Source organism: Microcebus murinus, chromosome 6 (assembly GCF_040939455.1).
Source record: "Microcebus murinus isolate Inina chromosome 6, M.murinus_Inina_mat1.0, whole genome shotgun sequence".
Taxonomy (NCBI): Eukaryota; Metazoa; Chordata; class Mammalia; order Primates; family Cheirogaleidae; genus Microcebus; species Microcebus murinus.
Genome location: NC_134109.1, coordinates 13008356 through 13113889, shown reverse-complemented (window position 1 = coordinate 13113889; position 105534 = coordinate 13008356). Strand labels below are relative to the sequence as shown.

The 105534-nt window shown below is 36.8% G+C and overlaps 1 protein-coding gene and 1 pseudogene across 1 annotated transcript; one reads left to right on the top strand and one right to left on the bottom strand.

Annotated features, from left to right (window-relative positions):
* Window positions 1–1811: 1811 nt before the first annotated feature.
* Window positions 1812–90227, bottom strand: CATSPERB (catsper channel auxiliary subunit beta). Its single transcript, XM_012773926.3, is given in 26 exon segments — window positions 1812–2153; window positions 3938–4012; window positions 4745–4845; window positions 12920–13055; window positions 14330–14440; window positions 19745–19855; window positions 21673–21870; window positions 23664–23803; window positions 26659–26988; window positions 28930–29120; window positions 30636–30790; window positions 42059–42213; window positions 54781–54925; window positions 56284–56442; window positions 58510–58662; window positions 59444–59490; window positions 59857–59923; window positions 61580–61612; window positions 62843–62961; window positions 63106–63201; window positions 68350–68499; window positions 70831–70926; window positions 73106–73166; window positions 77761–77901; window positions 79803–79891; window positions 90148–90227. Coding segments are annotated over 26 exon segments (3354 nt in total). The 5' UTR covers window position 90227; the 3' UTR covers window positions 1812–1937.
* A 4727-nt stretch (window positions 90228–94954) lies between these two features.
* On the top strand, window positions 94955–96169 carry LOC105876326 (cysteine-rich PDZ-binding protein pseudogene; annotated as a pseudogene).
* The last annotated feature ends 9365 nt before the right edge of the window (window positions 96170–105534 follow it).

Here is a 105534-nt window from a genome sequence, read left to right as displayed (position 1 = left end):
AGAATTTTAAAAAATTAGCTAAATGTGGTGGTATGCACCTTTAGTCCCAGCTACTTACTTGAGCATGGGGATTCAAGGTTGCAGTGAGCTGCGATGGTGCCACTTCACTCCAGCCTGGGTGACAGAGCAGGACCCTTAAATGTAAAATGTAAAGCTATAACATTTTAGCAAAAATTCTCACAGACATTCTTTGGGACTTAGGAATAGGAAAAGAATTTTCGGACTTCACACTAAAAGCAAACTCCATAAAAGGAAAAACTGATTTACTAAACTTTATCAAATTAAAAAACTTCCTCTGTGACAGTTCCTGTGTTGTTAATAGGATGAAAAGATAATCTACATTCTGGGAGAATATATTTGCAAATCACATATCTGAAAAAGTATTTTTTTCTAGAATATATAAAGAATGCTCAATATTCAACAGTAAAAACACACAATCCAATTAGAATTAGAAAATGGCCAAACATATGAGCAAAGAGAATACAGTGATGGCAAATACACACATGAAAAGATGTTCAGCATCATTAGCCTTTAGGGAAATGTAAATTCAATCCATAATGAGATCTCACTACACATCTAACAATGGCTAAAATAAAAAATATTGACAATACCAAATTCTGGGGAGGATGCAGAGCAACAGGATCACTTATACATAACTGGTGGAAAGTAGTTTGTCAGTTTCTTAAAAAACTGAAACTAAACGTGACTCAGCAATCGCATTCCTGGGCATTTATCTTAGAAAAATAAAAACTTATATTCACAAAAAAAGCTGCACATAGCTGTTTATAACAGTTTATTCATAACAGCCAAAACTGCAAACAACCCTTATGTTCTTTTATGAGTGAATGGTTAAAAAAATCCACTCCATGGGAAGGGCGCGGTGGCTCATTCCTGTAATCCCAGCACTCTGGGAGGCCGAGGCAGGTGGATTGCTCAAGGTCAGGAGTTCAAAACCAGCCTGAGTGAGACCCTGTCTCTACTATAAATACAAAGAAATTAATTGGCCAACTAATATATATGGAAAAAATCAGCCGAGCATGGTGGCACATGCCTGTAGTCCCAGCTACTTGGGAGGCTGAGGCAGCAGGATTGCTTGAGCCCAGGAGTTTGAGGTTGCTGTGAGCTAGGCTGATGCCACAGCACTCACTCTAGCCTGGGTAATAAAGCGAGACTCTGTCTCAAAAAAAAAAAAAAAAATCCACTCCATGGAATATTATGTTTTTTTATCTCCAAAATTCATGTTGAAATTTAATCTCCAATGCAATCGTTTTAAGAGATAGGGCCTTCCTGAGGTGATTAGGTCACAAGGTCTTTTCCCTCAATACATGAGTGGATTAATAAAATGTGGTATATGAATACCATGGAGTTCTACTCGGCCACAAAAAACAATGGTGATCTAGCACCTCTTGTATTATCCTGCATATAGCTGGAGCCCATTCTACTAAGAGAAATATCACAAGAATGGAAAAACAAGCACCACATGTACTCATCATCAAATTGGTATTAACTGGTCAACACTTAACGTGCACATATAGTAGTAACATTCATGGGGTATCAGGCAGGCGGGAGGGGGGAGGCGGGGAGGGGTATATTCACATTTAATGGGTGCAGTGTGCATTGTCTGGGGGATGGACACTGTTGAAGCTCTGACTTGTGTGGGGCAAAGGCAATATATGTAACCCAAACATTTGTACCCTCGTAATATGCTGAGATTAAAAAAAAAGAAATTTTCTATGTATTCAAAATAAAAAAATGGAATAGTAAACATATTGACAAATAGCGATTTCAATTATAATGGTAATTCTGTAGTATTTTATCTAGTTTGCATATTTATTTTATTTCATTTTTGTTTGTGTATTTAACATTTAAATATATTGTTCTAGGAATTATTTGACAAAACTAGAAAATAAAGAGAAATTATGATTATCATTTGTTCACTATTCAGATTTTCATTTACGAATCACTTCACTGATAGAAATATTTGATGATTCCACTTTGTTTCCTCTAAGCCATTTTCGGAATGCCTTCCACGGGTGGATGTCACGCATTTGAAACATAAATGCTGTAAAAATTAATCCACCTAGCACTACTGCCGTTGCGATAGCAATAAGAGTGTGTCCTGGAAATGGCAATGGCACTTCATCAACATAAATCTGCAACAGAAAAAGCAAAATCTTTAAGGTTTCTGAATCTAGTAATGCAAAATACTGAACATTCCAAGATTCCCACAATTAATCACCTAGGAAAATTCTGCCTAGAATTATACAGATATTCAGCATCCACAAAGCTTAGAAACAGTTTTGTAACAATGTGACAAGTAATAACTTGCACACAATAAATAGGAAGTAAGAATTCTCTCAATTATCCTATGCTGTAACCTTGTCTTTATTGACAGAGGGAGGCAGATAGGACACTTATACAATAGGAGAACATTCTGTATTCAGTCATGCAGAAATGGGCAAATAGTGTGGGAATGCAGAAGAGGGACTACTACTTGCCTAGGGCACTTAAGGAATGAGCATTTGTTGATCTTTTTTTTCTTCAGAATTGATTCTATTTTCTTAGTTCTTGGTATAGAGAGTAATTTTGGATTATATCCTAGAAATTTTGGATATCATATTATGAGACTCTGGTTCTTGTTAAAAATTCTCTGGAAAATGTTGATTGTTTATGTGTTTGTTTTGGCAGTCAATTGCACAGGTTGAGTTCAGATCACAAGTTATCCCTCATCTTCTGTGCATGGTAATTCCAATGTCAGCTCAGTTTCTTAGCTATTGCTACGTTATTTGTGTCTTCCTAGTACATGTGCCACTCAGGAGTTGTCCTGGAACTAGATAGTATTTACATTGAAGTTTTATTTCAAAGCCTTTGCGATGCTTCTTTAGGTGTGTTCTGCTCATGTGCATCTTGGTATTTGTGCTAGTTTATGTACAGAATCAGGAATCTCCTTCTCTAGCTCTTTTAGGGATTTTCCCCACACTCTCCATTCCTAGAGGCCCTTTTCCCTAGTTTTCTGGGAAGAAAGCTGAGATTACATGAGAATTTTAGTACCTTGTGCTATTGTGCTATTCCCACAACTAGGGTTGCCTTTGGGAAAAGAGGTAAGAAAAGGGAGAAAAAAGTAATGGATTTTCTCTCACTCTCCTCATGAGACAGGCATATCTTTTCCTAGTTCCTCTATCTAGTGGGATAGATATTCTCTCAGCGTTTTAGATATTTGCACTGCTGCCATGGCCACCCACCACTGTAATAGTGCAGAGTCATTATTGGGGCTGGCCTTGGAGCAGGGCCAGGACAGAAGGGAGGGGAGAAGGAGAGAAAGTGGGGGTGGGGGAAAGACAGAGGAGAGAGAGAGAATGTTAATGTGGCATCAGTATTTGACAATGAATGAGTCATTAATCAATTTTTATCAAATCCTAATTCCTCCCATGCCCTACAGGCAGCATATGGCATTATATGAATAGGCAAAAACAAGTTGTTGCTTTTGTGTGATGATTTGTGGTAACTGATTTTGGTTCCCAATTCTTTTGGATCTTGAAAGCCTTTGGAATATTTAAGACCCTACTATTACAATTCACATAGCCAAAAGAAGGATAAGACTGGAAACTAAATGTTATAGACATGTGTCCTGTGGAGAGGCGGGCGTGACAGGAAGAGAGTTAAAAGTCAGAAAGTCAAACTAAACATGGAAGGTGGCAAGGGAACAAAACCAAATACAGCCACTTATTAAAATTCTCCAGTCAGTGTTGCCACCTGTCATGCACCCTAGCTTTACCACTACTGACAATGTCATTGCCAGTCTCCAGAATCCCCTGTCTCTAAGCCTTGTCCATCACACAGATTCTGCTAATTTTTTCTCTTCAGGCTCCTGGATTGATACCTATCATGTTCTTTCCCTAACCATCAACCCATTTGATATCTTGTAGATTCACTATACCTGAAATTCTTCAACTAAGTTGCAAAAAGTGACCCCTGGAACAACAGACACTCGAAAGTGAAAAAGCTCAGAGCCCTGTGGAAAAATACACACAGTCATTAGCAGAATCAATGGTATAGTCCTTTAAGTAAAAATATACCCCAGGGCCACTTTCCCTACAGAGGTTGCATAAGAAATTCCCATCCCTTTCCTAAGGCTCTTAGACAAACACATCATGTATCAAAATGAAAATAGGAATTGAAACAGAGGTATTCAATAGCTGATATTATGTTATATATAATATGTATAATAAATATATATATTAGAATGAAGAAACAAAAACATAAAACAAAACAAAAACAAAAACAGAAAACCTAACTTGGCCTTGAGGAGCACTTGGGTTAACCCTCATGTTTGTGGTTTTGATCTGTCCTCTAATTTTGATTGGTTTTTACAATTACTTGGATTATATCAACTTCATGTGGTCTTATGGGCAGCTGGAACTAGAAGACATGTGCCTGTTTATATCCAGGTGAAATAATGAGCCCACTTCTTCCCTCTAACTTTTCTGTTCCACTTTACTAAATAATCTGTCTTGCTTATCAGCTTATAAAAAAGTAAGTTAATGTTAAGTTCAGCTGTCAGACACTTTTAGAATTAATAACATCAAGGGAAATTGAGGAAAAATAAACCCTCTTCAAATACTTTAAAGTTGCTATTCTCACCATTCATGGATACCTATACTTTAAAACTAAAACCAATGTTAGTTTAGGCATATATGTCTTCTCTAAACTCAACATAGTAAAAACAAAAATGCTGTCAACTTACCTTTATACTTAAATTGAGACCTAAAGGATTATACACTGAAGTCTGAAGAATTGGTTCTAAATACTCTCTCATTCTTTTCATATTTTCTGGTACAGTATATTCTAAAAATGCATGAAATATATTTTAAGCACACGTTATTTTCTCATTTTGCATAAAATCTGTTATATACATTAAGATACAATGAAAGATTCCATTCTGTAACATGACTAAATTATCCTATACTTTTGGTTCTTGTTGACTTTGTAAAAGATATATTAAGGGGAATTAGTCTCCATATCTCCCATTGCCTTTGAGTGTATCCTCAAGAAGGACAAGACTTCTGACCACCTTTAAGCTGATCTTTTCCTCCTAGCTCCATGCTCATGACCTGTCCTGATTTGCACATTCCTTATGTTTTTGGCAGTAAGATCATCTCAGGACCTCCTTAGAGGTGGGTAAATGATTTTCAATAAGGCAGCAGTAAAGTTTTACAATAGGATTACTTAAATCTTTTCTAAAACAAGTGATCAGTTACTCTTGCCTTTCCTATCATCCTCTCTAAAACTGGATAGGTAGTATAGGGGTTAGAAATTGCAGTGGTGTGAAGAGAAGGGGAAAAGATGGCGGATGAGAAACACCGCCAGACAGAGTGTCTCTGCAGAAAAGACAGATTCTAGCAGAAATCAGAAGAAAGAAGCAAGAAGACGAGCCTACATCAGATGAGGGTCGGAAGGAGGAGTACCTAAGACTACGGGAGACTCCACGGGAGGAGGTCACGGAGGAGAACTGGAAGCTGGGACCGCCGGAGCAGCCCGGAGACCAGCGGGAAGTATCGGCCGTTTCCCCTCCCCTGCATCCCGGACTGCTGGTGGGCTCCCCAGCGAGTGGAGAGACCTGCGGACACCAGCCCAGCGATGGCCGCTGCCAGTGAGCGGTAAGCCAGTGGCGGATGCAGCACCGGGCTGCCAACTCCCTTGGGGCACCTCCGTGTGCACAGACCCGAGCTGCGTGGCAGGCGCCATATTGCCTCCTTCTCCCCTCCACTGACCCTCCCCGCGGCTGCCCAGAGAGACAGAGAGACAATATAGCCACCAGCCAGAGGCACCTACAGGGAACAGGACCTTCCCTTTTGGGGCCCTACAGCTGACTAAGGGGAACTCAGACTGTGAGCTCCCTACCCGCCAGCCCTCCCAGGTGCTGCTGGCAAAGTGATCCCAGGAGAACAGGGCAGACTCTGAGGTTGAGAGACATAGACGCAGCGTGGGCTACCTGTGGGTGAATTGGGACTGGCACTGCTCTCCCTGGTGGAGATACAGTTTGAACTCTGGGACCCAGAGGTCAGACCTGCAGACCACATCCCGTGCACCGAGGCCTCGCATTGCCTGGGGCACAGAAGGGATATTTGTGAACAGCCTACTGAGGTGTGTGTGCCTTCAGGGGCAGATCAGTGTCCTAGAGGGCAACCCTCCTCTCAAAGGGAGGCTCTGCACCCAGCCCAGGTGGCGTTCCTGCGCAGGGAACCTCCCCAGCAGGGAACCTCCCCACCGGCAGCACAGCCAGGGGAGGCCTGGTGACGTGTGGTCTGGCCTGCGGGCAGAGGCCCAGGAGTAGCTGCGGAGTTGGGGAGGGTGGAAAGAAGCAAGGCCCGCTCCAGACTGCGGATCTCAGACAGCCCCACCCCCACACGCAGACTTTCTGACTGAGTGGGGCCATTTCAGCCCCTCATTGACAGCTTTGCCTGGAAGCAGAGAACAGAACTTTGACCCCTGCTAACGGCCTGAGGGCAGGCTTACCCAACCCAGCTCGCCCAGACTCTCTCCTAGACTAGCCCTCACTGAAGGGGAGAAAAGGACACACCTGGAAGTCCCAGGGCCCCACCCACCACCTGAGGCACTAGAGTTCTCTCTACAGGAATAAGAGCTGATAACAGCGCATAAAAACAACAGCATAGCCTGTTCCTCCAAGAAAGTGCCACCTATTGACAGGGAGAACATCCTGCACACCCTTTTCAGGACACCCACTGACTCATTATACAGGGAGTGGTTGAATCTCACCCACCGACACCACCTTCCGGCTCAGAAACTAAACAAGGTGTGTGAATACCCAAACAAAAACCTAAAGAAAAAAAACAACAACTGATCGATATGGGAAGAAATCAGCGAAGGAACTCAGGAAATATGAAGAACCAAACGGAAAACTCACCCCCAAAGAGGAGCCCCAGCCCCCTAGAAACAGGCACCAACCAAAATCAGGCAAACAAAATGACAGAAGAGGAATTTCGTCTGTGGATCATAAGAACACTCACCGACCTGCAAGAACAACTCAATAACCAACACAAAGAAACCACAAAAAGCCTCCAGGATATGGGAAAAGAAATAGACACAATGAAGAAAAGTGTAACCGAACTCCTGGAAATGAATCAATTCAAGGAACTACAAAATACAGTGGAAAGTCTCAAGAACAGGGTAGATCAAACAGAAGAAAGAATCTCAGAGCTTGAAGATAACACTCTCCAATTAAATAAATCAGTCACAGAGATAGAGCAGAGAAACAAGAGAAAAGAGCAAAGCCTACAAGAGATGTGGGATTATGTGAAGAAACCTAATGTGAGGGTCATAGGGTTACCAGAAGGGGAAGAAGACAACACTCAAGGGTTGGACAAGCTGTTTGAAGATATAATAGAGGAAAATTTCCGAGGCCTTGCTCAAAATCTCGATATACAAGTTCAAGAAGCTCAGAGGACCCCTGGGAGATTCAATGCAAACAGGAAGATGTCACAACATGCAGTCATCAGACTGACCAAAGTATCAACTAAAGAGGCCCTTCTAAGAGTTGTAAGACGAAAGAAGCAAGTAACATACAAGGGAAAGCCAATTCGAATAACACCAGACTTCTCTAATGAGACTTTACAAACAAGGAGAGACTGGGGCCCCATTCTCACTCTTTTGAAACAAAACAATGCCCACCCTAGAATCTTATTCCCTGAAAAACTAAGCTTCATATATGAAGGAGAAATAAAGACATTCTCAGACAAGCAAAGGCTCAGAGAATTCACCAAGACAAGACCAGCCATACAAGAAGTACTCAAAATAGCGTTACACATGGAACATCATAATAATAACCCACGAATATAAAAACAACCAAAACCCAAAGATTAAAGGCCAGATACTACAATGGCTCAAGACAGAAATCATAGCAACAACATTCAACCCAACAGAATGAACAGTAATCTACCTTACCTATCAGTTCTCTCAATAAATGTGAATGGCTTAAACTCTCCACTCAAGAGACATAGGCTGGCTGAATGGATAAGAAAATACAGGCCAAGTATATGCTGTCTTCAGGAAACACATCTAACCTGCAAGGATGCATATAGACTAAAAATAAAGGGTGGAGATCAGTATTCCAAACAAATAGAAGCCAAAAGAAGGCTGGTGTGGCAGTTCTAATTTCAGACGATTTAGTTTTTAAAGCAACAAAAATAGTGAAAGAAAAAGAGGGTCATTATATAATGGTGAAGGGCACAGTTCAACAAGAAGAGATAACAATTTTAAATATATATGCACCCAACTTGGGTGCACCCAGATTCATAAAGCAAATCTTACTGGAGCTAAGCAAATGGATTAATAGCAACTCCATAATCACCGGAGATTTCAACACCCCACTGATGGCACGAGACAGATCCTCCAAACAGAAAATTAATAAAGAAATAATGGACTTAAACAAAACTCTAGAACAATTGGGTCTGACAGACATTTACAGAACATTCTACCCAAAATCCACTGAATATACAGTCTTCTCATCAGCACACGGGATAGTCTCTAAGATTGACCATATCCTAGGACACAAAGTAAACTTCAAGAAATTTAAAAAAATAGAAATCATACCATGTATCTTCTCAGATCACAGTGGAATAAAAGTAGAAATCAACCGTAACAGAAACTCACATTTCTACGCAAAAACGTGGAAATTAAACAACCTCCTACTAAATGATTACTTCATAAATGAAGAAATCAAGATGGAAATAAAAAAATTCTATGAAGAAAATGACAATGGAGAGACAAGTTATCAAATCCTCTGGGACATAGCTAAAGCAGTTCTGAGAGGAAAGTTTGTCTCCATAAATGCCTATAACCAAAAGACAAAAAGATCACAAATAGACAATCTAATGAAACGACTCAAAGAGCTGGAAAAAGAAGAACAGACCAACCCCAAATCCAGCAGAAGAAGTGAAATCAACAAGATCAAATCAGAACTAAACGAAATTGAAAACAGGGAAGTTATTCAGGAGATTAACAAAACAAAAAGTTGGTTCTTTGAAAAAATAAACAAAATTGACACGCCACTGGCTAAGCTAAGGAAAAGCAGAAAAGAGAAATCTCTAATAAGCTCCATCAGAAACAAAAAAGGAGATATCACAACTGATCCCAAATTGATACAAGATATAATTTATGAGTACTACAAAAATCTTTATTCACACAAATTGGAAAATGTGGAGGAAATGGACAAATTTCTAGAAACACACAGCCTCCCTAGGTTCAATCAGGAAGAAATAGATTCCCTAAACAGACCAATATCAACTGCTGAAATAGAAACAGCAATTAAAAATCTCCCTAAAAAGAAAAGTCCCGGTCCAGATGGCTTCACACCCGAATTTTACCACACTTACAAAAAAGAACTAGTACCTATCTTGCAGAAACTATTCCACAACATCGAGAAGACCAGGAACCTCCCCGACACCTTTTATGAAGCGAATATTACTCTGATACCAAAACCAGGAAAGGAAGCAACAAAAAAAGAAAGCTACAGACCAATATCCCTAATGAATATACATGCAAAAATTTTCAACAAAATCTTAGCTAACCGAATCCAGACGCTTATCAAAAAAATAATCCATCACAACCAAGTGGGCTTCATCCCAGGGATGCAGGGATGGTTCAACATACGTAAATCTATAAATGCAATTCACCACATAAACAGAAGCAAAAACAAAGACCACATGATTCTTTCAATAGATGCAGAAAAAGCTTTTGACAAAATTCAACACCCTTTCATGATACGAACACTTAAGAAAATAGGCATAGAAGGGACATACCTAAAAATGATACAAGCCATATATGACAGACCCATAGCCAACATCATACTGAATGGGGAAAAACTGAAAGCATTCCCACTTAGAACTGGAACCAGACAAGGCTGCCCACTATCTCCACTTCTATTCAACATAGTACTGGAAGTCCTGGCTACAGCAATCAGACAGGAAAATGGAATTAAAGGTATCCAAATAGGGGCAGAAGAGATCAAACTTTCACTGTTTGCTGGTGATATGATATGATATTTAGAAAACCCCAAAGATTCAACCAAGAAACTCCTGGAACTGATCAATGAATTTAGTAAAGTCTCAGGATACAAAATCAATACACAGAAATCAGAGGCATTCGTATATGCCAACAACAATCAAATTGAGAACCAAATTAAAGACTCAATACCCTTTACAATAGCAACAAAGAAATTAAAGTACCTAGGAGTATACTTAACCAAGGAGGTAAAAGACCTCTACTGGGAGAACTATGAAACACTGAGGAAGGAAATAGCAGAGGATGTAAACAGATGGAAATCCATTCCATGCTCGTGGGTTGGCAGACTCAACATCATTAAAATGTCTATACTACCCAAACTGATCTACAGATTCAATGCAATACCTATTAAAATCCCATAAGCATTCTTCACAGATATAGAAAAAATAATTTTACGCTTTGTATGGAACCAAAGAAGACCCCGAATATCAAGACCAATTCTAGGCAACAAAAACAAAATGGGAGGTATTAATATGCCAGATATCAAACTATACTACAAATCTGTAGTAATTAAAACAATCTGGTATTGGCACAAAAATAGGAATATGGACCAGTGGAACAGTTCTGAGAATCCTGATATAAAACCATCCTCATATAGCCATCTCATCTTTGGCAAAGCAGACAAAAACATACACTGGGGTAAAGAATCCCTTTTCAATAAATGGTGCTGGGAAAACTGTATAGCCACTTGTAGAAGGCTAAAGCAGGACCCACACCTTTCACCTCTCACAAAAATCAACTCACGCTGGATAACAGACTTAAACCTAAGGTATGAAACTATTAGAATTCTAGAGGAAAATGTTGGAAACACTCTCCTAGACATCAGCCTAGGCAAAGAGTTTATGAAGAAGTCCCCAAAGGCAATCACAGCAGCAACAAAAATAAATAAATGGGACATGATGAAACTACAAAGCTTCTGCACAGCCAAAGAAATAGTCATGAAAGTAAACAGAAAACCTACAGAATAGGAGAAAATTTTTGCATCCTACGTATCCGATAAAGGGCTGATACCTAGAATATACTTAGAACTCACGAAAATCAGCAAGAAAAAATCAAATAACCCTATTAAAAAGTGGGCAAAGGACTTGAACAGAAACTTTTCTAAAGAAGACAGAAGAATGGCCAACAAACATATGAAAAAATGCTCATCATCTGTAATCATCAGGGAAATGCAAATCAAAACTACAATGAGATATCACTTAACTCCAGTGAGAATGGCCTTTATCAAAAAGTCTCCAAATAACAAATGCTGGCATGGATGTGGAGAGAGAGGAACACTCCTACACTGCTGGTGGGACTGCAAACTAGTTCAACCTCTGTGGAAAGCAATATGGAGATACCTTAAAGCGATACAAGTGAATCTACCATTTGATCCAGCAATCCCATTGCTGGGCATCTACCCAAAAGATCCAATGACACTCTACAAAAAAGACACCTGCACTCGAATGTTTATAGCAGCACAATTCATAATTGCAAGGCTGTGGAAACAGCCCAAGTGCCCATCAATCCAAGAATGGATTAATAAAATGTGGTATATATATACCATGGAATACTATTCAGCTCTAAGAAACAACGGTGATATAGCACATATTATATTTTCCTGGTTAGAGCTGGAACCCATACTACTAAGTGAAGTATCCCAAGAATGGAAAAACAAGCACCAGATATATTCACCAGCAAACTGGTATTAACTGAGTAGCACCTAAGTGGACACATAGGTACTACAGTAATAGGGTATTGGGCAGGTGGGAGGGGGGAGGAGGGCGGGTATATATATACATAAGGAGTGAGATGTGCACCATCTGGGGGATGGTCATGCTGGAAACTCAGACTTGTGGGGGGGGGGAAAGGGCATTTATTGAAACCTTAAAATCTCTTCCCCCATAATATGCTAAAATAAAAAAAATTAAAAAAAAAAAAGAAATTGCAGTGGTGTAATGGTACACAGTATCTAAAGGGGAAAAAAAGCTCTGACTGTAGCATTTGCCAATTTCCATGGTGTAAATACTCTTTCCATGGCTAATTTCAATGGTTTAACAACTAGATTGTAAAATGCTTCAATATTCAACAATCAGTACTCCAAATCTGGTAAGAGCAGCCTCCAGTACACCACAGAAAATTAGAATGTTAGTTAAAGCAAAATCTTTTTTAGTTTTAATTTGTGAGATTTTTCATTTCAAAAATGCATTTGTTAGAGTAAAGCTCACTGAATATCAAATGTCTGGATATTTAGTACCTATTAATTATTGATAAAAATTTCTATTTAGTTAATTCTATTTATCCATCTATCTACTCAAAGTATTCATATATGAACAAATACATAATGTGAAACAGAAAGGTAGATAATCAAGGTAAAATTGGATTGAGGTAAATACCTTATTTAAAGATATTTCTGCATCTTTTCAATTATTTTACAATAAAAATCTTTAAGAAACTTTACTCACATAATTCGAAGATAGATCCTAAAGATTACTGGCAACACCTTTTGTAACCTCCTCTGTAACACTGAATAAACAGTGAAAGGGGACACTAGACAAGCATGTAGTACAGATTCAATCAATCATTGTTGCTACTAATCTACAAAATGGCTTTCAAATTTTTTGCAGTTTAAATTCTTCAAAAATGCTTTTATGCCATAGAATGCAGGTCACTGGAAGTGATGATGAAATAAGAGGAAAACAATAGAAGTAAACAGCAATGTGCCAACTGATATGAATCATTTTCTAAAGAACTCCTGGCTATCTCTTGTATAGACAGGCTTTGTAAACCACTGACCTTTGTAAACCAGTAATAACATTACTTATAAAATGAAATAATTCTAGAAGAAAGCAAACCCTACTTAGATCCCAGTTCTTCCTCATATTCACTTCAGTCACAGTAACCAGATATGGAGATTTCACTGGGATACTTCCATTCTTATTATAAATTTCCAAAGAAATCGGATATTGTATAACTGGAAACTTAAAACGAGGAACCTAAAATATAAATTCCAAGAATGAATGTAAATTTGGAAAATTTAGTAGTAACTTCATTTCCTGGTAAAGAATGAGTAGATACATAATGAAATGTGCTTCTTAGGGTTTCTGTCTTTTCAGGCATGAAAAATTCTTGCCTTACAGTAGAATCAACGGGAACACCAAAGGCAGTAAACACTGTTGTCATAAGGCTTGTAACTTCTATTGGCCTTTTCCATGGGAAATTAGTATGATGTCATTCAAACTTGTTTTGGCCAAACCATATCCTGTGAGGCCCTGCATGAATTGGGTCTCACCCTTTCAGCACTCTTCTGGCCTGTCACAGTCTTTTAGGCATAATCTGTAAATGCAACTTCTGGAGTTCAAATCCAGCCGCAATGTATGTTAATAGTGAGGTCTTTGGCAAATTGCCTCACTTCTCTGTGACTAACATTAAATGAGACAAATCATGGAGAAGGCTTAGAGTAGCATTTAGTAGATAACAAATACTCAAGAAATATTATTTTAGTTCAGCAAGAAGGTATATAATAACACCCCTCATAATTTACTGAATGCTGACTCTATGCCCAACATATAGTATATAGGACCATAATATATAGTCTCTCTATATAAGACAGTCTATGTATCATATATAGTCTTACATATAGTCTATTTAATATATAGTGTCTCTCTCTGTATAGTCTTACACAGACTTTGAAATGGATCTGCTTGAACAGTATACCAACTGCACATTTGACTCTACTAATGTAAGCACCAACATTAACTTGACATGCCTTTGAGTATTTTGATACTAACAGAATGAAAGATTATTTGACACAGAACCCATTCTCTTAACCATCCTATTACAATGTCTTTTATTTGTCACTACCACCAGACTGAGATCCTTGATTACAAGGACTTTGATGTCTATATTTCAAGAACCTGATACATATTAGATACTCAAAATTTTTTGAATGAATAAATATTTACCATAATCTAGTATAGTGTTTTACAGGCTACAGATTGCTTTCATATAGATAGGGGTGTGTGTGTGTGTGTGTGTGTGTGTGTGTGTGTGTATCTTTATAAGAATTCTGTGAAATGGATGGAACAGTGCAGGTATTATTTTATACCTGAGGTTCATTAATTTGTCCAGTACATTTAAAACCAGATCATTCTAGCTCTGTGTCATATTTGGTTCTGTCATAACATGATATTATTTCTATGTCTTAGTTTTCATGTTTAACCAAAAGGCACATTTCAAAATCTTAATATGAAATTAAAAATTATCTTACTCTTTCTCTGCAATCTGAAAACGCAACAGCATGTGAAATCTTCTGATCATTTGTGCAATTACACTCCTGCCGAGTAGAAGCATTAGTACACTGTTTGAATTTACCAGCTTTCTGCAAATAGAAGTAACAGGTTAACTTGCTTTTTTGTATTGCAGGATTCCTGTAAACTCAATAAATATTTGTTCCCTGAATAAATAAAATTCCCAAGAAGTTAAAAGGGAGAATAATCCATTAATTAAGAGAGCAAGGACAATATTTCTGAATTTTATTTGTCTCCTTGCTTGGTACTTTGAACCCTGGTTTCACTCAGGGGCTTGCTAGTTCAGACCCATATGGTTGCGCAGGACCTGGAAAGCCTGCCTCATTCTGAGTTCCGCACGTCAGGACACCAGACTAACTGTCAGGATACCAGACTAAGTGCTCCTGGCCCCTCCCATCACAGGCATACAAACGGAGACTACAAGGAACAGACCAGAGTATGGGGCTGCACACCCCCCAAACATACAATTTCATGCTTGTCTTTTGTCATAGCATTCATTAGTGGTATCTAAAATCTCCACTGTCTGTTCATTTGTCATTCATTTTTACTTGAATTGAAAGCATACTCTCTTAGCTATATCTGGTAGCAGAATTGCTGGGTCATATAGTAATTCTATGTTTCATTTTTGAAGAACTGTCAAACTATTGTCCAAAGCAGCTATACCATTTTACATTCCCACCAGCAATGTATGAGGATTCCAATTTCTCCACATTCTCGCCAACACTTATTTACATATTATTTTTCAGTATTATTATAGCTATCCTAATGGCTGTGAAGTGGTATCTCTTTGTGGGTTTTTTTTTTGTTTTTAATTACAACACTCTGTTGCAACATCAGCAAAGGTCAGATTTCTGAAGCTGGTGAAGATTGGGCAGCATTTCCATGTGAAATGTTACAACTTTACAGGTTTTGTTTCTTATTTAAATCTATATGCAGTCTTTGTGGTTTTGATTTGTGTTTCTCTAATGACTAATGATGTTGACCATCTTTTCATGGGCTTGTTGGACATTTATATATATTTTTTGGAGAAACATCTATTTGAGACTTTCATCCATTTCTAATTGGGCAGTTTGTCTTTTTTGTTGTTGAGTTGTAAGAATAGTTTATATAGTCTGGACATGTGATCCTTACCAGATACACATTTTACTGTATAGAAATACAACTGATTATAGTATATTATGGAACTCATTTATTATTATTAATAGTTCTATTAGTTTTAGTTTTTTTTGTGTGTGTGTGTGTGTGGATATGTGTGTTGTGTGTGTTTTGGGATTTTCTATATGTAACATCATGTCATCTGTGAGCAAAGATAATTTTACTTTTTTCTTTCAAACCTGGATGCTTTTTATTTTCTTGCCTAATTGCCATGGCTGAAACTTCCAGTAACATACTTAATAGAAGTGGCAAGAGCCTTATTTTGTTCCTGATGTTAGGGGAAAAACTTTCAGTCTTTCACTATTTGTATGTTAACAGTGAGTTAATGAAACAACATTTAGGCATAAGCATTTGTAGATGCCCTTTATCAGGCCGAGAAGGTTTCCTTTTTTTCATAGTTGTTTTTTTTTTTTTTCACAAAAGGGTGTTGAATTTTGTCAAATGCCTTTTCTAAGGCATTTGAGATGATCATCTGATTTCCCCCCCATTAGTCTACTAATGTGGTGTATTATATTGATTAATTTTCTTATGTTGAACTACCCTTGCATTCCTGTGACAAGTCTCACTTGATCATTGTGTATAATCTTTTTAATATGCTGTTAGATTTGGTTTGCTGGTATTTTATTGGGGAGTTTGCATCTATATTCATAGAAATATTGGTCTGTAATTTTCTTTTCTCCCCCCCCCACTTCTTTTATTTCAGCATATTATGGAGGTACAAATGTTAAGGTTACATATACTGCCCATCCTCTCCTCCCCCCTCGAGTCAGAGCTTCAAGCGTGACCATCCCCCAAACATTGCATATCTCACTCATTATGTTTTCTTATGATGTCTTTATCCTTCTTTAGTATTGGACCTAATAGAATGAGTTACGAAGTAATCCTTCCTATTCTATTTTTGGAAGAGTTTGAGATGGATTGGTCTTAATTCTTCTTTAAATATTTAGAAGAATTCACTAGTGAAGCCATTCATCTCTGGACTTTTCTTTGTTTGGAGGTTTTTGATTAATGATACAATTTCTTTACCTATCTTAGGGCTGTTGAGGTTTTCTATTTCATCTTGAGTCAGCTTAGGTAATTTCTATGTTTCCATAAATTTGTCCATTTTATCTAGGTTATTTAATTTGTTGGCACACAATTGTTCATAGTGCAAGCATACCTCAGCGGTATTGTGAGTTTAGTTCCACACCATTGCAATAAAACAAATATTGCAATAAAGCAAGCCACACAAATTTTTGGTTTCCCAGTGCATATAAAACCTATGTTTACACTATTCTCTAGTCTATTAAGTATGCAATAACATTATGTATAATAAAACAATGTACATATCTTAACTAAAATACCTTATTGCTAAAAATGGTAATGATCATCTGAGCCTTCAGTGAGTCACAATCTTTTTGATACCTCAATATTGATGGCTGCTGACTAATCAGGGTGGTGGTTGCTGAAGGTTGGGGTGGCTGTGGCAATTTCTTAAAATAAGATGACAATGAAATTTACCATATTGATTGATTCTTCCTTTCACAAAAGCTTTCTCTGTAGCATGTAATGCTATCTAATAATATTTTACCCACAGTAGAACATCTATCAAAATTGGAGTCAATTCTCTCAAACCCTGCCACTGTTTGATCAGCTAAGTTTATGTAACATTCAAAATCCTTTGATGTCATTTTAACAATGTTCATAGCATCTTCATCAGTTGTAGTTTCCATCTGAAGAAATCACTTTCTTTGCTTATCCATAAGAAGTAACTCCTCATTCATTCAAGTTTGATCATGAGATTGTAGCAATTCAGTCAAATCTACAGGTTCCACTTCTAATTCTAGTTCTCTTGCTATTTCTGCCATATCTGCAATTACTTACTCCACTGAAGTCTTGAACTCCTCCAAGTCATCCATGAGATTTGGAATCAAAATCAACTTCTTTCAAACTCCTGTTGTTATTGCTGTTTTGACTTCCTCTCATGCATCATGAATGGTCTTAATGGCATCTAGAATGGTGAATCCTTTCCAAAAGGTTTTCAATTGACCTTGCGCAGATTTATCAGAGGAATCACTATCTATGGTGGCAATTGCCTTATGAAATGTATTTCTTAAATGATAAGACTCAAAAGTTCCCCACGTCCACCTTTGTGCATGGTGTTTCCTCAGCCTGGAATGCTCTCTGTCTCCTGTTTCCCTCTCTGTGCTACCATTCTCCCCTCATTTGCTGGGTTAATGCCTATTCATCTTTCAGTCTTGTTTCAGAAGCACTTCATCAGGGATATCTTTCCTGACTTCCTGATACACAGTCATATTGCTTGTTTTGTGTCTAACTCTACTATTGGTCTATCCTAAACTTTGGGATAAATAGAATCAACTGCAGAGACTTTTTTTTAAATGCAGATTTCAGGATTGTCCCCTACCCCCATAGTTTCTGATTCAGTAGCTATGAGGTGAGATTGGGAAAGCTGCATTGTAAACATATTTTCACAGAATTCTGGATCAGGTTATACAGGGCCATACTGTTTAGAAGCACTGCACCAGATGACACTATTTAACTTGTATAACTTTGTGTTTAATACCTATTCTCCCCTATCAGAGTCCATGAGGATACCATGTTTATCTTGTTCATTGCTATATTCTCAGAGAATCTATAGTGCCTGATAATACTGTAAGTGGTGAAATTAACAATTTTTGGATGCATAAAAGGTGCATTTAAACATTCTTATTTACTTAGGTGTAAATTAGACATGTTTCCTATTTAACTTTCAAGAAAATACTCAGGGAGAATCCCAGAAAACTAGAGCTTTCCTGTAAATGTAGTAAAGGCATATTTCAATAGAGGAAGTGCTTCTAGTGACACAGTATGGTTTGTCTTTGGGAGAAACTGGAAGTGGAGAAGAACTCAGTATCCTAGTTACTACTCAGAAGCTTCTTAACCTGAAATCCAAGATTTAACAAGAACTCTGTTAACCTCTTAACACACATGCGAGTATACATGTGTGTGTAATGTGTATTGTTAGTCTGTTCAACAATTTTTAAGCATGTCCCTACGTCTGGCACTGTTCTGGGTACCGGAGATCTAGTAGAGCAGAAAATAGACCAAAACCCCTGCCTTAATGAGCTTACCTTCTTATGATATCAGAAAAACAATAAATAAAATAAATAAGTAAAACATGTAAAATGGTAATGAGTGATATGGAGAAAAACAGTGCAGGAAAAGGGAGTAGGGAGTGGGGGCACAATGGAGATGGGGGTAACGATTCTGAGTGGTCAGGGAGGGGGCTGGCCATGATGGTGACATTTAAGCAAACACCTGAAGAAGGTGACAGAGTAAGCCATGTGAGATATCTGGCAGAGGAACATTCTAGACGGGATTTTCTGCAACTGCAAAGGCTCCAAGATGGAACTATGTCTGGCATATTTGAGAAACAGCGAAGAGGCCACTGTGGCTACAGCAGAGTAAGCTGGGGAATCAGGTCAGATGTAATGCCAAGGCCAAATCATGGAGGACCTTATAAACCATTGTAAGAATTTGGTTTTCACTCTGAATGAGATTGGAAGACAGTGGAGAGTTTTGAATAAAAGAAACACCGATTTTATGTGTTTGTGTGTGTGCATGTATGTCTAAGTAGATATGCCTGTCTATTTGTATAAGTAGGGGCAGGTAGGGGCATTTGTCTGGAGAGAGATTACACCAGCATCTTTGAGGTTTCTTGGAGAAGCTACCCCATGCTGTACTTTTCCTTGAATCTAACGGCTCCTCTCTTCTCTCTGCTTCACTCATTCTGCCCCAAGACAGGCAGAGTGTTGCTGGGTTTGGTTATTTTCGAGGCAGAATCTTAGCAGGAATTTAAATGTGCCTACATTGGAGTGAATAGTCTTCTTTCCTTATGGACACCATTCCTTGCACATGGCTGAAGACATAAGATGGGTCTGGGGCTCCTTTCATTTGAGAGAAGATGCTCTCACCCCACCTATGAAATCCAAGTGGGAGCTAGGGAGAGTCAAGGGAAAGGAGTCCATTTAGACTTCTTAACTCCAAAACCATATCCAGGAATAGATGTCAAAGGAGAAGGTTTAAACCAGAAGGAGGAGGAACAGGAGTAGTAGCAGTACTACTACTACTACTAGCTGCCCCTTACCATTTAATCCCCACAGCTAGGTCCATATATAATTTTACTGAATGATTTCTTGAATTCCAATAAATGCTAGTTTATTTGTAGAAAAATTAATTACCTTTGACTTGTAAAATAGATTTCTTGGTATGGGTTTGCTAGGATCTGCATGATAAAAATTATCTGTGAGTGGAATAGCAATTCCCATATTAGATGGAGGCCTGTAGTTTATCTGCAAGTGATTAAACAAAGAAAATGTATAAGTCACTATTATTTACTACGTTTTTAATTTAAGTAGCTTGATTTTTCAGAAAACCAATCAATGTAAAAAGTCCATTTTTAGCTCCATGTATTAAAGTAAATTTCTCTCCCCCAATATTCCTGCCCTTCATATTCTGGAATTTCAACCACCTCAACCCATGATAATATAACTTAGAAATAAGTGAAAAATACTTTTAGTAGCTAAAACAATTGCCATAAAGTTTAAACACTTTATAAAAGAACCTTAGTGACGTAGATAGTAAATAATTCTTCAAGTTTGGTTATTTTCTTTTTGTTACAAAGAAAACTGTAAGTAATAAGTTAGTTGACAAAGAGTAATAATTTATATTTTAAAAAGAGTTGCAGACTCTTAGAAGGCCACAATTAAAATTATTACATTAAAGTGGGACCAGTAAGATATATAGTTGACAATTGAACAACGCGTGAGTTAGTGGCACCAACACTGGCACAGTCAAAAATTCATGCATAACTTTTGACTTCTCTAAAACTTAACCACGGATAGCCTCCCATTGACTGGAAGCCTTATTAGTAACATAAACAGTTGATTAATACGTATTTTCTATGTTGCATGTATTATGTGCTATATTCTTACAGTAAAGTAAGCTAGAGAAAAGGAAATATTGTTAAGCAAATCATAAGAAGAGAAAATACATTTGCAGTACTGAAGTATATTTATAGATATCATAAATTTATGCCATCTGTTTACAATATGAACCATCTGTTTGAAATAGCAGGCTACCATGACTGCAGACCTCAATCTATAGTACATATCAAGCAATATAACTTTTTCTTTTAATGTCATGACTTTTCTCTGCTTCTTCAGAGAAATTCCAGCATCACTCACAACACTTTGTATGGGTCCCATGGTGTTATTCAAGCTTTAAGATATTACACTAAACACAACAAAAAATACTACTTGAGAACCACAAGAGCTTACTTTTTACTGTGATATGCAATTTACTGGAGAGACGACTGCCCACGTGGAGATGATTAGCATCACACAGCATTTTAAGTGCATACTGGAGACACCTGAGCTCACTGCAATAGCAAGAGGAGGTGGCTGCGAAATTATTACAGTATTACTGTATGTACTATTGTGAATTTTATGCAATTATGATTTAATATTGCATCTTTACATTTGCCTACATTCCTCTGGACTGCAAATGGTGCTATGAACAGTCTATAAATGTTTGTGTAAACTTTGATAAATTTTAACTTTTACAATATATTTATGTACAGTTTATGGTAGTAAATGATGAAATAGATGAGAATCTACCTATATTTTATACATTCATGACATATCTTTTTCATAATTTTTTGATATTTCTAAGCTATGCGGTTTATCTGCAAATTTTTTTAAATTGTCAAAAACCTCCAAAAAATTTTCCAGTATATTTATTGAAAAAAAATCCACTGTAGTGCACACAATTATAACACGTTGTTCAAGGGTCAATTGTATCAATTTAGGACAAGTCAGTGTAAGGGCAAATAGTTAGCTGTATACATCACAAAAGCTCAAGATGATACCACATAATATAGTATAAAATGATATTAATACACATGAGACTAAGTTACCAAGAAAAGTCATTATTTCAGAAAGTTTTTATACTTTAGAAATAATAGTCACATCCTCAAAATGACATGAGGATTTAAAAATAATGGTGAAGCATTTTGAACATCTCAGAAAAGAAACGTTAAAATTAATGGCAATCATAGAAAAGTCATATAGCATTGGTACTCTTAAACCAATATACTTAGATCTTTTACCGGCAAAGTTTTGATTAGGTTAAAACCCTTATTGTCCATATGCTCTCCATTAAGCCAGTTTTCAAGTGGGATAAGTGTGATAGGAATGTGACGCATAGTTCTGAGATAACTACAGCTGCTTTTCAATGTTGTCACGATTGTTGTAACAAAGCAGTCAGCAGATGCTCCCCAGACAATAAATGCCAGTGAAGTTGAACCCTGGAAATATCCAAATAAGTAAAGGTTATTTAAAGTAACTGTTATATACTAACTGTTTCCACCCAAAACTCATATGTTGAAGTCCTAACCCCTAGGACCTCAGCATGTGACTGTATTTGGAGAGAGGGCCTTAAAGAAGTAATTAAGGTAAAGGGAGATCATTCAGGTGGGCCCTACTGCAATATTCCTGGTGTCTTTATCAGAAGGACAAATATTTTCTCTTCTTATTTTTCTCTTCTTATAAGAGGAAATTAGGAAATAGACAATACAAAAACTGAGTGGTGACCACATGAGGACACAGCAAGAAGATGGCCGTCTACAAGCCAAGAAGAGGGGCCTCAAAAGAAAAGAAACCAACCCTGCTGATATCTGGTAGCCTCCAGAACTGTGAGAAAATAAATTTCTGTTGTTTAAGTCACCAAGTCTGTGGCATCTTGTTGTGGCAGACCTAGAAAATTAATACAGTAACCAACTAAAGAATATAGAAAAAGAAAAGAAATAGACTGAAAATAGAAATAGAAGAAGTTTGACCATAAAGATCTGCTTGAGAATAAATCATAACAGCAAACATATTGTTTTCTAGGAAGAAATATATTCTAATCTAATTTGTTTTAGGAAATATTTGAAAATAAGCAAGGATCAAGAACATGAGGACTGTAATTAACAGCAGTGTATTATATTCAGTGTTTTTGCTAAATTTATAGATTATGGCTGCTCTTGTCACAGCAGGGAAAAATGTGTACCTATGTGAGATGATGCATGGGGACCTCTGTGAGATATTTTTCCACCATAGTAATTATTTTACTACACATAGGTACCTTATAAAATCAAGCTGTATACCCTTAAATAAGTATAATAAAATTTACTTAAAAACATTTTAAAAAGAAGGACTTATTAAATAAATACCATTATTATATCCAACTCTCTCATTCATTAATGAATACCTGAATATTTGCTTTGATGAGATGAATAAAATAACTTTGATACACATTTTGAAAAAAACTATTTACTTAGCAATCACTATATTTCATAAAGATAAGGTTTTGGTAGGATTTATGCACAGTAAATATATTTTATCCTTGAACAATATTAAACATTCAATAACATTTGATAAATTGTTTGAAATTATTAAGTATTTTTGGAACTTTAAAAATATATAGATGTTAATAACTGTAGTGAAGTAGTAGATTCTGGTGGTATCAGTTCTGCCCCAGTTCCTATAATCTGCAGCCATTACAAATGATGTATTTTTATGTTCTTTTGTCAAACACATTGATCCTGAATCTAAGCAGAGTTCTACTGTTAAAGGAAATACATGGGACTAAAGATGTAAGTTAAGTAAGATGCAAGAAAGCAAACAGAAAATTCCAGAATGTTAGACATCTAATAGTACTACTTTTAAAGGGATATTTGCAAAAATTATAGGTTGAACCATATAAAACCAATATTCTACTGTTTTTGGTCTATAGAAGAGTAATTTCATATAGCTCAACTTAATATTTTTGTGGTGAAAAAATATTTTACCTGAAATGTACAATTTCCTTTAGTTTCATTTCAATTTTTCTTTTGTAAAGCTGGGTAAATATATATACATAACATTTAAAAAATATGCAGAGCATAAACCTATTTTTATAAAATTAGTACCATTTTCCTTCAATCTATTCATTCTAACTATATGTTCATATATGTGTATTTATAAATAGGTTTTTAAAATAATGCTCAAGTGTCCATAATAGTTGTTTTAAAATTTTTTTCTATGCTTAATAACTATTTATAATTAAAGAAAATCTTACTTGACGTAAAGCTTTGCTAGCTACAGAAATTTTCATTACATAACTATCAGTATCATCAAAATAACCTTGAGCCTTAAATTCCAACACAGTTGGGTTTCCAACTACCACTTTCACTAGTGGTATTTCAAGTGTGCGAAGACCTATGGAAACAAGGTCAACAGTTAATATTATATAATGAAAATTGTAAACTCAATTTAATAATGATTTGCTAATCAGGATTTTAGAACATCTATAGAATCTATTATGAAGGCTGCATAATGGCTGCACATATAGTTAGCAATTTACATAGAAACAACTTTAATAGTTCTTAGAGAAATTTATCTTTACAAATATTTTCTCAGAAAAATATTTCTCCCTTCTACCCCTCATTCCTCTGCCAGGTTCTCAAATGCATTACCTTGGATAATACTGGTTACACTGAGTTAGCTGATTTAGTGGAAAAAAATGAAGAGTACATCCTGAATTTCAAGGGCTGCCAGTCAATTACTTACCAAGAGAAAACTCTCAGGCATTTCAAACAAAATATGACAGCAGGCCAATTTCTGCCTGCAGGTCATCAGTTTGCAACCTTGCCATGCTGAGAACTTTAATGGAAAAGGAGACTTGAAATACCATGTAGTCTAATTGCCATTTTTTCTAACCAATAAACCAGAGTTGAGAAGTAATAAATGCTTTGCCTGAGGTCTCATCTGTAGCTGTTTTCCTTAACCCAAGATGATCTATCTGGCCTGTGCTTCCCAACCTTTAACTAAGGATTTTGTTAAAATGCAGATTGAGCAGGTCTGGAGTGAAGCCTGGGATTGTACATTTCTAGCAAGGGCCCTGGTGGTGCTAATACGGGTCCAGGGACCACTCTTGAGGAGCATGGCCTAGGCTTTTCTACAGAAAGAGGCAATTGAGTTGATTTGCTGATCACTATTTCCTTCCATCAAACTGAACAAGTATAAGTGGTTGAGGCCTTTAACAAATAATTTGGTATATTTTAAAACTAAAATAATTATTTTGTAGAAAATTATGGTATCAGTGTCAGAATATAAAGAGATTACAATAGAATAGGTTTTTAAGACCCAGAAATCGTCAAAATAATAGGTAAATTGTATACTAAGATAAAATTACATTTTGAAATCAGTAAACAAAAAAGACTAATGTTGGAACAACTAGCTAACCATCTATAATATGCCAAAACAAAATTCTGATAGCTTAAAGAATTAAATAGAAAGTTAAAACCATAAAATTAAAACTCAGATTATTTGAAGGGAATATGGACAATTAATCATATAAACAATAAGAAAGGATTCATAAGGGTTTCAAACAGAAGGGAGTTTTTCAGAATATTTAACATATAATATTGATGGAAATACATGTTCTCAAAATGTTTTTCAAAGCCTATAATTTTCATTTATATAAGTTGTACCTGGTTCCTTTTTTCAAATAAGACTTTTAAAAAAATTGCATTTTGTCCTTTCATTATGGTTCCTATTCACTCTAAGAGTTTTATGCATACTTATTTCATAGTGTCTTTCTTATTTTTCTATTATCCCAACTTCTTGGAGTTTCAATTTTTCTATTTCCTATGCCTGTTGACTCTTACATTGGGTCATTTCCTTACATAGTCTTAAAATTCTTTTTCTTAGTTCATGTTCAATAGAGATTGATTTTTCCATAGTAGCCCACAATACCTGGTTATGAAAGTATTCCCACAGAGGGTTTTGTGTGTGCTTATGCTGGGGCCCAAGTGTTATCATTATTTCTCAGCTTGTGATTCCTGAATCTGGTAGGCAGTCATTTTGAAATCAGTGAACAAACAACACATCCAGTGTCCTGGATGAGACACTGTTGTGGAGTTTGGGTTTTTTACAGGAGATTCTTTTTATTCCACTCTGAGATGATAAACCCCTTACTGCTTCTTTGGATCAGTAGGTAGAGTTTTCCTAATCCCCTCTTCATGATCTGATGGTCCCAGCTTTCTTTAACAGTCTCAGTTCCGACTTCCTATCACAAAGTAAGAAGGCCCCAAATCAAATGTTTGGTCAATACTTGGACATTAAAATCCATCACACTGCCTACATGGCCTGTATCTGAACACCACATGCTTCAGGGAGCCATACATTAGCTAATTTCTTTGGCTTTGAGTTCCTTCATTTCTGGTGATAAGATTTTCTTCTCTTTTCCTCCCTTTCTCCCCTATTCCCTCCCTTCCATCTTTCCTTCCTCTCTTTCTAGTTCAGTTATTTACTAAATTTTTTTGTTTTATTTTTCCAGTATAACATTTCACCAGCATCTTTAATAAGTTTTATATTACTTTTTAAATAAATAAATACCTACAGAAATGCAGAAGACTATAGAATTCTATTTAAAAGCCATTTTTTGGCTTAAAACAAATACAGTTGTCCTGTGGTTGGTATACATAGGGGGTTGGTTCCAGGACCCCTGTGTATATCAAAATACAATTATACTCAAGTCCTACAGTGGGTCCTGCAGAACCCACATATAGGAAAAGCCAGTCCCTCTGTGTATGTGGGTTTCACATCCCGCAAATACTGTATTTTCTATCCACTGGTTGAAAATATCTACGTATAAGTGGATCCATGCAGTTCTAACCAGTGTTGTTCAAAGGTCAGCTGTACGTGAAATAAATATAATGATACGAAAGTAATTAAAAGGTTTTCATTTCAGAGGATGACAAAAATCTAAACTAAAATTCTGTGTAAATTTCAGTTGGTATCTTAACCTCCTTTTCCTCATTTGTAAAATAAGGAGTATAATTCGTGTCATTTAGGGTCATTATAAACATTACATAATATAGGGTATAAAAATCATTTAATACAGAGCCTAGTACATAGTAAGTGCTCAATAATTAGAAGCTAATATTGTTATTAGTAGAATGCCAACAATTATGGGAACCAAAGATAAAGTAAATATTAAAGAGTATATTTCACATTTGTGAAAAGAAATAACATCTCCTTTTGATGTTTCCCAATAAAAACAAATTTACCTTTTGCCTTAGGTATGATTTTAACTTTTAAAACCTCAGAGTTTCCCAGATCAATGTATTTCAAGACATTGATGGATACTGCCTCTTCATGTTCAAACCAATAATTACACGGTTTTGAATATATAGTCCATGTTTGTCCATTCCTTCGCCCAAGGTTGTATAAAAACCAGGAGTCCTTTAGAAAGGTCACATTGCTGGATGCTCTGTTAGGCATTGTAGCAATAGCTAATGCATTCTTATTATCTAAAATGCTTGTGATCAGAAAGCTGCTGTGACCAGGAATCACTACAGTTTTCTCTATATCTGTATCTTCAAATAAGGCATTAGCAACTGGAGATAAAACAGAAAAGATTTGGTGTAAAATAAAACAGCCAATGTTCACTAAGCATAGTGGTGTACATAACTAAAAAATATACTATTTGAGCTTTTACATCATTATCTTAACCAGACAACACATTTGCCAAATTTCAATTTATAATTCAAATTATATTATAGAAAATTTATCATGACTATGTCATGCACCTATACTTTAATGTTTACTATGAAACTATGCTATAAACTTTTCAGCAGAAAATAAAACCATGCAGGGCTAAGTAAAGAAAGGTGATTTCTTTACTATGGAACTACAACCAGACTTAATAACCTGGTATATTTATTGTGATTATACAAGACAGAGATAAGGTAGCCAGTGTTTCCCAGTGCTTGAAGGTGTGCATATTACATAAAATGAGCTCAATAAATACTTGCTGAAGGGAGAATAATTATTCAAGGATAACACAAATATTTAGAAGAAAAACCAGGGTGAGACCTTCAGGGACACCATCATTTAAGGAATGAAAAGGGAAAAAGATCCCCTCAAGGAGACAAACAACTGGAGAAAATCCATTGGAGAAGATATCAATGAAGCCAAAGGAAGGCTGTTTCAAGGATAGGGAGGTCATCACTATCAAAATATTATTGATAGGTTATGAAACACATCAGCAATACTCCCTTAACTCTAAAAAAAATAAAAATCGGAGCAAGCCTCATAATTTCCTTAATTATGTACACAAGCTCTAATTTCTCCCAATTTAAACAAACCAACAAAAATCCTTTCCAACATCCCCCCTCAACTACAATATAACTTCTCGCCTCCCCTTTATAGTGAGTGAAACTCCCTGAAAGCATTAGCTTTATTCACTGTCTTCAGTTCTCTTCTCATAGTTTTTTTTAACTCATTCCAATCACTCCACTACTCCAGCCAACAGCTTTTGTCAAGGTTACCAATGACTTTCATACAGATCCCCTGGCCAGTTTTCATTCCTCACCTTACCTGACCTATTGGTGGCATGTGACACTTCCTCAGTTGGCTTCTGAGATACACTCTCTCTTAGTTCATCTCTGACCAAACCATTCAATCTCCTGTACAGATTCTCCTCCATTCCCTGGACGCTACAGGTTGGCATGCCTGGGATTAGACCTCAAACCTCTTCCTTTCTACATCTCCACTCATTTTCCAGGTTTTCTCATTTGGTCTCATAGCACTAACTATCATATTAATACATATGCTGACAACTTTCAGATTTATATCTCCAGTCCAGACCTCTTCACTGAGCTTCCAGACTTGTACTCCTAAATGCCCATCTTATTCCTCTGACTGGATGAGTAACAGGCATCTTAAGTTTAATATGACCTTACAGTTGATTATTCCAACGGTCTCCACAGCTTAGTTCCCTGATTTCCTCTTTGCCTTCTCTCTCTCCATCACCTGCCGAGTCTGTTTTCAGCACAGGCTCCAAAGTGATAATTTTAAATCATAAGTCAGATCATGTCACTTTCTCTTCAAAACCTTCCAATAGCTTCTTGTTTACTCAGAGTAAAATCCAAATTCTTAGAATAAACTATATTAACTTTTGCTATGTATCTATCAGATTATCCTTTTAGATAGAAATACCCTATATAACTGTGATTCAAAATTATTTTATTATGTGGGGCAAAGTCTGTGTGAACTTCCTATTTTCTGTCAGTGCTTCTGAGCATTGTTTAAGACAAAATAAACTCATAGGAATGAATGATAGGCACTATTATTGATGAAATATCAATAAAGTTATAGCTAGGTTTTATTATATTAGAAAAAAATAAATCCTCTCGGAACCTAAATATATGTAAAGTTAGGTAGTTTGCCAATTGGACTAAAATTTGAGATCTATTGCTCTATAAATGAGCATAAAAAATCTTGTCAAATGATATTTTTTTCTAGTTAGCAGAGACGTATTACATTGTTACACTTACTTTGTAAGTCAAGAGTAAGTTTATACAAGGAATTTGCAGTCTCACTAATGGAAAGGGAACTAGACAAACAAGAGCTCTCATTTTCTTCTTCTATTGCAAAAGGCTCCGTCATTTCTGCAATAGCTGAGGACAAAAATCCTTTAATAGTGTCATGTTGCATTATCTTTCGTATGTAAGCTTTCCCAGTTTTTCTAAAAACAAACCAACAACTGTTAAACAATTTGGATAAAACAGTGGCTTAAATGAGCCACTTTATGAACAAATAATTTACAAACCTCTAAATAGCTAACTAATGAACATTTGATTAACATCTGCTCAACCTCAATAGTAAGGTCAATAAAATAGCAATTACAACAATGGGGTACAATTTTTACCTCTAAGATTAGTAAATATTTTTAAATGACAGGGTTCAGTAATGGTGAGAATTGAGTGGAGACAGGCACTCATCCACTAATGATGGAATTATAAATTAGTACAAGCTTTCTTTTTTTTTTTTTTTTTTTTTTTTTTTTTTTTCTTTTACACAAGACCCTCATGTCTAATGTACAAGCTTTCTAGAAAGCAATTTGACATTATGCATTAAGAGCTCAGCCATTATATTTTCCCCTCAGATTCTGTAATTCTATTAATATAGCTCGGTTGTAAAGAAATAACCTAAAACACAAGGAAAAGCTTTCTATACAAAGATATTTAGCACAGCATTATGGTAAAAATTAGAAATAAGAATTGCCAACAATAGGAAAACTAAGTAAATGATAATATATGACATATTTAGAGTAAATGCAACTTTTTTTTTTTTTTTTGAGACAGAGTCTTACTTGGTTGCCCAGGCTAGAGTGAGTGCCGTGGCATCAGCCTAGCTCACAGCAACCTCAAACTCCTGGACTCAAGCGATCCTTCTGCCTCAGCCTCCCGAGTAGCTAGGACTATAGGCATGCGCCACTATGCCCAGCTAATTTTTTCTATATATATTAGTTGGCCAATTAATTTCTTTCTATTTATAGTAGAGATGGGGTCTCGCTCTTGCTCAGGTTGGTTTCGAACTCCTGACCTCGAGCAATTTGCCCGCCTCAGCCTCCCAGAGAGCTAGGATTACAGGCATGAGCTATCGCGCCCGGCCTAAATACAACTATTAATGTGGAGTTTACAAATAACTTTTCATTATATAAGAAAAATGGTCATATTATAATGTTCAAATGAAAAAAAGCAAGGTAAAAATGTTAAAATGAATGTAAAAAGGACTAATTGATAATACATCAAAGTGTTAACAGTCATGATTTCAATTTTCTTTTTTATATTTATCTGCCTTTAAGGAAAGTTCTATTATGAACATATATTAACTTTATAACCTATTTTTAAAACATTAGCCTTGGATATCCACATGCAAAAAAAAATGAATTTAGACATAGACTTCATAGCCTTCACAAAAAATTACCTTGAAATGGATCACAGACTTAAATATATATATTTTTTCTTTTTTTTTTAATAGTTATTCCTCCCTGGTAACTGCACAGTACAGACTTAAATATAGAATGCAGAACTATAAAGCTACTAGAACATGGAATTGATAAATGTATTTGGCATTGCAGGGTATCATAAAAAGAGTCTATTTGACCAAGAAAATTACTTAAAAAAGTAGGCTCACAAATTTAGAATCTAAAAACCAGTATGTAATCTAAACAAATGTGAGGCAAATCACTAACTACCCGGAGTTTATCACTTTTCCATAGTGCATATTGTTGAATTTCTTGGTGTATAATGTTGCCTGAGATTCATTTTCAGGTACATATGCAAAAAAGATCATTTCTCTTAAGGAAATAAACTGTGGAGCAAGTGCAGTCTCGAAGCCCATATCAGGAGCCTAGAATCAGAAAAAAAGAAAAGATTGTATTTAAAATATTTTATACTTCAGTTAGACAAAATTCAAGTAACATATTTCTTTTCTTTTTCTTTTTTTTATTGATATAGCCCCAGTACTCAGAAAACCCAGTACACTGGAGGCCCTCAATGAACATGTGTTGAATGAATTAGTTGTTAAAACCCTAATGAACTTGGTGTTCAAGAGAAATCTGACAGATTGCAATGGCCTCCTAGGGGAATTGGGAAAAACATAAGAATCTTCCCCTTTTCCCCTAGTCCTGGCCCAACAAAAATCCTTACAAACAATGAGCCCACTCCACCAAACAGAACTACAGTATTATCATCCTGTGCTCTACAGTTTATAAACCACTCTCACATGCATCACTGTGTCACGTTATTCAGTCCTTGTGAGATAATTGTGAATGGCAACATAGAAGAGGAAACTGGGACCCAGAGAGGCCTCAAATCTTGCTTAAGGTCCCAAGGCATAGCCAGGATTTAGAACTTAGCCATCTGGCCACATGTCTGAGCTGGGGCTTTTCATTCAGTGAGCTTCTGGGAAGACCCAGTAAAGAGTGCTGCGGGGTAGGGAGAGGGTCTTCACTTAGAGTGTGATTGTGTCTCTTATTCCTCTTGGCATCTGACTCTCACCACAAGGGCCACATGCTCCTGGGCCCTGATGGGCACCTCTTTCTGTAATGACTGTCAGGTAGGAAAGTATAATAACAGCCTCCATTTACTGAGCAGGCACAGTGTGCCTGCCATGATGCTAAGCACTGTTTAATCCTCCCAAGGAACCTTATGAGGAAGCTACCATAAATATCACAATTTTATAGATGAGGAAATTGAGCCTTGGCAAAGTCAAGAAACTTCTTCAAGGTCATGTGGCTGGTCAGCGGTGGAGCCTGAATATGAACCCAGCTTGTCTGGCTCCTTTTCTTTCTATTGTTAATTTCAAAATATTAACGGGGAAGAAATGTTTTTGTTACATGGATAGCTTTTATAATGCTTAAGTCAGGGCTATGAGTGTGCTTATCACCCGAATAGTATTCACTGTACTTGTTAAGTAGGGTTTTAGCCCTCCCCTTATTCCTCCTCCCCTTCTTGATTTCCAGTGACTTTTACTTCTCTCTGTGCCCATGTGTGCCCACTGATTAGTTCCAAATTATTAGAGAGTATATATGGTGTTGGTTTTTCTATTCTGAGATAATTCACTTAGGATACTGGTCTCCAATTGCATTCAAATTGCTGCAAAAGACGTTAATTTCTTTTTATGGCTAAGTAGTACTCCATGTATATATACACCACATTTTGTTAATCCACTCATGAATTGATGGACACTTAGGTTGATTTCACATCTTTGCAATTGTGAATTGTCCTGCAATAAACTTTTGAGTGCAGGTATCTTTTTTGATAAAATGACTTCTTTTTCTGTGGGTGGATATCCAGTAGTGGGATTGCTAGATGCAATGGTCTATTTTTAGTTCCTTGAGGAATCTTCATACTGTTTTCCATAGAGGTTGTATTAATTTGCAGTCCCACCAACAGTGTATAAGTGTTCCTTTCCTTGCTGGCATCCATGCCAGCATCTATTGCTTTTGGACTTTTTAATAAAAGCCATTCTGTCAGGGGTAAGGTAATAGCTCATTGTGGTTTTAATTTGCATTTTCCTGATGAGTAGAGATACTGAGCATTTTTTCATGTGTTTTTTTGCCATTTGTCTATCTTCTTTTGAAAAGTTTCTGTTCGTGTCTTTTGCCCACTTTTTGATAGGGTGGTTTGTTTTTTTTCTTGCTGATTTGTTTGAGTTCTTTGTAGATTCTAGATATTAGCCCTTTATCAGATGTATAGTTTGCAAATATTTTCTCCCATCCTGTAGGTTGTCTATTTTCTCTCTTGATTATTTCCTTTGCTGTGCAGAAGCTTTTTAATTTAACCAAGTTCCATCTATTTAATTTTGTTGTTGCTGTAATTGCTTTTGGGGTCTTAGTCAAGATCTTTGCCTAGGCCGATGTCCAGAAGAGTTTTTCGTACATTTTCTTCTAGAATTTTTATGGTTTTATGCCTGACATTATCCATCTTGAATTCATTTTTGTAAGTGGTGAGAGATAGTGGTCCTGTTTTATTCTTCTGCATGTGGCTATCCAATTTTCCTAGTACCGTTTATTGAACAGGGCTTCCTTTCCCCACTGTATGTTGTTGCCTGCTTTGTTGAAGATCCATTGGCTATAGGAAGATAGTTTTATGCCTGGGTTCTCTGTTCTGTTCCATTGGTCTATGTCTCTATTTTTGTATCAATACCCTGATGTGTTGGTTACTATAGCCTTGTAGTATAGTCTGAAGTTAGGTTATGTGAGGCTTCCAGAATTGTTCTTTTTCTTAAGATTGCTTTGGATATTCAGGCTCTTTTTTTTGTTTCCAAATAAAGTGTACAATTATTTATTCTGGATGTATGTAATATGATGTTGGCTTTTTGATGAGGATTGCCTTGAATCTGTAAATCACTTTGGGCATTATGGACATTTTAACAATGTTGACTCTACTGAGCCATGAGCCCGAAATGTTTTTCTATTTGTTTGTGCCATCTGCAATTTCTTTCATCAGTGTTTCATAATTCTCCCTGTAGAGATCTTTCACCTCCATGGTTAAATATATTCCTAAGTATTTTATTTTCTTTGTAGCTTTTTGAATATTGAGTCCTTGATTTGACTCTCAGCTTGACTGTTATTGGTATATAGAAATGCTACCGAACCTGAGATTTTCCTAATAATTTATTTATCAATTCCAGGAGTCTCTTGGTGGAGTTTTAAGGATTTTCTCGATACAAGATCACATTATCATGAAAAGTGATACTTTGACCTCTTCTTTCCCAATTTGGATACCTTTTATTTCTTTCTCTTCCCTGAATGCTCTGGCAAGGATTTCCAGCACTATGTTGACTAGAAGTGGTGACAGTGGGCACCCTTCTCTTGTTCCAGTTCTTAAGAGGGAATGCTTTCAACTTTTCCCCATTCAGTATGATGTTGGCTATGGGTTTGTCATGCATGGTTTTTATAATTTTGAGCTATGTTCCTTCTATGCTTAGTTTGTTGAGGGTTTCTATCATGAAAGCATGTTGGATTTTGTTGAATGCATTTTCTGCATCTATTGAGATGATCATATGGTCTTTGTTTTTGCTTCTGTTTATATAGTGAATAACATTTATTGATTTATATATGTTTAACCATGCTTGCATTCCTGGGAGGAACCCTACTAGGTCATGGTGGATTATTTTTTTGATGTGCTTTTGAATCCAGTTTGGTAGTATTTTATTGAGGATTATTGTATCTATATTTATAAGGAATATTGGTCTGTAGTTTTCTTTTTTTGTTTGGTCCTTTCCTGGCTTTGGTATCAAGGTGATACTGGCTTTATAGAATAAGTTGGGGAGGATTTCCTTTTTCTCAATGTTATTGAATAATTTCTGCAGTATGGGTACCAGCTTTTCTTTGCAGGTCTGACAGAATTTGGCTGTGAATCCATGTGGTCCAGGGATGTTTTTTGTGGAAGATTTTTTTTTATTACTGCTTTAATCTCACTGCTCATTATTGGTATGTTCAGGAGTTCTATTTATTCCTGATTGAATCTTGGGAGGTTGTGTATTCCCAGAAATTTGTCCATTTCTCTATGTGTTCTAGTTTATGTGTGTAAAGATTTTCATAGTATTTGGGATAATATTTTGTGTGTCTGTGGTGCCTGTTTTACTATCACCTTTTTCATTTCTGATTTGACTGTTTCTCTTGGAATTGATGTCTAGTTTTATTCCACTGTGGTCTGAGAGGATACATGGTATGATTTTGATTTTTTTGAGACATGTTTTTTGGCCTAAGATATAATTAGTCTTAGAGAATAGCCCATGTGCTGATGAGAAGAATGTAATTCAGTAGTTTTGGGGTAGAATGTTCTGAAAATGCTTGTTAGGCCCATTTGTCTAGAGTCTCATTTAAATCCAGTGTTTATTTATTTTCTGCTTTAATGATTTGTCCACCTCTGTTAGTGGGATGTTGAAGTCTTAGGCAATTATGATGCTACTATTTATCTCTTTGCTTATATCTACTATGATTTGCTTTATGAATCTAGGAGCTCCTGTGTTAGATGTATATATATTTAGGATTATTATTTTTTTTGTTGAATTGCTCCCTTTACCATTATATAATGACCATCTTTGCCTTTATTTACCATTGTTGATTTAAAGTCAAATTTATCTGTTCTGAAAATGGCCACATCTGCTCTGTTTTGGTTTCCATTTGTGTGGAATATTTTTTCCATACCTTTACCTTGAGTCTGCATGAGTTCTGGTGGGTTAGATGTATTTTCTGGAGGCAGCAGATACTTTGGTTGTGTTTATCATCCATTCAGCCAGCCTATGCCTTTTTTTTTTTTTTTTTTGCTGTCAGACAGTATTTTTTTTTTTTTGGCATATTATGGGGGTACAGATTTTAAGGTTTCAATAAATGCCCTTTCCCCCCTCCCCCCACAAGTCTAAGTTTCCAGCATGACCATCCCCCAGATGGTGCACATCTCACTCATTATGTATGTATATACTCACCCCCTTCCCCCCCCTCCCCAATACCCTATTACTGTAGTACCTATGTGTCCACTTAGGTGCTGCTCAGTTAATACCAGTTTGCTGGTGAGTATATGTGGTGCTTGTTTTTCCATTCTTGGGATACTTCACTTAGTAGTACGGGTTCCAGCTCTAACCAGGAAAATATAAGATGTGCTATATCACCGTTGTTTCTTAGAGCTGAATAGTACTCCATGGTATACATATACTACATTTTATTAATCCATTCTTGGATTGATGGGCACTTGGGCTGTTTCCACAGCCTTGCAATTATGAATTGTGCTGCTATAAACATTCGAGTGCAGGTGTCTTTTTTGTAGAGTGTCATTGGATCATTTGGGTAGATGCCCAGCAATGGGATTGCTGGATCAAATGGTAGATTCACTTGTATCGCTTTAAGGTATCTCCATATTGCTTTCCACAGAGGTTGAACTAGTTTGCAGTCCCACCAGCAGTGTAGGAGTGTTCCTCTCTCTCCGCATCCACGCCAGCATTTGTTATTTGGAGACTTTTTGATAAAGGCCATTCTCACTGGAGTTAAGTGATATCTCATTGTAGTTTTGATTTGCATTTCCCTGATGATTACAGATGTTGAGCATTTTTTCATATGTTTGTTGGCCATTCTTCTGTCTTCTTTAGAAAAGTTTCTGTTCAAGTCCTTTGCCCACTTTTTAATAGGGTTATTTGATTTTTTCTTGCTGGTTTTCATGAGTTCTAAGTATATTCTAGTTATCAGGCCCTTATTGGATGCGTAGGATGCAAAAATTTTCTCCCATTCTGTAGGTTGTCTGTTTACTTTCATGACTGTTTCTTTGGCTGTGCAGAAGCTTTTTAGTTTCATCATGTCCCATTTATTTATTTTTGTTGCTGCTGTGATTGCCTTTGAGGACTTCTTCATAAACTCTTTGCCTAGGCTGATGTCTAGGAGAGTGTTTCCAGCATTTTCCTCTAGAATTCTAATAGTTTCATACCTTAGGTTTAAGTCTGTTATCCAGCGTGAGTTGATTTTTGTGAGAGGTCAAAGGTATGGGTCCTGCTTTAGCCTTCTACAAGTGGCTATCCAGTTTTCCCAGCACCATTTATTGAAAAGGGATTCTTTTCCCCAGCGTATGTTTTTGTCTGCTTTGTCAAAGATTAGATGGCTATATGAGGATGATTTTATATCAGGATTCTCAGATCTGTTCCACTGGTCAATATTCCTATTTTTGTGCCAAGCCTATGTTTTTTGAGTGGGGCATTCAGATTGTTAACATTGAGTGATAGAATTGATATGTGAGATGCTGTTCTGTTCATCATATTGAGTAGTACCTTATTGCTTTGTTTTCCCTCTTGTGTTATTGTTTTATATGCACTGTGAGCTTTAGGATGATTTTACACTTTGGGGTATCTATTGTGCTGATCCACGTATAATGCAGTTCTGAGTATTTTCTGTAGGGGAGGTCTGGTCGTGACAAATTCCCTCAGTGTTTGCTTATTTGGAAAAGTCTTTATTTCTCCTTTATATATGTAACTTAGTTTTTCAGGATACAAAATTCTAGGATGGAAATTTTTCTGTTTAGGAAGATTGAAGATGGGGGTCCAAATTCCTTCTGGCTTGTAAAGTCTCCAATAAGAAGTCTGAAGTTAGCCTGATGGGTTTTCCTTTGTAAGTTACTTGATATTTTCACCTCATAGCTGGTAGGATTTCCTCTTTCATGTTGACTTTGCCCAGTCTGTGACTATATGTCTTGGTGATTCCTTCTTTGCAATGAATCTCACAGGTATTGGTTGAGCTTCTTATATCTGGACGTCTAAATCTCTAGCAATACCAGGGAAGTTTTCCTCAATTATTCCCTCACATAGGTTTTCCAGACCTTGTGCTTTTTCTTTTTCACCCTCAGAGATGTCTATGATTCTTATATTTGGCTATTTTACATAATCCCATATCTCTCATACACTTTGTTTATTCCTCTTGGTTCTTTGCTCTTTATTTTTGACTGACTGGGTTAATTCAAAAGACTTGTTTTCAAGCTCTGAAATTCTTTCTTCTGCCTGGTCTAGTCTATTCTTAAAGTTTTCCACTGTGTTTTGTATTACCTTAAATGAATTTTTCATTTCCAGAAGTTCTATTTTTAAAACATGTCTATCTCCTTAGTAAATTTTTCATTTATTTTCTGAATTGTTTCTTTGGTTTCTTTGAGTTGGTTTTCCATTTTCTCTTGGATTTCATTGAGCTTTCTTATGATCCATATTTAGAATTATTTATCTGTCATTTTAATATTTTCATTTTGGTTGGGATCCATTGCTAGAGAGCTGGTATGCTCCTTTAGGGGTGTCCTTTCACTCTCATTTTTCATACTTCTGGAATTCTTGTGCTGATTCCTTCTCATCTGGAGTAGCTGTCACTTCTTCTTTTGGGATTTTCTTTTGATTAGATGGGGCTTTTTTCCTCCTTCCTCACTCTGTAGAGTTTGTCTACAGCATATGTTCAGTAAGAACCTTTGGCTTTGTTTCTGGGTGGCTTTGATAGGGATCTAGCTTCTGGATGGATGCTTTGATGACAGATATCATTAGTGTGGTGTTTTTCCTCAGTTCCTAGTTATTTGTGGGCTGTAGTGGTGGTGTACAGTGTGCAGGCAGATTCACTGTCTCTTGCTGACGAGGGAATATGGAGGTATTTGAAATCCTTTCTATTTCCCCAGCCCTGTGGTCCTCTTAATAGTGTGAATTATATTGGGACACCCAGTTTAATCTCTAAGACAGTGTCTTGTGTGTAAGAATCAGCCATGCCCTGTATGATTGAGTCAGTAAATGCTGTAATTGACTGTACAAGTTGTCCCTCCTGCCAGTAGATGGCATGTGTCAGAAAGAGCAAACTGCAGGGTTATTGTTTGGGACCTGTGACCAGCTCTAGGCCGTCAGGAGAAGCATTCAGATGCCCCAGGTGGTGGGAGGGCCCTAGAATTCCCAGGGGACTCCTTATTCTCTGTCACAGCAGAGATGTGTGGAGGAGTGAGGCTGGGTGGGGCTGAGTCAGGTGAGCCTGCCTTCAGGTTCCACAGAGGCAGGCACAAGAGCTATCTCAGCAGGGATGGAGGGTCTGCTCCCAGGCCACTGTGGAATGCCACCAGGGAGGAGCTGAAGCATCCCCACCAAGCCAGAAAGTCTGCTCATGGGGAAAGGGTCATCTGAGATTCACAGTCTGGCTATTGGGAGTGAGTTTTGTTCTTCTCCTTCCTCTTCTGCCCCAAGGTCTCCTTCCAGTATCTGGCTGCAGGCAGGAGCTCAATCTAACTGAGCTCACCAGCAATGGCACTATGGGCTGGGAGCTTCCCTGTCCAGGATTCTGCCCCTGGACTGAATGCATGGTTTTCCTGTGGAGGGAAGGGTGTTCTGTGAGTGTGCTGCACCTCAGACCCACACTACACTCTTTAGTTCTGCCCACGTGGGCTCCCTCATCTCTTGGGAGTAGTTCACAAATCCCTCTTCTGTGTCGCTGAGCAACACAATTGAGTCCTGAGGGTATGGGACCTGGCCTGTGGGCCTGTCTCCTGGTCCCTGAAATTCAATCCCTAACTGTTCCAGGGAGAAGTGTGCTGGTCCTGAGTTGCCCATGGAATGGTTGAGCAGTTTGAATGTCCCTCCACTTCAGAGTATGCCTTGCTCTGCTGGAGCAGCCAGGTGAGCAGCACCAGCAGTCAGGGAGCACATAGTCTGAGCATCCCTTGGTCTGCTGCAGGTCTTTAAGAGGAAATGTGTGAGCCCCACTTTCTATGGAAGCCTTTCTATGGTAGGTATATAAACAGAGGGGAAGCAGCTACTTCTAAGAGTCTGGGCTCAATTGTCCCTTGGGGTGCCTGTGCCACTCAGCAGTAGTGGGTGGGGGAAGGGTAGGGGAGAAGAAGACTCTGAATGGAGGAGAGCTAGAACTCTGGTCACTTTTGTCTCTCTCCCTGGAAGGCAGGCCAGCCAGAATGTCCAAGCCCTGGGATCACACAGATCCCCTGGGACTCACCAGCCCCTGTGGTCACCACAGTCTGGGCCAGAGTTGGGAAGTATTTGTGTGGGAACAAGTGACGTGAAGACTAAAGGGCTGAAGCTTCCTAGGGAGAACAAAGACACACAGTGGGTGGAGAAGCAGTATGGTGCCCACTGTGTCAGCTCAGGTCTATGGTGACAAGAAGTGACGCTGAGGGAGCTGACAGCTTGATGCTTTGTTTTCAAGAAGCTCCCAGTCCACTGGCATCAACAGCTTTTGGGCTCGTGAGGATAGAAAAGCTCTCCAGCAGCTCAGGGGCCTGCTGACTTCCAGAGGTGTGAAGGAAGGAGAAACAAACCCACCATCTACCCTTTCCACAGGGCTCCAAAGTTTCTCAAGGGTTGATCTCTGCTGGTATCTTGCTCCTTGTTCTGCTCCGCAACTCCTTCCCATGGAATCTCTTGGAGTTTCTGGCACTTTTCCTTCAGAATCACACCTGATCTATATATTTTTTTTATGTAAAACTTTTCCTTTCTTCTGACATGATCTGGCAACTGATGTTTCTAGTCAGCCATCTTCTTCCTCCCAGATTTATTTTCAGTTCACATCAAAACAATACTGTTGTACTTACCATTTGGAGTAATATTTTAACATGTTCTGTTGGAATATCCATGTGTATGCAAGGGAAAATGTATTTCTCTGTTGAGGATAAAAAGAAATTCTGATGACTAGTCAGTGACTGGAGTGGAAGGGCACACAGTCAGTGACTGGAGTGGAAGGGCACACAGAAACTTGACTTCCATTGTGTATGTGGGTGCAGATTTTAGAACTGGGTTCTTATTTGGAGTTTTTATTTAGGAAAAGGATTATGAATACCTCTTCTCACTTGAAAGCTGCTGCTCCCTGTTTCATGCAAGAGACTCTGCACAGCTACTGTCTGAGTCTCCCAACTGGTAGCATATGCCTTTCTTATTTCCTCTAACTCACAGACTTTCTCTTGCTGTCAACATAGGAATTTCAGTTATATTTCTGACACGTAGATCTTTCTTTTCAACATACCTTTCTCCAGTCCTGATCTGGTCCTGCTTGGAGACTTTTAGGGGTGAGAAGAGAGGTGAGGACCAGCCCCAAAGGGGATGTTGGAGTTGACCTTCTTGTCATGAGACAAAGAGAGGGCAGTGGGTAGTACAGAATTTTGGGGGGCACAGCCATCAAATAATGCCTCTAAGACCCATTTTCTCTGAATTTTGGGAACCCACTGAGAAGGGAAAAGAGTAGGAAATAGATGCAAGGAAAATAAATGTGGGACTGAACAAATAGCTTAAGGACTCTTGAAAATTACTAAAATGGCTAAAAATTATTTAGAATTCTGTATGACATTCTGTATCCCATGAAAAGTGTACTCAAGTCCAATGAAAGGCAGTAGGGTGGCTGAAAGCATAGGCCCTGGAGCCAGTTTTACCGGGATAGATGCCTAATTCCAATAGCTAACCAGTTGTGTGATTTTAGATAAATTATTTAGCCTCTCTGTGCCTCACTTTTCCTCATAGGCAAAATTGGGATAAAGAGTTATTATAAAGATTGAAAGCTCTACAACAGTGCCTGGGACACAGTAAAAGCTAGTGATTATTTTTCTTCAGTGAGGATGCATGCATAGTTTGTGGAGAGAGAGAGGTGATATTGTTGAGTGTGAGTTCCTCAAACCTGTCCCAAGTATAAAAATCCCTATTGTTTTTTTATTTTAATAATTTAAACTTTCACATAAGAGAACTAAGACATTTTCTATAAATTGGGAAGCTAGTGAAAAATTGAGCTAACTCATTTTGTGGTTAGTGTTACACTCCTGCTCACATCATTCACCCACACCCCAGACTAAGGCAAACACACAGGGAGTCATGCGGTGGCATCTTGCTCCCCCGTGGAAGTTCTCACCCTCACTCTCTGCACATATCTCAGACAGGGGAAGCTAAAACACCATCCTCTCAACTATAGTTTTGGTGTGGTAATTAGCATGATCTTTTTAAAACTAGATTCATTCTTTGTTCTATTTCCGTTAAGCCGAAGGGCAGGTTTTGTTGAACCTCAGTAAAAAAATGTTCGATTCTTTGCTGACAAATTGATTGATGAGTATTCATTTTCATAACTGTGTACCCAGTGATGAGTTCTTAGGCATATATGCCTTCACAAGTAGCATATTACATATTAAAGTGATTATAAAAATCTGTATCTAATGTCATCTGTGAAGAAGATAACTCCTTTCTATGTTGGCATTAGAAAAAAGAAAAAAAAAAAAACTAGGGTGCTTCTGTCTTATGAAAGAAGACAGGTAAACCAGAGCTCATGTTCTTCAGGGCAAACTCTGGGTGGTAGAGAATCAACCCTACCGAGGCTTGCATTTGGAGTAATGGATCTAGCTTAGAATATCTGGTGGTGTTCTGCCATGAAGATATTTGCCTGAATATTCAACTCCTACATGGGGTTGAAGCTATTTAACCCTGAGTGGGACTTGGAAGAAGATTTTGGAAATGTTCCTTGGAACATGGGAGGTTTATTCTTTAGTTAAATAGAGCAAAGCACATTAATAAGGGTTTACCCTAAGGAAAATACTTTCTCATTTTCCCATTCTGTGTATTGAATTTGTTCTTAAAATAGAGGCATTTGTTCTTGAAATAAAGCAAACTGTTTCAATGCATTATATCACTGACCTGACCAAAAATACTTCTAGAATTTCCAAAGGCTGCAGGTGGTCTACCAGCTTCAAAGTTATTCGGAGTCAGTTTATGTATGAATCCCATGTGATCATAGTATAATGTGAAAACTCTATCAGTAACAGTTCCAATTTCACCATATCTTCCTAATCCTATTAGGAAATAAACATAAGTCTCTTGATAATGACATATTACAATTAGAAAACTTTTAGTATCACACCTGGTAAAAAAATTTCTTCATTTAAACTAAGGGGTGAAAGTAGGGGCGTGAAACTCCTGAATTAGAAAATACATGCTAGCCCCTGGAAAGTTTTCTCCAGGCATAGAACCTGCTTGCTGACGTAGGTGAAGAACAGAACAGAGTGAGAGGATGCTTAATTAAGAGGTCTAGAGGAAAAAAGGTTAGCATTCTCTGGTGGTGATTTCTCTTTCTAATACCAGCAAGTCAGATTCCTGCATAAGTGGAAGGCAGTGAGAAAACAGCCCCTAGGATGGGAAGGGGAATTATCAGTGGAGGATACTGGGTCATTAGTTATACCAAGATTAACATGTTGAACCACACTGTGTGTCTTGTGTTTCTCTCATGTGTTAGGGCACACGTTGAGAGGTACTGTCTGTAATCTGGTAGTACAGCAGCACTCACTTAGCCAAACAGACACTGATCTAGAGAAAGAGTCCCCTCACCTGAATGGGCCTTCAGTGAAAGCTCGTGGCTCAGGATGAGAGAGGCTGATTTCTGCACCCCATTCTTCCCATCCCCACACTCCCATCCAATCCCACTCAGCTTGGGCTTTTCTGCTTCATTCTCCGGTCCCTGGCCCCTGAATGTGGAGTGCTCCAGGATTTAGTTCTTAAATTTCTTCTCCCACTATCTTTGGAGATCTCATCCAGGTTTAGGATTTTAAATCCATCTTTATTTAGATGATTCCCAAATTTAAATTGCTCATCTTGTTCTTTTCTCTGAGGCCCAGACTTACATATCTAACTACCTGCTACCAGGTTCACATCAATGTCGGTTAAGCATCTCAAACTGAACTCATCCTAAACTGAGCTCCTAATCCTCACATAAACCTCCCCCATCCTCAACCTTCCTTGCCTTCATTAACAGCAACTGCATTATTCCTGTTGTTTAGTCCAAAAACCTTGGTGCCATTCTTAATTCCTCTCTTTCTCTTATACCCTATATCTAATCCACCAGTAAAACCTATTGATGTTAGCCTCAAAATACGTATAGAGTCCAACCACTTCTCACTACTGTCACCGCTATCATCCTGGACAAGCCACCATCATCTTTCTTGCAGCTCCTAATTGGTCTCCATGATTCTGCCTATAGCACCCCTTGAGTCTATTCTCAAAAGAGCAACCAACACAACACTAAAAATGTTGAGTCACTTTACCTACTCCCCTAATCAAAACTCTCAGTGGCTTCAACATCTCCGAGTAAAAGCCAAAATCTTTGCAATGTGCTCCAGGGGCTACTGTGACTTGGGTTCTGGTACCTTCTTGACCTTATCTCCTATTACTGTCTGTGCTGCTTATGGGGCTCCAGCCACACAAGCCTCAGGTTATCTATGTCCACGATTACATTCTCTATCACAGGGACAGCTGTGTTTCTTTCTCTCCAACCTTATACTTTTTAAATATTGTTCTTGCCTTTCTAGGCTAATTTGGCTCTCCAACACAATGATGAATATAAGTGATAGTAGCATGCTTCTTTGTCTTGTTCCTGATTACAAACAAAAGCTTTTAATGTGTTACTATAAAATCTGATTGAATACTTGCTTTAGCTTTTTTTTCCCCTCTAGATCCTCCATTCTTGGCTTACTAAGGTGCTTTTATAAAAACCATGAATGAATATTGAGTTTTATTATATTTTTTTCCTGCACTTATGAGATGATCATGGGATTCTTTTTTTCTCCTGTAATCTTTAATATTGCTGTACTGATTAACTTTCTAATGCTAAACCATCATGGAATCCTGGTATAAATCCAACAAGGTCGCGATATAACATTATTTTCTTTTTATATATTGCTAGATTTAGTTGGCTCATAGTTTCTTCAGGAATTTTGCATCAACATTCTAAGAGTTGTTAAACTTTTTGATTAATGATTTGGTTTTGATATGATATTTTTCATTACCAAAAGATCCATTTCATATTTTTTTTCATTTATTCATTTGCTCAATTCAACAAATATTTGTTGAGATCCTATTATGTGCTGTATCCCACCGAGGTACATCAGTGAACAAGATGGACAAAGATGCCTGGTCTTGCAATGGGGAATGTGTAGTTAAACTAAGGGGCCATAATGCAGTGGAATGATTTTTTTTGTTTTTTGTTTTTTTTATTCATTTCATATTTTTAATAGGTCACTTTTTATAGTTTTTTTATAATAATTCCCTGCACATATTGTCAAGTTGCCTTTTATTTTGTGAGACACAGTAAATACAATCTTTTTAGAAAAAACTTCTTTCTAGTAATTCTAGCAGGTGATTTTTTTTTTGGTCTGCTTCTCCTGTGTAGTAGTATCTTTACTGTACTATCTTCAGTCATGGAGCTTTGTTTCCTTTTATATTGGTTACTTTTTACTGTATACATGTCATTACCTTTGAAAAAAAATTGGGAGCATTTTTGAGGCCTAGGATGATGTCTTCCTCTGGTGAAGATCTGCATTTGCTCTTTCCGGTTGCCTGAAGTACTCCCAGAAACAAATCTCAGCCGGAGATTCACTAGACCAGCCAGACAATGCAAATCAGGACTACAAATCTTACTGCGGTCTTCCCAGGGCCACAACCTCTCAGACAGGTTTTTTCTCTTCTTTTTTCCCTACTCACTTAACAAGACAACTTTGCTGTATTCCTGGTGGACATATGTGAGAGTGTGTATGCCTTTACTTCCGGTTCATCCTTATCCTAAGAATCCTCTGGGGTTCTGCCTCATAGTGGGCATGCCATCCATCATGCTCACCACCTCGGGTGGACTCAGGGTCATATCTCTTCATTAATCCACCAAGCTCAAAGCTTAAGTTGGCAGGAATTTGTAAATACCTTCAGGGCAGAAGGATTTGGGATTTGTGTGTCCTATTTATGTCTCCAAGTTCCTGTTTTCCCTTAGATTTTGGCTTGGTTGTTTCTATCATCTTTCCAGGTTTTCAATTTAAAAAATAATTTAACTAACTATTTTAGTTATTCTCAGCAGCAAAGTTATGCCATAACTGGAAGTAGAAGTCCCCTAGATACTGTGTTCTATGGATAATGCTCACTGTGTCATTACTCTTCCGGTTGCCCTACATGTAACTCTTAGCTTTACCTGCTCCCCCCTATTTCACATCCAATCCTTCACCAAGTCCCACTGATTCAGTCATAATCAGTTACTGTTCTCTCCATACCTGAGGCCACTTTTCTAATCCAGAGCCTCACCATCTGTCCTAAACTTTTAAAATAGCCTACAAGTATATCACTTTGGCCCAAATCTCACATTTTTCCATATATCCCCCATGTTATCTTTCTAAAATACACATGTAATTAGGTTAATAATCAATCTTTTGATAACATGAAGAAATTCTTTAGCTTGACTCAAATGGATAACTGGGTTCAGTTTACCTTTATGGTCTCATTGTCAATGAGTCATCCCTAGGAAACATTTTAGGTACAGAATACTATAGTATATGTGCCATATATTTCAACACTACATCTTAATTCTTCTACATGGAATGTTCCACTATACTCTTACCTTGATCTTTATGTATTAAATATTTAGTACTGTCAATTTAAAATTTCTTCTACATTAGCACTTCAATTGATTTCTTCTAGTGTTCCTTACAGTTGAATTTTGTGTATTTATATATATTGTATTTTTTAGAGCATTGACCCAATAGTGACGTATTTTTACTATTGATATTTTATCACACAAAGAATGATTTTGTTTATTAAATAAAAATCTTGCTTTGTGTGACTATTAACATTACCACCTATGCTTTCTCTCCAAGTCTATTTGGCATGTTTGTTCAAGTCCTTATTTATATTCTTTCTCTCCACTTTTGCTTTAAGTTTTTCTCTCCTGGCATCATATTTCAGGATTTTAAAATCCAAAGTGAGACCCTGCCTTTAATGCAGAAATGTTGCTTATCCTTGGATATCTGCAGGGCTTACTCCCTCATTTCCTTCAGATCTGTTCACCCTGACCTCAACACACACTTCACTACACCACAGCAACACACCTGGTACTTCCTATTTACCTTAGCCTTCTTTCCCCATCCCCCCACAACTGTAGCATTTATCTTACGCACAGCCTGTTTTTTGTTAATTATCAGTTTCTCCTAACAAGGGTATAAGCTCCACAAGAAGAGGAACTGCTATAGACCTAGTGACTAGAACAGTACCTATCATGTAAGAGGTACTCAATAAATGTTGTCGAATAAGTGAATAATCACATTTATGGTGACAACTGTAGACTAGGTCTACTTTTGGTTGTTTTATGGTCTGTTTTGTATGGCCATCTGTTTCCTTTGGCTTTTAAAAACAATATATATTGTAAACACATTTTTAAAAATTCTATTGATGATCACAATAAAGGTTTCCAAAAAATTCCTAATTCCGTGTGTGTGTGTGTGTGTGTGTGTGTGTTCAGATGAGGAAATAGTGTCTTGGACTACCTCTTAGGGATGGCAAAACCTTGGGTTTTTTGGCCTTCACTTTTTATTCTTCACCTGATCTTTTCAATTCTTGATTGTTTTTCATGAGATTCTGAGAGACTCACCCACATTTTAATTTTTGGTACCAATAATATTCATATTTATTTCCTCAGAAACATGTATAGTGAGGTCTTTCTTCTTTCCCAGTGATAGTTTCAAAAGCATAACTTTGCTTATATAATTGCCATATTTCATTGATAAACAAGGTAAGATAGACTGTTTCACATTTTTAACATCTTGAAAATTGTGACATCTTATAATTGATGCATCTTACAATCATTGTCCGCCAGGGGGCACTCACACCACAGTGGTCAATTGCCTACACATGCATGAATTCTGTCTCAGTTGTTTATACTGTCATCACTTTAACTGAGTTTCCTGAATCATGTTGAAGTTTATTACTGCTTAAAATGCCTTCAAAAATGTTACATTATAATTTGGCATTTCAACAAAGTTATTGTGGGTGCAGTAAGACAAGAAACCAAAGCAACAGGGCATATACTAATCAATAAAGCCAATGTCACTGGAAGAATTACCAGTTTCATCTTTTCTTGTAGAAACTTAGGTCCTATTATATAGGACCTAAGAAAGGAAGCAAATAATTCTAGATAAAAATTGCATTGTATTTTACTACTAAAATATATGCAAATTGATTGCCTTATCACACACCAATCAATGCAACTACAGTAGGAGAAATAATGTCAGAGCAATTCATGCATCACTGAAGATCACTGTTAACTGTGTTAAAGTTTAATTAGAAGGGTTTTTCTTTAATAGAAAAAAGTGCATCTTATAATCAATAGAATCTTTGATTTGATAAAATATAGTGTTTACAACGTCCTTCTGTCAGTTTTTGCATACGATTAATGAGTTGAGTTGGTTTTAAATTCTTAGGCAATACTATTTTTCTTTGAAGGTTCTATAGAAGAATATGTGTCAGGCATTGTTGCAGCAGAACTTAAGGCTGACTTGATTTGTGTTTTTTGGTGCTAGTAAATCTTTTTTTTTTCCATTTTCCTTTAAAAATTTTTTAATATTAATAGATTTAGGAAAAAAAGATTTAGAAGGTACAAGTTGAATTCTATTACATGTATAAATATTATATAGTGGCAGAGTCTGGGATTTTGGTGTACACATCACCTGTACACATCACACTGTATCCCATTGGTTATCTTTCATCCCTCACCCCTCTTGTCCTCTCTTCTTGTAGTCTCCAGTGTTCATTGTACTATTCTGGTGACCTGGTATAGCCATAGTTTGGCTCCCACTTATAAGTGAGATAATACAGCATTATTTTTCTGTTTCTGATTCACTTTAATTAGGATAATGGCCTCTAGTTCCTTCTAAGTTGCTGGAAAAGACATACTTAATTCTTTCTTATTGCTGAGTAGTACTCCAGAGAGAGTGTGTGTGTGTGTGTGTGTGTGTGTGTGTGTGTACTGGTCTCCAAAGAGATTATACTAATTTACATTCCTATCAATGGTGTATAGGTGTTCCCTTTTCATTGCATCTGTGCCAACATCTATTGTTTTTTGACTTTTTAATAATGGCTGTTCTAATTAGAGTTAAATGGTATCTCGTTTTAACTTGCGTTTCCCTGATGATTAGTGATGTTGACCATATTTTCATATGTTGTTTTCTTCTTTTGAAAAAAAAAAATGCCTGCTCATGACATTTGCCCACTTTATAATGGGGGTTGTTTGTTAGTTCCTTGTAGATTCTGGATATTAGTCTCCTTCCTTTCTTTTTTTTTTTTTTTTTTTTTTAGATAAAGTCTCACTCTGTTGGCCCAGGTAAAATGCAGTGGTGTCTTTCTAAAGAAGACAGAAGAATGGCCAACAAACATATGAAAAAATGCTCAACATCTCTAATCATCAGGGAAATGCAAATTAAAACCACAATGAGATATCACTTAACTCCAGTGAGAATGGCCTTTATCAAAAAGTCTCCAAATAACAAATGTTGGCGTGGATGCGGAGAGAGAGGAACACTCCTACACTGCTGGTGGGACTGCAAACTAGTTCAACCTCTGTGGAAAGCAATATGGAGATACCTTAAAGCGATACAAGTGAATCTACCATTTGATCCAGCAATCCCATTGCTGGGCATCTACCCAAAAGATCCAATGACACTCTACAAAAAAGACACCTGCACTCGAATGTTTATAGCAGCACAATTCATAATTGCAAGGCAGTGGAAACAGCCCAAGTGCCCATCAATCCAAGAATGGATTAATAAAATGTGGTATATATATACCATGGAATACTATTCAGCTCTAAGAAACAACGGTGATATAGCACATCTTATATTTTCCTGGTTAGAGCTGGAACCCATACTGCTAAGTGAAGTATCCCAAGAATGGAAAAACAAGCACCACATATACTCACCAGCAAACTGGTATTAACTGAGCAGCACCTAAGTGGTCACATAGGTACTACAGTAATAGGGTATTGGGCAGGGGGGAGTGTGGAGGGGGGCGGGTATATATATACATATTGAGTGAGATGTGCACCATCTAGGGGATGGTCATGCTGGAAACTCAGACTTGTGGGGGGAGGGGGGGAAAGGGAATTTATTGAAACCTTAAAATCTGTATCCCCATAATATGCCAAAATAAAAAAAAATGCAGTGGTGTCATCATAGCTCACTACAACCTCCAACTCTTGGGCTTAAGCAATCCTCCTGCCTCAGCCTCCTGAGTAGCTGGGACTACAAGTACATGCCACCATGGCCAGCTAATTTTTTTCTATTTTTAGTAGAGATGGGGTCTCACTTTTGTTCAAGTAATCCTCCCACCTTGGCCTCTCAGAGTGCTAGGATTACAGGCATGAGCCACTGTGCCCAGCCACTGGATGTGTCTTTTTCGGACACACAGTTTACAAATATTTTCTCCCATTATGTAGGCTGTCTATTTACTCTTTTGATTTCTTTTGCTGTGCGGAAGCTTTTTATTTAATTAAGTCCCGTTTGTTTATTTTTGTTTTTATTGCATTTACTTCTGTGGTCTTAGTCATAAATTCTATGCTGAGGCGAATGTCCAGAAGAGTTTTTCCTGGGTTTCCTTCTAGAAATTTTATGATTTCAGGTATTACATTTAAGTCTTTATCTGTCTTGATTTAATTTTTTTATATGGTGAGAGATAGGGATTCAGTTTAATTCTTCTGCATAAGGCTATCCTATTTTCCCAGTACCAATTATTGAATAGTATATCCTTTCCCCAGTGTATGTTTTTGTCCTGCTTTGTCGAAGATTGGTTGGTTGTAGGTATATGACTTTATATCTGGGTTCTCTACTATGTTCCATTGATTTATGTGTCTATTTTTATGCCAATACCATGCTCTTTTGGTAACTACAGGCTTGTAGTATAATTTGAAGTCAGGTAATGTGATACGGCCAGTTTTGCTTAAGATTGCTTTGGCTATTCAGGCTCTTTTTTCATTCCATATGAATTTTAGAATTGTTTTTTCTAATTCTGTTAAAAGTGATATTGGGATTTTGATAGGAATTGCACTGAATATGTAGATGGCTTTGGGCACTATGGTCATTTTAACAATATTGATTCTTCTGACCCATGAGCATGGGATGTCTTTCCATTTGTTTGTGTCTTCTACATTTTCTTTCATCAGTGATTTGTAGTTCTTCTTGTAGAGATCTTTCACTTTCTTGGTGAAATTTATTCCTAGGCATTTTAATTTTCTGCAGCTATTCTAAATGGGATCGAGTTCTTGATTTAGTTCTCAGTGTGGTTGTTGTTGGTGTAGAAATGCTATTGATTTTTGAATGTTGATTTTATAACCTAAGACTTTGCCTAATTCACTTACAAAATTTAGGAGTCTTTTGGAGGAGTCCTTAGAGTTTTCTAGGTTTAAAATCATCTCATCAGCAAACAGAGATAATTTGATTTTTTCTTTTCCAATTTGGATGCCCTTTTTTTTCTTTCTCTTTCCTGATTGCTCTGACTAGAACTTCCAGTACTACCGTGTTTTCCTGAAAATAAGACCTACTCATAAAATAAGCCCTGGCAGGATTTCTAAGCATTCGCACAATATAAGCCCTACCCTGAAAATAAGACCTAGTGATAGGTATGGCTATGAAGCACATCTGTACAACCCATGCATTTCCTCGTGGAGAGGTAAAGAAGACGAGCAGCCCTTCTCGTCTGCCCCATCGTGACAGCTACTATCAGAGAGGTGACTGGAAAGGTGTGGGCAGCCCCACCAACAAGGTCTGCTACCCCTGTCAGGTCCCGGCCATCCTGTGCATGCTGCAAACTGAGGCTTTGAGGGGAAAGCCTCCTCGGTGAAGTGAGGAGTGAGACACTCCACTTTAGGTATTATGTGTCCCTAGGGGGAAGAAGGAAGGCTGTGGCTGCCATTTTATTTAGCACTGTGAGCCTCTCTCACCCCCCACAAACACCAGGGGACAGGGGAAAAGCTTCAGCAAGCAGTCTCCTACTGAGCCCAGAGAGATCATTTGTACCGCACTTAAAAAAGAAAACAACACATCCCCTGAAAATAAGCCTTAGGGTGTCTTCTTGAGGAAAAATAAATATAAGACCCTGTCTTATTTTCAGGGAAACATGGTATGTTGAACATGAATGGTGAAAGTGGGCATTCTTCTCTTGTTCCAGTCATGGGGAATGCTTTCAACTCTTCCCCATTCAGTATGAAGTTGGCTATGGGTTTGTCATATAAGGATTTTATTATTTTGAGGTAGGTTTCTTCTATGCTGAATTTTTAGGGGGTTTTTACTATGAATGGATATTGGATTTTATTGAAAGCTTTTCCATATCTATTAAGGTGATCTTCTTTTTGTTGTTAAACTTCTATTTGTGTGTGGTGCATCTCATTTATTGACTTGTGGATGTTGAATCATCCTTGTATCCCTTGAAGAAAACCCATTTGAGTGAATTATCATTTTCATGTGCTGTTGGATTTGGTTTGCTAATTCTTTGTTGAGAATTTTTATATCTATGTTCATCAGAGATATTGGTTTGTAGTTTTCTTTTTTGGTTGCATCCTTCCCTGGCTTTGGTATCAGGGTGATATTGGCTTCATAAAATGAGATTGGGAGGATTCCCTCCTTGATTTTTCAGGACAGTTTCAGTATGATCAGCACCAGTTCTTTGTATATCTGGTAGAATTAAACTATGACTCCATCTGATCCTGAGCTTTTTTTATTGGGAGATTTTTTATTACTGATTCCATTTTGTCACTCATTATTGATACTCAGGAGTTCCATTTGTTTCTGGTTCAGTCTCAGGAGGTTGTATGTTTTCAGGAATTCATCTATTTCTTCTAGATTTTCTAGTTTGTGAATATATGGTTGTTCATAATAGTCTCTGATGATCTTTTGTATTTCTGGGGTATTAATTGTAATGTTTCCTTTTTCATTTCTGATTGTGTTTATCTGGAACTTCTCTCTTTTTTTCTTGGTTAGTGAAACTAGTGGTTTATCAATTTTGTTTATCTTTATGAAGAACCAACTTTTTGTTTTATTGATCCTTTGTGTTTTTTTGTTTGTTTGGTCTCCATTTTATTTAGTTTTGCTCTGATCTTTGTTACTTCTTTTCTTCTGCTAATGCTGGATTTGGTTTGTTCTTGTTTTTCTAGTTCCTTGAGGTGCAATGTTAGGTTGTTAATCTGTGATCTTTCTACTTTTTTGATTTGGTATTTAATGCTGTAAACTTCCCTTTAAGCACTACTTTTGCTGTATCCCACAGGTTTTTAGTATGTTATACTTTCATTTCATTCAATACATTTTTAATTATCATCTTTATTTCTTCATTGATATAGGGATTGTTTAGAAACATGTTGTTTAATTTTCATGTGTTTGTATAGTTTCTGAAGTTCCTCTTCATATTGATTTCTAGCGTTATTCCACTGTGGTATGAGAAGATATTTAATATGATTTTGATTTTTAAAAATTTGTTAAGACTTGTTTTGTGGCTAAAATGTGGTCAGTCTTGGAGAATGTTGCATATATTGATGAAAAAAATGTATGTTCTGTAGTTGTTGAGTGGAATGTTCTGTAAATGTCTGTTAGGTCCATTTGTTCTAAAGTCCAATTTAAGTCCAAGTTTGTTGATTTTCTGTCTTGATGATCTTTCTATTAATGTGAGTGGGGAGTTGTAGTACCCAACTATTATTGTGTTGCTGTCTATCTCTTTCTTTAGGTCCAGTAATATTTGTTTGGTGAATCTTGGTGCATATATATTTAGACTCATTATCTCCTCTTGCTGAATTGATCCCTTTATCATTATATCATGACTTTCTCTTTCTTTTTCTACTTTTTTTAATCTAAAGTCTGTTTTAGCTTATATAAGTATAGCTACTCCTGCTTGATTTTTGTTTTTATCTGCATGGAATTTTTTTCACCCCTTTACTTTCAATCTATGTGTCTCTATGGGTAAGGTGGGTTTCTTGTAAGGATTATGTATTTGGATCATTTAAAAAATCCATTCCACCAATCTATACCTTTTAAGTTGACCATTTAATTCATTTATGTTCAAGGTTATTATTGATATATGAGATTTTGTTTTTGTCATATTTTCAGTTGATTTCTAGTTGTTTTATAATTCTTTGTTTATTTCTTTTTCTATCTTTTTGTCTTTGTGGTTTGCTGAACTTCTCTGTCTTTTGCCATTGCTCTCTTTCTCCTGTGTATGAATGTTTTATAAGAACTATAAGTTTTATATTAATATTTTTGTGTGTTTTTGTGATGGTTAATATTGTCCTTTCATTTCCATGTTTAAGATTCATTTCAACATTTCCTGTAGGGTTAGTCTAGTGGTGACAAAATCTATTGGTGTTTGCTTCTCTGGGAAAGACTTTCTTTCTCCTTTATTTATGAAGCTTCTTCTGGCAGGATATACAATTCTTGCCTCGCAGATTTTACTTTCAACACTTTGAAAATGCCATCCTGTTTTACGGTCATACCACCCTGAATGCGCCTGATCTCATCTGAAAATACCATCCAATTCTCTTCTGGCTTATAAGGTTTCTGCTGAGAGGTCTGTTGTTAGTTTGATGGGGTTTTATTTATTGGTGACTAGATGTATTTCTCTTGCTAATTTTAAAATTCTCTCTTTGACTACAACTTTAATCATTCTGATTGTAACATGCCCTGGTGAAGCTCTTTTTGAAATTTATTTGCCTGGGTATCGTTGGGCCTCCTATATCTGACTGTCTAACTTACTTGCTAGTCTTAGGAAGTTTTCATTGATTATTTCCTTAAATAGATTTTCTAAACTTTTTGATTTCTCTTCTCCCTTGGGAATACCAATAATTTGTAAGTTTGGTTGCTTTATGTAGTCCCAGACATCTCTAAGGCTTTGCTCATTCTTCCCTCCTACCCTTATATTTGTCTGACAGAATGACAAAATAAATTGAAAATTCAGATCACATAGATATAGAAATAAATTGAGAGTCACTGTCCCTTTATCATTCTAGGTTCATTAGCAAAGTTCAACTGAGTTGGAAAGGAGTGGGCACCTGTCAGTAAGGTCAATCAATATTAACTATATCTTTCACTGTGCAAAAACTCATGAAAGCTGTGTAGACTTGATCAAGGAAATCACAAGATTACCAAATCAAGGAGACAGGGAGCAGTCTATCATCACAACAACTCTACCTCTTACTAGTTGTCTGTTTTCAGTTACATCAATTTAATCAGCAAAAGCAAGCTAACATTTCTACTTTGGCAAGGATGTTGTGAATATTAAATGAGATGATATTTATAACATGCTGGGCACAATTGTAGCTTGATAAGTGGAAGCTATCATTATTTGGCTTTTGGGAATGTAAAATATAATACTACTGAAATTGTCAATGAGAACATAGCATGGTGATCTGGGGGGGGTCCCGTTGGAGCTATTCACAGACTCCTGCTTCTGTAGATCTGACAAATCCATCACTTGTAATAGTTTTGAGACTTTTGGATTAGTTGATTAATAAGTCAGATTTTTCATATATCTTCTAATCACTGGACCACATGTAGTGTTTACACCAATAAAAGCAAATTCCTTACCTGCCTTTGTCAAGTAAACCTTTCCACTTTGGGAAACAAAAGTAATATCCGAAGTATAAAAACTATGAAAAGTCCTCTTTATGATATCATCATGAAAGTCAGCTAATAATTCAAAGGTGTTGCCACCATCAATTGAAAGCCATATCTAAAAGAATAAAGAAATAATACCAACTCACTAAAGAAATACCATGTAATAGTCAGCAATTACCTATCAGCCTAATCTTCCTACATAAGGAAAATCATGTGGCATGGTCTTTTCCCATATGCCCACATCACACACACACACAGGTGTACAGACACCTTACTTATCTGGTCTACCTAGACTCTGTATGACAGTGTTTATGGCAGAATATAAGGTCTACACAGTATGCACAGTGAATTTATAGAAAAACAAAGTTATTCCTGTCATCTCCAAAATGGAATTCTCTTGTTTTATGAACATCTTTGTTTTATGAGGATGGAATGCTGGGTGCATTTGGATGTGAGGGAGGGGTTTATCCCATATTAATATAAAACTTCATGTTCTAGACATATGTACACTTCCCCCAGGTACCTTCTGATCTTGCCGAGCAGATCACCCTGCCTCCCTCTCCCCGACTCTGGGTGTCTCTAGTCACTTCTCTGATGATTCACAATGAGATGGTCCACCTGTGGGTGAACTTCTACCAACAACCTTTGATCCTCTCCTTGAGAGAAGCGAGTGCAGGCTGCTTCTAGTCCACCATTTCACTATCTTGGCCTCCCTACCCTCCCACCTCCCTGAACTTAGAGGTTTTGAACATTTAGTGTGAAACTTAAATATGGAAGGGAGTTTCAAGAACACACAGAAATAGGGTTATCACCTTCACAAATCTCTAAATTGTGTATAGAATATGGATGTTTGAGAAACACCACTGAGAAACTGAATTAATAGTTGCTTTCTTTGGAAGTCACTGCAGTGTTTTCTTAGCTCTGATGTTTACATATTTTGTGGTCCTTCCTTTTAAACTGGCTGATGCTCCATAGATGGTGTACTGTTCCTTTACCAAATTTTCAGGCTACTGATACAAAACGGACTGAAGGAGAGGCCAGAGGGTAGAAAATACTACTGGAAAGAGTTTGAAGAATAAAAGAGCCAGAAAGTCAAGCTCAGACAAGGTCAAATAAAAAAGGCAAACATTAAATGCTGGAAAAACTAGATATAATACACTTTAAATGGGTTGATGGCAAAATCCAAGTCACTCAGAGCTGGAAAAAAATGTGACATAATTGGCAAAATTCAAGATAACTCTAGTGTACCCATAGGTCATTTTTATCAGCCAGTGAACTAACCAAAAGGTAAAAACTGACAATATGCACTGAGCTTAGCACATAATAAATAATACATACACATTCATTGTCTTCCCTCCCACTCCCACCTCTGAGATCATCAGAGCAGCTCTGTTCTCAAGGTACAACCACTCAGTATGAAGTGAGTGGATGATTTACCTCTAACCCAGAGTGTGAAATTTCATGTGTACGCACCTGATTGCCATAAGCATACAGAAAGTGGCTTCGGGGATGAAATACTATTCCAACAGGATTAGAGAATGATGAAGGAAAATCGAACTGTGGAAATTTTTGTAGGAAATCTGGTTTGTGATCTTTTAGGGTGTTCACAGAGACAGAGACAGTTCTCTGGATCTAGATAAACAAAGCAAGAGCAAGCATAAGGCTTTTGTCATTATTATCAGCCCATGTTACAAGTTTTAGGCTTTCTTGTCACTTGGATTTTTATTTAGAGAAGGTCACATCCATTAACAGAGCACAGAACTAGAAGGATTAGCAACCATTGCTATCTTGTCACTGCACTACTCTCACCCTTGCCACACACCCATCTTACAGATGTTGAAAATGAAGTTAAAGAGATTAAATAATGTGTCCAAAGTTCTATAATGAATAGCAAAGAGACTTTTATTACAGAGTCATTATGGAACTCTGCAGACAGACTCCAATGCCCGCGCTCATAACCATCGTGCCAAAAGTGTGGATGCTTGAGCCACACGACAATTCTATTGAATCCTGATCTTGAAGGGGATCAGAATATGATACCCCCAAATATATGACTTTGGTAAAAGATAATTTTAAGCTGAAGACTTTTGAGACCCAACAGATGCAGGAGAAAAAAAAATTCTAGGAGCTCCTCTCATCTGACTATGAACTAAAATAAAACCCTAATCCCCCTACTGACCAAATGGATCCCCTCTTGGCCAAGTAGACCCCAGAGAAACCTTAGAAACCCAGCCATGATTGTTCAAGAGGTCAAACATGCCTCATTATACTCCCTCCCTTGCTAATGGCTATTAGGTTTATTTCCTAAGGGCTAAACAGAAACCAATCTCATGATCCAAACCAGCATTCTTTCCTGATAAGAGACCACCAACCACGGAGTGGGTTTAGCCAGTCTACAGAGGATGTGCAGAGAGGGTTTTCATGTCCTTGCTTCACCTTTTGACATCAGAGGGCTGCCTTTTCTGAACATGGGACCCCATAAAGGAGCATAAAGCATGATTGTGCATGTGCATGTTTCTCCTTTTATAAATATTCATGACTGCTCCTATAGCTTATTAACTATGTATATTTGGCCACCCCACTCAGCATAAATTCCTGTTCCCTTTGTCTGTCCCACAAAGCACGTGTTCCTGGCTTCTGGCTGGGATTCTGCTTTCCTGCCTGTCAGAGTGGCCACCCACAGGCTGTAGCCCTTTATGAGAAATAAAGCCCTCCTTTCCAAATGCATGAACCTTGTCATTTTCTTCAGTTAACATGACTGAAGGCAGCAACTTCTGGGAAATGAGGCTGCCAGAAACTCCACTTTGGGGCAGATCTACTTCCAGAAGAGAGAATGCAAATAAGACCTATCCCAAATCTGTTTACCAGGTGAGGTTTCTTGACCGTGAAGGGGAAAAGACCACTCATACTTGTATAGACAAACAGTATCAAAAACATTATCTCCTGTTTGTTCTTCTGAAAACCAATTTATCTTTTTTAAAAAAAGTCATTTGTTTTTCTTTAACTGCCTTTCTCCTCCCTTCCCCTTTTTGCCTAGTAAGATGGTATATAACCCCCAAATTTTAACCACCCCTTTTAGTTACTCAGAACTGAGTTCTTCCAATGTATATGCACACTGCACACATAAATAAACTATTTTCTCTTCTCCTATTGGCCTGTTGTTTTTCAGCTTAATTTTCAGGCTTTGGTGATTTGAACACAAGAGGGTAGAGAAAAAAATTTTTCCCTGAGGGTAGAAGGTGATCTTATGCATTTTTAAAATGGTTCTAAGAATAATTCTAATTCACAGCTACGGTTAAGGACCTTTGGTATAGAAAATATAGATCTGTGGCAAATAGTTCCATTTTTTGTTTATTTTAACTAATGATTTTATGGAACTTTAAATGTATATAGAGAAAAACTCAGTTTATATTCTCCTGGAGAATTAGCAAGGGAGAGTCACTATGCAAATAGCATCACATTTTCCATTTTTATCAAACTGAATGACGATCAGAGGTGAGAAATCTCTCAAGAGTCAAACTACATTACTAATCTTAGATAATTTTGTTTAGTCAATTTTATCAGGTTCTATTGCCAAAGATAACAAGAACTTGGAAAAAGTTTTGCTGAGGTAAATTTTAATTATTGTATTGTAAATATTTTAATTATTTAATTATTGCTCTGTGTCCAGAGCAATCTCTTCTGGGATACACGGCCTACCTGATTATAGAGGAGGTAAACTCCAGTATGGTGCTCTTGGTCAATAATAAATGTCATCACACTTGGAAGAACATTTTTCTTTCCTTTTGTAATGTAAGGTATGCAAGGTAACCATTCAACAAATGGTTCTTTACTATAAAAACAAGAGCTTGACTACAAAAAGAGAAAAGAAAGTTAAAAGAGAAAGATAAAGAAAAAGCTGTTTTTGAAATATAAGTCCTAATTTGTTCTCATAGGAAAAGAAACTAATGAACCATTGTGTTGTTATGACTGACCACAAATCTTTTTAAAAGTCTTTAATGTCCATGTCTCTCTTCTACAGGATATGTGTCCAGAAAACACTTCAAAGCATCTCTTTTTGTTTTTTTTTTTTTTTTTTTTTTTTTTTTTTTTTTTTTTTTTGAGACAGAGTCTCACTTTGTTGCCCAGGCTAGAGTGAGTGCCGTGGCGTCAGCCTAGCTCACAGCAACCTCAAACTCCTGGGCTCAAGCGATCCTCCTGCCTCAGCCTCCCAAGTAGCTGGGACTACAGGCATGCACCACCATGCCCGGCTAATTTTTTATATATATATCAGTTGGCCAATTAATTTCTTTCTATTTATAGTAGAGACGGGGTCTCGCTCAGGCTGGTTTTGAACTCCTGACCTTGAGCAATCCGCCCGCCTCGGCCTCCCAAGAGCTAGGATTACAGGCGTGAGCCACAGCGCCCGGCCTAAAGCATCTCTTTTTGATATGGATTGTTTTTTTAGAATTACTGTAGGTATTGATTAACATAATTAGGTAACTATCATTAAACTCAAGTAGAGAAACCCCTGGGAGCACAGAGTGATTGTTAAGCTTTTCAATCTATAGAATTGTCATTTTTTAGATTAATAACAATTCATGAAATCATGCACAACTAAATTTCTTACCTTATAAAATATACAATATCATACCTCACTTAGGGTCCTGTTTCTGTCATAGGTGACAGTAACATAATCAACTGAAAAATATAAAGGTATAGAAATTATGAGGAGCATCTATATTTCTAAAACAAGAAAGGTTAGTGTTAATAAAATAGCCTTCATAAAAAATAAGAGCAGAGGGGAGGGGAAAAAATAAGAGCAGTTATGTTTTATCAATTAATGTATACTCAAATATAATTTTCTTATACTTATAGCAGGTGTACCTATTGTCTCAGATTTAAATTAGATTTTTTTTCTCAGTTTTAGCACATTGAATTATACATTAACAAACATGCCTTTACATTTTATTCTATTTTTATTTTATGTCATTTTGTTAAATCTACATATGTTTTCTATATTGATAAAAGCCTTTTAATACAGTAGTATCTTTGACTAAAATTTACCTTCAAAGTGTTCTCTGTTAGCAAAACATCTTTCATTATACCATAATTTTCCTTTGACATAGTCAACCTATATAAATAAATAAAAATATCATTTAGGCAATATGTAGACTTAAGATATAAAATAGAAAAAACTTACTAATAAATTTCACAGTTTGATAGTTCAGGATGTGAGGCAAAGAGAGAAAAATTGTATGCAAATAAGATAAAAGGTTGTAGAATGAGAACTAAACATTTTGAACAATAAACAAAAAAGGAATAAAAAGAACAGAGATTCCACAGGAATCAGCATATTTTAATGGAAGATGCTCTTGTTTAAGAATTGTCTTTCTAAAGCTACCAGAAGCCGTTAGCCTTTTGTCAGTTACAATGGGTCACATGTTTATCTTTTATTCTTCTTTAGCTGCAACTAGGTTTAACAAGCCTTCATAGAAGCCAGATAGTTGCAAGAAGCAACAGGAAAAAGGTTTTGAAAATTGGTTATAAGAGAGAAGCTTCAAAGAAAATGAGATTGTATATGCTGGATATTAACTAAATGCAATAGTTTGAAATGGTTTTGTTATAGGAAGTTTCTGACTTTCAAATTATTGAGACATAAGGAAGACCTTTTTATATTTTTATAGACCAGTAATAAAATCTGTATAATCTGTGCAAAGAAGCCTTTTACATGTTTCAAAATTGTGGTGATGGTTACACAACTCTGTGAATATACTAAAGGCCACTGAATTGGACATTTTAAATGGGTGAATTTATGTTGTGTGAATTATATCTTGATAAAACTTCTAAAGAAATAAATGCACTTGAATGGTGGTATCTTCAAGCTAAGATGTTATATCAAACAAACATTTCACTTCTCATATAAATGTTCAGATTTGCAGGATACTATAATTATCATTATAATATCTGGGCAATTAATATCTTTATTGGGCCCTGAACTACTCCTCTTTTTTTTTTGTTTTAATTTTTATTAATTTTAATTTTAATTTTTTATTATTTTTTTATTTTAGCATATTATGGGGGTACAAGTGTTAAGGTTACTTATATTGCCCATGTCCCCCTCCCTCCTTGAGTTACTCCTATTCTTTCTCTTTCAATTCCTTCTTGTTTTTTCCCTACTTGGAATTAAACTGGTAACAGCTAACTGGTACATTATCCTGGGAAAAATGTAATTCAAATCAGGCTTACCTCATTCCAAGGATAAGCTCAGGACCCAGGCCTGACTCAACAGTCAAAATCTGACTTTGTAATGGAGAGGGGAGATAAATGAACAAAATCCCCAAAAGGCCAGAAGCAGAGCTGTGGCTAGATAATATGGCATTTTTGTGCAAATTAGAAAAAGCACCCCTCTTTCTCCAGGTAGGCACAGACCTACAACAGGGCAGATGGATTGGAAAGCAAAGCATCAGCCAGATTCCAGCCTCCACTCTCTTCAATGAGGTGCCCTTGTACAGAATACGACCTGAACGACCACAGCAAGCCTGGACAGAGAGTATGAGAAGGGGTATGGGGTAGCCTCTGAAACGAGGAGGAACATTTCTTACTTTGAAACAGAAGAGGAGATCATTGTTTAATGGTTGCTAGAAATAAGTTTTTAGGTCAAACTGTAAAGAATATTATAGCAACAGGAATAATCTATATTGTCAATTATCGCTTTGCATCTCATTTCTTAAGTCACCAAATAAACATGTATCTTCTAACCAACTCTGGGAAATTTTAAGTTGCTTACCCTTTCAAAACCACAAAAGTCTGCCCTGGAAAGCTAGAAGAAAAAATGAAACTTTAATTTTTGCTTGTATATCAGAAGGCATAACAAAATATAGCAATTTCAATTATACCAAATGAAATTCTGTTTTTCTATCCCAGCAGTTAGGATGGTCAAACACTAAAATGCTTTGCCTCTGACATAGTTTACACATCATCTTGGATATTCCCCCTTCAGTCTTTGCCTTGTTTCTCCATTTTATCTATTTATACCTTAGTGTAATTACAGAAATGATTTGAGATGAAAACCATACCTTTTAAGGATTTAAATGGAGGAATTAAGAAATGTGCAGAAGATACTAAGTCGGCCACCTACTTGGTTTAGGAAACCCTACTGGAGTTTAGGAAAACATGCCCTTAACCTATTATTTTTTCCTTTGCCACTCTGTTTCTTCTGCCCAGCCCACTGCAGCTCAGAGATCAGCACTTGTGATGTACGGTCCATGTCTACTTCTCTGCACTTTGAATTTAAGCCATTGCAGCCTTACTGGCTGCTTCAACTCTCTGTCTTAGCAATTACATGATAAACATATAAAAGGCCAAATCTATAGGTTGTCTGAGCAACAAATGGCACTTTTTCAGAGATGGTGAGGAAGGAGGGAAAATTGTGAATATTCATATACCTGAGGAAAGATAATAATTACCATGAAGAAGAAATATAGATGTTGTATTTCTTAACCAATACAAGTACCCTTTCCTTACTTCCCCTTATCTTTTCTTCTACTGCTCCTAAGTCTTCATTACTCATCTCATCTCTGTTGTGGTAATTTTTGAGAGATATTTATTAACATGTTTAAGAATTTCATGGTATACATATTACATATCCTCACTGAGACATATATTTACATCTCTCAATCCCCATGCTTGTGCTTAATTTATGTTACTTTGTAATACTATATTTAGATTTACAAATTACCTTATTTTGGACTCACATATAGCTATAAATATATTGATCAATCAATCAATAGTTAGAAAAATCTTTTCTACATGTGTATTTAAAACTTACTATAAATTTATACAACAATAAAACTAGCATCATTTCCAAATTATATATTCAATACTGTAAGGCAAAGGAATAATTTTCTGTATTATGCTTTTTTGTATTTTTTAAAAGGAAAGAGCATTTTAATTCTAAGATATATCACACATAACTCAAATATCAAATATTTCTTTTTCTGTCATGGAAGCTATTTAAGGTTAACTATTAGTTACAAAGCAATTTACATACCAATAAGATTTGGGGTGATGGATAACGAAGATCTTCACTTATAAAAAGACCCAAAGTTGTGAGGATAACTAAAAAATGATTTGTTAAAACTATATCCACCGCTGAAAGGTATGCATATTCTAAAAGAAGAAATGATATCATTGGTTAAAAAGTAAGAAAAAAGTGAGCTCCTACCAAAGGAAAGACATTTTATAAATATCAATCAAGTATTGATATTGATATAAGTAAAATGCTGAAGATGAAGGCACTGTTGGAGGAATTACCTTCTTGAAGCTGGGAAAAGATATTATTTGTCAAGTTATACCATGTAGTTTCATGATAATTCCAAAATCCAGAAGAGGTTACACCTATGTAAACACCTACCATGAGAGAAAAAGAAAATTAAGGCTAGACAACTTTACAAAGCTAGTCACTCAATTCTATAGGGCTAGGCCTTCCCAGGCAAGAGCCTGAATATGTTCTATCTTCCAAACCATTCTCCTCTCCTACCCCCCCCCCCCCCCCCGCCAGTTTGATTCTCATTTCCCCAAGCTTTGGAAAGATGAAGTAACTTCAGGTTATACCATAGAATTTTAACCAACCACCTGGCCAACTCCTAGAATTATTACCTCTTGAAAGAATATGCCCTTAAAATAAATCCTCTTAATGTACTGGTTTATCCTATTAAAATATTTTCCAAGCTGTACTGGTATTTTGTTTTATATTGAAGGAAATAAGAATATGCCATCTCAAAATATGCCACTTTTGAGGATGGCAGGCTCTGCCCTCCCTTTATCTACCTAAAAGCAGGGCATAAATTTCCCCTTGTACCAGGAAAAGAAGAACACTTTTATCACTGGAGACTGGGGGGGGGGGGTAGACAATAAGACAAGTTTGCATAAACACACCTTACTGCAGTAACCCTTACCTTCCACTAGTTCCCTATATTTCCTAGTCACAACTTCCTTACAACTTATTGTCCCTTGAGGCCCAAACTCCTTTTCTTTGTTAAAATGGTATGTATTAATAAGTTCCTGAATTTAACCACTTGAGTTTCATTTCTTTTATGTGAACTATCATGCACATACATATTAACAAAACTGTGTGCCTTTTCTGAAGTTTTGTCAACAGGTATGACTACTGGCAGAGGGGATCTGGGGGGGCTAAAGACACTTAACAATCTAATGCACATACTTTGTTTCCAAAAGAAGAAAGTAGGGCAAGTGATACTGTGAAGTGTGTGTTGCAACTTCCAGCTCTTGTCTGTGTGGGGAAAGATGTAGAAGGAAGTTTTATTATTGTCTACTTTTTCCAGGAAGAATAAAACTAAAGATGAGCTTTGCCTTTCTAAACATTAAGTCTAGTTTTACAGATAACAGTGGGAAATTCTAAGTGGGAATGATTATAGGTGTCCAGCATGATATCATATGACTGATTCTTGCAAAGTTTAGGGGGTATTTAATGGAGAAATAAGAAATAAAATAAACACTCTATATTGGTTAATATTTTTAGACTAAAATTAAGTTATAGGCCACTCTCTATGACAAACTGTCCACAATTGTAGGTTACAGAAGCTGATGTAGTCCATTGTGAAGAGTTTGGCATTTATTCTAATGGCAAAGGGAAGCCACTGGAGTGTTTGAAACAGGGAAGTGATACAATCTGGTTTACACTAGAGAAGATCATTCTGGTGGCTACATGGAGGGTAGGTAGTATTGGGGCAAGAATAGAAACAGGGAGACCACTTAAGAGGCTACGAATTAGTCTAATAGAAAAACAATGTTGACTTGACATAAGATTTTAGCAGAGAAGAGAGGTGATCACACTGGGGATGGACCCTGGAGACAGCACCACTCTGGAATATTGTGAGAGTGAGAATAGTCAAGAATGTGTCCTAGATTTCAGTTTCGACTAATTTAATACTAATTGGGATGAGAAATACTAGAAAGGAACAGATTTTATTTATTTTTTATTTTTTATTTTTTTTTGAGACAGAGTCTTACTTTGTTGCCCAGTCTAGAGTGAATACCGTGGCATCAGCCTAGCTCACAGCAACCTCAAACTCCTGGGCTCAAGCAATCCTACTGCCTCAGCCTCCCCAGTAGCTGGGACTACAGGCATGCGCCACCATGCATGTATTTATTTGTAGTAGAGACGGGGTCTCACTCTTGTTCAGGTTGGTGTCGAACTCCTGACCTTGAGTAATCCGCCTGCCTCAGCCTCCCAGAGTGCTAGGATTATAGGCATGAGCCACCACGCCCAGCCCAGGAACAGATTTTAGAGGGAGATAAATCAAGAGTTTTGGATTAGACTTGTATATTTGAGATGCTCATTAGATATCAAGACGAAATGCAAAACAGACAACTGAACATAGAAGTGGTTTGGTCTTAAAGGCAATATAGATTTGGGAATCAATAGCCTAAAGGTAATGTTACTACCATAAGCCTAGATTAAGTCTTCTAGAGAGTGAATGTGGTTTCTTAAGGAAGAAAAGTCAAGAATAAAGTCCTAGGTTCATCAACATTTAGGGGTCACACCAAAAATGAGCCCTCCTAGAAAACTAAGGAGTTAGGCCAGATGTGCCTTGTGCTGGTAATCGCAGCATTGAGGGAGGCCAAGGCAGGAGGATCGCTTAAGGCCAGGAGTTTGAGACCAAACCTGAGCAACACAGTGAAACTCCATCTCTACAAAATATTAAAAATTAGCTGGGTGTGGTGGTGTGCACCTGTAGTCCCAGCTATTTGTGAGGCTGAGGCAGGAGGATTGCTTGAGCCCAGGAGTTTGAGGCTGCAGTAAACTGTGATCACACTAATACACTGCAGCCTGAATGACAGAGCAAAAACCTATCTCAAAAGAAAGACAGAAAGAGAAAGAAAACTAAGGAGTGACCAATGAGCAAAGAAGATAAAAGGACTCAAAGGTGGTGTGGTGTCAAGAAAGTCAAGAGAGTGTTTTGAGGAGAGAGTGCTCAACTGTGTTAAATGCTGCTGGGAGGGAAAGTAGAATGAGCATAAAGGACTGGCTGCTGGAATTGGCAATATGGAGATGGTGGGTGGTCTTGAGAGGAACTGTTTTAGTACAGTGGTAGAAACACAAGTCTCATTTGTAGTGGAATGAAGATAAAATGAGAGGTGAAAACAGCACCATCTACAATGAATTCTTTCCATAAATTTTGCTTTGAAAGAGAACAGAGAAATGGGGGGTGGGAGTAAAGTGAGGTAAATAAAGATATTATTTAAGATCAGGGTATTAGGGTATGTTTGTATGCTAATGGATACAACCCAGTAAGGAGAAAGAGCATGATAACATTGGAGAGAAAGGTGATAATTGCAGGAGAGATGCAGGAACAAGGTTCTTCATGGCTGTAAGGAATGGGATCTAGAAGGTTAGAGCTAACAGGTGGCCTTTGAATGCAGCAGAGACATTTTCTTACAGTACACAGGCAAAAAGGCAAAGCATGCAAATGCAGGTAGGATGACAGATTTTCAGGTACATCAATGCAGTTCCTGGTAATCTTCATTTTCACTGTGAAGTATTAAATACAGGCACAAATGAGAGTGAGAGGGGAATGAATGTGATGTAGAGTGTTTGAGGAGTGGGAAGAGGTGAGGTAAGTTTATTTTGCAGAGTGGGAAAATAAATATACCAGGGAAGAGTGGAGTGGTAAGATTTCTAGGGTGGTGCTGTGTGCCCACTTGAGATTTGTGATCATAAATTTAGAATGAGACCAGTCAGTGGAATTTTAAAGTGATAACAATGTGCAATTTTTTTCCTAGAAATATTCTGCTCTTCCAGTGCAGGAGCAGAGGTGGTTTTAACTAGAAGGGGGGTTATGCAGGCAAGGAGGAAAGAGAAGGGCAAGGAACTCACAGAAGTATTGAAAAGTATGAACTATGAAAATTAAGGTGTGAAAGAGGAAAATAAGGATATTGGGTGAAAAAAGTAATAGGGACAATATATCAAAGTCTCAATGAGATCAAAGAAATGTTGGAGTGTGAGTACTAGAGTAGATTGAAGGAATAGGGGGCAGTGGACAGAGTGTGAGATACTTGTAGTGAAGATTTTGAAGATGATATTATTAGAGATGACGGGGTCAAAAATATGACCATAGGAGTAAGATGGGGAAAAGATCATAGGAGGAAAGGGGGCCTTGAAACTGGGTACTGCATGGGTCATCATGTGGATGGTGAAGTCACCAAAAATAGGGACAAAAATCAGGGTGCAAAGGAAGTCAGGGACTCAGAGACTAAACTCATTAATGAGTGTGAGTGATAAGGAGGTTATCATATGTTGGCAACCAAGTTGACTTAGAGGGAGGCGAAGTCTGAGTTCAAAAGAGCTGAAAGTTTCAAATGAGAAAACAGGAGTAATTATTCAGTAGTAGCCCTAAGGACCATTTTCCCCCATGGGCTCTGAGATATATGACATGTAAGAGTTATTAAGGGGAAAGAATGTTGTCTGTGGATAACTAGGCTACTCTCTATGGCAAGAAAGTTAAGGGACCATTCAGAGAAAAAAAATATTGGTATGGGAGAGTTTGTTGATGATAGACCACAACCTGGGGCTTGTGACTGGCATCTGAACTGGGGGACAGTCTTGTGAGACTGAGTCTTTAATTTGTGTGTGTGGAGGGAGGACTGTGGTAACTCCAGGTAGCTACTGCCATAGTGGAATTAAATCACAGGACACCACTTGGTGTCCACAGAGAACTAGAGAATTGCTTGGTGTGGAATCCACACATTTGGTGTCAGAAGTGTCATGAATGAGAATATAGAGAAAAACAAATGCTATTAGATATTACAGGAGTAATGGAAAATTCATACATAATAAATAAAATAATATGATACCTTGGGAAAACAATATCTATTTACACATGGCAGGAATAGCAGATGGATTAGAAACAATGAATGATCTCTGGGAGAAGTAACATTAATGGAGGGCAGAGGATCAATAAAATTAGGAGAGACACTAAAGTCACCATTAACATAGCAAAAGTCACAGCAAAAATATACTTAGTATATCACACTTGCAAGTAGACAAGGTGGGGTGATGAAGAGTAAATTATTAAGTGATTTTTTTTTTTTTTTTTGAGACAGAATCTCGCTTTGTTGTCCAGGCTAGAGTGAGTGCCGTGGCGTCAGCCTAGCTCACAGCAACCTCAAACTCCTGGGCTCGAGCGATCCTTCTGCCTCAGCCTCCCGAGTAGCTGGGACTACAGGCATGCGCCACCATGCCCGGCTAATTTTTTCTATATATATCAGTTGGCCAATTAATTTCTTTCTATTTTTATAGTAGAGACGGGGTCTTGCTCTTGCTCAGGCTGGTTTTGAACTCCTGACCTTGAGCAATCCACCCGCCTCGGCCTCCCAAGAGCTAGGATTACAGGCATGAGCCACCGCGCCTGGCCCTATTAAGTGATTTTAAGAAGCATTTTTACTCCACTATGTCTATGCATTTAGTTTGTGCTACTAGTTAAACATCATTATTATAAAAGCCACTTCTAACATTTAATAAAGCTGTAAACTTACCATCAAATGTGGTACCCAAAATGAAGGCTAGTAGTGCTACATCATTGGCACAGGGGCATTTTGTCACTTTGATATCTACCACATGTGGATATAAATTAAGGACATCACTTTCTGAAATCAGAATCCCAGGAGTCCACTGAAGAATAGGTTCTGTGGAAATCGAATTTAGGTGTTTAAGTTGTGGCGGCACTCTTGAAAATGGAATGTTGCTACTTTCCTTAAAAGGTTTTTAAAGAACCATGTAAGGAAACTATTCTATAATTCAAGAAAGGGTCCCCTTCTCTGGAGGAGGCCAGGAATCAACCCACACGCATAGTATACAACCGCTACAGCCTACAAATACTAGCAAGTGAGAAAAAATGAGAAAAAAAAAAACCACACTAAGGCTCTCTATAACCAAAGTGCTCATTCAGAACCTAGCCCCCGCCCAAGTACCCATAAGCAAAGCCAAAGGTCCATACCCAATATATGCTACAGTCACACCCTTAAGCAGGAAGGGGAAAAGTTCCATCTAAACAAAAGGAAATTCAAAAACAAGAAGCAACAGCCTCTCCAGATGAGAAGGAATCAGTGTAACAACTCTGGAAGTAAAAAAACAGAGTGTAATGACCCCTTCAAAAGGATCACACCAGCTTTCTAACAATCAATGGATCCAAACCAAAATGAAAACACTGAAATGACAGATAAAAAATTCAAATTATGGATTGTAAAGAAGGTCAATAAGATCCAAGAGAAAATCAACTTAAAAAAACTCAAGAAAAATAATTCAGGAAATGAATGAAAAATGTGTTAAATACATAGATTTTTATAAAACCAAACAGAACTTCTGGAAATGAAAAATTCATTTAGGTAAATACAAAATAAAGTGGAAAGTTTTAAGAATAGACTAGACCAAGCAGAAGAAAGAATTTCAGAGCTTGAAGACAAGTCTTTCCAGCCAGTCAAATATAAGGAAAAAAAGAATCAGATGAACAAAGGCTCTAAGAAGATACTCAGAAGGGGGGACAGGGTGGGAAGGTGGTGAGGGATGAAAAATTATCTGTTGGGTATAATGTACACTATTCGGGTACCAGGTACATTAAAAGCCCCGACTTCACTACACAACTCATCCATGTAATAGAAAAAAAAACCCCGAAAACATTTGTACCCCTTAAATCTATTGAAATAATAAACAAATAATATATTGAAACAGCTAACATAAACCCAAATTATAGAAATTCTATATAATAAATGGTCTATGTTGTTCAACAATTTCACTATCAAGAAAGCAAAACAAAGGCTGAAGAGCTTTTGAAGATTTAAGAAGTCTAAAGAGATATGAAAATTAAATGCATTTTGATTCTGGATTGGGTTCTGGACAAGAAAATTATAGCTATAGAAGTCATTGTTGAGACTATTCCCTAACTTTAAATATGAACTACAATATTAGGTTATAGTATTATTTCAATGCTAAATGCCTTAATCTTGGTTAGAATACTATAGTTATATAATAAAATATCTTTTTCCTTGGGGAAAAAAACCCAGAATATACCAACATGTATTTTCCTTTTCCCCTATTTATAGACATTTAAGTTGTTTTCAGTTCTTTTTTTTTTTTTTTATTACAAACAATGCTGCATTAAAGAGGTTTGTACGCGTCTGTTAGGCACACATACAGTCATATTCCTTTACGGAAGTTCTCAATCCTCACTGTATATCAGAATCACCTGGAAAGATTTTCTAAAACTACAGATGCCTGGCCCTACTTATAGAGATCAGATTTTAATTGGTGTATAGTAGAGTTGAGACATCCTTACAGTTTTTAAAGCTCTCCAGGTGATTCTTTCCATAAAATGTAATATTTATTTATTTTTGCTATGCATTTTATCTAGCATTATATCCAAATGTGACTAAAACAATAAAAATAAAAAGGAAGGTGAAGAAAGTAAGGATAAACACAAGACCCAGAACCGAGGATTAAAATAAATTTTATACTACAGTTCTGTAGGTGAGTAAAAAATTGAGCTATACATTTCCTATCAGACAACTGAAAAAGAGAAGCCTATAAGTTATATTATTCTGCATTTATAAACTTAAAACAACTAATTTTTAATAATAAGAAAAGCCCAAGTGTTATTACTAAGACTAGGCAAGAATTTTTACTGGTGGTCCTCATAAAGAAGACTGTGGTGCAATGAACAATATCTAACTAAGATGCATCTAAGATACAAAAACTAACTTTATAAAGCCATTGCTAATGACCCCCAATGTGACCACAGTAAAAGATATATTGCCATATTTCTATAGCACTCTTTACCGACCTCTATTAATGATTACCCACATGTATTTAATTCTTTTTCTGCCCCATCAAGGGTCATGATTATCTCTTATTTATTTATTTTTTATCTCTAGGGTTTAGTACAGAGTCTGGCATATAGTAGATGTCAAAGGTTTTTGAAAGAATATATGAATTTCATTTTACTTTTGTCTGCTGGCACTTACCTCGAATACTATCCAATAGGGTTCCTTCAGTAGCATAAATATTTAATCCATGATGTAAAGTGATCCTTACTGACCATTCTTCTACAGCTGCAATATCTGTATGAAAACAAAAGACAAATAATCAACTATTTTTTCATATGTCATGTTGGTGAAATTTAAGGATATATGAACATTACCAACAATGATAATCTTTTCTTTTCCAACCATTTTGACTGCATTGTATGTCAGGTTTCTGGTGTTATTCCTATAAACATTTTGCTGATAAAATAATGAAAAAGGAATTATGAAGTGATCTCATGACTATAGCAATGAATGCTAATATTTTAGATCATAATTTTTCTCCTAGAACTGTTGTGGAATGACAAAAAGCAAATTTCTGACACTTCTTGGGAAGTGGGATAATATTATTGAAAAGTCAACCATATTAATTAAAATATATTGTGTAAACCCTAGGGTGAACACTAAAAAACGTTTAAGGTATAAATAATAAACCAATAGTGGAGATAAAATGGAATCATAAAAATAATTAATACGAATGAAGACAAAAAAGAGAAAAAAAGTAAAACAAAAGAGATGGAACAAATAGAAAACAACCTGTAAGGGGGTAGATTTCATTACAACTATCCATATGAACAATTACATTAAATGTAAATGGTCTGAAAATATCAACCAAAAAGACAGATATCTAGATTAGATTTAAAAATCAGGACTGAACTATATGCTATTTTTAAGAAACCCACTTTAAATATAAGAACATAGATGAGTGAAAAGGGAAAGAATGGCTTGGGGAAGCCATCAGCAGCTTTAGCCTGGGAACTGCTCAAGGCTGCACCTACAGGCCAAAGCTGAGGCTGAAACTGAAACTGGAGTGCGCTCATGAAGAACATGGTTTGACTGCACAGTTCCTCATGTCCACCCAAGCATGTAGGCAGATCTGTGCACCATCCTGGTGAGGCCATGGCTATACTGGTGGCTGGTGAACCAGCTGGTACCCAAGTAGACCAGGTGCTATTTGTGCCTCTTGCTGTCACTGCTCTCCATCAAGCAGTTCCTGGAATTCGGGAGAGATGTGGTGTGAGAGAACATCATATATGATTCTACAAAAGGAGATTTCTGTGCTACTGGCTAACACAGTGAGGGAAGTCAGTTTTCTGCCAGATAATTTGCTTAACTGGCCTTCGGTAGGACTGGCTCAAAGTTGGTATAGGCAGAACTTTCTTGAACTGAATATGAAAATAAAAGCCCCGAGGATCCACTAACTTTCCGTAAGTTTTGTTTTAATCATAAATAAAAGCAATGATGTGGTTTGCATAGTGGTACATGGAATGATTAAATATAAGGAAAACTATGTGTTTGATCCTTTCATTAGTGATAACATCCAATATTTTCTGCATTGGTTTTATACCAGCTGTATTTCTTCCCACATGCTTATTAATCAGTGCACACTTTTGTTTGGTAGTGACACTATCCCTGCTCATCCTAAACATATAGGAAGCATTGATCTCATGTGTAATGTGGTCGATGTCATGAAAGATGTATATGAAATAGCCAAGAGGCTGTGTGAACAGTATTTAACTGGTAGCTTCAGAGCTGGAAACTGAAGAGTTCAAGGCCAAAGCTCCAGACAAACTTACTCAGGTAATTTGTGTGCCTAGACATCTGTTTCACATGCTATTCAAGAATTCAGTGAGAACAACAGTAGCACTACATGGAAACAGATAGGAGAGATATTTGGCTGTTAAAACCCATGTTATTTTGGGTAAAAAAACATTTATCCACTAAGATAACTAACCAAGATGATGGTATCTCACTTTGAAAAGGTATCTTTTGAAAATCACATGTATTTGATTCCTCATAGACATAGCCTTGAGCCTATAAGATCTGCCCCTTAGCTGGATTTGGTTAAAATTTGCAATTTTTCATCTGTATGCTAGATATTTTCAAGGAGATCTAAAACTATTTTAATAGAATGAATGGGTACTGATGCTATCATTTATTTAAAGGCACTTTTAGGTTCTAGAAAATGAGTTTACTTTAAATAAAGGATAATATTAATGTTATGTATGTCAGAACAATCTATAATAGGATTGTCAGATAAATTATAAGAAGCTTAATTAAATTTGAATTACAAATAAATTTTAGTAAGCATGTTACCAATATGACATGGAACATTTACATAGGATAACAAATAATTTTAATACTATAAGTGTTTTTTATTTGTTAAATTTATTAATTAAGACCTATGAGTAAAAGCATTAATTCAGATCACTCTTACCTGTGTTTTGTGTGATGTTTTCTCTAGGAATATCAATCAACCAGTAAACCCGGTCACTAAACTTGAATAAAGAAGACATCAAAAAACAATGTTTCACAATGTTAATAGCAGCACTTATATTGTCATATTCTACTCTATCTTTTAAAAAAAATAAATAAAAAGCATATACCTTTTACATAGCAACTTTACTGTTAGGAATTTTTCCTGCAGTATACTCACATATGTATGAAATAAAATGTATTCATGGATATTTTTGCAGCATTGTTTATAATAGCAGAAGATTAGAAATAACAAAAATGTTCAGGAGTTATCTATAATAATATAGCCACATAATGAAATACCATACAATCAAGATCAGGTAGCACAAAGTTGAAGTATTACTAGTCTAATGTGTCAGAGACAGAGCTTGGGTTGGCAGAGGATTTGGGAGGTTAAGAAGAAAATCCCAGGAGCACAGAAATTGCAAGAATGATGAGTTCTAAGATTTAAATATAAACTCTGCCCAAATACTTGGGCAATACAAGTGCAGAGGACATCCCTTGAAGACCACTTTTTAAAAATCAGCAGTGGAAACTAAAAGAATAGAGATATCAGCTGCCAAAATCACAGGTGAGACAATTTGCTGTTTTTGCCAAGGAAAGTTAATTTTTCAGAAGAACATAACAGAACACAGAGTTGCTACAACTTATTTTCTTCAATGTCAGTTTTCAACCAAAAATAAGACATGAAAAGAAACAGGAAAGTATAATATATTCAGAAAAAAAAGGTAGACAATAAACTGACTCAGGGTGAGTCCAGATATCAGACAAAGACTTCAAAGGAGTATTGCAAATATATGCATAGATTTAAGGAAAATATTGTCATAACATGGGAATGGATAGAGAATCTCAATACAGAAATGAAAAATATAATAATAAAATCAAGTGGCAATAATGAGGCTGAAAAGTATAATAACTGAAGTGAAATATTTACTAAGCAAATTCAATGGCACGTTAGAGATGGCAAAAGAATAAGTGAATTTAGAGATACAGCAATTGAAATTATCTGATATGAAAAATAAGGAAATGATTTTAAAAAATGAACAGTCTTAGAGACCTCTAGGACAATGTCATGTGTTCCAAAATGTGCATAACTGGAGTCCCAGCAGGAAAAAAAAAATGGAGAAAAAGGAAGAAAAAATTTTTGGAGAAATAATGGCAGAAACTTTCCAAATCTGGTAAACTTATACTTCAAGAAGGCTAGATAACCTTAACTAGGTAAATACAAAGAGAAAATCTTAAAAGCATCCAGAGAAAAATGACACATTACACACAGGAAACAATAATAAAATTAACAGCTGACTTCTCATTCAGAAACAAAATTCAGAAGACCACTGAAAACCTATTAGAACTTAAAAAATAAAACATCACTGAAAGAAATTAAAGATATAAATAAATGGAAATAAATGTTCAAACATTGGGACACATAACATTATTAAGATGGCACACAAGAACAGAGACATAGACTAGCAGAATAGAACTGAGAACCCATATATAAAACCATCCTCATATAGCCATCTGATCTTTGACAAAGCAGACAAAAACATACACGGGGGGAAAAAATCCTTATTCAATAAATGGTGCTGGGAAAATTGGATAGCCACATGTAGAAGACTGAAACAGGATCCACACCTCTCACCTCACACAAAAATCAACTCATTATGGATTACAGACTTAAACCTGAGGCATGAAACTAAGATTTCTAGAAGAAAATGTTGGAAAAACTCTTATAGACATCAGCCTAGGGAAAAAATTGATAAAGAAGACCCCAAAGGCAATCACAGCAACAACAAAAATAAATAAACTTGACCTGATCAAATTAAAAAGCTTTTGCAAAGCCAAGGAAACGATTACAAGAGGAAACAGACAACCTACAGAATGGGAGAAAATCTTAACATGCTACAAACCCAATAAAGGGCTGATAACTAGAATCTGTATAGAACTCAGGAAAATCAGCAAGAAAAAAATCAAACAACCCCATTAAAAAGTGGGCAAAGGACATGAACAGAAACTTTGCCAAAGAAGATAGACTAATGGCCAACAAACATATGAAAAAATGCTGAGCATCTCTAATCATCAAGGGAATGCAAATCGGAACCACAATGAGGTATCACTTAACTCCAGTGAGAATGGCTTTTATCAAAAAGTCCCAAAATGGCAAATGTTGGCATAGATGCAGAGAGATAGGAATCATACATTGCTGGTGGGACTGCAAAGTAGTGCAACCTCTGTGGAAAGCAATACAGAGACACCTTAAAGCGATACAAGTGGACCTACCATTTGATCCAGCAATCCCATTACTGGGCATCTTCCCAAAAGAACAAAAGACATTCTATAAAAAAGACATCTGCACTCGAATGTTTATAGCAGCACAATTCACAATTGCAAAGATGTGGAAACAACCCAAGTGCCCATGAATACATGAGTGGATTAAGAAAATATGGAATATATTATATATACCATGGAGTTCTATTCAGCCACAGAAAACAATGGTGATGTAGCACCTCTTGTATTATCCTGGATAGAGCTGAAACCCAGTCTCCTAAGTGAAGTATTACAAGAATGGAAACACAAGCACTACCTGTACACACCATCAAATTGGTTTTAACTGATCAACACTTAAGTGCACATATAGTAATAACATTCATTGGGTGTTGGGCAGATGGGACTGGGGAGGAGGGGCTGGGTATATACACACATACTGAGTGTGGTGTGCACCATCTAGGGGGTGCACACACTAAAAGCTCTGACTCAGTTGGGGCAAGGGCAATATACATAACCTAAACATTTGTACCCCCATAATATGTTGAAACAAAAAAGAAAAAACAAAACAGTACAAAGCAACAAATAAAGTCAACATGATACTAGCAGAAGAATAGACATGTGGATCAATGCAATAGAATTGAGAATCCAGAAATAAACTCTCACATTTATGGTCAATTTATTTTGAACAAAAGTACCATAATGATTCAATAGAAAAACAGCTTTTCTATAAATGGTGCTAGGACAGCTGAATATCCACATGCAAGAGAAGGAATATGGACTTCCTCCTCACATCCTATACAACAATAAACTCAAAATGGATCAAAGACTTAAATGTAAAGGCTAAAATTATAAACCTCCTAGAAGAAAACATAGGGTAAATTTTCATGACCTTGGATCAGGCAATGGTTTTCCATGTTATGACACCAAAAGCACAAGCAACAGAATTAAAAATAGATACAATGGACTTCCATCAAAAAAATTTCATGCATCAAAGGACACTATCAAGAAAATGAAAAGACAACCCACAGAATGGGAGAGAATATTTGCAAATCATGTCTGATAAGAAAAGAACTTCTACAACTCAATAATAAAAATACAACCCAATTAAAAATGGGCAAAGAATCTGAATAGGTATTTCCCCAAAGATATTCAAGTGGGCAGTAAATACATGAAAAGGTACTCAACATCATTAGTCATTAGGAAAATGCAAATCAAAACCATAATGAGATAGCACTTTATACCTGCTAATATCCATACTAGGATATGGCTACTTAAAAAAACACAGATGAAAAAAGTGTTGGTGAGGATATGGAGAAATTGGAACCTTAATAAGCTGCTGGTGGGAATGTAAAATAGGACAACCACTTTAGAGAACAGTCTGGTAGTTCCTCAAAAAGTTAAAGATGGAGTTGCCAAATGACTTCGCAGTTCCATTCCTAGCTATGCATCTAAGAGAAATGAAAACATATTTTCACACAAAAACCTTTATGTAAACGTTCACAGCAACATTACTCATAATAGCCAAAAAGTGGAACAACCCAAATGTTCAACTGATAAATGGATAAACAAAATGTGTTATCTATGTAATGGGATATTATTACTCAGCCATAAAAAGGAATGCAGTACTGATATACACCACAGCAGAGATGGACCTTGAACACATTATGCTAACTGAAAGAAGCCAGTCACAAACACTACATATTATATTTCATTTACATAAAATGTTCATAATAAGCAAATCTATAGATAGAAGATCAGTGGTCTCCTAGGGCTGGGGAGTAGAGGGGACAATGGGGAATGATTGTTAATAGTTATGAGCTGTCTTTTCAGGGTGATTAAAATGTTCTGGAATTAGATAATAGAGATGGTTGCACAACTCTATGAATATACTAAAATCATTTAATTTTATAATTTAATTAGGTGAATTGTATGGTATATGAATTATATCTTAATAAAGCTGTTCAAAGACATAAAGACTCTTTCAAGGGGGACAAAAGCCCAGAGAATTCATTGTCAGCAGATACGCATTGTATGAAATGCTAAAAGAAGTTCTTCAGGATGAAGGAAAGTGACACCAGATGGCAACTTGTAGCTACAGAACAGAACAGAATGAAGAACAGTATAAATAGTAAATGTGTAGGTAAATGGGACAAAAACTATTTTTTCTTCTTTTAATTTCTTTAAAAATATATGACTGTATAAGGCAAAAAGTATAACATTGTATTATTGGGTTTAAAACATACATAGATGTAATATTAGTGAATTGCCTATTTTTTAAGAAAACATCCTATGAGGAAGAAGAATATGATTCTTGTTACTGACATATCACAGAATAAAATAAAATATAATTACCAATGACAAATTAAAGTGGAAGATGCCATTATAGGTACTATTCATGATTCCCAAGCTGGGAGCAAGTCCTCCTGATGTGAACACACTCAGCATTCCTTTTGAAGAAATCTCATTTTCAGTTTGGAAAAAACACTGGACTTTCTTTAGGAAAGAGAGAAAAAATGCAATAACACTTTGACAGAGAGACACATATTACATTAATTTAAAAGTTGGACTTTTAAATTAAGATACTCCTCTGTGAAAAGTAGATGCTACTAAACATTGCTACCTTTAGTAATTCCCATCTGTAGGTAGGAAAAAAAAAATCTAATTTTAAAAGTATACTTTCAGAACTCAGTAACCTATTATGCTAGTGTCATAAAGGTTTCATCCTTATAATAATATTATCTATCCTAGATATGGTAATAGATATTATAATACATGTAGTAAACATAGAATCAAAGCCACATGCTATCACATGTAGAAATTTGAATTTTATTAAAATATCATTTTGCGTGTAAATAAAAAAGGAAGCAAACATATAAAGCAAAGATCATCTTACTGCATTTTTATTGACTATTTCCTAATTTTGAGAAGGTATTTGAAAATGTAGCAATCACAAATGGTGGATTTTACTGAAAACTAACATGAAACAGATACTAAAAGCTTTATTTTGATTAGTTCTCTTAGTAGTAACGATTATTTTGGACAAGTTCTGTATCTGAGTTTCAGTTTCCCTATCTAAAATACAGGGAAACATATTCATTCCAAAAATATCTACTGGGCCTTACAATGAATTGCCTGTGTTATAAGTGATTCAGATACAGAAGTGACTAAAACAGACAAAAATCTCTGCTCTTGTGAAATTTACATTTGAATATGGATTGGCAGGGAGACAAACAGGATGGATGGATTGGTGGATGGTTAGTAGATGAATGAAAGAAGATAGAAAAGTAAAATAAATGTAGAATAAATTATAAGTATAAAGCAGGAAAGGCAGTTTGAGAGTATAGGAGTTTAGAAGGAAAGTACAATTTTAACAGTGTTATCAAGGTAAAGGACAATAGTACTTACCTCAAGGAAGATTAAATATGAATATTAAATCTCATAATGAACATAAAACACTTTGAAAAATGCTTGATATACATAAATACTTTATAAATGTTAGTTATTAATATTATTACTAATAATACTACTACTAGAACTATCAGATCACAACTATCCAAAACAGGTTATAATTGTCTTTTAAGAGGAAAAAACTGAAGTTCTGAGAGGTTAGGTAACCTGCCCCAAGGGACACAGACCATATATGGCAGGACCAAGATTTGACACCAGCTCTGTAAGTCTGTCTTTATCCAGAGCCCATTCTTTTTCCATAATATATAACCACAAATAACCAAGGCATTTTTGGCTCAAAGGGCTTGCACTTCATGATAGTTGCAAGTACAAAACTTAAATATATATTTGGCATATCAAGAAAGAATTGGGATCTAAGTCAAAGCAGACTGAGGGATAAATGTATCTATTCTCATGGAGAGTTTTTCTTTGTTTTTATTATATTTATCATAAACTTTTAGGCAATCTGTATGTTTTTTATTAACTTATGTTTTTGTTATCATGGCTATGTTAATAGTTTGCTTTATTTTATTTTGTTGTGTTTTTTTTAAATCCCCATTATTTTAACCAAAGAATCATATCATCCCTTATCCAAAAAGACAACTGCAATGTGGTACTTGTTATACAAGGAAAAGATTCTTTCTCAAGGTCATGTGAGGTAACTTTCTTTTCTCTAATAGGCTACATCTGTCAAACTTCAAAAGGACAAATCAACTCCATAAAAAATGAAGATTGTTATAGCCAATCTTTTTAAAAAGGAAGGAGGAGGCATTTTTTAAAAAAAGGAAAGAAAACAAAAGCACCCATTTTACCTAATCCAAGTGGATGTGGAATAGCAAGGTAGAAAAGATTATTATTTATATAGAATTTCCCCTCCCAAATTGGTTTTACAGATGGACTTCAAAGGAAAGTGAAGGGTCATAATACATGCTATTAGTGGAACTTACCAAGTTTTCTGAGGTAAGATACAACTTGATTATTTCATTCACTTTGGGGAACCCTTTGCTAGAACAAGCAAAGCGTTTATCCGTAACATCTAAATAATAAAATATATACATATATTTTTAGGTCACTGATAAGAAGAATTTCCATTAAAAGCATCATATTTTTAAAACTGACAAAATATTTTTAAAGAATAGGAATTATAATTGTATACTTTAAATCCACTTTACTCTAGATAAAATTCAAATCTTCCACCATTGTTTTTTGTTGTTGTTGTTGTTGTTTTAAGATGTGGCATCAGGACACTAAAAAGAAAGTCTTGGCTGAAGTACTGAGATAACACAGGCTAGATGAGGATGCAAAATTTTTAGAGTTAGACAAATACCAGCTCTTGACACTTCAACTCTTCACCCTTGATGAGGCTATATAAGGGTGGGAAATTGGAGAGTGCAGAGAAAATTTGTTTTGAGAGAGAGCTACTAATATGAAGATGTTGGGAGGGGTATCGCTTCTCCTTACCTTGAGTCTGAGGAAAGAGGCTATCAAGGGCACACTCAAAAATGTAACATGTACCCTGCAGTTTGGGGCACAAACTCAGAGTCCTGCTTAGAAAATCTAAAAAACAAGAGATGATTTGGTCAAGAGAAAAGGAGATGGTTTGACAAAAAAGAGATGGCTATGTTGGGAGTCCTGCACAACCAAAATTTGCTAGGGCAAAAGATGTATGAATGTTTCCTGTGGCCAGATGTAGGCCACTTGTGAGAAAGAACTAGTCTGGGGTCATCTAGGATCCTGTCCTCACAGGTGTCTCTGAGTGGCAACTGGATCTCAACAGAAAGAATTTAAAGGCAAAGCTGGAGTTTTAGGAGCTGATAAAGGAATAAATTACCAGTGAGAATGGAGAAGTTTGCCTTTGTTAGAAGAACTGTAGATAAGAGATTCCTGATAACATAATGAAGGGGAGGAGGCTGTGAAGAACTCATTCAAGTGACCAGAGATTGAGGTCAGCTTTACACCAGCTGCTGGAATCAGAAAGTGCAGGTGTCAGATGGTCACATCAGAGCCAGTTAGGTAGGAACTATGCTACTCCCCCTACTTCTCCCTCCCTGGCTACAGCCCTGGAGCAGTAAAGGTCAAACCTAAGGTTAGTAAGACAATGAAAAGGAACCTAAATACTAGGTGGAGAAAAGGAAAAGCTGATCTTAACATTTCTTCTTTAACTACAGGTTTCCCACCAACAGAAGCCCAAACAGGATGAAGGGAGGACACTTCAAATATAAAACAAGAATTAAGTTTTAACTGTTACATGAGCTTGGACATTTTACAACAATTACAATGCAAAACTGCTTTGAAATTTGAAATGCTTGGAGAACTGCTTGAATTACCTACTTATAACCAAATAAATCTTGAAGCCAGCCCAAATATACATCTAGGAACAGAGGAAGAACAATGTCAAGGATTGGATTTAAATGGGAGATAAAAATAAAATTACTTGCTGGTTCCAAAATGGCAGCATGAAGCAAGTTGTCTTCTGACCCCCTGACAAAAGAAAACAGAAACAAAAACAAATATACAGCACCAAGATCTTCACCAGCAACAATCAGAGCTCAAGTGTGAGGATGAGCCAGTTCCTGGGGAACTGGAGAAACTCTGTGGAGAAACTCTGAGCAGACAGTAGAAGATCCAGACTTCCATATCTGTGAAGCACCCTCACCCATTCTGCCAGGCAACAACCATGTGAAAAAACTCCCCTCAACTCTTGAGATGGTCAACCAGTTTTGTCACTGTAAGGCTGGTGGCGGGCCCCCTCCCTTCCCTAGATCAAAAAGAGAAGACTCATGAGACCAGACCCGCCAAGGACAAAACTGTCAGGCCCTGCTGAGAAAATCCACACCCAGATGTCCACCTAGATAAGAATGTTTTGGCTCCTGGATTCCACAAACACCTCCAGCCCCTCCTAAAATCCCCAGCTCTTCCCGCCAAAAGTCCCTAGCCAGGCCCAAAGGATATAAAAGGCCTCAGCCCCTTCAAACTGCGGCGACTTCCGGGGCCCCCGCTCTTGGGGCCCCAGAACCTCGTCCACGAGTGTATAATAAAGCCACGTGGTTTGGCCCCCCCTACTCTTTCTCTTTCTGTGTCTCTTTTCTTTTCGCCACCGCCGAAACCTTACATTTGGTGCTGAAACCCGGGAGGGGAGTCTTGGCTGCACCGGCCTGCCTCAGGGCCGTGGTCGCGCCGTCCCCTCTCGTGTCATCCAGACCTCGGACCGGGACCTCCACCGGACGCCAGCCGACCAATTGGCCAGGGTAAGTCCCTCTGCCCTTGTGTTCCTAGCCCAATGAGTCCATTCCAGGGTCTCTGTCCATAGCCCAAGTCAGAGATCCTCCACCATAAGGACCTGAGTGTCTCGGGGACGCCTGAGCCCTTCAGTCAGTCCTTCCATCCGTAAGGATTTATAAGGACCTGAGTGTCTCGGGGACGCCCGAGCCCCTCAGTCAGTCCTTCCATCCGTAAGGATTTACAAGGACCGGAGTGCCTCAGGGACGCCTGATCCACTCAGTTGGCCCTTTCCAAGGCTCAGAGCCTTCTCTCCAAGGCCTGATCGGTGACCTGGGACGCCGGCTCCCGATCTCATTCTTCCCTCATTGGACTAGGACACCATGGGCAGTCAACCCTCCAAAATCAAATCTAACACGCCTCTGGGCTGTCTTTTAGCCAATCTTGCAGCCCTGGGCCTCAAGTCTAATATTCGGCCCAAGCGACTCATTTTCTATTGTAACACCGCCTGGCCGATGTACAAATTAAGGCAATGGGTCACAATGGCCTAAAAATGGGACTTTCAATTTTAAAATTTTACAAGATCTCGACAACTTTTGTCACCAAAATGGCAAATGGTGGGAGATCCCTTATGTCCAGGCTTTCTCCCATCTGCGTTCCCGTCCTTCCCTCTGTCAGACCTGTGACCCGTCACAAATCCTCCTTGCACTGAGTCCTTCACCGTCCTTGGCCTCTTCTACCTCTCAGCCGAAGGACCCGTTAGAAACCTCTTCCACCTTTTCTGACCCTCCTGACTCCCTTACCTCTCCCCCTGCTCAGCCTCCACTATATCTGGGTCCTCTTCCTCCTCCTCCTCCTAGTGCCCCACTGTCCTCTGCTACTGCTTGTGCTGGCTCTCTGCCAACATCCCCTGTCAGTCACCACACTCGATCCCATGCAGGGCCCTCAGACCAAACCCTTCTCTGTCCCCTGAGAGAGGTAGCCAGTGCCGAAGAGGTCGTGCACGTCCATGTTCCCTTCTCCCTTTCTGATCTCTCTCAGATTGATAAGCGTTTAGGCTCCTTTTCTAACGGCCCCACAGCCTACACCAAAGAGTTCCGCTATCTTACACAAGCATATGATTTGACCTGGCATGATATTTTTGTTATTCTGGCTTCTACTCTTACTCCTAATGAAAAGGAACGTGTCTGGACGGCAGCTCAGGGACATGCTGATCATGTCCACCTAGCAGACTGCACCATGCCGGTCGGGGCCGAGGCTGTCCCACGCAGTGAGCCAGGGTGGGAATACCAGCCAGACACCCCCGCCGGCCGAGATGGTAGAACCCGCCGAGATCGCATGCTGCAATGCATTCTTGCTGGTCTCCAGGCCGCTGCCCATCGGGCAGTTAATTTTAATAAGCTTAGAGAAATCACTCAAAAGCCAGATGAAAATCCCGCGGCCTTCCTCAGCCGCCTTACGGATGCTCTCATCCAATATACCCGCTTAGACCCCACTTCCCCAGCAGGCGCCACCGTCCTTGCAACTCACTTTATCACTCAGTCCTCCTCTGACATTAGACGCAAACTTAAAAAGGCAGAAGAAGGCCCTCAGACCCCCATCTGAGACCTGGTGAACATGGCATTTAAAATCTTTAATTCCCGAGATAAACAGGCAGAGGCCCAAAAGAAAGCCCGTGCCCACCAAAAGGCACACCTGCAAGCCCAAGCCTTGGTTGCAGCCCTGCGGCCAGTGGGGCCCGGAAAGCCATCGACTTCGTCTAAAGCAACCAGCCGCACTCCGCCAGGCACCTGCTTCAAGTGTGGTAAGGAAGGCCACTGGGCCAACAGATGCCCGCAGCCACGTCAGCCCAGTAAGCCTTGTCCGGCCTGTGGTCAAGAGGGACATTGGAAGAGTGATTGCCCCTTGGGACAAAGGTCTAGAGGGTCAGTCCTTCCACCCCCAGACCTGCCGTTGACGGTTTTGGGCTTGGCTGCAGAAGACCGACGAAGGCCCGGCTTCCTTACAGTCACCTTCTCAGGTTGCCTGGCAGGAAACCTGTCCTTCCTTTAACCCATGGGTAGCATCATGACTGCCTGAAGGCAGAAATATCTCTGGGGACAGGCAGAGACAAGCAAAGGAGATGGGACTACCAGACCCATACTGTAAACTCTACTCTGTATCTCAGCCAAAGGAGATGTTCCAAATAAGAGTGACTATAGGAGGTATTTTCCCTTTGAAACCCTATAGCCAGCCTTCCCACACTATCAGGATTATCCCTTTGGGACCTCCTCCATTTGGGATAAGCAGTGCTCTGATCATTTGCTAGAGCCAAGGCAAATCTGCATTTAAGGTACCACCTAGAGCTAAAAAGGAGGTAGCAACCTAGCACTGAAGATTTGCTAAATAAATATATTCAAGGGAAACCCAAACAAGCTGGACAGGGAAAACTGGCATAAATAACTAATCCTCCAAGGCAGAGACATAGATTTATATCCACAAGAAACAACAGCAAACAGGAAGCCATGACATCCCCAAAAGGACAAAGCAAAACTTCAATGACTTACTCTGATAAAATGGTGATTTGTGAGCTCTTGGACCAAGAATTTGAAACAGCAGTTTTAAGGAAATTCAGTGATCCCCAAGATAATACAGAAAAGCAATTCAAAAATTTAACAGAAAAATTAAAATAACAGAAAAAATAGAAATTTTGAAACTAAGAAATATATTTGATGAAATGAAAAACTCTAGAGATTTTCAACGGCAGAATGAATCAAGCAGAGGAAAGAATTAGCTCAAAGATTGGCTATTTGAAAGTACACAGCCAGAGAAGAAAACAAAAAAGAATGAAAAGAAATGAAGACCACCTACAAGATCTAGATAGTTACCTCAAAAGACTGTATCTAGGAATAATTGATGTTCAAGAGGGAACTGAGCAAGAGCAAGGAGCAGAAAAATTATTTAAAGAAATAATAACAGAAAACTTTCCAAAACTTGAGAAAGATATAGATACTCATGTATAGGAAGATCTTAGATCACCAAACAGATTGAACCCAATAAGACTACCCCAAGGCATTTAATAATCAAACTCTCAAAGGTCAAAGACAAAGAGAAGGTCCTAAAAGCAGTGAGAGATAAGAAGCAAAATACATATAAAGGTGCTCCAATTCAACTGGCAACAGACTTCTCCACGGAAACTCTACAGGCCAAGACTGAGTGGAACAACATTTTCAAAGTGCACAAAGAAAAGAACTGCAACCCAAGACTATTTGTCAGGCAAATTTGAAGGAGAACTAAAGACTTCCACAGACACACAAAGCTGAGCAAATTTATCACCACTAGACCATCTTCCAAGAAATATTATCCTAAAGGAAACTCTTCCATCTGAAAGAAGAAAGTACTAATATGCAAAAGAAAAATTTTCAAGATATAAAATCCACTGGTAAAATTAAGTACATGGACAAATCCAGAATACTGTACTACTATATTTTTGATGTGCAATCCACCCATAACTTTGGCATGAAGCCTAAAAGATAAATCTTTGAGAAAGAATAACAGCTACAACAACCTGTTAAGAGAAGGGTATTAATAATTTAAAAATATGTACATTGATACAAGTAAGAGTAAAAATGGGGGGAGATGGACTTAAAGTATAGAATTTTTTGTGTTTTTTGTTTTTGTTTATTTCTATTCTTTTATTTGTGTTCTAAGACAGGTTGTCATGTCTTAAAAATAACTTGCTGTATCTATAAAATGCTTTTGTAAGCCTTATGGTAATAAAAAACCTATAATAGAGTCACTAAAAATAAAAAGCAACAAATTAAAACATACTACCAGAGATATTCACTTAACTGCAAAGGAAGAAAGGAAGAGAGGAGTCTGAAAACAACCAGAAAACAAGCAATATAATGGTAGGAGTAAACCCATACTTATGAATAATAACAATGAATGTAAATGGTCTCAATTCTCCAGTTAAAAGGCATAGAGTGGATGAATAGATAAAGAAACAAGACCCAACTATAAGCTGGCTTCAAGAAACCCACTTCAATTATAAAGACACACATAGACTGAAAGTTAAGGGGTGGAAAACGATATTATTAATATATGCAACTGGAAACCACAGAAGAACAGAAATAGCTATACTCTTATTAGATAAAATAGACTACAAATCAAAGACTATTTAAAAAAAGACAAGGAGGGTCATTATATAATGATAAAGGAGTAAATTCAGCAAGGGATATAACATTAACTGTGTACCCCAAACTGAAGCTCTGAAATATATAAAGCAAACATAATAGACCTAAAGGGAGAGATAAACTGTAATACAATCAGAGTAGTAGACTTTATCACCCATGCTCAGTTATGGATAGAAGATCCAGACAGAAAATTAACAAAGAAACAGCAGAGTTAAACTAATTATTAGATCTAATAGGCCTAACTGACATCTACAGAGCATTTTACCCAACTGCTACAGAATACACATACTTTTCATCAGCACATGGAACATTTTCCAGTATACACCATATCTCAGGCCACAAAACAAGTCTGTACAAATTTTAAAAAATAGAAATCATATCAAATATCTTCTCTGTCCACAATGGAGTAAAACTAGAAATCAATAACAAGAAGAACCTCACAAAATACATAAACATATGGAAATTAAACAACACGAAGGGTCAATGAAGAAAATAAGAAGGGAATTTTTTAAATTCTTGAAACAAATGAAAATAAAAATACAACACACCAAAATCTGTGGGAGACATAAAAAGCAGTACAAAGAGGGAAGTCTATAGCAATAAATGCCTATACCAAAAAAGTAGAAAGACTGCAAATTAACAACCTAATGATACACCTCAAGGAACTAGAAAAGCAAGAACAAACCAAACTCAAAATTGGTGGAAGGAACGAAATAATAGAGCTCAGAGCATAAATAAGTAAATTTGAGATAAAAATACAGAAGATCCACAAAACAAAAGTTGTTTTTTAAAAAAGTTAAACAAGATCAACAAACCTTTAGCTATACTAAGAAAAAGAGAGAGAAGCCCAAATAAAATCTGAAATGGAAAAGGAGACATAACAACTGATACCACAGAAATACAAAGAATTATTAGAGACTATTTTGAAAAAATATATCCCAAAAAATTAGAAAACCTAGAAGCAATGATAAATTCCTGGACACATACAACCTACCAATACTAAACCATAAAGAAATAGAAAACCTCAACAAACCAAAGAATAATGACATTGAAAGTGTAATAAAAAGTCTACCATCAAAGAAAAGCCCAGAACCTGCTACTTTTACTGCTGAATTCTACCAAACATTTCAAGAAGAACTAATACCAATCCTATTTGAACACTTCAAAAAAAAAAAAAAAACTTAAAGAGGAAGGAATATTTTCAAAGTTCTTCTACAAGGCCAGCATTACCCTGATACCAAAACCAAATAAGGACACAACAAAAAAAGAAAATGATAGGCCAATATCCACAATAAATATAGATGCAAATATCCTCAACAAAATACTAGCAAACCGAATGCAACAATATATTAAACAGATAATCACTATAATCAAGTGGGATTCATTCCAATGATGCAAGGATGGTTCAACATATACAAATAAATAAATGTAACATATCACATTAACAGAATCAAGAACAAAAACCATAAGATTATTTCAATAAATGTGAAAAAATCATTTGATAAAATTCAACATTCCTTTATGATAAAATCTTCATAAAAATGGGTATAGAAGAAACATGCCTCAAAATAATAAAGGCCATCTCTGACACACCCATGGTTAAACATTTCCATACACATGGATTGGAAGATTAATATTAAATTAATTAATATTAAATTAATGATAGATTAATATTAAATAATATTAACAAACATTAATATTATAATTAAATATAATTAAATTATATAAATTAAAGATTATAATTAAATTATATAAATTAAAGATTATAATTAAATATAATTCTAATTAAATAATATTAATAATATTAAATAATAATAAATATTGATATTAAAGTGACAGTACTACCTAAAGCAATTTATAGATTCAATGCAATCCCTATCAAAATTCCAATGACATTCTTCACAGCAACAGAAAAATTTTTAGGATATAAAAATTTTTATATCCTAAAAATTTTAGGATATTTATATGTAACCACATATAATGTGGTTACATATGTATCTAAAATTTATATGTAACCACAAAAGACCCCAAATAACCAAAGCGATTCTGAGCAAAAACAACAAAGCTGGAAGCATCACACTACCTGAGTTCAAAATTTATTACGAAGCTATAGTAATCAAGACAGCATGGTACCGGCATAAAAACAGACACATGGATCAATGGAACAGAATAGAGAACCCAAATATAAATCCACACATTTACAACCAACTCATCTTTGATGAAGGTACCAAGAACTTACAATGGAAAAAGGATAGTCTTTTCAATAAATTGTGCTAGGAAAATTGGATAACTATGTGCAGAAGAATGAAATTGGACCCCTATCTTTCACCATACACAAAATCAAATCAAAATAGATTAAAGACTTGAATCTAAGATCTGAAATTATGAAACTACTAGAAGAAAACATTAGGGAAATGCTCCAGGGACTTTGGTCTGGGCAAAGATTTCTATTGTAAGACCTCAAAAGCACAGGCAACCAAAGCAAAAAATAGACAAGTGGGATCACATAATGCTAAAAAGCTTCTGCGTAAGAAGGGAAACAATCAACAAAGTAAAGAGATAACCCACAGATTTGGAGAAAATATTTGCAAACTATCCATTTGACAAGGGATTAATAACCAGAATATATAAGGAGCTCAAACTACTCAATAGCAAAAATAACAATTTTAAACTAATTTTAAAATGAGCAAAAATCTGAACAGCATTTCTCAAAAGAAGTCATATGAATGCCCAAAAGGTGTATAAAAAATGCTCAACATCATTAATCACCAGAGAAATGCAAATCTAAACCGCAATGCAAATTGCATTGTGGTTTTGATCTCAAACCTGTTCAAATGGTTTGTATCAGAAAGATGGGCAATGCCTATGTCATTTACCTCACTTCATCTCATGAGGTAGACATTGTATCATCTCACATCATCACAAGAAAGGTGAGCACAGTAAAATAAGATATTTTGAGATACACAGAGAGAGAGAGAGAGACCACATTCACATTACTTTTATTATAGTATGTTGTTATACTTGTTCTATTATATTATATTGTATTGTATTATTATTGTTAATCTCTTACTGTGTCTAATTTATAAATTAAACTTCATCATAGGTATTTATGTAAAGGAAAATAACAGTATATATAGAGTTTGGTAATATCTACGGTTTCAGTTATCCACAGGGGATCTTGGAATTTATCTCTTGCTGGTGAGGAGGCACTACTGTACAGCAATGAAATTGAAGCCAGAAGCAGTAAACTCTTACTAACTCTCTCTGCACTAATCCATTTTATATAATATTGCTGTAGGAAATCAGAACATGCCACCCCCAAATGTGCTACTTTGGCACAATGATTACATTGAGCTGAAGGCAATTTAGAAATAGCAGATGCAAAAAGGGCTTTCTGCCCTTCCCCCTTCTACCTAAAGCAGGACATAAATTTCCTATGACAAAGGTGCCCTCCCTGTATCTTTCTTATCAGCATAAAAGTCCTATTGACTAATTCAATCTCTGTATTACTTTCAGAAAATTCTCTCCAATCTCAATCCACTAGTGTTGTAATTCAGTTTATAATTCATGCTACACACACATTCATGGAAGAATTTTTAAATGTCTGTTCAAATACACAAGGTTTTGAAAATATAAAATTAAACTTTAAATATTCTATGACTTCTAAGTGATGAAATACTATAAAAAGAGAAAAGTCTCTATGTATACAACTTAATAACAATAGGTTCAAAGTGATATTATTAGAAGCCTCTAGACCAGAGTATAATAGATAATACCAGGAAACAACTGGAAGGTAACGTAAAGAAAAAATACTAATAGAAAACATTTTAACTGTAAATGAAGAAAGGACAGAAATGAGAACTCCTGAGAGTAAACAGAAACTGAGTCTGAAACTTACCTTTATTATATATTATTCCTGATGAAAATTCAAATATCTTCAAAAGTAAAATTATAACATATATAAGTGAGGATTCCATCTGATAAAAAATAAGAATTACTTCCATTCAATTATTCTGAATATAATTTTAGTTTATTTGCTATAAATATCTACAAAGTAGTAACGAAATCTCTTCAGCTTAAAAATAGTTTGTATTATATGACAAAAGCAGATAACATAACGGTTAAGTAAGCTCTAAATTTACTCCCTAATTGGTATTAAAGATAAATTTTTAAGTAAAATGATTGCAACCTGGGAAAGAGATGTGGCTCAGCTTTTTTTCTTCAACGTAGATAACTGTTGGAGAGCCTCCAGAACTGTGAGAAAATAGATTTCTGTTGTTTAAGCCCACCTAATGTATAGTACTTTGTTATGGAAGCAAAATAAAACAGCATCTATGATAGATTTTGCCTCTGTGGAACTTGAGGGCCAGGGGGAACTGAAGTGAGCATCATGCTGACACTCTGGCTGATGCTTTTGCTGTGAGTTATAAGGTCCTTTGTCTCTGATCTAGGAGTCTTCTTCTGCCTTTTGCCAGAATCCAAGAAGACAGGAACAGATTAACTTGCCAACTGTAAGCACAGTAAAATCTCAGATTTTTGTATATTTCCTAAAAACTGCTGAGTAAATTAAATTTAACTGATGTTTTTCTTCCTTCAAAATTGGTTTGTTTATTTTATACATATAATTGACAATAAATCCTTAAATATTTGTTGGATTTTTAAATTCATCATTCTTATCACATTACCAAGAGAGAATTAGTTTTGTAAAATTTTTTATTCATATTTTAGTCATCTGAGAAAACAACTTATTTTCACAAGGGAAGAGGAAACACAGTACATTAAAACTATATCAGCATGGTGCTATGCTCAATTATATTTTTGATGCAAGAATGACTTTAACTGGATATGTTATCACAGTTAAACTTTGAAAATAGTACCCTTGCCAGAAAAATCTTGTATTACTCTCTTAACCATTCAGATTAAATGATATAAGACCATTATTGGAACCTTTCAGTTTTTCTTGTCCCTCTGACTGAAATATGTTAAGCTCCAGGTCTCTAGCTTAGATGATCTATTATTAAGTTATGCTCAAAGTTGCTCCACTTCGGTTCTCTCAAATAAATATAAGATCTCTAATTTCATTTGATTGGATTTGGTTGTATCTATCTTTGACCAAAGAAAGTAAGAAAAACTTACTTTGAAAGACTTTAAAATGTTTTCATTAAGGAAAAGAAATCTAAGAGTGTTAATTCAAGGGAAAGAGAGCCATGGAGTGATCTTTGCACTTTCTATGGCTTTTCTACTAGTTATATGTTTCCTTATTCTAGTAGTTCAGATTATATTTTTTAAAATTTAGAGATAGAATATACTTTAAGGTTGTTATATGAGACCTTAAGTAACATGTTCCAAGTCTATTACTATTAATAGCTAATGATAGAGTAGGGTTTAAAACCAACATCTCCTGATTCAATAGATCTAGTTGGCATACTAGATTATTGAGTGCCTGAGGAAAAACATAAACATTAAAAGATCATGACAACTTCATACAATGAGGTTTTTAAAAAGGCAATCTGTCAAAGAGAGCTTCATAACTGAATCTTTTTTTTATTTCAGCAATAACTGAGTTTTGAAGGAAGAGTGGGACTGAAAAAATAGAGATGAGCTTATTGACAGGTTAGCAAAGATGTCACAAAATAAAAATTTAAAAACTAATAGACATTATGTACATATTAGATTTGACTTATCACCAAAACTGCTAAATTTGTCCATCATTCTTCTCCACATATACATCACAATTAGAAGTCTTATTTTTCTAATATTTCCTTCAAAATTACACCTTTTTTCAATTTGATACTATCTTCTTTCAAAAAGTATCTCATGGTGAGTGAAAAGGCACAGATATTAGCCTAAGATAAGCCTTAGCCATTGAGATGTTTGATCTTTTGCAAGTTACTTAACTTCTTTGAGAACATTTTTTATTTGATAAGATGAGGATAACAGCCACTTCACATTGTGAGAATTAAATGAAAAATACTTAAAACATCTAACAGTTACTTTACACAGAATAACACTTGATAAACATTACCTTTGAATCCATATCTTTATGCACTGCAGCAACTTCTTTATCCTCATCACACTTCCCTACTAACCTGCCCTCCCTTACTAACCCGCTCAGCACCTAAAACTACCCCCGTTATCACTCCCATTTATTTATTATTACAGGTTGTACATAATTGTCAAATACAAGGCACATATCTGGGCATATATGGGCATCAAATAAACATTGAGAATTGCTCCAAAGAAGTCATCTATCTCATCCTTTAGCTGGTTCATTTATAGTTACTCCATGATCATGGACTAGCAATTACATTGTAAATTGATACTCCGGCAGAGTGCTTATTTTAATATTTCTTACTGTAATTACCTCTTAATGGGATGCCTGACTAGTTGTACTTTTATTTTTCACATTTTCCCCAAGTTTTCTTTCATGTAGACTGAGAAAGAAGACCCAAAACCAGGAGCTGAGTTTTCACAGTTGACTGGTTTGGCAGTCCACTTACCTCTGGTAACAGCCAATCAGCTGCTACCAAGAACAAATGCACGCTTAGAAAATCTAAAGGGCAGGCAGTTGGAATTTCAAACTAACTGCCTCCTTCAGAGCACCAAAGATCACTTTCTTTAAAAATCTGTGAGGGGTGGAGTCTGTCCAAACCTAACATCTCTAGTATAGCATTCACCTAGGAAGGTTCAGACACCCACAAGTAGTTATCTACAAAATACTTCGATCATCACGTGACTATTGAGTACCTGAGGAAAAACACAAATGCTAAAAGGTCATGCCAACTACATACAATGAGGTTTAAAGAGGCGATCTATCAAAGAGAGCTTCATAACTGAGTCTTGAAGGAAGAGTGGGACTTAAAAAATAGAGAAGACATTATTGACAGGTAAACAAGATAAGTAAATGCACAAATCACAAAGATAGGAATGAGCTGTGGATGCATGGCAAGCCGTAAGACTGAATGATATGCCAATTTGTCTTCCATACTCATTGCTGTGTGGTTGTATGTGCCTACTCAGGCTGCCTTGATTGAGTACCTAGTGAGCTGAGACTGAACCTTTCTGACTTACCCACTGCCCTCACTAGTCAAGAATGGTCACAGAGGCTGACAAATAATTTTTGATGATGATGATAATAAAACCTGTTTTACACTCATGTTCTCCTTCACAAGCCCCTTCACATGGTCGCGTAAAACATGCTTTACACTCATGCCATGAAAGATATCTGGCATCTGCTTTTATCTATTCCTGGGAGAACCTGGGCCTGAAATACCTTTCTCTCACCTTTTCCAGTGACCTTGACCTAAAGAAGAAAGTTTGCCGGGCGCGGTGGCTCACGCCTGTAATCCTAGCACTTTGGGAGGCCGAGGCGGGCGGATTGCTCAAGGTCAGGAGTTCGAAAGGTCAGGAGCGAGACCCCGTCTCTACCAAAAATAGAAAGAAATTAATTGACCAACTAAAAATATATATACAAAAAATTAGCCGGGCATGGTGGCGCATGCCTGTAGTCCCAGCTACTCGGGAGGCTGAGACAGTAGGATCGCTGAGCCCAGGAGTTTGAGGTTGCTGTGAGCCAGGCTGACGCCACGGCACTCACTCTAGCCTGGGCAACAAAGTGAGACTCTGTCTCAAAAAAAAAAAAAAAAAAAAAAGAAGAAAGTTTGTCCTCAACTTGAAATAATGTGCTGAACACAACAAAATATCTCTCCTGATACTCAGTTCCCAGAAACCTGGGGCTCTCTCTCTTTTTTGGTTTCCTGCTTTCCACTAGAGAAGGTGATAAAGCTTTTCTAAGGAAGTAAGTGTAGTTTTAAATCACTGTGGCAATATCGTGATGTTGTTCCCCACACTGCATCAAAATTAAAACATCTAACTCGAAGGTACACACTGATAGCTCTAAAAAAATTATGAAGCAGGTGACATTTGCCTTCTTTTCCCCCAGCAATCCTTGTCTCCTTTTTCTCATTGTTCCCATGTGATGTCCTCCCCCTACCCCCCGTAAGACTAAAAGGATCCACTTTCAGCCAGTTACTGATGAATTACACTCTGATGCCAGTAAGGATCAGTACTTCCGCAGTAGGTGATTTATCTGTAACAGCAGAATGAAAGATGTTCTTCCCCCTGAAAAATAAATCAGGCACTGGGCATCTAGATAGGAGGATTGAGGGCAAGAGAAGGTACTGATTGGAAGAAGGATGACTTTGACTATTTTTGTAATTTCTTCCTGACTATAAAAGTGCTTTTTATGCAAAACAAACAAATATAGAGAAATTAATTACCCACAAATGAACAACCATATATAAGCACTGTTAACATTCTGGTATATTTCTTAAGTCTGTTCCCTCTGCATTTATATACTAAGTGTAGGATCCTGTTGTATATAGATAGCTCCACATCCTTCTTTCAGTCGTCTGACCATTGTCTCATGTAACTGGTGTTTTTTAAAAAAGTTTTCACAGTTACTTATCTAAAATAACTGTGCACAATTTGCTCAAGTATAAGATATCCTGCTGTTTCCAGAGTTTTCCTATTATGAATGATGTAGTAATGAATAATCCTGAACAACCTTTTTCTATATTTAAAAATGTTTCCTTATGAACATGTTTAAGACTCTTGATACATATTGGCAAACTGCTGTCCATAAATTTTGTAGTGAAAATTAAATATACTCTATAATAACTTAATATATTGAAAGTATCGAATCCTTTGAAGGCTGTAGTGTTGATGTTTTCAAGCTGTAGTTGCTTTGGATTCTAGGGAAGACACGGCGAAAGGATGGTGTGCGAAAAATGTGAAAAGAAACTTGGTACTGTTATCACTCCAGATACATGGAAAGATGGTGCTAGGAATGCCACAGAAAGTGGTGGAAGAAAGCTAAATGAAAATAAAGCTTTGACTTCAAAAAAAGCCAGATTTGATCCATATGGAAAGAATAAGTTCTCCACTTGCAGAATTTGTAAAAGTTCTGTGCACCAACCAGGTTCTCATTATTGCCAGGGCTGTGCCTACAAAAAGGGTATCTCCGCGATGTGTGGAAAAAAGGTTTTAGATACCAAAAACTACAAGCAAACATCTGTCTAGATGTATTGATGAAGTTTTTTGGCTTTCTATGTAATTTTACTTTCTGCTTTGAATTTTCAAGGCATAACATTGATGTCCAACTTATAAAATAACATGTTTTAAGACAAATAAGTCTAAACCAGGGAAGTTGATTGATATTCATTCTTTTGCTCTCAAGAAGTTCTAAACAGCAACAATGTCACCAGTCTTCTGCTTTAAGTGGTTATTTTCTTTATAAGCATTTTATTGAACTAGAATAAGTGGCAAATCTACTGAAAATCATTTCCCAATTTTGTATGCACTTTTATTTAACATTATTCATATAATTCTTATCCCCCCCCACTTTATTTATAAATATTGCAAAAGTAAGAAGATTACAGATATTTTGCTCTGAACTTGGCATCCAGACTTAAAATTCTTCCCTCATTCTGTTACTGGTGGCATAGTGCTTAGAATCAGCTTTCTCTAAATTAATTGCAGTTTCATAGGATATTTAAATGTTTGAGGCCATTATTGCTGAATGGTTCCTTAGTAATTAGCCCAGACGCAAATCAAAGACAAGTTGGACTTGTGATTTTAAAGTTGTTCTTGAAGCCAAAGTGCTAGTCCCTTCCATATGTGAACAAGAGCACAAGGTACACCCACCCGTATGTCCAAATGAATACACTGGATTTCAGAAAAACATATACATATTACCTTGAATTCAAATTGTCATGAAAACCAGAAGAATGGTGTTCATCCATGTTGATGTGTAATGAAAATGAATCCCTACTCTTTGAGAAAAGCTCTTTGAAGCAGAAACCAAACTTTTTTTTAGCTGCCTGCTTTGACTTCCAAAAAGAAATAAATAGAACAAAGCAAAAAAATAAATAAATAAAATAAAATAAAATAAAATAAAAGTATCTATGTTTTGTTTTTGAATACTGGTGTAACTGAACATTTAAAAATGCACTTGTTAGCCATTTTTCCTTCTATGAATTATCTGGACGTATTCTTGATCATTTTCTACTGGAAATTCAGTGTTTTAAATTTAGTTGTGAAATGATAAAATAACCCCTTGCAATATTTATTGTAAACATGTAACCCAATTTGTTGTTTAACTTAATTTTATTTATGAATTTTTCTCATCCTTTTTATGTGAGAAAATTTAAACACTCGAAAAGTTCAAAGAATAAAATAACAAGGATATTTTCATCACCCCAAATTAATATTACTCCATTTTTAGGAACTTTTTAATATGGGATGCTTCAAACATTTGAAAAAGTAAAGAGAATGATACAATTACTCACTTTGTATTCATCACCTAACTTGTCTCATTTCATCTATACTCCTACTACTCACTTTCTTCCTCCAGGATTATTTTGAAGACATCCTAGACATCTTATATATTTTAATATGTATTTTTAAGAGAAAATTACTTTTTTTTGATTTTTTGAACTCCTGACCTTGAGCGATCCACTCGTGCCCAGCCTAAATTACTTCTTTTTAAATTAAAGACAACCACAATACCATTTCACATTTAAAAATAATGATGATTCCTGGATATCTACCCAGTGACTGTTTATATTTCCCCAGTTACCTCATTCTCAAAATTTTTTTATAGTTGTAGGAATCATGATCCAATAAGGTCCAAACTTTGCCATTGGTTGATATACTCTGAAGTTTTAAAATCTATAAAGTAACTTTCCTTTCACCCACACCCCCTAATCATTTTTTCCTCATGTGTTTTCCTTGCAATTTATTAGTTGAAGAAATATTAATAGTTAGTTGCATTGTGTTTCCCACAGTCTGGATTTTGCTGATGGCCCAGTTTGGATTTTGCTGATTGCATCATTGTGGTATCTTTTTAGAACTTTTTTTTTTCTGTAAATCATTAAGTAGATTTAGAGGCTTGATAAGATTCAGGATTAATTTTTTGTCAAGAACACTTCATAGGTGGTGTTAGGTACTTCCCATCATGAGGCGCATAATGTGGTTGGCTCTCTTTTCATGATGTAGCAGCCATCACTTATTGCCTAGATCTGTTAAATCCATTAGCAGTTGCGATATGGTGATGTATTCATGACTTATCAGCTGGAATACTTTTATAAAGATAACTTTTCCTTCATCAACTGTTTGGTTATCTGGAAGTACAATTCCTAAGGGAGAAAAAAAAGCTTCATTTTTTTCCTTCACTTACCAGTTTTGAAAATAATGAATCAATTCCCTAGTATCTTCATAGAGGCAACCAATAAGGTATGTTTTTCAGTATTATTACAAACTCATAGGTCTCAATTTAAATATATTTAATGTGCTTCTATCGTTACAGTTATTATCCTTATTGATGTTCAAAGTATCCAATTTTTGGCACTGTTCTTTTCAAAGTTGGCTTGACTATTAATGACAGGGTTGTTGTTGTCATTGCTTTTGTATAATCTCCCCCCTTTGAGTGTGACTTGCTTCTAACCAATAAGTAAAGATGATGAGATGTCACTCCTTTGATTAGGTTATATTATATGACAAAGGTGATGGAATGTTGCTATTGTGATTATGTTTCATTACATACGAAAACATAACAGACTAGAAAGATTCTCCTGTTGGCTTTGAAGAAGTAAAAAGCCATGCTGTGAGGCGCAGTGGCTCACGCCCATAATCCTAGCACTCTGGGAGGCCGAGGTGGGCAGATTGCTCGAGGTCAGGAGTTCGAAACCAGCCTGAGCAAGAGCGAGACCCCGTCTCTACTATAAATAGAAAGAAATTAATTGGCCAACTAATACATATATAGAAAAAATTAGCCGGGCATGGTGGCACATGCCTGTAGTCCCAGCTACTTGGGAGGCTGAGGCAGGAGGATTGCTTGAGCCCAGGAGTTTGAGGTTGCTGTGAGCTAGGCTGACGCCACGGCACTCACTCTAGCCTGGGCAACAAAGTGAGACTCTGTCTCAAAAAAAAAAAAAAAAAAAAAAAAAGCCATGCTGTGAACTGCCTATGAAGAGAGCCATATAACAGGTAACTACAGGCAGCTCCAGTAGCTGACAGTAGACTCCAGTTAGTAAGAATCTAGGGCCCTCAATTACACAGCCACAAAGAAATAAATTTTGCTAATAAACTGAGCTTAGAAGCAAATTCTTCCCTAGTTGAGCCTTCAGATGAAAAAGTAGCTTAGCCAACACCTTGACTGCAGCCTTGTGAGACTCTGAACAGAGAACCAGCTAACTTGTGTCTGGATTCCTGCCCTGTGGAAACTGTGGCTCATAATAAATCTGTGTTGTTTTAAGTCACTAAGTGTATATTAATTCGTCATGTAGTAATGGAGAACTAGTATGTCTCACAACAATGATTTTATTGAATTGCAAGTTGAGACTGCTACCTGGCCACTTTGGTCTCACATATGTCTCTGAATCAGCAGGCAAAGAAAGGATTTACTATGCTGGTTGGGGTAAGTGATCTTGATTACCAAGAGGCAACTGGGTTGGTACTACACAAAGTGAGTAGGCAGGAGTATGTATGGAATACAGGAGAATCCCCTAGGGCATCTTTTAGTCCTATGATCAAAGTCAATGGAAAATTATAACAATATAATTCAGGGAGGACTGCTAATAGCCTAGATCTTTCAAGAATGAAGGCATGAGTCATGCCACTATACAAAAAAACTACAACCAGCTAAGGTGCATGCTGAGTACAAAGAAAATATGGAATAGGTTGTAGAAGGAGGTAGTTAAAAATACCAGCAATGATGATATGATCAGTTGTAGAAATGAAGACTTTAATAATTGTATTTCCTAATTTTTATTATGATTATGTTTATATATATTAACCAAATATTTTTGTGGTTTTCCCTCTCTTATCCTCTTATCATCTAGCATTTGATAATAATAGTTAATTTTATGTCTCAGTCTTATTAACTAAAGAAAAAAATCAAATTTTTAAAGAATCAAAATTAGTTTTAGTTAGAAGTCTTACTGAGGACCATAGCCTGATGACTACAGCCCAGGAGAATTCTTTTAGAGAGGTTCTACGCAAGACTCCTCTGAAACAGTGTTTTAGCTCACAGTTTATATATAGGTTGTGGAGGCTTACTACATGTAAAATCACATCAAACTTGTTTAGAAGTTCTATTAAAGCAGAATTACATCAAGGTCTGGGTGTAAGTGTATATCTAGCCATAGATTATGAGGCATAATCACTAACCCCGTCAGATCTTATGTGCAGGAAAAGGCAAGAACTAGGTCATTTATCTTTTAAGGAATACAGTGACTCAGGCAAGAGACATGAGGTGGGAGGGGCTTATGTTCCATCCTGTTTTGTCTTCAAAGCAGCCTTCTGGAGAGCTGCACATTGTCACAGTCAGGGTTTTGTGAAATTAGGCTGGCAAAGAGAAATAAGTTAACATGGCTTCTTATGTTTGTCACTTTGTCTCACAGCATTTATGTTACAAGATATCAAAGAAGACTCAACATCACCCAAGGAGTTTGTATCCACCTTTGAGGAAAGGGTTAGCCCAATTCAGTTGTGCACAGATGGTTGTATCATGTTAGGCAGAATTATGACTTTGTTATTGTCTTTATTTGAACATAATTAATAGTATGATATCAGCAAATGTGTATGGATACCAAATTGACAAGAGGTAGACTGTGATGGCTTCAGGAGAAGAGTTGTGTACTTAAGGGTGGCAATGAAGGGAGTGGTTGTGGAGGGCAGAGGGAACAGTACATGAATTCCTAATGATTCTTGCCCATCATAGGATTTAATATTTCAAAGTAGTTAAGATAAGGATATGTATAATAAGAGTACATAGGAGAAGCATAAAAATGGTCTTGTCGGAATAGGGAAAGCTTCTTAGAACGCTTGAATTTTTGTGTTTTCATTTCTATGAAAATCTTTAAAAACAGATGTAATCATTTGCTGTATCATTTGGATAACTAGATAACCAAGGACTACCATACAATTCTATTGCCCAAGTATGTGTTCATGATTTTTGTGTTTGTTTTAACTTTCTTTATAGTTTCAAGTCTGAATATAAAGAACAATTCACAGTATTCCTCTCCCAAACCTCAATTTTAACTTTTGTTACATTAACCAAAAGCAAAGGAGATAGCCCATCATCTGAATACCCTTTTCTGGTTTCTCCTCATCTCTCTAACCTCTCTCTTTTTTTTGTTTTTTGAGACAGAGTCTCGCTTTGATGCCCCGGCTAGAGTGAGTGCCATGGCATCAGCCTAGCTCACTGCAACCTCAAACTCCTGGGCTCAAGCAATCCTACTACCTCAGCCTCCCAAGTAGCTGGGATTACAGGCATGCACCACCATGCCCGGCTAATTTTTCCTATATATATTAGTTGGCCAATTAATTTCTTTCTATTTATAGTAGAGACAGGGTCTTGCTCTTGCTCAGGCTGGTTTTGAACTCCTGACCTCAAGCAATCCGCCTGCCTCGGCTTCCCAGAGTGCTAGGATTACAGGCGTGAGCCACCGCACCCGGCCTCTAACCTCTTTTTATTGGAAAACCTCAGGGATCAGTCCTTGCTACTCCTCTCTGTTTAGCCTCATTCCTTAAGCAAGTCCATCCAGGCTCTGGTTTTGAATATTATGCACATATCAGGGACTGATATTTACATTTACATTTACATTTCCAGCCTAGACCTGATCTCTGAACTTTTAACTCACATATATCCAGTTGCCTCTTGAATCTATTTGGATGTCTAACATTTCAAGTTTAATATGATCAAAATGAAAGTATTCATCCTGTCCCTCTACCACAACAAAACTACTTCTCAGCATTTCCCTCATCTTATACCTATCCAATAGCATAAGTCAAAATCTTAGTCTTTCTTGATTCTTTTCTTTCTCTCATCCCTCTATCCTGTTGGCTAATTTGTATGGTTGATTGTGCTTCCAAAATTTATATCAACTCTCTTACTTCTTTCCACTTATAATGTTGCCACTTTACCCAAAGCTATCATCATCTATCAAATAGACTACTACACCAGTTTTTTATTTCTCTCCTCCCATTCTAAACATTCTAAATACAGGAATGACAATGATTAAATATCTTTTAAAAACCTAAATCAGAATCAGAAACTTGAAGGTTTCTTCAGTGGCCTCTGATTGCACTTAGGATAAAGTAAGAATTCCTCACCATGGCCAGTGAGGCCATTTATTATAGTCTAGCCCCTACTGTAGTTTGAACTTCTCCAACTTCATTTCATGCCACTTTCATTCTTCCCTCCCTCAATCTCTATGCTCTAGCTACCCTAACTACTCTTCTTTCAGTTCCTTAAACACATCAAGTTCTCGTCTATCTTAAGGTTCTTCTGTATTCTTCCTCTGCCTAGAAGGCTCTTCTTTATATGATTTACTTTCTCAGTGCTCAGATCTCAGGACAAATGTTACTTTCTCAGACAGGCCTTTTTGATCACTTGAATAATCCAGAGTACACAGCACCTCCTTTAAATCTGCTTTTTTCTTTGCAGCATTTATCATGTAGGTTTAACGACAAATTTCACATTATATGGCATAGGTTAAATACATGCTTTATTGGCTAAAGAGAAAACTTACAAGTAAGACCAAGCCTAGTGAAAGACAAAATATATGGGTATCCCATCCTCCTCCTACAGACACCACTATACTACTAAGATTTGCTTTTAGGAGAGAGACAATGGCGCCTCTATTATTATTCTTGTTTATACAGCTTTAACATTAGAGGAATACACTTGCTGCCAGACAATCTGATTTTGGCAGCCAAACAGGCTATTTACTGGTACTGTTTAAGAATGCCAGCTTCCCTACAAAGTTGTAATCACTTCGACTAGGAAGACAAAGCCACCAGTTCCATAAAAATTGGGCACAGCTCCTCCTATGGGGGAAAAGAGGACCTCCCAGTTCTCATTGTTCAGGAAACCCAGAGTGAGAACTCATGGGCATTTTCAGACAATCCTGCTCCTTAAACTACAACTAATTTCTTATCTTTCTCCCTTGTTAGACTGGAAGCTCCATTAACACAGTGAGCATATCTTTTTTGTCCCCTATTGCATTCCTATTATCTAGCAAATGGCTGAGCACATATTAGGCACTCAATAAACACTTTTTGAATGAATGACTGGTAGATGGGGAGGGGTTCAACAAAAATAGACCCAAGATTAGAAAAACACAGCCAACACACAGTGATTTTTCTGTCATTAGAGTGAAACAAAAATCAAGAATTCTAGTCTTGCAGGAATGGTTCCAAGTTTTTTAATTCTTTCTCATATTTCTGATCAAACCAATTCCACAGAGATGAAGATTAGCCCCAGTGGAGAGGTAGTTTGAGCATATAGTGGCAACAGTAGGATGATGCAGATACTGCTCTAGTAGTACTGACTATAAAATGGGGCACACTGGTTGAGCCAGTCCAGTAAAAAAGCCCTTTAAAGAAAACTATGCCTGTATATTAGATAGCCTTGTACTGCTCACATGGCCGAAAAGGAGAAACTTAATAAGTTAATAGCCAGGTAGCAGATGATATCAGTGTTCCACTGTATCCACCGGGACTCATTGACCTTTTCATGCACACAAGCTCCTGGTGTGCTTTCACCCTCACAGCCAGAACCTATGTCTCTGTCAGAGGGCTGCTCTTAAGCTGCCAAAGACCACTTTGCCCAAATAGTCTAAAGTTCCTGAGAATTTACATCTCCCCAGGGGCAACTCTTAAACCAATGGTCCTCAGTGAGGAGGTGATTTTGACTACCAGAATTAAAAGTGCCTAGAGACATTTTTGGTTGTCATACGTGGGCAGAGAAAGGGGGTTTCAAATGCCACAGGCATAGCAGGTAGAAGCCAGAGTTGCTGCTAGACACTCCCCTAAAATGTGCAGGACAGACTTCCACAACAAAGAACAAAGAAATACCCCTAAAATGTCAACAGTATCGAGGTTAGGAAACTCTACCTTAAACAATGACTAACGGGCAGGGAAGGGTAAATACTCCATTTTTTCTCCTTTTACTTGATAGTTCTGAGATATGATATGCACTATCTCCAGAGCTCTCCTGTGGGACTGAATTGAAATTACTTACTTGAAGTTTGCCTGACACTGTAGCTTTGTTTGGTCTTCTTCTCCTTAACTTCCCCACTCCCCTACCAATCTTTCCTGAGAACACTTCCCAATAAACCACTTTTATATAAATCCTCATCTCAGGCCTGCTTCTGGGGAAAATAACCCAAAACAACATGTATAAGTGGATACTTAAGGAGAACTACAGACTTTATATACATAGTATGGAGTAGGTTACTAAATAATAGGCTATATTAAAACAGAACTCACATAGTTAGACAAGCTCTTAAGTAGAGGCTCAGAGTATCTTAAAGTCAAACCAAGAAAGCATGGTGTGGTAGGAAAAAAACTAACTGGAAAGTCAGAAAACTGAGTTCCAGTTTAACCTCTGTGACTAAGGAGCTATGAGATCTTGAGTAAATCACAGCCATATGGAAAAATGAGAAAATAAAAATGAGATAATTGCTAAGTCTTTTCTCTAATATCCTACGATGTCTTACAGCAGTGGTTCTCAAACAAGGGCAATTCTACCCACCAGCAGATATTTGGCAATGTTTGGAGACATCATTAACTCGTGGCAGGATGCTCCTGACATCTAATGAGCAATGGCCAGGGATGCTGCTAAACATCCTACAAAGCACAGGCAAGTCCTGTGCTCCCAGCCAACAAAGAATTATCCAGCCCAAATGTCAATAGTATCAGGGTTGAGAAACCTGTGTTACAAAGATAAATAGATTAGATATTAACTTAAGAACTTCCTAATGGTTAAGATAGACATATGTTATTGAAGGAAACTAAAACATAGTCTCTAAATATATCCTTAAAAACAGCATAGACTATAGATGCTTTCCTGTATAAGATTTGGAAGGTCTTATTCTAAACATACCATGAAATGGTACATGGAAGAATAAGGACTTGTTCAAGTAGATAAAGACAGAGGAGAAAGCAGGGGCTTGAATAAGTAGGTTTGAAATAAGTCCTCAGAACTGATTCTCATCCATGTTTTGGCATTTAAATATGATATGAGTATACATCCAGATCCATCCCTCTCCCCTATAATCACTGAAGAAACCTCCCTTACATGTCCATTAACCTTTGTAAACAACTTTGGGGACCAATTTTTCTCCTCTAACATTTTCCTATAGGGAAAAAGATAATGTTTCCTCAAATCATATACAGGTAAGGCTAACAGAAAACTATTTTATAGCTAGCTTATGTGAATTGATAAAAACATTTAAATGTACAACATATTTGCTTATGAATCTAGGTTTATTCATGTGACACGTGGTATTAATAAGATGATGCCATACCTAACTTTGACTTTACATTCCTGTTGGTTGAAACCTCTCACACCCTTTTTAAACAAAGAGCTAGCAGTAAAATCCATCATACTGCCTAACTAGCCAACGTTTCATATTGCTCAGAAAACTCTACATTCCCAACAGGAAATTCCAGGAATGAAAGCTTTCTGTTTCATTATCAGAAAGGTGCCTTGTTCCAGTAACCACAACAGGTAGACTGAAGTAAAGATTTATTCTTAGATTGTTGATTTCTCTGAAAGTGATTTAAAAACTTAAAATTTTTTAAGTCTGACACAATGAAGACTCATCTTTGGTAATATTTTAAAATGGACATCAGGAAATCTTCTAAGGTGCTTAAAACTTTGAAAGACTTGCTGGTGTCACTTGAAAGGCAGGGTGACAGCTGAGTCAGAGCCTAAGGTTTTCATCTGGGCAACTTGCCTGAGATGGATGGACTGAGCAGAGGCCTGTATCCTATACTTTGCCAAGTCTTTCTCATCAGGAATCAGGCAAGGAGAGGCACCTTCTCCTCTCTCTGTTATCTGTTAGACTCCCTCATTAGGAGAAGGACCTAGAAACCACCTACTACAACTTCCACCACAAGGTACTTTGACCACCTGCTGTCAACTGCCAAACCAATACATGTTTAATAAGAACGTCAAGTTTTGACTTTTCAGATCCAAGGTCTCAAAGCTGAGTATTTGCTCTTGATAATACAACTGCTAGAGTGATGATCAGTAACAAGGCATACATTTAAGTGGATTCACACCATGTACAGTTACTTAAATGCAAAACTTAAAAAACTAAATAGCAATGATATTTTTATCTGTATTATCATCTCATGGGACACTGGCAAATCATGAAAGGAAATGGAATTAACACTTACTGAGACTCTACTCCCAAATTTTGTAATATAT